Raw genomic sequence first — 144,179 nt, forward strand, 5'->3', positions numbered from 1 at the left:
ATGTTAGAAAATATTTCACGAAGCTATCTGACGATGTTCATATGAAATCTGCCGAGTGCTTCAAAAGAGTCTGCCAATCAAATATGCATCTGATCTGGGTAGTTAATCTAATTTTATTTTCGATTTTGGCTTCTAAGGATTATAAAAAGAAGATATGTGAGGTAAAATTATTAAAAACTAGCCGCGCATCATCTGTCCCTTCACAGCGCTGTCATTTCTCTCTAAACCCAAACTTGACGTCAGAATCAGCACTGAGCACAATCGGTGATTGTTGTAAAGTGCAGTGTCTGCTGTTTCTAAATTGCGGGACGATGTTGGTGGTAAAAACAGCTACTAAAAGCACAATGATCCGCGCAAGAGACGTTGCCCCGGTTCCCATGGAGGCGCGCGCGCGCTCGGAAACGGATTGCAACTAGACAAGCAAACTATACTTTGGGTTTTGTGTGCGCTTCTAAACGATCAAATACACACAAATATATGCCAATAGACGTATATCAGGACTTCAAATTCAGTGCCCCATCCATGGTCCTGCTCTCTCTGCATCAGGCGCTGCAGGGCATGCATGGCCTGCCTATTTAACCTGAAGTCCTGTTTGATCTCTAACTCCACATTAAACCACAGGCGTAGGATGGGCACAACAGTATTCAAACTGCAGTATGTCACTGGACGGTCACTCTGGAAAACAATGAACAACAAAGAGCCTAATAAAAACATGTTTTGCATTACACATTCCACAGTCAGTGTAGATTGGTGACATTTACAACAATAAAATTTTTAGCATTTATTTTATTTGTAATAAACACTTTAAGTGGGCATTTTAAAAAGTGTTTATGTTGAATTACATTTTTTTTTCTATGATACATTTTATTGTATCAGCACCCCCAACCTAAAACCACTTCCCGCACCCCTGGATTTAACTATACGGCCTGAATGTGTACGGTCGTGTTATTATCGACACAAACAACAGGTAAGTTAATTATATTTGGGCTAGCGTTAAATCATCAACAGCTGAGGTAACGTAAACATATAACGTCAAAATATTTAAACAAATCAGACATACCTGAAATAAATCCTCAAGGCAAAGAAGACGGCGAATGCGTCTTCTATATTCCACATGCCTTCTCTGTTGATTCATCAGACGTAGATACACGAACACAGCCCACACAACAGGCAACACAACAGCTGGAACCGGCATTTTCTGAATGAAAATAGTAGTAGTAGACACGTCGGCGTTGCGCGTGACGTAGTGAGGTTTGCCGCGCTAATTTGCATATAGTGGTGTCCCATTTCATAGGGAAAGATCTTCAACTCCACTTCCCTCGTTGAGGGGACTTTACTTTCGAGGGCACTCAAAACCAAGTGGAAGTTTTAAGGGGGGAGAAATGGGACAGGGCCTAAGTGTTGACAGAATCTCAACAAGAATAAGAATGATCTCCGTCTCACATTTCTTTGGGCACATTCTTAAACAGCAGCTATATGTGAATATCAGATGCTGTCAGATGTGAAATGCAAATGCAGGGAGGGTGTGAATGTACTATTAGTTAGTTTATTCTGATTGAGTTCAGGTGTAACAGAGCCAGCTGGTACATGCTGTGCAGTGTGTGTAAACCTCACTCCCCTGGCCTCAAGAGGTGCATTAGCGACTGACGCTAGGGGCTATACTCTTTAGACTCCTCGTTAGCATATGCCTCCCATGCCGGAGACGCTGGTTCGAGTCCTGTTCGGAGTGGTTACAGTAGTGCCATGACCCGGATGGGAGTGAGGTTTAGGGGGGTGAGTTTAATGGGAGCCAGCTTGTACGTGCCAGCTTAGACGGCAGTTCGACTCCTGTTCGGAGAGGGTTGAGCAGGACCGGTTACACAGGTACTGAAAGATTCCAAACATAACTGATATTCTGAAAATTTCAATATGAATAGTGATATATTGATATGATAACAGTGGAAAGCTCAGATTGTTTCACTGTATATCATGCTTGAACAAACTCTTTTGAGGGGTGGCAGAACTTTGAACTATTGAGCTTTTTCCAATGACAGCCATATGCTCCCATATGAATATTAATAATTTCTCTGTAGGGTTTCATATTCTACATTTCTGACATAGTTGTCATCAGATTTTGAACTACCCCTTACCCACCCCCCTCAATTTCCCCCACTAACAAAAGGAGAGAGATCTTTCAGGAGGCCATCGGACAGTGGAGATAGTGGCTTGAGGGTGAGTACAGATGGCTGGACAGCCTGACAGCCTAGTTGCATGTCTTGATCTCAGATAATTAAAGAGACATTTGACTTTGGAAAGGATTTTCAGTTGATGTGGTTCACACATAAAAACAAAGAAATCTTTAGCTTTTTTAATTGTGGCTGAGGCTGTGATTTGGCATTGCTTAGAGAATGCTTTCTGTGATGTGTGATGTGATGCCATGCGAGGATCAGATTTGTAAACGGTGAGCTCTGCGCACTTTGCTAGTTTTTAAATTATTTTCATGTTGTAATCCAGTGAGATTCGATACACCCAGCTACATATTTGTTCTTTGAGGTAAACATGGAAAAGAAGTCAAAATCCTCGGACTCTGGAGACATTAAAAGACATTTACGTGCTCAAGCTGAAATCTCTGGCAGGTCTGCAGACCAGGGACTCGGTGTGGACGGTGCGACTGGAGAAATCCAGCGTCAACTGTCCAACATGTCTGTGATGCTGACAAAGGTTATTACTGATTTGGAGGATCTCGCTGTAATACGTCAATTGATTACGGCAATGGAAACAAAATTCTTTGAGTTGGTTACTATAGTGACAGATGGTGAGAAATGGATCGATTATCTGGAGTCATCGGAAAGCGACTTATTTGCTAATCCACTAGCGACCAACAGAGACATGGAAAGCATTTTGGAAAAACAGGAAGATCTTGAAAATAGGAGCCGACAAAATAACGTAGGGATTGTTGGAATTCCTGAACATGAAGAAGGCAGAGATATGGTGAAATTCCTAGAACATTTGTTTGTCTGTCCGAGGAAACTGAACAGATTTACATCGGCTGGAATTTGTTTTGTGGAGGAAGGTACCTTCGAGACTGTTCTGTGAATTAATCTACAGGTTCTTTGTGTTATTCTGCCTATTGGCTGGGGTTTGTTTTACAAAGTATTTTCTGTTATGTAATTTTACCTCACAAAATGTCAAATGTGTGTGTTATCTTTCTCCACGTGGAATGTGAATGGGTTGGGGCACTCCATAAAAAGCAAAGTTATTTATTTTCTTAAGCGTAAGAAATGTGATATAGTGTTTCTTCAAGAAACACATCTTTGCTCGCCGGAAGTTGAAAAATTTGGGAAGATATGGGGTGGGCATGTTTTCTTTAGTGCTGGCACAAGTAAGAGCAGGGGGAATCATTACATTGATAAGTAAACATCTACAGTACAATTAAAATCTCTCAAACAGATTAAAGATAAATTAGGGAGAATCATTATTGTTTTAGCAGAAATTCAGGGGCAAATGTTGATTTGGCTAATATTTACATGCCTAATGTTGATGATCAGGGCTTTTTTATTGATCTTGAAGGGATGTTACAAGCCGTTGGCACCCCTCATGATATAATATTGGGAGGAGACTTTAATCTTTTGATGGACTCACTGAGTGAAGCAAAAGTGTGTAAGCCCCCTAGAACAACATTGATGCTTTACAGAATGTGTAAAGATCTTGGTCTTGCACATATTTGGTGACATTTGAACCCATGTGGTAGGGACTATATATTTTTTCATCAGTCCGTAAGATTTATTCTAGAATAGATTTCCCTCATTTCATCTGTTGTGGATTGCTCAATTGGAAACGTCTTAGTAACAGATCACGCCCTGGTGAGTTTAGAGATGTTGCCACATACAGAGAAAAAACATTTAATGGTTCCCTTTTGCAAAATCCTGATATCCAACAAATGTTAAAGACTGAAATCAATGTTTATATGGAGACAACTGGTCCTCAGTATCTTCTGTGGGCATGGCTTGGGAGGCACTTCTTATTGGTCAGGTGGTTCTTATGGATCAGATCACACAGTATGCCTCATTCACCAAAAAATCAAAAGCAAAAGAACTCCAACTGGAAGGGAATTATTAAAAGAGCAGAGGCAGAGCTGAAGCACCGAATGACATCTGATGGCCTCAAAGAATTGACCCGATTGAAATACAGATATAATACTATTTTGTTGTGGAAAGTGGAGTTTTGGTTAGTCGGGGAAAGACAGTCATACTTTGAGTCGGGGGACAAATATATAGATATATAAAGCAGAGAGTGTCTTTTTCTACCATTCCCTCAGTGAAATCTGCAGGTGGTGAAATTGATACCTTGGCCATTGAAATTAATAATGCCTTTAAAGAGTTCTATCTTGATCTTTATACTTCCACATCTTCGTCTACTTATTAAGATATTAAAAAATGTGTGGACCCATTAGAACTCCCTAAATTGACGACTGAGCAAAACAATTCCCTTGATTCTGAGATAACCTTGGAGGAGCTTGACGATGTAATTAAGGTCTTACATGCAGGCAATTTTTTAAATCTTATGCTACAGTATTGGCTCCACTTTTGTTAGAAGTTTATATGGATTCATTAAAGAATTGAAAGCTTCCCCAGCCATGACACAAGCTTGGATCAGTCTGATTCTTAAAAAGGACAAAGATCCAAGTGAGTGTAACAGTTACCATGCAATTTCCCTGATCAAGCTAAATGTCAAAATTTTGTCAAAAGTTTTGGCTAACCGATTAAGTAAAATCATGACATCTCTTATACATATAGATCAGGTGGGGTTTATTCTGGCCGCGCTCTTCTGATAACATTAGGCATTTCATCAGTATCATATGAAGCCTATGATCAGTATCTGGTCGCTGCCGTTTGATATGGTAGAATGGGATTATCTTTAAGATTTTGGAAATGTATGGGTTCAGGAGTACATTAATTTGTTGGATTAAGTTACTTTACAGACACCCTGTAGCAGTGGTATAAAGAAATGGATTCATTTCAGATTATTTTACTCTGAATAGGGGCACTGTGCAAGCAGCTGTGATAAGAAAGGAGGATGATTTTCCATAAGCTTCTGTTTTATGCATATGATATTTTATTATTTGTCTCTGACCCTACTAGATCTATGCCTTGCCTCCACAGAATTATTAATTCCTTTTCCAAGTTCTCAGGAGACAAAGTCAGTTGGTCTAAATTCAAAGCTTTGGCTCTCCAGTAATGGCCTTCCAGCCAGGCACCTTCCAGTGGCCCAAACAGGGCATTAAGTCTTTGAGTATTTTATTCCCAGCAAATTTGTCTGATTTATTAGAGTTCATTTTTCGAGTGATGTGAACAGGTGGGCTTCATTACATTTATCGATGATTGGGACGGAATACCAAAATTCAACTACCTGCTATAGTCACTCCCTATAGATGTCCCCCTCTCTTATTTCAAACCATTTGAAAGCATAGCAAAGTCCTTCATTTGGAATGGTAAACTTCTCAGACTACATTTACATTACATAGGCCGATTGACAAAGGAGGGCTAGGCCTACCCAAGATTTAGTTTTTTAATTATTATGTGTTCTGCCTAAGGCTTTTGGCTCATTGGTCACTTCCACCTGAAAGAGCCCCTCCCTGTTTTTCTATTGAACAGGAAGTTTTTGCCCCTATTTTGCCTTTGCAAAGCCTTTCTATCAATCTAACCAGAGAAGTTAAATGACACCCCGTTATTTCGCATTTGACAAAAGTGTGTTTAATTTGGATATTTATCTAAATGTTGCCTCTAGTTTATGGCTGAACCCTAAATGTATTACTATGTATTACTAAGTCCCCTTTCTGCTGGACAGACTGGATTATGAGGGAGGTTAATACACTCGGTGATCTGTATGAGAGTGTAGCATTGAGATTTTATTCAACATTTTGGGATTCCAAGATCTCAATTCTATAGGTATTTACAGCTGCGCCACTTGCTCTGCACTGTTTTTGGGAGTGGCATACGCCCCCTTAAGTGGCAGATACTCTGGAAGTGGTGATTACTGCCTTAGGAATAGGTCATGAGCCATCAGTATATTATTCCCTGTTAATTCAGAGTCTGGGTATGGAGCTTCAACTGCTCTTAAGAGAGTATGGGAGAAAGATTTAAATTTGGTATTGGAGGAGGGAGTGTGAGCTAGGATTCTAAAAAACATCAAGGCTACATCTAGAGATGCAAGGGTGCGTCTGATGCAATTTAAGATTTTACATTGATTCTATAGGACCCCCCTCTTTGATGCCAATCAGAAGATTGGGACATAATCCATGTTTTTTGGGTGTGTGTAAAGATTCAAGATTTTTGGTTGAGGGTTCAGATGGGTTCATGAAGAGTTGGGTCCTGGCTGGTGTCATGATCAGAAGGTAAGTCATCCTTAGGGGATGTAAATCAGCTGGAGCATCCTCGTTTTAGGTAGTGGCGCGCAGAGTTGGGCAGTGTGGCGGCTTTTGAAGGGATGGTTTGTAGAAGGCTGGGGCAACACAGGATTATTTAATAAAAAATGGGGTAGGTATTTGGATTTTGTGGAGGGCTCTTGGGGGGAGACTGTAGAGGGAGATGGGTAATATCGAATGTGTGTGTACATTCTTATTGTTTTTTTATTTTTTCTTATTTCTTGTCTGTTGATTTATTGTTTATTATGTGTGTCATAATTGGTTTGATGTCAAACCACTGGGGTGTGTGTGTTTGTGTTGGGTGGGGGGTGGGAATGTTCGGTGGGAAGGGTTTAGGTTTATTTGATGTGATTCCGTGTTTCCTGTTATGTTTATTGGATTTGTCATTGGAATCAATAAAACAATTTAATTGCAACAAAAAAAAAGAAAAAGAATGCTTTCTCTCCCCACCCTCGAAATTATGCATTATAATTTACCAAGAACTACTACCAGAAACGTCCTAATAGAGAGAGAAAAGAGAATACATTTTGCATTTATTCCATCAAAGAGGTAGTGGAGTAAATTCATAACTTTCACCTGGCTATTATCACCATACCTTCTTCTGGAACATAATTTTTACCACTCACAGCTTTGCATTTGCAATGCATTGCATTGTTAGAGGTACCCTGACTGTTTACATGACACACTGCACTGAAAATGGTGGCAATATGAGCTGGATACTGGCCATTAGATTCGGATCATACAGCATGATTTATGATGGCCTCATTGATGTTTGTTTTATTTTATTTGCCTACACGATAGAGCTGTCAGACACGGCTGTGATGAAGAGCATGCATTTTGTTGGGCATATCTGCTGGGATTTTCCACTGTCATGTTCACAGAGCCCGTGTCTCTCAGAAACTGATCTATGGTTTATTGCCTGCTTGAGATATTAAATCTGGGTCAGTTTGTGAAACTCTGTAGAGGAGTCAATAGACCTTGTTGCATAGATACTATATTTACTTTGACGCAAATGAAAATAAGACATATTAGACATACAGTCTGTTCAATATGTTGTACTGTCTTAAAAGTGCACTCAGTAATTTTTCATCCTAATTGAAAAACATTTCACCCCTAAAGAAGTGAATATTACTATTGAAAATTAGGTTTAAAATCATAATCACTGACATGAGATGGAAAAATTCAGTCATATGTACCGCTCCTCTCCCTAAACTTAAAGGAAAGTGCCCCGAGTTCTTATTCTCTTTTATCTCTCTGTGTTTTTAATTTGTCTTTACCACAAATAAAACCTACTTAAACTCTTAACGGTGTGGCTTCCACATCATGCAAAAGCAAGTTTTTGGTTACTGATGCCGTTGTAGAAATGCATTATTATCAGTCAGCCATGATTCATTTATTCCGTGTCCGATAGTAGGTAGGTAAAGTGAGCAATATTCGGCTGGTCAGGTGACCATAACATGGTGGCACTGGTGGCACAGCCCAGCTCCATATAAAATAAAACAGATTTTATATGTGTAGACCTGTTCAAATGTTATAGTTTAACCTTGGTAAAACATTAAGGTTTCTTAATTTATTGATTATTTCTTTATTTATTTTATATATTTTATTTAATGTATATTATGTGTAAAAGGAATATACATGGTTATTTGATGTTGCAATGAAAAAAGAAACAAAAACTTTTATGTGAAGTGAAGGTTTACCTGTACATAACTATTAGGATGTCTGTGATTGGTTAAGAAGGAGGGGTGGGCAGGAAAGAAGGAGAGAGCGAGAGTGGAGAAGAGATGATGTGATTAAAGTTTATTTGAGAGCTAACGCTATTCTTTAAGCTACAGTAAAGGACATTTTTAATAGATTAGTGTGTGATTGTTTAAGCAGCGAGAGATAGCAATTTCTCTCATAAGCGGTAACAAGCAGATTGAGAGTCTGTGTGTTTTTTCCCCCCAGAGAGATCACTGTATGAGTGTTATAGACCTTAAATTCGCTGAGTTGACCACTTCTTGCCAAAGAGTAAAATCATATGAACTATAGTGCCAGAAGAGGTTTTTTTTACATACTACAAAAAGAAAAGTTTGCCAATTAATTGTTTTATCATATGCCTCACACATCACTCTTCCCACAGTTCAGAACCACTGGAATGGACAGCAGCAATTACTAATCTGACCACCAAAGACAACTTTTTTTAAGATACTGCTCCCTAATGTTAGAACTATAAAACAAGCAGGACATGACTACCAAATCACTAGCCTCAAACTAACCAGAAACAATGATCTAGTATCTATGACCTAGTATCAATCAAACAGATTTTTTATAAATATATTATCTTACCTTTACTGGAACACAAAATCCATGCGTCTATCCTTGTGAATGGAAATCTCTGTCACGTTGTTGTAAAAGTTGCCCGCGTGTTAAAGTTCCGATAGCCTCTCTTTCTCGATTCCATTGAAATCAACTTCACCGTAGAACGTCGATTCTTAAACTTTATCCATTTGACTTGCTTAATAATGCATGTGTTATGTGAACATGAACATGTTGATGCAAAACAAAAATTGATTCTATCAGATAGCGTGACTGAAGGAAGGAGCATTCTGACTGGCCCCCTCATTTTGGTAAGCATGCTTACCTTGGCCATTTGTAGTAGCATGTGTGATTCAATTTATATGAGCGTATTGATTACACTAATTGATTTTTTACAGTCCATTGCTGTTCATATCTTTTTCTTTCTGTTCATTTTCTTGACATTATTATGAATTTACTTTGTTATGATTTTTTATGTTTTATATAAACTCTTTGTAACACCAAGTCAAGTTTGTTATAATTTCTTTAAATAAATAAAAAGTTACACCTGTACTGTGTCTGGTTAAAAATGAGCTTGAAAATTGGGGCATTGAGGGTTAAAGATATTGTAAGGGCCCAGTCATTACAGGCACAGCAAAATATATGGACAAATATATTTCTCCACATAGTATCTAAGAAAAAACATTGAAACTTTTTGATAGTGAGCAAACATGTAGTGTTAATTCCATCAAAACTACGATCATATTACAGTAACTGCATGGATTTTAATTAACCTCTAGTGACGGTTTAGTTCTAAGATAAATGATTATTTAATATCAGTAGGCTAATTTAGGCATACCAACAATCTGACCATTAATGTGAGGTGAAAATGAGCATCTGGCAGTGTCACTCAGTTGCTGTCTATAAATTCCTTCAGAAAGCAGCAGGAGGCAGGCACACTTGGGCGTGTTTGGAATTTTCAGACTGAAAAAATATAATTTGGATTATTTGTGAAAACTGGGACAGATAACAATGTTACATCATGTCACTGAAATAATAATATGAAAATAATTATAGTTTTCTGTTTCTAGTATTCTAGTTTTGATGAAACACCAGGGGGGACCCTCAAGTCCAATTTGTGTTTGGCCGTATGCCCTATAAGTCCTTTAACTCTTATGGGGGATCCACCCAGCCCCCCTCAATTTGAACATGGAATGATCGACAAGCAAGTTACACAATAGTATGACCCGCTGAACAGACTGTATACATCTATACATCAGCCACACTTTCATTCATGTAAAATTAAATATGGCATGTACCCTGACTTAGGTCCATAGTGGTGCTCTGGAGCATTAACAAAAAAGTAAATAAATAAATCATTATCATAAATAAATCATTCCATAAGTATAAAGAGCAAATACTCAACAAACCAGGAAAAAGTACATGACCATAGCAGCAGTTTGAACAATGTTAGAGAGTATTGTACTGCATTGTAGACACTAGACAGTAGCTGCTGTCAAATCTGTTGGTTCATTTATGATGAAACATCAACAACATTCAGTTCAAGTAGATCTTTACAAAAATATATGTGGCTACACAAATATTGCATTCCCAAATTGTTACCAGGTTTCCTGGAGAAATGTTCCCACTGAAGGGAACACCTCATACAACTTCTAGGTGTGAACTCAAGAGTAAGACTGAGAACAAACTCATTGCATACTGCAATATCTGACATTATCCCTTTGGCTCCATGTAAAAATCACAACATTCAGACAAGCACAAAGCTTCTTTCCCCAATGTGTTTTTAAGAACATGTTCTTCACTTCTATTATACAAAGCCTGAAGGCTCCTCACATACCCGTCAGCCTAATGAAACAGTTTAGTAATTATTACAAATCCTTAAAGCAATTACAGATTTGTTCTTTTTTACAGAACTGTACATTTTAAATATGTGTGGGGCGGCTGTGGCTCAGGTGGTAGAGCAGGTCGGCTGTCAATCGCAGGGCTGGTAGACTCCACATGCCGAAGTGTCCTTGGGCAAGACACTGAACCCCAAGTTCAAATCAAATCAAATCAAATCACTTTATTGTCACACTACCATGTACACAAGTGCAACAGTAGGTGAAATTCTTGTGTGCAGTTCCAAGCAACATAGCAGTCATGACAGTGACGAGACATATACCAATTACAGTAAACAACATACTTACACAAAACAATTTACAAATCAAATGTACACATACTTACACAACACAATAATTATATACAATGTACAGTAAACAATACACACAATATACAATACAATAAGTAAGGAGTATATGAAATATACATATATATATATGACGTAGTATATTGAGGAGAATATGTTGACAGTCCAGTGTGAGATTATATATGAATAAAGTGCAGTGCTGATTATTGATCGTGATAGATCAAGTGTTCAACAGTCTGACTGCTTCACAGTGGCAGGCTAGCGCCTTGCATGGCAGCTCTGCCGCCATTGATGTGTGTGTGTGTGTGTGTGTGTGTGTGTGTGTGTGTGTGTGTGTGTGTGTGTGTGTGTGTGTGTGTGTGTGTGTGTGTGTGTGTGTGTGTGTGTGTGTGTGTGTGTGTGTGTGTGTATGAGTGAGCGTGTATTTATCACTTTGTGGGGACCAAATGTCCCCATAAGGATAGTAAAACCCGAAATTTTTGACCTTGTGGGGACATTTTGTCAGTCCCCATGAGGAAAACAGCTTATAAATCATACTAAATTATGTTTTTTGAAAATCTAAAAATGCAGAAAGTTTTCTGTGAGGTTTAGGTTTAGGGATAGGGTTAGGGTCATGGGATAGAATATATAGTTTGTACAGTATAAAAACCATTATGTCTATGGAAAGTCCCCATAAAACATGGAAACACAACATGTGTGTGTGTGTGTGTGTGTGTGTGTGTGTGTGTGTGTGTGTGTGTGAGAATGGGTGATTGGAATACAGTGTAAAGTGCTTTGGTAACCTCTAAGGTTAAAAAATAAAGCGCTATATAAGTGCAGACCATATACCATATATTTGTATGTGCTAAAAGTTTCTTTAGTCACTTTAGAATAAGCTTACACTAGCGCACTGATAACTAAAGCTAAAAGACCTGAACTCCAACTTTGGTTTAGAAACTAAGAAGTGCAACATCACATAACACAGTGTTCCTAAATATAAGTGTAGACATAACTAGAGATCCTTTTAAGTCACCGCCCTAATCCCTTTCGTTATGGATGGCTCAGTGGAGACAGAAGTAAAGTCTTGGTGGTTGAAAGCAAAATCTAGCCTACTCCCCTCTGTCTAGGCTGTAAGAATATCTGAACTAGTGAATTAGAGAAATGGAGAAAGGCAAATCAGTTGAAGTTTTGTGATGGAGTGACTCCATAGATCATGGTGGCAGCAGGTGGCTACTACATCTTTTTATAATATAAAGCTGCGATGCGGCATCTTGTTGCTCTCAGTCAAACATCAATGTCATTTGAGCGCCCCCTGCTGACCAGGATGCTAACTACAGAACGTGCACTGTAACTGAAGCGTCAACATGGATGTATCATTTTACCACATCCAGCACGATTTTCTTCGCTCCGTGACTCACTCGTATGTGCTCCTGCAGTTTTAATGAAGTTCAGTACATTAAAAACATTTTTGCCATTTAAACAATACTTGTTTTATTAATGTTTGCCCCATGTTTTATGTTTGAAGGTTCTGAATCATTTAACATGATCTAGGAAACATTGCCATCCAGTGGAAAGAAGATTCTGTCCATCTACAGTGACTCTGAATGAATAATAAGGCAGGTTAAGTGATGTTCAGATTTTGAGGTTGTGGGGGTGGGGTAACATGACACATTTGGTCAAATGATACTTTTGCTAGGAACATCTCTGGTCTGTGTCACACATCTGTGTTGTATTGATTACCTCAGCAAGAGAATATAAAGTGCATCACTGCTGATGAAAACTGAAAAGAGTGTTCAAAAATATTTAATTAGCAATGCTTGTCCTCAGAGAAAAACAAGCAGTGAATCTCAGGTTAACATCTGCAAAGCAGATAACAGTGACTAGGCGATGCATATAATTAAATTACACCTATTTAATGAGATTTGTGCTGTGAAGGAACATTGTGTCACTGTCAGTCCAGTTCAGTGCTGGAGTCTTAGGATTTCTCTCATAGTCAGTTCATGCTTGTTCTCACACTTTTTGGCCAAGTTTCCAGTTATTTGTGATTACTGGATAAGGATTTTTTAAATAATTTAGAATCAGACTGATTTGCTTATTTTGATTGATGTATATTGTAAACTTGATATGCTATCCTTCTATAACTGTAAAAGACTAAAGCTGTATTTTTTCAAACCTACAGTCTTCCTGATTTAAGGAATCTGCAGCAACACATCAAATTCAATGCAAGGAAGATAAAAGATAAGGAAACAAGAATTGAACTCATCAGTTTGAATAGGCATAAGGCATTATTGTATATTATGTTTATTGACTGCTTGTGTCAAATGATTTTCACTCTTATCCTTGAGTCTCTTCCAATCGTCTAAGGATTTTTCTAACAAGATCAAGCACTGCTACATACAACAGCAGGAGAGCATGCACTCTGTATTCAAAGCTCAAGTTATTGTAAATTATAGCTATTTCAACAAAGATTTTCTTTACAACAGATCTTCCACACAGAAAGAAAGTTATAATATCTCATTATAATATTTGGTGTTCAAATCAGAATATTATGTGCATTTATTCACAATGTCTCAGTGATTGTTCATTTATTTATTTTTAAATCATCTGCACATATTGCTAAAGATACTTTTTTGGGGGTAGCACTTTTTATACATGATGTATAGCAGGCTACAGTGTTTAAAGATGAAAATTGATGCTGTGTTGTCAAAAAACATTAACTTGCAAAGGCTTTGTATTTATGCTTGAAATCAATTTTGAAAATCGATGGTTCCCTATGCTAGTCAATTATGTCACAATTTGTCAAAGTAATGTATTTGTCTTCAATCGCAAGCCCGATCAAGAAACATCTTTCTTAAAACTTTGTGCTTCTTAATGGTCAGTCCAAGTATACATTCATAAAACGGTGTTCTTCTTAATGCCATCTAAAAGACCAGCATGCTCATATAAAAATTCATGCCTCATGCTCTCTCTCGTGTCTTGATTTATTATTCTATCTGACTCAATTAAAAAGCAAATGCCATTACGAGGGCTGCACATTAAAAAATAATTCTCGAATCTTTCTTTCTCTGACCTTCAACCTGTCCATCATACAGAAACTTACACATAGAAAAACACATCAGTCCTGAATAGCATATTACAGTTAAAGATGCATTTTGCATGATTTACAGTGATATTCTCTGTATCCGTTTTAAGTCAAAGTGATAAACTTATTCATTTTCTCTGTACATCTTTGGAAAAACAAGTGTGTTTTTCTAAGTCAAATTCATCTGAAGGAAGCAAAACATAGCAGCAATGCTATTTCCTGGATATGCTTGTGTTTAGTGTTGTCCATAATCATGGGATTACAGATTACTTTATTTTGTATTATTTTCAAAATACAAATAGTTGAAAAGATAACAAACAGGATTTAAAAAAAACAAAGCAAATAAGAAAGGACACGTATTTTGAAATAATGTTCATATTGTAAAATATTTAAAGAGAACTCGGAGAAACCACTACATTCCATTGATGTAAAATCCAGAAATAAGGTGTTTCTGCTAATCTCATATAAAACAGTTGTAAAGGTATTTGCTTCCAAGCACAAAATTACTGTAATACAGTATATTATTTCATAATCACCCTCACTTGTAACAAACTGATTTAATTTTAAATATTCAATGCTTTAAGAAAAAAAACTAAACAAAAAAACAATGGGAGGATGGGTGTTGAGGGCTCTCATACATTTTACAAGACCAGTGGACTTTGAGCAAATGTTCCCCTCCAATTTGCACCTGTTAAGGCTGTGTGCAAAGTATCTCTCCTAACTAAAGTCCCAAGCACAGTATTTTCTTTACTATAAAAGCAGTTGCCTTTGCAATGTGCTTCAATCTCCTTTAATGACTTAATCAAACAATAATGACTCCACTGACCATTTAAAACCAATTTCTTTGTCTCTTCATGCTGTTTTTAACTACTGATTGATCAAAACACTTTCTGCTTGTGCTCTCTCTCAATTCAATTTCAATTTAAAGTACTTTATTGACAGGATTGTTTTTACATACAATATTGCCAAAGCATTAATACACAAAACAGATAATGACAAGACAAATAATAATAATAAAATAGTAACAAATAACAATAAAGATAGAATTAAAATAAGGTGCCAGGTAATCAAATAAAATCAAATCTATAATAGCAATATACACTATACAATATAAAATAAGAAAATAAAAGTACTGTGAATGAAGTACAGTAATTCAGTAATTGGTTTCTGAGGGTGTGCATCTCAAAAATGAATTTTGCTGCAACTGATGCATGATTGTTCTCCCCCAGTAATACCTGCATCTGATCTGTTTCTGCTGAACTGGAAAACTGTGGCATGAGGTTTGGTGGAGCTATTTCTCTCTCACCTGTGAGTGCACACACTCTCACTCTCTCTCTCTCTAATCAGTCATATGCAATGCTTTTATATTGAATACTACCCATCAGCTGTAATGATGTTGCAAATTTAGGCTGTCAATTGGCCTCTGCCAGGATGCAATCAGACTGATGGGGTGCCATGTTTACTGAAATATATGCTAAGATAGTGAAGTGGGTCATTGTTGTCTGCATCTTTTGGGATAGCCTGATTGGTGCTATTATTAGTGTTGGACTTGCAAACACATTGCAATATTGAAAATGCAGACCAGAAATGAGCCCAACATATTCATATATTATATTACCATGGTAAATAAAAGACAATTGATACATACACACATATACCTATTGGGTCATGTTGATCAAATGGTGAGCCTGAAACAGAACAGTTTTAGGCATACTATATGAAAGGGAAGGAAAATATATTGGTTGAATACAGAAAATGATCAAATTTGATCAAAGCAAAAGAGACATCAAGCATGACAAATGTTGGCAAAAACCCCTCTCATTATGTACTCACCCTCAAGTCATCCCATGTGTATGACTTTCATTCTTTTGCTAAATGCCAATGAAAAAAAAAGAAGAATATATATCAGCTCTGTAGGTCCATATAATGCAAGTGAATGGTGGGCAGAACTTTCAAGGTCCAAACACAAAGGTGGTATATATTTACTATAAAACTCCACATTCTTCTTCTTTTGTTTTTGTTTTTGTTTATAACACCACCTACTTGGCAGGGAGGAGGATCTATAGTAGTAAAGGACTTAAATTCACCATGAATTCAATACTGACAATTCTTATTTGCTTATTGGATGTTGCTGTTTTTATTCTAAAAGATTTATTCATGCACATATTTTATTTGTTATTTTTTTATGGTTTGCTCTCTTAATCCTTAATCAAAAACAATAACTTGCAACAAATTCTCTTCTCTGCTGAGGTACGTACTGACCGAGGGCTGGGCTATAATTTTGACCAATAGCTAGACGAGTTTCAACCCCGCCCGTCCAGCCCTCTGTCATTCACATGAAACGATTGCAGCAATTAGCAAACTACATGTCGATAATATATATTTTATGTTGCTACCATCCCAATACCCTCTTCCCTATCCCCAAACTTCCCTTGTTGCGTGCCCACTGGCTTGAATTTTTGCACTTAGAAGAAAGAGAAATATCAGAGAATATTGTTTGTTGCAAAGACAAGTGGCTGGTGTTTATTTATATTTTTTTGTGTAACTGGAGTTCCCTTACGACTCAGTACACTTCACATTGCGTTTGCTAATGCATATGTAGAGTGTGCGTCCACACAACCTAGTTGAAACCTCTCTACAATAATGCCAATATTCTAAAATTGGCTATGGTGTTTGAGCCCACCCTTTTAGGGGAGAAGCTGTTCGCTATAAAAGCAGGCATGCAAAAACCATTCATCCGAATTTTCTTCCTTCAAGACAGTGATTTATCTCTCATCTAGAAGCCCTCTATTGCTTCATTGTCGACTACACGAGTAAGTGGGCAGGAACTTCAAGGCAACGAGAAGACTTTCCGCTCCCCTGCAGTGTGCCAGCGAACATCACTCTGCATCACCGCTTGACACTTTGTTGGCGTATGGGCTGATTCAGCATCTTGATTACCCTCAGTGCTTTGGTAGGAGTTGTGTATCCTTATAAACAATTGTATATTGTGCGTGTGTGTATATACATATATATATATTATATACAGCTGAAGTCAGACGTTTACATACAATTAGGTTGAAATCATTCAAACTAATTTTTTTAACCACTCCACAGATTTCATATTAGCAAACTATAATTTTGGCAAGTACATCTACTTTGTGCATGACATGAGTAATTTTTCCAACAATTGTTTATAGACAGACTTTTAATTGTCTGGTTCATCCTTGGGAGAATTTTCAAATGCCTGAAGGTACCACGTTCATCTGTACAAATAATAGTACACAAGTATAAACAACATGGGACCACGCAGTCATCATACCGCTCAGAGGTAGGAGATGCATTCTCCTAGAGATGAACGTAGTTTGGTGCGAAAAGTGCAAATCAATCCCAGAACAACAGCAAAGGACCTTGTGATGATGCTGGAGGAAACAGGCAGACAAGTATCTCCACAGTAAAACGAGTCCTATATCGACATAACCGGAAAGGCTGCTTTGTGAGGAAGAAGCCACTGCTCCAGAACTAGGGATGCACCGATACGATACCTGGATTGGTATCGTCTCCGATACTGAAGCTTTTAGACAGATCACAAATCGGTCCAACGAGCCCAATCCAAATCCGATACTGTGCGTTAGACATGTTCGTTACTATCAAGCTCAAACAATTACATAAAAGAACAATAAAAAAAAAATTGGATTCAAAGCCACTTGAAGACGTGCGATAGCTCTGTGAATCACAAAAGGCTGTGTTTAATAAGTAAATATATCAAATGCATGCACAGCTCCAGCAAGTCAGTGTATGGCGCTGCTCTGTTTACACACACACATTTGCGGCTGGTATCGGATCGGGATCGGTATCGGCCGATACTGAGATTTCCGATATCGGATCGGAAGAGAAAAAGTGGTATCGGTGCATCCCTATCTAAAACTGCCATTTAAAAGCCAGACTACAGTTTGCAAGTGCAAATGGGGACAAAGGTCTTACTTTTTGGAGAAATGTCCTCTGGTCTGATAAAACTAAATTTGAACTGTTTGGCCAGAATGACCATCGTTATGTTTGGAGTTAAAGGGTGAGGCTTGCAAGCTGAAGAACTCTATCAGGAGGGACTGATGCACTTCACACAATAGATGGCATCATGAGGAAGGAAAATTAAGTGGTTCTATTGAAGCAACATCTTAAGACAATAGCCAGGAAGTTAAAGCTCAGCCACAAATGGATCTTCCAAATGCACAATTACCCCAAGCAGACCACCAAAGTTGTGGAAAAATGGCTTAAGGACAACAAAGTCATGTATTGGAGTGGCCATCACAAAGCCCTGACTTCAATAAAACTTTGTGGGCAGAACTGAAAAAGCATGTGCGAACAAGGAGGCTTACAAACCTTACACATTTACACCAGTTCTGTTTGGAGAAATGGGCCAAAATTTCAGCAACGTATTGTGAGAAGCTTGTGGAAGGCTACCCAAAACATTTTGACCCAAGTACAAACAATTAAAAGGCAATGCTGCCAAATACTAACAAAGTGTATGTAAACTTCTGACCCACTGGAAATATAATGAAAGAAATAAAAGCTGAAATATTCTCTCTACTATTATTCTGACATTTAACATTCTTAACTGTATTTGTGTTCGTGTCTTTCTAAAGATGTCTTTCTAAAGATGTTGTTCTGTAAGTGTTCCTTGCGCGAGAGGCACATACCGTGATCAGATCAGCATGCTAGCTGCATTCAGTGTCTGAGCCATGCACACGCAGAGTCAGATATCATGGAGACATACTGCCCTCACTTTGCTCATGAATCGCTCTCGTTCTGAGTGACGATTCAGCCTCCCATGCCCTCCTACCCACTTCTTCTGTGACACCCGAGGGATCACACGAGGAGGCATGGTGGGGCTGTGAGGTTGAACAAGATGAAATTGAGGTGGTCATCATGCTGGAACCTGCCCCGCGAGCCCACACCAACTGCCACAGTGCCGCCAAATGTCACTGCCAAGCCAATAGTAAAGCCACGCAAGACGTGGCCCATAGAAGGCAGCCGCCTCAGCACAAGCCCTGCGCCGATGGGAAAAATCCCCCACGCAGCAAAGCACTCCTGACCCACAATACTGTTTCCATCTTCCCCACCTCACAAGCAATAAAGTTTGCACATTATACACAAAATTGAATATTTTCACTGATTGGTGTCTTTCACATGGCAAAGATCAAATAAACTGCCCCATACATTAAATTATCATATTTCTTCAAGAGCGATTACAGGCAGGACTCACTCTGTCAACGCTCAAAGTTTATGTGGCGACTAGAAAAACAAGCATTAATCATTTAAAAGCAAAACATTAGTCGATGTGTTTAATCTCGGTCAGATGGCGCCAAACGCTAGAACCTCGAGTTAACACAAGATTTAACGTTTTAACGCGACTTTACGACTCCACTTGCTAAAAATAATATATTGAAAACGTCTGTCAACAATTCTGGTGATTGTACAAGGATTGTACAAGGCAACAATTAGGTAATGTGTATATAATACACAATATAATACACCAACACTTACCGCTTGTAATCTTACGGGTTGGCTGAAATGATGTTTTAAATTTAACGCATGCGCAATTCTACAAATTTCACTGCTGCGCATGCGCATTAACCGAAGGTATCCCATTCTGATGGGTATGATGTTTTGTCAGAACACCTTACCGTCCCGACTTGTGACCTAACTTCTTCTAAACCATCAATAAGCATCTCTACTCTAATGAAACAGTCATTTGATGCGCGGTTATCGACTTCATTCGCAAGTTGCGCAACTCTCTAGATATTTGTGAAGAGTCAGCTATAGATTTTTTTTATTGCAGATGTATACATGCATAAACGATCAGGGAAATGAAGCATGGTTGTATTTTTTACAATGATCAATCATAACAACAGATGGATCATAACAATAGTATGGATTTGCAGACATCAAAATATGAAGTTATATATGCAGAAAAAAGAGAAAAGGACAAGGTTAAATCATATCATTTATGAAACTTGCTCATTTTGTTTTGTGATTGTAGTATAAACAATACATCTTGGATTGACTTAAGCTCTTATGTTTTTAGCCCCACAAATATAGTTCATATGGCTATGACCTAACCTCACATCAAAACAAGTCAAGAGTTATCGAGCACATGCTTCAATCTACAATAAGCCAATGGTAAACAGGACCCGCCCACATAATTATCATACAAACAGAAATGTAAGAATAAATACAAAAATAAATAAATGTGGGAATATTTAAATATAAAAATAAATACATGTGGGAATAAATAAATATAAAAATAAATGAATGCATAAATAAATAATGAAAAACAAATGAAAGAATAAAACATTTTTAAAGAATAAAAATAAAAAGAGAAAATAATAAATAAAAAGAGAAAATAATAAATAAAGGAACAAAATAAATACAAAAAATTAATTCAGGAATAACTTTCATTAAAAACTAATTATATTTGTTTTATCAAGACATTTATTCCTTTATTTATTTTCTTATTATTACATTTATTATTTATGTATTTATTTATTATTTTTGCATTTTTTGTCCTCCATACACTACTGCTGGCTCTGGCATCAGTAAAACGGTTCGGTGACTTAAATGCACTGTCAATTGAAAATTCATGTCTGGATTTTTGCCCCGGTCTTCCAAAAGCCACTGTCAAACTAAGGTTCTAACCACTCCCTTCAGTGCACAGGTGGTTCACCTTCAAGCCTTCTTCCCTCTTCCATTTAATTCGGATGAGGAACAATTATTGCATTTGTTATGCCCTGTGCTGTGTGTGTGCTACATGCATACGTTGAGCGCACCCGCCAGTTCAGACTGTCTGATCAGCTCTTTGTGTTCTTTGGAGGACGCACGAAAGGAATGTCCGTCTCCAAGCAAAGACTTTCTCATTGGATCGTTGATGCGATTAACCTGGCTGATTTTATAGCATAAGATGTATTATGAGACATTTCTAATGCATTAAAAATGCCTTTACAATGCATTATTAATATTGGCTTCATTGAAAGTGTTTTTATTATTATTATTTTAGAATTTAATAGATCTTTTAGTTCGCCTAAAATTATGACAAAATGTAAATTAAGTAAATTATGATTTGATCCTGTTTGCATATATTCCCTGAAATTCTTGACATAGGAGAACTCAGCTAGTCGAATAGCGTTGATGATTGGTTAAGACTAAACATGGGTGGGGTTTGGATGTGACGTTCTTTTTTAATTTTTATTAGCAAACTAATTTTAAAATGATGCCACGAAGGCACAAACGCAGGCTTTGTTCACCTAGAGTACCAGGAGAAAAATATTTACATATTTGTCTTCTCCCATTTTATAAATTAGGCTTTTTGGTTCATTAGAGGTGTTTTTTGTTTTTTCAATTGTCACGCAGGTATTTGGAACAGTGGCATTAAGCAAACAAACTAGCATTTAACTGAAAATTAATGAACATTTGGTAATTGTGATCAGGACTGATGTTGGTTAAAAAAATCTAAGTCAGTGAAAGTGGAAAATAATATTAATATATAATATTATTATGGCAGTTTTTTTGTTGTGGACCTTTTTGTCCTTAAATGGCCTCTGAGTAACTTATTTTTTATTGAGGGTTAAGTTGAGTCAACTCTTTATTTGTTTATTTTTGTTAAGACAACTATTAGTATTTACAGTGTGAGAGGTAAAAATAAATGTATTTTGAGATTAGGGATTGGATTTCCCACAGATAAGTCATACTGTCTGTTCGAGACGAAGAATTCAAAGAGTAAATTTAAGATCATACCAGAAGCTTGACTGCAGTCTTGCAGATACAGCTGTTAATGGATGGGAAGGACAAGAAATAGGAATTCTAATTGATGGAGATCATTACTGGGAAATTGTGTCTGGCAAGGTAGAGGGACTGAGTTCTTTGGTAGCAATGTACAGTATCTTTGGAGAGTTGGTGCAAGAAACAACAGCAGTGATGAATATGCACTCCGAACCATCAAATGTGCAAACCATGCATATTAGTGTTGTCAATGACAATGTCAGTAAGCAGTTGAGATCAGTTTGTTTATTGGAAGCTCTTGGAATTGGAAAACCAAATGAGGAATTTTCAAAAACCGACAAATATGTGTTGCTGATATTTTAAGAAAATGTGAAAAATTTTGATGACAAATATGAAGTAAGACTTCCATGGAAAACTGAAGACATTGAACTTTCAACAAAGTTTCAGTAGCAAAGAACCGCTTTGAACATTTGACCAAGAAATTTCAAATGAATGCCAAGTTACATGACCGGAACAATTGAAGTAAAAATGGCTGAAATATAAAGAGAAAGTCCTTCCCACTCCCAATATTGAAAGATGTTTAAAGTTCATCAAGATTATGAAAAAGAGAATGCCATCAAAGAAAGGTTAAGAATAGGCCTTTAAAATATTTTAAGGGGAAACCTGGTTAAATGCACAGATTAATAACTTAAATTACAGCGTGATTAGGGAATATGGGAACTTCAATTTGACTGACAGACCGTCTGCTAATGGCAGATGAGTGAGCACTGACTGCAGTTCAATGGACTGCCAATGAGATGAGCAATGAGCATATGGCATAATGCAAAGGAAGAATAAAAATGTAATTTTCATATTATATACATTTATTATTGGTGCTAATCACAGAAGAACGTACTTTAAAATGTATGTAATGATTATAATACATTTGTCAAAGGTTTTTAATACACCCAGACAATTACTGGTATTACAAACAGTCGGGGGCTCTAGAGATTCATCAGACACGAACAACACCAAACGAGGAAAGGTCATAGCAATAGAAAAATCTGGTAAAATGGTAATTAACTTTTCTTCCAAGTGGGCAAGTTTGGCGACCCGGATCTATTGTCTCTCATTGCTACATTGTGTTTAAATTTAAACCCCTCACTGTGAATTTAAGTTAAATTACTGGTTTCATTGGTTAGTTGAATAATAACAGGTTTCATTGTCATTATTCAGGCCACTGCTAACATAATGTTGCAGACTGCGATTTAACAAAACTAAACAAGAGACGCGCCGCCCACAAGCGCCAATATGCCAATCACAAGCTATTTTGTTTACTAATTTAAACAAGCCCATATAAGTGATTTTAAGTACACACATTCAAAACCAATTTATTCTATTAGTATATTTTTTTTATATGCGTCAAGAAACCCGGCCTAAAAACGCGTTTAGAATTAAACGAGCCAGAGTGCGCCCTCTGTAGGTATATACATTTTCACTAGTCAAATGTAAAGACTGTAAACGCCTCTAGTGTTGTTCAGCTCTGTGATTGGAGCAGCGTGTGCGCGTGTATGTAAACTTGCGGCCTTTTCCATTAAGGCAACTACGTATGTCTTTTCCTATTAGGAAAAAACACTCTTTACTTATTGTAAACGCAAACAGGTAATTAATTTGCTTAATATGATCGCAAAATATATTGTTGATGATAACATCCCTGCGTCTTTAGCCGTTAGTTTGCGTTAGACGTAAATATTGCCAGCTAACGTTAGCACGCTAGCGAACGCCAGTGTTTTTTTTGTGTGTGAGATTACTGCGCAGTTATAAAAAATTTCACAAAAAACACTGTTGTATATGCGCCGGAATAATAAACATTGCACGCGTATTAAATTATCTGAATTTATATATTTTATGTGCGTCCATGAATGACGGAATACACATGTTTGATTTTAGATTAAGTCTCGACTACAAACATTACTAAATGTATTTTGTTACCTAATAGTCTTAATGTCTTATTGTGTAATTCGCATCTAAAGACAAAACAGGTAAACCATTATTAGATAGATGTTATTAGGTTAACATGGTAAATTTTTTACTCGGACACTATCCATGTCAACTAAAACAAAACAATTATTGTTTGCCACTTAGTGTCAGTAAAGATAGTTAATTTAGTTTTCATGTACAATGACAGTCTTACAGGTAGTCTTATAGCATGTGTTTGTTTATTTTCTGACGTATATGTAGATTCTGCAGGTGGGGAAACCTGTACTAATTTATTGTAATATAATCTTCTGGGATCATTTTGCATATTGCAGGAGCCTAACGTGTGTTCCCAGGGTGAAATATACTGTGCTCTAAGTATGAAAGTATACAGATTTGAGAATTGTACAATATGTGGATATTCAGTGTGTTTGCTGTTTTAGAATCAGAATGAGCTTTTTTGCCAAATATGCTTACACATACAAGGAATATGTCTTGTTGACAGAATCTTCCAGTGCACAAACAATACAGCAACAAGACAAAATAAAACAAAGTGAATAGAAAATATTTTTAATATAAGTATTTATAGAACTACACAATTAGTCAAATCTGTTATATACAGATGCAAGAGAATGTATGACAGAAGAGGTGTGATATGTTGTGTAAATATAAATAGACTAAATTGTGTATTGCACATTAATTATTGCTCAATGGGGCAGTTTGAACTGTTCATGAGATGGATAGCCTGAGGGAAAAAATTGTTCCTTTGCCTGACAGTTCTGGTGCTCTGTAGTGCCGTCCAGAAGGCAGAAGTTCAAAAAGTTAGTGGGCTGGGTGACTGGGGTCCAGAGTGATTTTTAGAGCCCTTTTCCTCACTTTGGAAGTGTACAGTTTTTGAAGGGAGGGCAGGGGGCAACCTATAATCCTCTCAGCAGTCTGAACTGTCCTTTTATAGTCTTCTGATGTCCAATTTCATAGCTGCTTCAAATCAGAGATTTATTGAAGTGCAATGGATAGGCTCAATGACTGCTGCGGTTAGTTGATTTGAACCCCTCTGTCTCCCCTAGCTGCAACCCTGCCCCGACGTGGCCCAACCCCAAGCGGAGCCGTCATGTGGCAGGAGGCCCGCAAACATGAGCGCAAACTGCGTGGGATGATGGTGGACTACAAGCGCCGCGGGGAGAGACGGCGAGAGTACTATGAGAAAATTGTAAGTACGAATCTCCAGCATACCACCTTGACAGCATTTTCATGCATGGTTTTCTGAACACAAATGAATCATAGAATCTAATTTCTGTAGAAAAAGGATCCAGCACAGTTCCTGCAGGTTCATGGCAGAGCATACAAAATCCACTTGGATTCAGCCGTAGCCCTTGCAGCTGAGAGTCCCATCAACATGTAAGTCTCTTACTTGCACATCAGTGTAGAACTTTCATTATAAAAAAATAAAGTTTTGTTTGTAGAAACCTGAATTCTTTGTCCTTACAGGATGCCTTGGCAAGGAGATACAAACAACATGATTGATAGGTTCGATGTGAGGGCGCACCTGGACTACATTCCCACCTATACGCCACCTCTCCTAAACACAACGTGAGTATGGATGTTTTTTTTCTGGTCTTAATGCACCTGTAATGTTGAAGAGTACATGGAGATTGCAGAAAAGAAACAAATAAAACAGTACTGACATAGCCTGGTACTACCATGCAACTACCATGCTATTTTATATAATTTTTTGGATGAAGAATATCTTCAAGAAATATCTTAGGTTGAGTTAATTGTTTTTGTTACAGCACCCCAGAACAGGAATCCGAAGAGAGGAAGTGCAATTATGAGCGCTATAGAGGTCTGGTGCAGAATGACTTTGCAAACAGTAAGTCTACTTTGATTAAAATCTGATTAAAACAGTTTTGACCCTTGTAATGTGAGTAGATACTGTTGATGAATCCACCTTAAAATGTTCTTGTCATTTTGTAGTCTCTGAGGAGCAGTGTTTGTACCAGATCTATGTCGATGAGCTCTACGGTGGCCTGCAAAAACCAAATGAGGATGAAAAGAAAAAGTATGAACCTATGAATCAGTGGTTTAAAGTTAAAATCAAATTTTGTAAGTTGCAACATATATATTAGTCTGTTCTATTAGAAGAATCAGATCTTTTGTTGCTCTCCATTAGACTTGCTGAGAAGAAAGCTCAAATCGGGTATACCTATGAGGACAGCACAGTGACAGAATCAGACGCACAGCCGGAGAATGATAATGAAGATGACTCGGAAAACAGCGAGTCTGAGGAAGACGAGGTCATCCCTGACATTGGTGAGTCCTTCATACAAGCACACTTACTGTACAACTCAAGATAATTATTTGTTGCAAATGGAAACATCTGATCTAGCTAAATTAGTAGATAACTCCTTACAATGTGTGTGTGAATGTTTATCCATGTTGTAGATGTTGAGGTGGATGTAGATGAATTGATCCCAGAGCAGGTGACTGAGATAAACAAGATGGGAACCACTTATGGCATGGCAGAGGGGGATTTTGTCTGGTTTGTACACACATTTGGTCATATCAAAAACTGTAAAGATCTTCCTCTACAAACCTAGTATGTAGTTAAAACTGATCTGTCTTTGTGGCAGGATGTTGAGGAAGGACAAGGAGGAAGTGGAGGCCATTAAGCATGCTAAAGCACTGGAGGCAGAGAAGGCCATGTATTCTGTAAGGGCATTAACTATTTGACCCCCCTCCCATTTAAGCTGTTTGTGTTGATATTGTTAGTTATAATTTTGTTCTGTTTCCATCAGGGCCGGCGGTCTCGCAGACAGCGAAGGGAATTTAGAGAGAAGTATATGAAAGGCAGGCAGATCAGCCCACCCAGGTAACAGCCCAATCTATACTGCTACTACATGACACAAGTGGACACAGTTTTTGGACTTGCCGTTTCTGGCATTTAGCTCTTTTCCAGGTTCCACTGACCACCACCCATTTCATTTATGCCTAAATACACCCTTTTACATTATATTTTCCATTTGGCACTGATGTTTAGAACACATTCCTTAAAAACACACAAAAATGTATAACTTGCAACATTTAAACTTGTATGCATATATTTTGCTTGAATATTAGATAACAAATTAATATGTGAATTCCAACAGTTATGCCAGAAGAGACAGTCCTACATATGACCCCTACAAACGGTAAGTGCATTTAGCTCTGAATGATGTAGTAAAGCATTACATTTACATTTATTCATTTGGCAGACGCTTTTATCCAAAGCGACTTACAAAAGAGGAAAACATAAGCGAATCATCTTAAAGGAGACATTTGTACGAAAAGCAAGGGTAATTTTAACAATTACCACCAAAAACATTATGATCATATAATCTCTCTCACTGCTCTCTGTTCTCTTATTCTTTTTCAGGCCACAGTCAGACTCAAGTTCAGAGTCACGCTCTCGTTCCCGAACCCCAGGCAAAGAAAAGATCACCTTCATCACTAGCTTCGGGGGCAGTGAGGATGAGGGTGTCACAGCCCCACAAGCCCCACCTGCAGCGGTGTCAAGCCACATCACCTCCAACACCGCAGGTCATAGCAGGGGCTCCCGGTCGGTAACTTCCCCTTTTTACTTTCTGGCTCCTTTGTGGCCGTTTTCTCCTTTCGTTTATAACTGCGTGAAAAGTGCCACTGGTTCAGAAAATTATTAGTAGTATCTTTTTAAATATGGTTGAGATGGCCAGCCAAAGTCTGAGTTGGCTATTTAGTCTGTTGATTATATTTTGTGGCATTACTGAAATCTTGACCGCATTGTAAAGGGTTAGAATGTTTTTAGAATGATTGTAAAATCAGTCCTAAGCATAGGTTGCCCATAATAACATTTTGTATTGTCTTTGTCTTTCAGCCGAAAACGCTCTTCCTCCAGTCACTCATCCTTTTCCTCACGGTCCTCCTCTCTTCGCTCCTCACGCTCATCGTCTCGTTCCCGCCGGAGTCGCCGTTCTCGTGGGGGTAGAGACCGAGACAGCCATTACTCGCGGTCAAGATCTCACTCTCACCGGCGGTCTGACTCCCGTTCGTGTCAGCGCAGTGGAGGAGGTGGCTCGAGGAGACGATACGACAGGACACAGTCACGTTCCACAGATCGGAACAGGGGTAGAGACAGAAACAGAGACCGGGACAGGGGGAGATTCTACAAGGGCCGCAGGCGAACCAGGTAATAGAACTTGCTGAAGATATTCAAACCTTTATAGCTTGTTTTGATTTGAAAAGTTCATGGTTTTTCTTAAAATTTATCAGACAGTATTGAGGTTAAATATGGAAGATATGGATTTTTTTATTGACCGTTTTCTTTTGTAAATTTGCTCAAATTTACATTAAGAGAATAGGGTGGACAATGCATATACTGCAGGTATAAAAGATGCAAATAAGATGTACACAATTGCAAAACAATAACTTATTCTGCACTTTATTTCAAATTTATGAAAAAACTAAATGTGCACTCCCTGTTGTCAAAGCTGTCCATACAATTTGGAATGAAGATGGAATGACCACCGATGCTACTAATATCAGAATGGCTAATATATCTGTCCATCACTAGCTATGTGGCCATCATGTTATTCCCAAGCAAAGAATTACTTTTAACAGAGGTTGCACTCTCTCCTCAGGTCTCGATCCCGTTCACGCTCCGGTGATCGCTACCAGCGAAGGAGTCACAGCACTGCATACAGGAGGGGCGGCAGTGTCAGTCAAAGCCCCTCCCACTCACCTGCTGCCAGCCGCAGCCCCTCCCCATCTTCCCGGTGTGCTCAGCCTGCCTCTGCTGCTGCTGACAAACTGAGAAAGTGAGTTGTTTCAAGCACAGAATCACCGGCCTTAACATTGAATAATGAAAAGGGATGCAGCTAACAATCATTCTTTCTCTCTCAGGCCTGAAAGTCCGGGTGGTAAAGAGACTGGAGCTGCCAAAGTCAGTAAGAATTTGATATATCTCGATTTGTTGCTAAAGACTCCGCCTCCCTCACCCCTGACAGGCTGATGCAGTTAATAATCAGGCTGGGGCCCCTCAAAAAGCTTTTGATCAACAAAATGTTTTTTGTTTAGCTGTCTACATTGTGATCAGTTATCATGGTGCACTAGGATGCCCTCTCTTTGCAGAATGCAGTGTTCTTTTGAAGGGCAGCAATTTCTGAACTTAAATGTATTTGAGAATGGCAGGAATTGACAGACTTGTCTCCAAAGGACCTAGTCAATCTGTGTACACTCCATTTGAACAGTCACTGGATTGTCTTATTTCATGAAAAGATCCATATTCTTTTCTTTTATCCTAAGTATTATCGAACATGCTAGAATGTTGATGAGAGGAAAACTACAAAGGAATAATGGTTCTTATGAGGTTTGATGAGCCGTTAAGCAGTTTGAGTGTTGTAGCTTCTGTACTGGGCTTGTCAAGACAGGCAGAGCAACTTCACTCAGATACACACTTACACAAACACACCTGCATAAGTCAATACACATTGTGTGTGTGTGTAAAAGTTCAACAGCTTGCTACTATGAAAGGCAGAACCATCTGAAATGGCTACAGTAGCTACCATTTTGTTAATTTTCACTGAGTTGCCATACCTGGCCAGGTGATGCAATAAAAATATGAGGGAAGGCTCTCTAAATGGCTGCCCTAATTTGCCTGTTCACACCTTGCCCCTGCTACCTACATAAACATACATACAAATACACCCACAACATAAACATCACAGGCATAAAGGACAACCGGTACTTGAAATGTGAGCACATGTAGCAAACAAATGATCTCTTTATTGTTTAAAGGCACTCTCACACTTCAGCATGACACAAGCCTAAATCAGTCAAATGTAATAAGGTGGAACCTGCACTTGCATAAATCTCTTGTTCTCAGTCGCTGTTCTTTTTCTGACATTTCCCATCATACTTTTTCTGAAGTTAATGTGTCCATTGCAGTCCAAGATGACACCCCAGGAAAAGCTCAAACTCCGAATGCAGAAGGCCCTAAACAAGCAATGTAGGTTTCCAAAGCACACTCAAACTCTAAGAGCTATCTTCTTTCATATAAGTATACTATCATTTTTGTTATCTTTTTTTACCTTTGGTCCCATTATGTTTGTGTAAATGGCTATAGCCTTTGATGGTATATTTATTAAAGAAAAATGCTGATCCAGTTGCCTGCTCAAATTGTATACTGCCCATTTCTAAGCTGTCTGTGTGTAATGGGAAAGACATATGAAATGAAAGCCTGTTGACCCTGCCTCTTCCTTCATCTTCCACAGCCAAGGCGGATAAAAAGGCAGCACAAGCCAAGATCCAGCAACAGGAGAACAAGCGGCAGGTACATGTGTGGGGGTTGGTATGTTGGGGGTGTGGTGATTCCAGGTAATAGGTCTATATTTTGGAGCTTTAACCCCAACATTTGTTTTTTTCCCACCACAGGAACGAGAAGGGGTTTTACGGGCAATGGCACGGAAAATACGCATGAAGTAAGTCTGAACGTGTGAATACATGCATAACGTATTCGTGTTGTAGGATTTGTCCTCTCTGTTTATAAAGGTGAGTATACAGTTTGGTCTTTGTTTGGTCTTGTAGGGAAAGAGAACGGCGGGAGAAAGAGAGAGATGAATGGGAGAGGCAGTATGGGCGTCAGAGCCACTCGCCCTCCCCCGACGCCAAATCCGGTGAGTTTCCCTGGAAGATCCCTGTTGCTCTGTAAGAGCCACCTAATGCCTGAAGAATCCCTTCTCTGTATAGTGATTATGTAATCTGATAATGGAGTTTATTGACTTTTCTTTCTATGGTTTGGGTTTGTTCTATTCTTAGTGGTACAGAATTCTAGAGGTTGACAGCATGATAACTATTAAGAAATATGCTGTGAATCAAGTTAAACATGAACATGTCCTAAAGTCGATTCTAATCATAAATCTTGAACACCCCATAGGTCGGGAGCACGGCTCATCCAGAAGGTATGCTGAAACCAGTCTGTGCCTGTTTAAATTCTAGAAGGATGTAGGGGGCACCACACTTGTCCATTTTATCTAAATATAATGAAATTCAACCCCATTTCAACTTGTTCTTCTGTCTAACTCCACAGGAAGTCACGGTCAAGATCGAGATCACGGAGTCCTCATTACCGGTACTGAAGTATCATCACCTGATACAACCTTGAGGGAGAGGGGAAAGAAAAAAGACATGTCAAACAAATGTTCCATCACAGGATGACAATATTGAGTTCATAATAAAAAATTACATTAATTTCACTCACTTCAGCTTCTACACCTTCTGAAGACTGCACTGTAAAATAATAATTATATGACTACCATTTCTTAAATCTGTAAATTAGAACTGTCTTGCTCTAAACTAATTTTCCCTCCCATTTTTGATTTTACAAATCAAATTAGCTGGGTTGCTATGATAAGAAAGTAGTATTCAGAGCTAGACAGTTTACAGCTTTCTCCCTTTACCTTTGATTAATGAAATTTTAGAATATAAGATTCGGATGAACTGTTAAGCATTCCACATCATGTGGGGAGCACATCCCAACATTGTTTATAATGGCTTTGTTTAAAGGAATATTCTGGGTTCAATTCAAGTTAAGCTAAATTGAGAGCATTTGTGGCATAATGTTGATTACCACAAAAAATTATTTAGACTGTGCTTTTCTAAAAAAGGAAAACTTTCAGTGAGGCATTTATAATGGAAGTGAATGGGGATGTGTTTTTTATAGGGTTTAAAAGCAGAAATGTGAAGCTTGACATTTTATAAAAGCACTTTAATTCTAATAAAACTTGTGTATTATTTGTGCTTTTAAGTTGTTTAAATCGTAATTTTAGGGTTTGTTGACATTACATCGTCATGAACATAGTTGTTATAATTAATACTTTTTGTGGAGATCAATATTATGCCACAAATGCTGTGAATTGAGCTTAACTTGTTTTGAAAACGGATCATTCCTTTATGAGTGTGACGAATTGTGACAGTCTTTTAAAGAACATAGATTCTAAATGCCCATCATCTTTTGCTCTCAGCAATGTAAATATCAATATAACTTTATCCGTTATTATCAGGTGGTGCTGTCTTATACTTGAAACAATTTCAGATGTGGACATTCAAAATAAACTAATCATGTATAGAAAAAAAGATGCCTTGCGTGTTTTGTTTTTTTGTTGGTGCAAGTTTATCACAAACTGGTCCGTTCTTTGTAAAGGGAAATATCTCTCAAACGTTTCGCGTTGTAACCACCAGGTGGATCACTTCACCTTTAAAAGCGCTCCTGATTAAACGCAAGATAATGCAAATACATTGAAATGGGATTTAATAACCGCTGTATACTATCACGAATATCAACAGTCCCTGATTTTATTTACCACCGCCATTCACATTAGATGAGAAAATGGCAGTTACTTTTGGGTTTCGAAATAAGCTGGACAGCAAAACACCTGTCTCAGTCGACCTCGATAAAGCCACTTCCTCTTTACCCACATCCTCAACCAGCACGTTTTATTGCTGTCAAAACAGCAGCTGCGCGCCATCAAAGCGAATATTTACATAATTCCTCCAATACGGCAAAGAGATAACGAAATGAAAGAGTTGGGATAATTTGGAGTGGCACTGATGCTGTTGTCTAAGCACAGCAGAGTTTTTAATGAGGTCAATGGTAAGAGAGAGGGCAGAAAACGCTGAGGATGAGGAGGAGGATGTGGGGCGGGCTGGAGGCGTTGCTCATGCCGTCCTCCTCCTGTAAGGCCAGCAGACAGTGTGAACTTGAACAGCGACGGGCACACGGGTACAGCATTGACGACAGTCAAGTCACACATCACTGCTGTTGTATGAGATTTTTAGTGTCAGTTTAGTTTTACGGGATCATCTCTCACGATGTCCAGGCGCAAACTCGGCAGTAGACCGCAACACCTGAGGGCAATGCAAGGTAAAAAAAATAAATAAAAGAATAGCAGAACTTTATGCACATTTTAACAAGAAATCGCAACAAAATTCATACACCGCTAAATATGGAAAAACATTAAAGCGTATTAAGTCTAACAACTTCACGTGGTTCGTGAGGTGAACTCCGGCACGAGCGCAGAACTTGATATTGGAGTTGGAATTATAACTTATCCTAATGTTTTATTTACTCGTGTTGCTGACGAGTTTTGTGTGTGTGTGTGTTCTGTGAGTAGTCCGTTAGTAGTGTCACATTTAAATTGATATTATTTAAAAATTGTACTCGGACGTTTCCTAAGACTGTCTGAGCGAGTTGAAGCAACAATATTGCACTTCCTTATTGTATCTTCTGAAAATGTTAATGTTTTGTGTTGTCACTTGTCTTAGCGGTAAGTTTTTATGTTTTCCACAAGGGTTTCGCATTTATAATGCAAACTTTTCCCACCCGTGTGGTGCGTAACACCAATTTTCTACCTGCTGAAGACATTGCGCCTCAATGTTTTAATGGTATTAAAGTTTCTTGATTTCATTGATTGATTAATAAAAGTGGTCAGTGAACATCCGTGCTGTAGCACCACTTTCAGGACATTTAAAGTGAAATGTTGATTTGATTTTTGTTTTGTTTTTGAGTTTGACAGGTTTTTTTCTTTCGCTTTATGTTAATTGGGGTCAGCCATGCGCGCCTCACCTGACCACAGTGTGTGTGTGAGAGAGAGAGAGAGAGAGAGAGAGAGAGAGAGCGCGCGGCCGCGCCTTTTGCGTGTCAGCGCAAACAGCCCTAATAGTTGAAACAGGAAAGGTGACATTTTTGAGTAACCACTGGTGAAGTCCTCCCCTCCCCGGGTTTGTCTGTACCTGCAGCGGCATGGACAGCCTAGCCCGGGCAGGTGGACCCAGTCCAGGCTCTGTGTGTCTGTGTACATGAGTCCATAACCACAGCAGCGGCACCCAGGCCAAAGGGCAATTTACTCTCTTAGATGCACTTAGGGTGAAAATATAAGTGACTTTCAATTCTGCCACACTTTCTGCCATTTTTTTTTTTATATACTTTTTTTTTTTAACACAGTACACTTTTTTCTTCTTTCTTGACTGCATTGTGAGCCAAATTATTTGTGTAACAAAATCCTGTTTGACTCAGCTTTTACCTGTCTAGATTTGCATTGCTCATACGTACAGTGGTTATGGCTGGTGTGAAAGGCACCTTGTTTAGATCAGCACACTTGTGAGTGTGGTAGGATGACTACAGTGCAAAGTGGGTGATGTATCACTGCATTCTAATGGGCGAATTGCTCAAGTGCATCGGAGCTGCATCGCACTGCTTCCTGTGCAAAGCAGGCCTCGGTGGCAGAGACACAGGAAGTGGTCAGTGTCTGCTGACCAGACAGAGCTTTGCTGATGGTGACAGTTTAGCAGTAATCAGGCAAATGCAGAGAACTGAAAGTAGCACGTTAGAAGAGAAAGGGGACTGTTTCAAAGCCACTCATTTCAAGAGTGACAGATGTGCTTTTGTACAGCATGTTGTTCACTTGTTTGTCAAAGTTTTTCATGTTTATTTCCTTCCACAGATTCCACAGATGCTCCAGAGTCCACAGTCATATCCACCTCATCACCATCACCTGAGCGAACGTCTCAGCCTGAGGTTGGTAGTCGTGACCTGTTGACTTGTGGCCAGTGTGGTCAGGCGTTCCCTCTGGCCCACATCCTCACCTTTATTCAGCACAAACAGGGTGGATGCGGTAGTGCCAGGGCCCAGCTTCAGGGCCACACCCCTCCCTCTCCAGCTAATCAAACGCTCCGATGTGGCCAGGAAACGCAGGTGGAGGCAGGCTATGTGGAGCTCCGACGGATGACGGACAGGAGATGTGAGCCAGGTGTGAGGGTGGATGCTAACAGAGCTGGTAAGTTCTAGGTGCTAATTAGTGACTTTTTTATTTTTTCTGTAAAACTGTCCCCTCATTTAATGACACCATCCCCAATCCGGCTCATTAGTCCGCCGTTGCTGTGGCACTGAAACCTTGGTGAGTTAGAGATGCCAGGCCTAATTGTGCGGAAGGGATAGGCAGTTCTGCTACACACGCATACAAATGTACACTTATACATGCACCCTGGGGGTTGTGGGAAAGGCACCTGAGCACACCTGAGCATCTCCTTAGCTCTGTCTCTCAGGTGAAGTGGCCAGGTAAACACAGCTCAGTCTGGCCACCCAACTGCGCATCTCCCAGAGCGCTCGCTCTCACACAAACACACACTCTCCTCCAACCTTTCATTATTCCAACACACTGTCAGTCATTGCAGGTGCTGGCATCGTTGGTTATTATGAGCCCTCTGTGAGTTGCATCGCTCCCATAATTTCTCTGACTCTCTTCAAAATAAAGTCCAGAGGCCGTATTATAGAAATGTCTCCCCTTGAGTGCACATATGGCAAGTTAGGGGCTGTTTAGATGGAATGTGTTTTCGGCAAAAAAAAAAGAAAAAAAAGCTAGGTGCACAAGAAATGTTATAGAGCGCAGGTGTCTCAAGATCCTTTTTTTAAACGTTGAAGTTCTTTTAAACTTGACATGACGTCTAAAAAATGTGGCAACAACATTTGTAATATGTCTAGTCTAGGACTGTCTAATGAAAATAAATGTTTAGAATTTTAATCAAATGAAAAACAAAACAATAATGTTTCCACATACCATTACATTATTTTTATCAAAGGAAGTGCTTCTATACAGATCCTCACAGTACAATCCAAAACACAATAATGGAGTTATTTATTTTGTCAAATACAATGTTGCACAGCAGAGCATCACGGTATTGATGAAAGCATTTATGAAAACTTTTATTCAGGATAACAACATTCTTGCTTGTGAGATATCGCTTAAATATAATTTAATTCATATTTCATTATTATTTATTACTACATTGAATAACATTTTACTTTACAGTAGAAATTGTTACAATTTCTTCAATTTCATACATCTAGTTAAATTGAGCTTTTATTTCAGTTGAAAACCAAATTAAGCAATCTAAGTTTGTATGGTTTTGATGACCGCTTCACACCTCTTGATAGACAGTTTGATATATGGCTTAAGTGTGCTTATTAAACCTCTAAAGGCTGTGATTTAGTTATATCAATATATCATCTGCAGGTGCTGCTCACTTTAAGCTTAATGTGCACTCCGCTGTCAGAAATCTATAAGAAACACAGAGTGCACGTGATATTTATCCTTATAATGAGGTGTTGTCCGTATATTAGCGTCCGGCTTCACACATTCCCTTTGAAGCTTACAGCACATTCAGACTGTATATTTATTTAATTAAACCACAGTCTTTTTGTAGTTTAGTCATCATGCTTGGATGTATCACAATTTAAATTTGATTAATTAACCATTAATACATTAATTTTATCCCAAATATGTCAAATTCTGTGACATTCTGCATTTATTAGTTAATTCTGCTTTTAGGACTGGATTCCATGATTCAGTTTGTGTTTTCCACTTCATGGAAATCATAGTACCCTCTATGACCCCCAACCCAGTGATGACGTTTTCCCTTTTTGGCATAGAATAATCAACCTACAGCCAAGCAATGCATAGAAGAATTTAATGAATTTTGGAAATGTGCTCGCTGAAACATTGTACACTTTTGACTGTTGAACAGGATGTTGGTGGGGGGGTGTGTGTGTGTGATCGTAATTCTCAAAGCTACTTCACTGTTTTTCGTTGTAGTTGGCCCTAAAGGGAATCATTGGCCTGTGCAGGTGTTGGTGTTTCTCAGTGTCTTTCTATTGAACCGTGACTTGAACTGCTTCCTTATACAGGCATGTTCTCTCGTGGTGCTGTTACTGTACAGTGAGCAAAAAATTATTCGTTTATCATTACAAACTAATCTGTCAACTGAATGATTATAATTGATCATTATCAATGAAACGCACACTTTCTCACTCTTTCGGTCGGTTAAATGTACACATTTCACTTCCTTCCTCCTAATGCTCTGCTTCTGTATGTCCACATTTCTTTCTTCTCTGGAGTTCAGTCCATCTTTACTTTTTTACTGTGTGAAGGTGTTTGTTGCTGATAAAGTTGTTTGGCTGAGAGGTTTAGAGTATGCAAACTGTACTAATGTGTGACTTCCTCAATGTCAACAATCTTTGTTATTGAAGCAAAGATTGAGACTTCAGAGAGATTGGACCTGATAAGGAACTGTTCAAATTGTAAGGCTTAATTTGTGTCAGTTTAATTAACTTCCTTCATGAATAACCTTAGAGGTTACCAAAGCGCTTTACACTGTGTCCCATTCACACACACATTCACACTCGCACTCATACACCAATGGTGGCAGAGCTGCCATGCAAGGTGCTAGCCTGCCATTGGGAGCAAATTGGGGTTCAGTGTCTTGCCCAAGGACACTTCGGCATGTGGAGTCATGTGGGCCAGGAATCGAACCCTGCGATTGGCAGCCTACCCGCTCTACCAACTGAGCCACAGCCGCCCCACGATAATAAGAGATATTGTTTTAAAAGACAGGTCATGGTTGCCTGATTTGCGTGATAAAGACAGCCCAATACCAAACCATGATGCTCCCAAGGCAAATCCAGTATCTTGTAGAGTCCCTAAATATGCATTTAATGTTTTCCTTTAATTTCTAGGTCTACTGTTTACTGTAAGTAGCGGTATTACAAATTTAAAAGTTAAAAACAATTGTCTAGCTCAGGGGCCTGGGCAGCTCATCGAGCATTGACGCTGACTACCACCCCTGGAGTAGCGAGTTCGAATCCAGGGCATGCTGAGTGATGCTAAGCAGCCACATTGGCCCGGATGCTAGGGAGTATACAGTCACAATGGGTAACCTCCTCATGGTTGCTAATGTGTGGTTCCCGCTCTCGGTGGGGCACATGGTGAGTTGTGGATGCCGCGGAGAATTGCGTGAAGCCTCCACACACGCTAGGACTGTGCATAACGCGCTCAACAAGCCACGCGATATAGATGCACGCATTTACATTTTCAGACATTTGTAACTGAGATTCATCCTCCGCCACCTGGATTGAGGCATGTCACTACGCCACCATGAGGAATTAAGAGTGCATTGGGAATTGGGCATTCCAAATTGGGAAGATAAGATGAGAAACAAATAAAAATAAATAAATAATACGTTGTCTAGCTCATAACCAAATAAAAAAAATCAAACCTCGTCAGTGCCAAACGCATTGTAATGGTTTGGAGGCTTGGATAATATGAAAGGAATGCAGTGTCTTGCAGCTTATACTTGTGTGTTACTCGTAGTTGGGTTACCTTATTTCTGCTGACACACTTTTTAACCTATAAATTCACTGTATTTTAAATGCATTTGTACTGTGTATTGGGTGATGTGTATGTTCTTGACCACTTCTGCTGTATCTGAGTTTTCAGTTTGATCGGGTAGAAATAGACCCTTTTCACAGATTGTGATGGCATGTTATTTAGCAGCATACATCTTGCTAATTGTTTTATTTAGTGTAAATTTATAAAATTATTATTTTTGTTTAAATTTTTTGTTTTTAAATTTGTACCCTAACATTTCTTAAAAGAAATAACACTAGACAGCATGAATGATAGAATGGCAGTAAATTTGGCATCTTTCTCTCTACTGACTGCCATAATCCACCACTTTTCATTTTTTCCTATTTTGGAAAGTCATTGGAACGTAATAGTAGATTTTATTTTCAGTTGGTGCAAATGGGAACTTATAATATTTGCTGTGATCTCTCATATAGAAATTTACTCCACTCTAGTTTACGTCTCCAAACCCGGAAATGTGAAATGGGACCATTGGGAAAAGTAGATCATTTCTGTCAAACATACATTGTATGCATTTTTACTGGTTATAAAAATTATAAAATTTGTGTGACATCTGTCAAACCACGTAAAAAAAGCTATGGGTAGATTTGGCATCTCTGGGACAGGTGTACAAAAGGATGAATGTTAGTGACAACTAGGTGGATGACAGACAGGGCGTTTTATACATTTGTAATTTTGCACTTTCATTTTGACTCGTCCAATGAAAATTCAGTTACCCCACAACCCATAAGACAGTAGTGTATCAATACCTAGTGTTAATTTTATATTTCCTCCAGCTTTTCTTTGCTCTTCATTTCAAGTGCCCCTATTTCTTTCGATTTCTCTCTTGCTCTGTTCCCTAGAGAGAGAAGATACTGCCTGCTGCTCGTTAGCGCTTACAGCCAATCTGCATTTTTAATTAGCCGTTATTGCTTCTGCTTAATATGCAATTGCTACCCTGGGCCAAATGGGAATCCTTACAAAAAAGAGTGAGGGGAAAGAATTAAAGAGAGGGAAGAGAGAGAGACAGGCTGGGTATTGTGTTTCACTCCAAGACCCCGAGACAAAAGCGCCCTCCACACCCACCCACCCTCCCCTCATCTCTCCACCCGAGGGAGAGATTTGGAGGCAGAAGGGGTGTTTTTTAGAGGGGGTGAAGTTGCAGTCACAGGGGTGATGATTTTTCTGTTGTTTTTCATGACCTGTATAGCTATTTCTTTTTGTTCTCAAATTAAACATATTTCTTCCAACCTTCTCTTTTTCATCCCTATTTAACCTCCATTCCTGCGGCTGAAAGATCTGCCTCTTCCCTTGTAGTATTGTTCTTCTCTGGGCACATAGAAAGAGAGAAGAGAATAGAGGAAGCTCTCTTTAATCTTCTCTCTTCGCCCCCTCCCAATAAAATGCAGAAGGATTTTGACTTGAGGAGACGTAAAATAGGCTTATACCACTCTGCTTTGAACCCTTTGGAAGAGAATGGAAAAAAATGAAATGAATTTTACTCTGTTTTGGGATCCTCTTTGCAGACAGGCCCCATTTATCAAGGAGGCTGAGTCAGGACTCATTTGCATAAAACCTTCGTTTGCCCCATTCTGCTAATTAGCAATTTGCAGCTTAATTGGTGAGTGCTTTCTGAAATGGAGACAAAGCTATCCACATTTAAAAATACCACCAGAGCTGCTAAAGGAACCCATCTTTGCTCATTTGCTTCCATCTCAATCCACCTCTCTGCAGTCATCTGACTCTACTGTGAGCACACCTTTAATCAAACAAGACTCTCTTCTCAGTTCTGACTTAACTTGCAAAAGATAGCCATTATTACTCGTACACCTGCAGGAGTTTCGCAGTTAAATTTTGTGACATGCATCTTTTCAAAAATTAGCATGAAAACTTTGGGTTTTGCTATGCTGTCTCACTATTTCTCTAGTATTTGGAAATTTTCATGACACCTAAGCACCCCCCCACCCCTTAAATTCTTTTTACCAGAATGCAAAAAGAAAACCTGTTTCACATTACTGTTTTACAGTAAAATGAAACTGAGAATCCGCATTGAGAGTAATAGGAGCCTAATTACAAAAAAACTAGTACAAGTAAAACATTCAGGCACATCACTGTAGTGAGAATTTGAAGGAAAATGTGTTTAATAGTCATGACAATATTGTTGCAATGGTTTTAAAAATATTGGCTTTTTTATTCTTTAAGCAAAATATAATTTTTTGATAAAATTACAACTATATGCATGGAATACCCAGATGATTAACTTCATTTGTCAAAATGTGCAATATACAGCAGAATCATTATTCCAATCTGGAATAATTGTATAATTGGACTTCTAACATTTTAAGACATATTACACATAATTTGACTAAACATAACAATGTTATTTTTGTGTTGAATCTCCCTGAATTTATTTTTGTTAAATGTGTGTTCATGGAACAAAAATATATGGTACTGATGTTTGGGGAAAAAAAAAATTAGTTTCATACAGCATGTTTCTAATAATATTTATTTGAAAAGGCATTATACAGTATAGCCTGCACAGTATGCCATAAAAAGTACGCTAGTATTTTATTGCGATCATGTATTTTGATCTTACATTATCTTACCTGTTTTCTGTAAAATGGTAAAGGTACAATTTATTTCTAAAGCACACACAAACACAGCAAAGCTGACCAAAATAAATGATGAAGCTCCCTTGCCTGCAGCCTTTTCTTTCTGCTGCCCGTTTCATTTCAATGTCTTCATGATGATAGACGTTTACGGTCAAGTCAGTTTTTATTTGTATGGCGCTTTTCACAATACCGGTACATTGTTTCAAACAGCTTTGCATCAAATCTGTCTTAATGTGTTTAAGCCCCCAGTAGGCAAAGGTCACTGATTGTGGCAAAAACTCTATAATATGTTTAGTTAGTGGAGAGAAAAACCTTCAGAGGAACCAGACTCGCCGTGGGAGCCCATCCTCCTCTGGCATTGCAATATATGTACATATACCAGTATTATATAGCTACATACTCTATTATGTAATGCAAGTTATGTGTTCATTGAAAATATTAAATTAGGCAATTGTTTTATGTTATCATTAGGAATTTAGCATGGGCATTTTTAGAGACTGAAGGGATGCAGGCAGTGGTCAGCAAACGGTCACTTGCTGCCCAACTGGCATAGGCTGCAGATTATTGTTGTTTATTCTCTGTGAAGTCCATCCTAAAAGACTAAGATGATTAATAAAGTTATGCTTTGTCAAATTCACAAATGCAGCAAACAGATATAAGACCTCGTTCAAATTTACGATGTGCCAACTGTTTGTTCTTTTGCCTGTGCTTTTTATAAAAGTGCAGCGCAACAGAAGGCCAATGTGTTTGATAATACTAATGTTTTATTTGTAAAACATGATACTAAATAGGGTTTACAAAATGCATGGCTTTTGGTGTTCTGGAAATTGACATACAGTATGCATGCAAGTGCCAATAATGCCAATAAATAAACTGCACATGAATAATATATTTTCAGTAGGTATTGTGGACTTGAACAATCACAAATGCAACAAATTACTGAATGCATGCAAATGCATATTTGAAGTGTTAACCTGGGCAATAATCATTACAAATTATTACAATTCAATTTCATAAATCATAAAATAACAACAAAAATATTTTAGATATAATCATCTGACTACTGTGCATGTTGCAAAAAAATATATAAATTTTTACCTGTTTGTTGTTTTTGGATTTTTTCTGGATTAAGAGAGTGTCCTGATGTTAAAAGATTAAAGTTGAAGAAATCCAAAATAAAGTTCAAGAATTGGTTATAACTGAAATATTTATCTGTGTGCTTATCAGAAATAGCCTATTTCATAACCAAATTTTGAAATGCTTTCAATATTACCAATGGACCTAAATTCCATGAAACCGTAATACCATGGTAATTTTTGTGACCATTATCATACCATGAAAATGTCATACCGTTACCCCCTAGTTGCTAGTCATAACTGTTTCTCATTCAATCCTGCATGTACTGCTATTTTAAAAATGTAATTGTGTGTTCTTGGTAGGGATGTGCAGCATGACTAATTTCACTGACGTTCAAACAAAAATGTTGGAGTCGACTGGACAAGTAATCTAAAAAGAAAGAACCCATCAGAAAACAGTCAAAAAACATTGTGTTTTTAAGCCACCCATTTAAAATACTTCCATCATCCAAATCTGATGTTAAATTCCTGCCGAAAAGGGGGGCATTTATGCAATGTGCTTGCATTTTCATCATTGTAGGCTGCCTTTAATGAATCAAGGTTAGTGAATACAGGCAGAATTATTGAAAACAATTGAGTGAATAGAGCAGGACCAATATAGCAACCCTAATAGCCTGTTCTAAATGGAAATCACCAAGTAAAAGTTACTTGACATAATAAAACTGCCAGGATATTGTTTAAAATAATTCACAGGTAAGCCAAATCGACGAGAGAGAAAAAAAATGTGCTGAAAAGTTGCACGCATTTTTCAACGTGTCTTAGCCTATGATTTATATAACAGCTGTTCGGTTAAGAACATTAACCAAAAACGGTTACAATGTTATTAAAATAAAATTGCTAGGATTGAAAAAGTTGGCCTAATAAGAAATTTACAATAAACCTGATGTATTGTACTAACATGATGAGCACACAGAATAAAAGGGTTTAGACCCATAGATGCAGTCAGCACATCATTGAAAATATCAGTAGGGTAAAAATTATTTTCATACCTAGCCTAAAATATTTATTTTCTAGGCTACTTACCCAAAAGAATATAGTTTTGATAAACAAAATTAACATGTCAACATGGTAGAGAAAGAAGGGACCTGACTCACCCAAGGCGATTATCCTGCAATTGAAAAAGCTTGCTCGTCGGGAAATTAACTTCTAAGCATACACAGATTTAAAGACTCAAATGTGGAAACAACCATAGTGACTTGCAAGCCAATGTTTTGGAAATCTGCTTCGGGCACCACCACCGAAGTGATTTCCATAGCTACTTTGCTGGTCTTACAAGAGGACACTTTCCTGCACGCTCAGCGAGTGAGGGAGGGAGGGAGGGAAGAAGCACGTGCAGCGGTGAAATGAAACTTTGTATACATCTTCTCCAGATATCCTCCTCCCACTTTTTTTTCTTTTTTTTATAATATTTGTATTATTAATTATATTTAAAATGTGCAACTATAACATGACAACATGAATATTTAAGCACAGCCTTTGTCATAATATAAAGCCACACGTAAATGTGTAAAAATGCTGAACAGTTTAATGGGGAAAATACTGACTGACTAGTAATAACTATTGGTCGACTGATATGGGTTTTTAATGGCCGATGCCGATATCCAGAGAGCATGGTGGCCGATACAATGCCAGTATATCACACAATTTAATATAGTAAATGACAAACAAAAAAGCACCCTATTTTCATCGTACCTCCGTATACAACCACCGGAGGCAGCATTTTCCTGGTTTCGGATGCAGCCTTGAAGTTGCGCTCATGCGGATTCATCTCCTGACAGTTTAAATGACCTGGATTGCCTATTTGGTTTGTCACAGACAGACCATCATAATTTGTGAATGAGAGGAACTTTTGATCCTGATCCTGAAATTTCTGATTCTGGCAAATAAAATACATGCTTCAGACAAAGATATTAGATGAGCGCTCAACAGGAAGCAAATGCTGGATTTTCGTGAGGTTCGTTAATGAGATATCTGCATATTTGCAGATGGTATATAATAGAAGTATTATTGATATTTGCCTTTTATCATTAGAAAAGTTACAGGGAACTGTTGAGGAGAAACTGTTAGAATACGTGCTTCAGAGGAAGATTATGAGCATTCCACAGGACGCTGGATCTATTAAATTTGTGGAAGGTTGGTTTATAACATGTTTAAACGATATATATGCATATGTGCAAATGGTATATGATATGATTTATTTGATTTGTTATTTTATTTGATATTTGTCTTTTTATCATTAGCCTAACAGTTAAAAGTTACAGGGAACTTTTGAGGAGAGAGGGGGAGAATGAACATCATGAGCTCAAATTCGTCTGCCACGACTCTGACGTTTAAATGACACTGTGCTGCACACTGGTCTATTATTGTTGTAACAAATCCGTGACTGGTCGTTTACATGTCTCAGGCGCTTAACATGCAAGCAGGAGATTTTCGGCACCCTCAACAAAAAAAACTGCCAAACTGGGAAATTTATCAGCCAATGCCGATAATGAAAAAAGTCTGAATATCGGCGGATTTAAGGGCCTCGGCAATATATAAGTCGACCACTAGAAATAAGTGTCGACTAGCATCAGAACCATTTAGTCAACTAGTCTTACACATCCCTAGTGCTTAAGAGGCACACTGTACAGTACAAACCACTGTAATATCAGTATGATCAACTGCATATGATAAATTCACTTGTTTATTGCTCTTTCTGTTTCTCTCCAATACAGAGGAGCCATCTAATTTCACCTGCCAGGTGTGTCAGTGTGTATTCTCCAGTGCATGGGCTCTCCTCCAGCATGCTCAGAGCACACATTCTCTCAACATTTACCAAGTGGAGGATGACAGTCATGCACGGACATCAAAACCAGCAGCCATGATGGATCCACGTCACCTGGGTGCTGCACTAGCCTCTGCATTCCAATCATCCTCTCAGTGGTCAGCCCGCCCTCACAAGCATTACAGCTCCACCCCTTCATCAGGTGCACAGGACCTGCATGGGCTGAAGTTCTCCATGTGTTTGCAGCGGTTGGCAGAGGTCAGCTACAGCAATGGAGGAGTGGTACCCTCTCCGTCTCCCTCTCCACCAGCTGCTTTGCCTTTTCCACACTCCACTCCACCACACCACACAGCCTTCTTCTGTGAGGTGTGCAGCCAGGGCTTTCAGTCTCTGCGCAGCCTGTCTGCCCATCGTCGCACTCACGCCTGTGATAGACCCTATCATTGTGGCCTGTGCCAGCTCACTTTTGCCCAGAGCGGGGAACTGGCACGTCACATGAGGAGCCACCGCCGCCCTGCTGGACAGGAAATGTCTGATCCCACCCCTGCCAGTACTGATGAGGACAGAAAGCTTTCTGCACAGGGAGATAATGATATTTCCAATGTTGTGGGGCATCAAGTAGCTGGCATGGAGGCAGGGAAGCACCCAGCAGGTAACAACTTGATCTTAATGTCCTCACAGTCCAGGGTTCCAGATCGTAATCTGTTGCGGTACTGTCAGCCTCAGAGAGATGCAGATGAAGAAGGTCATGGTGAACCCCAGCAGCCATCTCCATTTGGCAGCCCCTCGGAGGGCTCTCTGGAGAGTGGCGATACAGGTGGAAGTGGGGAGAGTGGGATCGCCAGTGGCAACTGCACACCAAAGCGTCCAGAGCGAGAAGATCGTCCTCAAGGTGAGTGGGAAACCGACAGAGAGGTGGAGGCTGTGGAAATGGTCCAGGATTGGCAACGAGAGAACGAAAGGAGGAAGGTCACTATTGTTGGGGGTAAGAAGAAGAAAGAAGAAGCCTGTGAGTTTTGCGGGAAGTGTTTCCGTAACAGCAGCAACTTGACAGTGCACCGACGCAGCCACACAGGTGAGAGGCCATATCGATGTGGCCTGTGCAGCTATGCTTGCGCACAGAGCAGCAAGCTTACAAGGCACATGAAGACGCATGGTGCACGTGGGCTACGCGCCGCCTTCCAGTGCCAGTTGTGTTCAGTCCCTTTTACTGTCTATGCCACACTGGAGAAGCACCTGAAGAAGGTCCATGGACTCACCCACGCTAGTGCTGGGGCCTACAGCCAAAGCCCAATTGCTGATTACAGCATCAGAATAGAGGAAGACTCCATCAGTGATAAATCAGCGGTTTCAATTACAACCCTCACAGAATCCAATGTGGACATATCAGAGAACCTGCAAGAGGAGGCCAGTGTTGATCTTGATGAGCCACCTACCTCTGAAGAAACCAGCAGTATTGTAGCGCTGGGTCAAACCACAGTATAAAAATAGCGATACTTCTGACCCCTGGCTCGGTGTGTGCATTCTGTTAAACATCATTGAAGACCTCACCTGCCTTTACCACAGTACTTAGCTGCCTAGCTCTAAAGCACATACTGTAGCTGATACTGACTAAGACATGTAAGAGTCATATCAGTATATGTTTAAGTGCCTAAAATACATATATATATATATATATAATTTGTTCTATCCTGACATGCAATATTTGAGGACTTCTAAACTAGAGAACATGAGTGAGGCCCAATAATTTTTGTCAAGACTGTAATCAGCACTTCCTCCTAGAGCAGAAACCCAGAACTTTACTGCAGACACAGACTTGTAGAATAGGTCAAGAGTAGCCTATATGGAGATGTTGCTAGGTCATTTGAGCATTTTGCCGGGTTCTTAAATGCAATCATATAGGAATATTGGCAAGACTGAGTGGCAATTACCTGCAGGTGATCTGTTTATATGATTTTGAATTTTAAAATACAATTACTAAAGTGGACACTTTGTGTTTACTGTTGTGGCACTCTACCACAGAGCCTTAAAGGTTCACGTTTTATAAAATTGGTGTATGATAAATTCATACTGTCAAAGGGGGGTGGGTGGCATATGGAAGGTGTATATATCGGGTGTATCATATGTCTTGCACAAATGACAATAGACACTGAAATACAGATTTGCGGGAAGCTTTTGTTTTCCCAACTCTCTCTGACAGGGTTATGTTTCCATTTTTTGTGCTTTTTGATAGTGTTTATTATACTGATTGGGTCTGTGGCAATATATATTCGCTGTAGTTAAAGAGAATGTTGTTTGCCATTTAGTTCAGCAAGATGTCAAGAGTTTTGTAAATATCTATCTATATATATATTAGTTTGTGCAGACATTTTGCTACATATTTCACAAAACAATATTTCATGGGTATTGGTTTCTATAGCCACTCTACTGTGCAAAAAAAACATACGTTTCATTTTGTAAGCCTGTTTAGTCTGTTTACAGACAATTGTCGTACTGCCCAAACACATACAAATGCTATGAAAAGTTCTGTTCATTTATTTGCCCATTTGTCAATGGGGTCTCAAGACCAATGCATGTTTCATAGTTGTGCAAATGAAATGCCTTGTTTCTGTTAAAAGTATGGTAGGGAACTTCAGCACTGACCTGTTGTATGGTTGACCAGCAAAAGAGTTTGTGTGTCCAGATATATGATACATTTATACAGGGAAAGTTTGCTTTGTTACAGTTTTTATAATTACTGATGTCTGTACTCTGGCAGGGAACAGTTATGTTACAGTTTATTTTTTGTGTAAAAAAAAAAAATATAGTAGATTAGGTAATCAAATGACATAAATGGGAATTTTGTATTGACAAATGTGAAACATAGTTGGACATGCAGTCGTGTCCATCTCTTCAGGGAGCAGTTAGTTGTGAACACAAAGCTCTTTTTCCCTCTGTGACTATCATGTATATGGTTGTAATAATTTTCTGTTAATTCAAATGTCCTGTCTTATGTGATTCTCTGTGTAGCCCACACAACATTGCTATCTTGTAAACTTGCATAATATTGTTATTATCTATGCCTATTTGGATGATAATTAAAAGACTGAGGCAAAGTCAAAAGGTGTGTTAATGTGTGAGAGTGTATGTAAGAACTAGTAATACCACAAGAACGGCAAAGAAGAACCTGCCGCTACATGTCTCGGAGCTCTCATGAATTTCGCCAGTATTTACATAGAAGAACCGCTTTCCTCTTGGGCTATTGTTGTAAAATCTTGCTCTGCCATCTGAGTCATAGTTCGTTAGTTTTAAGTTTGTTGTACAATCATATCTGAATAACTTATTGGGTCATTCAGATCGGTTTGTCCTCTCAAGGAAGAAGGCTAGCTTGAAAGAATGAGATTTGTCAGGTAGATTATGTGTCAAAGAAGTGTGAATAATTATCTATCTATTGGATAGGGCAGAGTTTCCCAATCCCGTCCCTCCTAAAATGCATTTTGGATGTCTCCCGTAATGTAACCACCGATCCAAATGATCAGCTTGTTAGTAGAGGCTTTTGAATTGGGTGTGTCAAATAAAGGCTCTGTCACATTTACCTTTTGCATGGCAAAATACAGTCATCTCAATGAGAATATGTGTGATCAGGAATTTTGCCTGATGGACTTATGGTAATGAAGAAATTACCCTCAGCGAATTTCGCGTTGGGTTCAAGTTTGGTGAACCTTTGCAGCGTTGACCATAAGAAAGTTGTTTGGTTTGGCAGTGACCACTGTGTGCAGAATATTGGGAATACTCAAAATGGATGAGGAGCTTGTTATAGCAGTGAGTTTAATTATGACTTCACACTCCCAAAACATGAAGTGCAGCACGAAAAAGAGGCTGCTTATCAAGTAGTATTTGAGAGTTTCACACTTGCTTCACATCTGCCTACAACTTCTTCACCTGTGGAATTTTGTCAAGATAAATGTCTTTTTAGGGAACCATCCAAAATGCTCAGTGTTGGGGGTATTCTAGAACCAAGGTTGGGAAACACTGGGATAGAGGGAGTTGGAAGGTAAAAGACTACACAGTGAATTGCGGGGAGTTGGAATGGGTGGGAGTCGGAGGCAGAAGAAATGTTGAGAAACTGGGGGGGAGCAGTGTCATCTTAAAAGATCTCTCTTTTGTAATGGGACAAAACCTCCACGCTAGTATCTTGGCTGCTCTAAGTGGGATGCTCTAGGATCTCTATAGCTCATTAACAATCAACCTTTTTAATGAGCTTTCAGCCAGTGTTGGGGGAGGTTGAATTAAAGGGACAATATGTAGCTCTTACCCCATCTCCAATTATCACTGTTTCAGAGAATGGGAGAAAGATAGGGAAGTGTGGAGGGGGTGTCTACAATGTCATTTACAACTCTAGTTTAGCAAAATTCCTCTTCCTGATTCTGCTCAAAGGATGGCAAATTACAGGTGATCCCCCTGGGACCTGTATCACTCCTCTATCAAAACCTTATACACCCACCCTAGCCATGCACACCCTCACAGCACCATTTGGTGGCCGCGCGGGCCCAGTTACATAAAGTAACACGAGATTCTGTAAATTGACATGGCCTCTGGCAGATGAAAACATTCCCAAGTGCCCTTTGTCTCTTTTGGGCCGCCTCTCTACACCTTGACTCAGACACGTTGCTCTGCTGAGCAAAGACGGGCCAGTGTTTATCTCCAATGACCAATCACATTCGACGCTCCCTGTATACAGGGTGTTGTAACAGGTAACTGACCGCACAAACCTGCAGGTGTGTGTGTGTGTGTGTGTGTGTGTGTGGACTTTGAGATGTGTTTTTGAGTTACAGCACAGACCACAGGACATTTCTTAAGACTTAAGTCCACATTCTGTCCACTGGGTGAAGAGTCAGCGATAGAAGTAAATGTCCCACTTACAAAGCACTGCCTCTTCTGTAAAAAGGGTCCGAATGCGTGTTGTCTTTGGGTCATACCTGCCTAATTGGCAAACTCACTTAAAAACCTGCATCTGAACATGTGTTGTCATATGTACACGGAATGTACAAGATAAGCTCAATATGTAGCATTTTTTTTGTTGTAAAACAAAATATAATTTAGATTTGTCCCTAGTTTAATAAAACAAAAAGCTAAAACTGTGCTTACAGTAAGGCTTACTAAGCTTATTTATGTAAAGTTACACCCAATACCAGGTTAAGGGGTTTCCTTTTCATGACAAAGTTTTAATATTGGATAGAACTTTACACATAAGGTTAGTAAGCAATTTTATCACACTAAAATTATGCTAACATGAATAATGTTCGGTCATGGACTGGCCACCTGTCCACAGTGTTTCCCTGGTTCGAACCGAGACAGCTGGGATACGCTCTAGCACTACCTGGGACCCTACCATAGGACAAGTGGCTTTAGAAGATGGAAGGATGAATGAATAAAGTTTAAATGTTGTGCATACAGTTTTGAAACTGTGTATTTTAATGTTTACGGAAGGGCCCCATTCACTACCATTGTAAGTGCCTTCACATACCCGCAATATTTGCTTTTTTTTTTTTTTTATTAAAGGAGGAATGAGTCCAAATGTATTTTTGTGGAAATTTACATACATATATGCATTTTGCAGACACTTTTATCCAAAGCGACTTACAGAGCACTTATTACAGGGACAATCCCCCCAAAGCAACCTGGAGTGGAGTGCCTTGCTCAAGGACACAATGGTTTTGGCTGTGGGGATAGAACCAGCAACCTTCTGATTAACAGTTATGTGCTTTGGCCCACAACGCCAATGTGGCAAGGAGGAAATTAACATTGTCGCAAATGCTATTAATTGAGCATTCCTTTAATGGGAGACTGGCATTGACAGTCTGTTCTACATGCAGCTGTCTTCAAAGTGTGCCTTACATTTTAAATGAGATCATGCAAAAACAGTTCTCAAAAAACTTATGTGAGAAGTAAAACTGATGATGATTAGCAGCCTGGTAGATTTAAATTGGAGATCTGAGATTCTAGATCCTATCAGATTCCCATCTGCAAACAATTAAAGAGCTGCATGTTATTGCATTGAGGAGGGTTGTGCATACACTGCACTTTATGATAAATAGGATAAATGACTGAGGGCTATGCACAGCAAGTCAAGCTTAAAAGAATCTAAGATTTATGTTATGCTAGCAATGTACTTACATAGTAAAAAGCCAATTATAACTATACATAATTACATTTTCTAAAGATGTGTAGCTGGGTGCCACTGAATTCCTCATCTTTTTTCCCCACAGGACTACTACTGGTGTGATAGCATCAGTGAGATGGAGTGAAAGAGCAAAGGAAGTTTGTGTGAATGGGATAAACCACAAAAAACCTCTCTGGTGTTTCTTTACCCTCATTCCCAAACCTGCATCCAATACCATCCTCCTCCTTGTACGTCCCTCTTTTGCTCCGCAAAGACCACAGAGTGAAACCTGAACCCTAAAATTAACTCCCTTGTTGCAGCGATGTGTTAGTGGCCTTGCGTGGGAGAGTCACACAACCGTCCAGCTGTCCAAAAACAGTTTATGCAGGACGAACAGGTGACAGTAGAGGGAGCACAGAGCCATGGAGGGAGCAGCCACAGACATGGGTTTATACATGACCCATCTCACCACAAAATTCAAGGTGATAATCACATTATGACTGGTAATTCAGAACTGTCACATTCCCAAAGGCTTTTGTGGATGTGGTTTGGTCTTTCATATTTTCATTTCAATTTGATTATTTCAACCAAACCCACCATGATTTTTCCACCAAAATAAATTCATGCAACCACTGTGATCAGTTTTAAGAAGACTGATTTTGAAGGAATAGTTCACTCTAAACTGAAATACTATTTTTATTAACTCACCCCAATGTCATTCCAAATAAAAAAATGTAAGCTGTTAATTTATACATGGAATAACAAAACAGAGTTTATGAAGACCTTAGTGACCACAGCTGTCAAGCTCCAAAAAAGTACAAAAACACCATAACGCAATGCTAAAAGAAGTCCAAATGTCTTGTGCACTATATTTAGAGTTTTCTGAAGTCATACAAGCTTTGTGTGAGAAAAAGATGGAAATTTAGGTTGTTAGTCACTGAAAATCTTTCTCTCCACTGTAGCTCGCAAATCACACACAATGAGATTGCAGAGTTTTGGGGGGAGATAAAGAAAAAGGGGAAAGTGCTAAATATTCTTCAAAATATCAAATTTCACAGGCAAAAATAAGACCATACGGTTTTGGAACAACATGCTGAATAATTAATGACATTGTATCATAATTTCAGGGCTGGGTGAACTGTTCAATAACAAAACAACTGATCAATTGACAACGTATGTCTTAAAAAGTAAAAGTTTTTGTCTTAATGTCTAAATATTCATAATAAATATAATGTCCAAAAAACAAACAAACAAAAACAAATGTGAAACAATGTTTGTTTGTACCAATACTACAACTTCTGTCCAGCTAAATGCTGTCAAAAACTTGTGCTGAGTACACCCTTGAATAAAATATGCGATTTATAGCAATTGACTTCTAAATTGTGGTAAAACACAAATTTGTCACAAAAAAGGTCAAATTAGGTCTCAGAAAACACATGAGGTACCCCTGCTTTCCAGCACACAGTCTGTCTCTCTGCTTCTCTCTCTCGCACACAAATACACCTTCCATGCCACTCCTTAATAACCTCCCAAACAAGCTGTTACTGAGAAAAGGTAAAAAAAATAATAATAATAATAATCACCCAGCACCTGGTGACCTCCACTCAATCTGGCACACACACACACACACACACACACACACACTGGACAGACAGACAGATTGAACTAGGATTTACTCCAAGGAAGTGCTCTCATGTCTCAGTCATGTTCATAATGTCGTGACCTGCCCTCAGGGCTCAACCTATACTTTCATGAGTAAACTGACTTGTCTTTTGCACCACCAGAAAATACTTTTTTCAGATTAAGGCCCAGAGCATAGCTACAACTAAGAGCGTGGACTGGGAAAATCAGGAAAAAAGGGTTTAAAGTAGATGTACTTAATCTACTTATTCATTTCGGTGCATCAAGTGCATTGTGTGACTGAATTGGATCAGGACACTGATTCTCTTCTCACATGTATATTTTTAAATAGAGAGAGAGAGACTAATGGGGAGATACAAATGTGAAGAGTTTGAGTTAAATAGAGAAAGAGTAAATAAGAAGCTAGACATGCATCGAGGGGACATGGTTAAATAGCAAGATATAGACTAATTGTCTGTCTGTTCTCGACCTCTTGACCCTCTTTCATCCCATTCTAATGCATCTTTACATGGGGCACCACGGTAGTGCCTGGGAACCGACAGGTGTTAATTGATGCCTGTGAGTAGATAGGCTCTGGGTTTGGGTCGTGGGAGCGGTAGGGGTCGTAGACGTGCAAGGAGTGTGATAATGTTCTGGGCGGGTCAGCAGCCTTTGTCATTACGACATAATCCTCTCTAACCGAAATACCATATGTAGTCTACAGAACATGGGCATCAATAACAGAGTTAACGATTGTTCTCGTCTATCTCATTATTAGGCGTGTTTATTTAGCACTGGTGCGCTTGTCTGGATGTCTTTAGGCAGACGCGAGTAGCCAATGAAAGAAACGAAATACATTTACGCGATGTATTAGTTTTTTTACAAAATTGGTAATGATTTACAAACATGCTTACCTTCAAGTTAATTCGCAGTGTGAATCCACCGTTTAAAATACATAACGTACGCCACATAACGTTTGAACAGTTTGAAATTATTCAAATGAGCGCTAACTGAGTCTGGGTTATGAGAACTTGGAAAATGTGGCGGGATTTCAGAAGCAGTTGCATTACAGTGCCATCTAGTGGTGTGTGCTTGCGTGCGCGCGTGCCTGGTGAGTGCCTGGTGAGTGCCTGGTGAGTGCCTGGTGAGTGCCTGGTGAGTGCCTGGTGAGTGCCTGGTGAGTGCCTGGTGAGTGCCTGGTGAGTGCCTGGTGAGTGCCTGGTGAGTGCGTGTGTTTTATTGCACATACAACAGATAGTCGATATGTGTCGAAGTGAATTACCCTTTATATATTAAACAAACAAACAAACAAACAGCTGTTTTTGAGATTAGTCTATAAGTCCTAAAATGCCTACCAACGACTAGCTGGCTCTTATTTGCGCTCTCATGTTTGCTGATAATGGTCATCAATTACAGATTTGTTTTTACTTAACAGGAGTGATATATTGGCCATTGAAAAATAAGGTTGTCCGAGGAGATAAAAATGAGAAACCTTAAATGAGAAAAATATATCGTTTAATTAAAAATCACACGCGTCAATCTAACGACTTGATTTAATTTCTTAAAAAATGTAATGTGGTATATTAAAATACTTTCCTTCTACATTGAATACACGGAAGTGTACACAACGTAATAGTTAATTTAAAAGTGATTATTTTCTGTTATAATTTTTTTGAAATACCATAATATTTTAAAATAAAATAGTTTCAAAAGGTTATTCCAAACTACTTATGCAATACCACTTTTTTTTTTTTTTTTTTTTTCAAGAATTGCAGCTTTTAACGAGTTTTATTTTTTTATTTATTATTATTTATTTACCATTTTTAATGTTTATCATAAAAATAAAAAAGAGCGTCACGCCATAGTTGATATTTGGTGAGATTAAATACTTTGGTTAATACACACTCATCCCAATTTTCCAGATATTCATTGTAGAATTTGACATTTTTTTGCAATCTTTAAGGATGTTAAATAACAAAAAGTACAAAGTTTGTGTAAAGCACTATGATGATATGTTTACAAATTCCTCTTAAGTGATGTCATCTACATATAATGCTATGCATGTACATGTTTGTGTAAACATTTTCCTAACTAATAATAATAATAATAAAATCCCTCGTTTAATAAATTAACACATTATCATATAGGCTACTCGTCCCAGGTTACCAACCCCACCCCAGTGCTGTATACATGAGAGCGTGTGCACTGGAGGGGTTGTGGAGCTCCCAACTTTTTTGACCTAAAACTTTTGCACAGGCAAGGAGTGACAAAACTGACGCTAGCTCATCGTCTATTTTGAACTTTTTCGAGATGTCTGGAAGCGACTCTGAACGAGGTTCCATTGATAATCCGGTGAAGTTCAAGGATCAAGACTATGACAGTCTACTGGAAAAGTGTCTCAAATCTGGCGTTCTGTTCTCAGACCCAATTTTTGCAGCGAATCAAACCTCTCTCGGTATGCCAGTGGATCCTGATCCGAAAAAGGCAGTCAAGTGGCTGCGACCAAAGGTAACATACTATACTTATCCTTTTATGACAATAGTTTTTTGATTGACAGATGTAATTGACTTTCCCCCAGAAGGAGTATTTGACAGTATGCATATGCCATGCATTTACATAATTTTAATTGGTGTCGATGTACAATAACTTTCATAAATTCATCAGTCATTTTGGACTATATTTGACAATAAGTATAAAGTGTTACTATTTAATTGAATTAAGCATCAAAATATATGTAGGTAAACAGGAGAATTTGTCATTGATCACCAGTTAGTATATGCTCTGGCTTGATAGAAAAGATTCTTCCTTTCACAAAAATGTATGGGGAATTTCTACCCTTAGGGAAGATTCAGGGGGAAAAAAGAAAGTGTGTTAGAAGAGAAGAGAAACAAGCCCAACTGGATTTAGGCAAATTAAAGAAATGGGAAATAAGAGCAAAAAGTAAAAAAATAAAATATATCGTTTCTCAAGGTGAATTTGGGTTTAATGCATTAAAACATACTTAGTATTGTTTTCCCCCATTCTGTAATGCAAATTAATTTCCCGGTGAAGTTGTTTTGAATGGTTTGAACCAAAAGTTAAAATTCTGTTATCATTTACTCACCCTTATGTTGTTCCAAATCCATATGACTTTCTTTATTTCTTCAGTGGAGCACAAAAGGAGATAGCTTCACTAACTAAATGCCTCAGTCACCATTTACTTTCATTGCATCTTTTTTCCACACAATAATTGTGAGCAAGGCTGTCATTCTGTCTACTTTTGGGTTCCACGGCAGAAAGAAAGTTGAAACAGGCTTGGAACAACATGAGGGTGAGTAAATGATGACCGAATGACATTTTTTGGCTGAACATTTAAGACAAAACCAAGTGAATGGCATTGGAGACGGATAGATACATGGACCCTGAAGCTGGAGATGATTTCTCCCATACATGCATCCAGGGGCACAGCTACACATTTGCCCCATGTATCAGTCAAGCAAGGGGGGTCATCCATTATAGAGTGTGTGTGTGTGGGGGGGGCGACTCAAACCAGAATGTTCTGACTGTCCACACCTCTTCCTTCCCCAACTCTCCCCCACTTCAGGAAATCACAAGCAATGCTGTCTTTGTTGAGGGCACCATGGGCAGCACCGATATCTGCCAGGGCCAGCTGGGTGAGTCCACGCCCGTGTTAGTGCATGCTTGTTCATATTTTATGCCAGGATAATGGGATAACGCTTTACTGCACTTCTCAGAAACCAAATCACCCGAAAGCACCCTCAAGGCGTGAGCTCTATCAGAGAAATATCCGTCTTTGGCGACACTCCCACTCTTCCCCTCCTTATAATGCAGATGCCCCCCATCTTCTTCTACCAGATCTCCTTATAATGCTTAATGTACTATTCCCATTCTACCCCTCTAGCCGCTAGACTCTATGCTGATCTCAGAACCTCCTGCAGAATCCCTGCTGAGATATGCAACACAGAGCTGCCTTAGGCCACTCACATCTAAAACATGACAAATGTAATAGGCAGGGAGGGATGAAAGCGGGAGGAAAAACGAGAGGCCGGATTGGCATCATCTGCACAAACCTACCTCCCCCCACCCCCATTTTCACCCACCTAAAGAATAACAATTGTTGTGCACAGCGGGTATTGCTTTATTGTTTTGCTTTATCCCTCTCTTTCAATCTCCCTACATCTGGTGGTGATTTGGTACCATTCATAGCAAAATTCAACATTTAGCCATAGTTTTTTCATAATAGACATGCAAAGAAGTGTGATTCAGACATCTTGTATCAAAGGAATGAAGATCTTTGCTTAAATCATGATGTGCGTGTTTGCCACTCTCTCTAAATAATATATGAATGTAGCAATGCTTCATCACAATAGCAAACACATGTAAATAATCTAATTTGAATGTAAATCTAGCCAAAGAATGCTTCAATCTTGGCACTTCAAGCAGAAATTTTTATTTTTGTTTTCAAGTGAGTTTCCACATCAATATATTCAGGCCGTTATATTTTAGGTGTTGGAAGATTAATTGGTCTTGCCCGATTGTAAAGTTCTGTTTGGTGTCATTCCTATGGGAGTTGGTGGTGTTTTTTTTTTGTGTGTGAATGTGTTCTGTGATGTGTCACATGGAATTCATTTATTTTCTGTTTTCTACACATGGGGCAAATGAACAGCTGTTACCTGTTACATAGGAATGGCACTGTTTGTGTTTGCATGTGTAAGACAGACAGCATGTCTGCTGCCTCTTCAGAGCCTTGCTGTGGATTTGTGTTCATAGTTATATGTTTGTGGTCATAAATGTAAATGGAATTTATGTGTTTCTTTTAACAGAGTCTCTCATCTGTTACAGGTAACTGCTGGCTGCTGGCTGCCCTGTCCTGTCTCACCATGCACCCTACGCTGTTTGTCAAAGTGGTTCCATCTGGACAGAGCCTGAGTGAATCCTATGCTGGCATCTTCCATTTCAAGGTAAGGGTGTGAGTGAAAACTGGATTTAAAGGAATAGTCAGGGCTCGACAATAAAGATTTTTTTTCTTGACGCTACATTTGGGTCAGCAGTCCAGATTTTTACCTGCCCTACCAACATTTTTATGCCATGAAATGTGTGTATATGTGTGTATATATGTCATGATTTACTGCAGTATCTGTATTTTGTTGCTGTTGTTGTTTTTCACTTCCTGAAACTTTACTAATGCTTTTCCCTAATTCCTGTGGCTAAAATTGACATATATAAATTTCCAGGAGTTACACACTCGACTCGACTGCACATCCTAGCACAGAAACTGATTGTGTGGAGCAGTGCACACTTATTTATTACGCACAACACATGTCCCAGGCATAATAAACACGGGAGCGGATTTACTGTACAGAGAATGGAGACTTCACCCGCAAGCAGCGAGTCAGTGACAATATCTCTTCGCATCACTGGAAAACGCTCTCTCTTTGTCATCTTAACCAGTATCAAAAACAAATCTTGCTAGAGAGACCCAGTGTGTGCACGAAAGAGACTGAACGACAGCCAGAAAGAATAATAATGTTGAGATTTTAAACATCAGCAAATTAACATCAGCATTCAATTTGATTTATAGTTATAAATTGGTTATAAAAAGTCTTATAATGCATTGGCAATTTATGTTTATCTTGTCATTAAAGCTTGATGTAAATTGAATACGCCTATAACACTAACCCTGTTATTAAAAGAGTCCACATGACAACGGCAGAAGATTTAGCCAAACTTTTAATTACAGCATGTAAACATTTTTCATATCATCAATAATAATACAAAATTGAGGCTAGTGACAACACAGCATTTTCTGGTCATGGTGCCATCAACTGGCTCGAAAGTCTCTCACACTGAACCTAGGACAATGGTCCATGCTTATTGTTGAGCCCTGATAGTTCACTCTCATATCATTTCAAACTTGTTTGACTTTCTTCTGTGTAATACCAAAGAAGAAATTAAGTATTGTACTGTTTGCCATTTTCCATGTGATTGCAATGAGTGGGGACTAAGGCTTTTTTAATAAACTAAAAGCACTATAAAAGTCTCGAAAACCATATCATATAATAACAACAATTATGAATTTATGAGGTTAGGCTTCAGAATTAGTTGAATATGTCATGTTTCTCATCCACAAGCACAATTAATTACTGAGATTTGTGAATGATGTATAGAATGAGAGAGCTAGTCACCATACATTTTACATAAAAGGGCTTGTTATTTTAGCTCAATTGGGGGGTCTGTTAAAAGTAGTGGAATTGATCCAGAATTTATGTCCTCGTTTGATTGTGTTTTGTGTAAATATGTGTCTAGATTTACTTATTCCTGGAGTTGTGGTTCATCCGATGGAACAGTAATTAGAATCACACTTCTTTGACTTGAACATTCATAACTGCTGAGGCTCATTCCAGAAACAGCTCCTCCAACCTCCCGTCATCTTCCTTTTGTCCCAATGACATGTGCATCTGTATGCCCCTCCCCCTTCAAACACACACCACATTGGCACAGATTATCATAATTCAATTCAAGTCTGTTTTCCATTCACAGAGAAGAAACATGGTGTTCCTGCTTTGTTGATGGAAAACTATCTTCTCTCTTGAGAATAGAATACAACATCAGAAGAGCCTCATCTTGGACAACAGTTTTAGATCATGTTATTTTTATTGTTTTCTTATGTGATCTTGTTTACTGCAACTTTAATCTCAGTTCCCTCACAGCCTTAAATGTGCTTGGCCAGAATGATCCTTTTTTGTCTGCTTTCACTCTTGCACACTTTTTGTTGTTATTCAACAATACCCTCTAAATAGAGATACATTTAAAACAGAAAGTTTCAATTTAGGTTCAAGAGTAACATTAATGACTGATAGTGGATTTTGCTGATACCTTTGGTGGTGGAAAGGCAGATAACTGATTAATCGGCTGATCGTTTTAAAAATGGATTCATAGAATGTTACAACATTTTGTCAGTCGGCACAGACATAGAGGCCTGAGTCAAAAACAAAATATAAAAAATCTTACATATGGTTTATTTTTCAACCAAAACCCCAATAATAATAATTTAAAAAAAAAAGATGACTGGGAGCATAACATGAGACTTTTAACACTAAACAAGCCTGAAACAAACCAGGGACTCTTATTTTGAAATTATGTAGACTTGGCCCCATTGCAATGCTTTATATTTAATATTCACCAAATTAAGCTTTTATAGCCTATATACTGTATTATTCTTCACAATATGAAGTTGGAGATACAATGTATGTGCTGATGAGTGACATTTCTTTATAGTCACATTTTTCTTTGCATGCCCTCGCTTCAATTAAAAAATATATATATTTTCAAAAGAACACAGATGAATAAAAAAAAACTATGGCATCTATTGACATAGATTTTTGCAGATAACCGATAGTTCCAAAAAGCAACTATCAGCTACCAATTACCAACTGTTTACCACAATTGTACCAATTAATTGGTAAAACCGCTATACCTCTACTTTCATTGTGTGGAGAAAAGATGCAGTAAAATTTAATGAAAGGTGTACAGGTATGGAACAACATGAGGGTGAGTAAAGGCATTCACTTTCACTACATCTTTTCTCCACACAATGAAAGTAGAGGTAGACCGATATATCGGTTTTACCAATTAATCTGTGTTGATAGTTGCTTTTTGGAACTATCGGGTTATCAGCAAAAATCTATGCCAATAGTTGCCGATAGTTCCAAATAATGAAAATATCAGCACCGATTAATTGGTAAAACCGATAAATCGGTCTACAGCATGAGGGTGAGTAAAGGCTGACAGAATTGTATTTTATTTTCAATTTAGTCTACCTTTAATAAAGTAGTTCATTCACTTTCTCAGCTATATACAGTTTTTAAAGCACAAAGTGACGATTGAGACACTGCAAGAAAAATGATTACTACAATGCTAATTATTTCAGAGAATTCACTTTGAAATGGCTTGTAATAAAACAAACCACTACAGCTCTTGTCTCACTTTTGTTTGTGTGGTTGTAAACTGGAGATTAAATGTTTGCAAATATTGAGCTATCAAAACATATTAGCACTAAAGTGCTCTTATGGAAGATTGCTTTGTGTAATTTAATTGTTATGGCAGGGAATTATGACATTCTCATCATGTAATTATTTTCCTCCCTACCATGGTATTACTTTAAGAGGCTGAGCAGGTATGCCCAACATGACTAGACCTAATCCAGGACTGTTAGAGAGTGGAAGAATGAAATAAGACACATCAAAAGAGAGCAACAGAAGAGAAACGTGAAAACAAGGAGGTAGAGGATTGAAGAAGGGGGAGGGCTATCTATTGGGGGACAGTGCTTGAAATGTCTATACTTGTTACCATAGCCCAAGGACATGGACGCAGACACGTGAACACACACATGGTGCTACCCGCAGGCCAACACAGGTCCATGCCTGCCTGTCTAACATTACAATAAGTTTTCCTCTTATCTTCACATCAAAACAGAGGACACATAAAGTGGGGTTCAAAAGTCTGAGAACACTAGTGAAAATGCTTCTATTTAGCATTTTTCTAATTTAATAATATATTTAAACAAATTTATTTGAGGGAATAGTTTAATTTTAATATGGTATGTCACCCTTGCTTTACTGACAGCATGCACTGGAGCTGGACTCCACAAGTTTATGCAAAACCTGATGATCCATGTTATCCCTGCATGATTTCTTATGTAATTTGTATTTCTTATTAATTTTTAAATACATTTTAAATCATAGTGTCTGTTTGTTTTAAAAACAAATGTAAAATTAGTTTGATTGGTAAAAAACCCTAAAACTTTGTTTATTTCCTAATTTCAAAGTTTTTTTTAAATTCGACTTTTGGACTCCACAGTATAGACAATAATAAAATTGGACAATGAAGACAAAGACAAATCAGAGAACCATAAAGCAGCACAACATGCCACTTTCTCATGTATATCGAAACCCAAGTATGCTTACAGAGCAAGCGTAATATTCTCTCTCTCTCTCTCTCTCTCTCTCTCTCTCTCTCTCTCTCTCTGTGGTGTAGTTCTGGCAGTATGGTGAGTGGGTGGAGGTGGTAGTGGATGACAAGCTGCCTGTGAGAGAGGGCCGTCTGCTTTTCAGCTACTCTCGCACCTCCAACGAGTTCTGGAGCGCCCTGGTGGAGAAAGCTTATGCTAAGTCAGTTTCAGCATATGTATCTTTGACTGTGTGTGCGTATGACTGTAAAGGTTCATTAGTGACACAGCTTATGTTAAGAACATTGTTCCTTTTACTGTTTAAAGGGATGGATAACCCAAAAATGAAAATGATGTCACCATTTACTTACCCTTAGGTCAATAGGTCAGGTGACTTTCTTTCTTTCGTGCATCACAAAAAGACACGACAGGCAGAATGTTTGGAACTGACAGCCTCAGTCACATACACTTTCATTGCATTTTATATTTATTTTTATTTTGTTTTTTTACTTACAATGAAAGTGAATGGTGACTGAACATTCTGCCTAACATCTCATTTTCTGTTCACAGAAGAAAGAAAGTCACACAAGTATGTAACAACATGAGGGTGAGTAAATTAAGCCAGTATTTTTATTTTGGGGTGAACTAAGAACTGAAGGACCTAAAGAATGAATGGGTGAATTCCCATCGAAAGTGATCTTCCCTATGCCCTACTCACTATGAAGGACAGAGCTCCTAATGTAGGGACTCTGAAGGGAGCGTGATATTAAAATTTGAATGTACCCTTCACTAAGAGTATGTGTGTGTGTTTGTTGCCTGTCTGTGTTTTAAGGATCATTGGTTCCTATGGCAGTCTGAAGGGGGGAATTATCTCAGAGGGAATGGAGGACTTCACGGGGGGTATTGCCTGCTCCCTCCCTGTGTCTTCCCGGCCCCCACGCATGCTTTGGAGAGCCATTACTGCTGCCCTGGCCAGGAGTAGCCTAATTAGCTGCTTTATACAAGTACAGACACATATGCAGTAACAAACACAAAGTACATTTACATTTTTACATTTATTCATTTGGCAGATGGTTTTACCCGAAGCTACATACAAAAGAGGAATAATACATCATAAGGAAACAGTAGTATGAAAAGTGCTGCATTACAAAGTTTCAATTACATCTGAATAATATTATCCAAGACAGATTAGAGTGCAAAGTAACACATGCACATATGTAAATTCCATTATATATGGTATATGTATGCATATTGTGTATAAAAAGTATAGGCCCACACACATTCTGTGTGACATATGTTGTGTTTTGTTTTGGTGCAGGCTACGAGTGTGAAGGACATTGGCACTGTGACATCAGATGGTCTAATTAAAGGCCATGCCTATGCCATTACTAACTCAAATAAGGTATGTACCAGGACATACACATACAGATATATTATAGTGCACATACAAATATATTTAACATAAATGAGCATAAATAGTTATTAGTGATTTGATTAAATAAGTACCCATGAGAGTGAAACTTATTAAAACATGTCCAGGTCACATTTTACCCCAAAATCAAATGGAGAAAATAAATGATGTTTCACTTAAAGAAAATGAAGGCTAATTAATGAATATTAAGACTGTTTTTTGCATTGTGACATTACATTTATTCTCATTCTGTAAGGTATTTGAACATTTACTCTTGAGATTTGTGCAGTTCTCACAATTATTCTCAATGGTGTTTCTTATTACTGTTATACATTATTTATAGTTATTTTTCTTTTATTTGAATTAGCATAAATTAAATGCAAAACCACAGATACTCCCATAATATGTACATACTTTTTCATGTTAATAATGTAGCATTATGTTTTTTACATATAAGAGAGATTTTTTTATGTATTTATTATTATTATTTATATATATTTTTTGCTTTATGGTTCTGAGAATTTTAGGGGGTGGGCTGTCATTGTAATAATGCTATAATGCAATCTTAATGGTCCTTCAATAGGCTTAATTTTCTTAAAACAATATGTAATCTCTTGTTTCTTTCTTTTGATTTTGCAGTGAAATATGATTTGGGTATGTTATTGACCGGTTTCGTGAGATCCACCCTTTCGGTTCTCATATGACCTTGTGGTATGAAATTATGAAATGGTTTTTTTGTAGGTCCAGAAGGGCTCAGATGAAGTCTTGCTGGTGAGGTTGCGAAATCCCTGGGGGTTTGTTGAGTACTGTGGACCCTGGAGTGACAAGTGAGAAAGACCTCAACAGCTCATTTTGTTAAAACAGAGTTGATGTCATAGGGCTTCTAAGGACTAATTGTGTGTGTTGTGTGTGTGTGTGTGTGTGTGTGTGTGTGCGTGCGTGCGTGCGTGAGTGCGTGCGTGCGTGTGTGCGCAGGTGTAAAGACTGGGACTTTATAGACAATGCTCAAAAGACCAGGCTTGAGTTGGCCAAAGTTGAAGATGGAGAATTCTGGTTGGTAAATGTTTGCAGTACACTTCTTTTTTTTTTCAATCATTCCCATCTGTAACTCATACACAGTCAGCATTAACAAAATTGACCTTATTTACTTTCCTTAAACATGTTTGTTGTCTTATTTTAATCGATTCACTGGTGCATATTATGCCAAAGAAACTAATGTGTATCTTTGTAATCTCTCATCAAAATGTAATAGCCTGCTCTGCATGTGAAACAACAATCTTTACACCGACCTGTCATATAAAGATGACTTTTTATGACCTAATCAATTCCTAATGAATAAAATCAAGTCCTGCCCTAAAAAAATTCTTATTGAATACCCTGTTTCACTCGTAAATATGTCACAGCACGGAATTTCATTTGGTTAAAAATGCTATGTCATGTTGATTATGGGGACATGTTCCTCATAATGGAAATGGATACAATTATGCGACTGTCTCAAAATTGCCTGTGTATGTGCTTACAAACATGTTTTGCAGGATTGGAATAGAGGACTTTTGTCGACTGTTTAATACAGTGGAAATGTGCAGTGTCAACCCAGACTCTATGACGGGGGAGACGAGTGATGACACAACCACACCCTCTTGGACCCTGAGCACGCATCAGGGCACGTGGGTCCCCATGTGTTCTGCAGGGGGCAGCCGCCGATACCCAAGTAAGTGGATGTTTATGTGTTTGAAGTTAAGGCCCATTCATACAAAGAGCAAAATAAAAAAATCGGGGAAAAAAACACAGACAAAGCAACTATTCTCACCAAGAGCAAAATGAAAGAGCACTTATATCATTCATGTGCGTTTTGTGCAATATATAACCCATCTAATAAAACAGATTTCACTTCAAAATACGTCCCATATTCACTTGCTTTAATGCAAAATGCAACCCATCCAACAATACAGATATCATTAGCTTTAGAAGAAGAAGAATCCTTTATTGTGGTCACACATTATACACACATTTTGCATATATACAGTGAAATTTATTAGTTTTCACATATCCCAGCTAAGCTGGGGTCAGAGTGCAGGGTCAGCCATGATACGGCACCCCTGGAGCAGATAGGGTTAAGGGCCTTGCTCAAGGGCCCAACAGTGGCATCTTGGTGGTGCTGGGGCTTGAACCCCTGTCCTTCTGGTCAGTAACCCTGAGCCTCAACCACTGAGCCACCACTGCCCCTTTAATGCAAAATCTGACAAAAAAAAAAAGACAAACTCACTAGACAGGATTTCACTAACTTTAATGCAAAATACAAGCCACATAATAATACAAATTACACTTGCTTCAAAGGAATAATTCACCCCAAAATAAAACTTATGTTATTATTTACTCAAAGTAATTTAATTCCAAACTCGTATGGCTTTGTCTCTTCCGTGGAATGCAAAAGCCGAATTTTTTAAAAGTCTTCACAGGGTTTATTTGCCATAATGACAATGAATATTGAGTCTAGTCCATCAAGATAAAAAATATTTAACATAAAACTACAGATAAAGTAATAGATACAACTTACGCACTGTATTCCAAGTGCACTTTGTCACTTTGTGTAATGAACAGAATGTAATTTAAGTTGTTATACACTCTCAAATAAAATAATTAAAGGGATAGTTCACCCAAAAGTGAAAATTCTCTTTCATCATTTACTCACCCTCATGCCATCCACAAATGTGTATGACTTTCGTTCTTCTGCTTAACAAAAGAGATACTTAGAAGAATATTTCAGCTCTGTAGGTCCCTTTTAATGCAAGTGAATGGTGGCCAGAACTTTTAAGCTCCAGAAATCACACAAAGGCAGCATGTTTGTATGTTCATATGTTCTTAGATTTGTAGGAATCAATCTAACTTCTTCCTTTGCTTGAAATCCTTCCTCTTTTTCTTCCCTGCAGGATCGTTCTGGAAAAACCCTCAGTTCCAGCTGATTCTGTCTGAGAAAGATGTGGATAACTTTGACTATGGAGAGGATGAGCATGAGGAAGAGGAGGGTGAAGGAGAAGAGGATGAAGAAGGTGGTGGTGTGGTGGCTCCTGTGATCAAGACGAACAAACCGGGAGAGAAAAAGAAGAAGTCTACAGTACTGGTGGAGCTTCTCCAGAAAAACCGCAGACAGAAAGATAAAGTCAACTTCCTCTACATCGCTTTCCACATCTACAAGGTGAGAGACAGATGAGATCATACCACAGTGCTAGAGATACTCTTGCAATGAGAAAATTGTGATATATAGATGAGGCTGGTGGATTATTGCATTTGCTCCACACATTTCCTTGTATTTGTTAACATCAGTTTACTGTACATCAGTTAATATGAACTAACACTGAATCTTAGTTTATGTTCATTTTACTTATACTTTTATAACATTTATTACATTTACATTAGTTAATACAATATGAACTAACATGAACAAACAATAAAAAAATTGTGATTTATAAATTGACATTAGCCAAGATTATTAAATGCCGGAAAATTGTATTATACATTATTAATGGTACCTAATGCAAACCTTATTATAAAATGTTACCCAGTAATTATCATACTTGCAGTTCACATGAACTCATATTAATTGAGACATTGGTTTATTTGTACTTCTATAACATTTTTAGAAAGGCGATCAAAATAAGGTGATAAAATGGTGACTTGTCCCAGCACCTAAAATACAAATGTTCTCTTATGCATGCATACATATTTTAACATAACATATTGTTGGGGAAAAAAAGCTATTGGACATGTTATTTGTCATCTACCGAGCTATACCGTGTATTGCTTCTATTTTAGTGAATTTTGAAGACCCCTGATCTAGTTGTTATGAAAGCCCATTTCCTCCACATAAAAAACAATGATGCTTTGGTAGATCAAAATAAATCAAAACAAAGTCATAATTTTAATGTAAAAAGTTATAATTATGAGAATAATTATCAGAATTTTGAGATAAAAAGTAATAATTATAAAATAAAAAGTAATCATTTTAGATAAAATTCATAATTATATAAGAAAAAGTCATATTTTCGAGATTAAAAGTCATAATTATGAGATTAAAAAGCTATAATTATGAGATAGAACATTGATATTATGAGATAAAAAATCATAATTATGAGATTAAAAGTATAAAATTATTAAATAAAAAGTCAAAATTTAGATTAAAAAATCTGAATTATAAAATTCTAAAATAAATATATAATTATGATATAAAATTGTATATATCTCTTTAATAAAGAGATAAAAGGTCAATTATGAGATTAAAAATCATAATTATGAGATCTAATATCGAAATAATGAGATATAAAAGTCATAATTTTGAGATGCTAAATCATAATAATGAGATTAAAGCCACAATTTTGAGATATAAAAATTTGAATTATAAAATAAAAGTAATCAAATTTATGAAAAGTAAAAAATTATGATTTCTTATGACTTTTTATCTCAAAAGTATGAGTTTGCATTTCATAATTTTGATTTAGCAAAGTACGATTTATTTTCTATGTTGCGGAAATGGGCCATTATAAATACAAATTGTATATTACTTACGTTTACATTAAATCATTTAGTAGAAACTTTTATCCAAATTGACTTAAATAATGATAAACAAAACAAGCAATTCATCATACAAGCAAATGTGTAAACCTCTGTTTATTCATCAATATTTCTCATTATCTCTTACCTATATTTTCTCTCTTCCAGATCCCCCCTGAGGTGAGAGCTAATGACAATGAATATCAGAAACACTCAAACATTTCGTAATACATCTTCACTATTGGAATATACACACATATACATAACGACATTTTCTCTACCTTTAGCTGCAGAACATACCAGGTTCTCTGGACCAGCAGTTCTTCTCCAAAAATCGTGCTGTTAGCCGCTCCGGAAAGTACCGTTGCATCAGGAGTGTGTGGAGAAAGGTGCACCTTGAGCCTGGCAGTTATGTCATCATGGCCTCCACATACAGGCCCAACCTGCAGGGGGAGTTCTTCCTCCGCATTTACACCAAAACCGGCAACATACAGGGGTACAAAGAATGAAAAACACATTTCTAAAGTCAGCTCTATGTTAAAATTGAACACAGGTGAATATAGCACAATGCTGTTTATGTCTGCCCAGCAGTTAACCATATCAAGGTTTCAAATCTGCATTACAGGTTCCAGGATTTCCCCTGCACCAACAACTACACTGTGGTAAGAAATCTATCAACAAATCAAAGATAAACAGTTTTGAGGCACAAGAATAAGGATTTTTTTTTTCCTGCTGGCCGGTTGGGGTCAGATTTGTTCTTGCCCTGCCAATATTTTCACTGGCGCCACCAAAGAAACTGATTCATCTTTTATCTTTTAAGCAATTCTGCAGGAAATATATTTATATTTTTCATTTAACTATAAGATGTTGGTGTGTTGGTGTGTTGGTGTGTGTGTGTGTGTGTGTGTGTGTGTGTGTGTGTGTGTGCGTGCTTGCTCCATAGACAGTAATGTCAAAACCAGCCCTACCTGAGGATCAGTTTAGGGTGCAAAAGTGGTTTGATGAGAAGGCTGGATCGGTAAGCATTTCCTCCAATCCCATTGTAGTCTGCACAAGACAGATATTTATTGACAAGATGAATCATTTCGGAGAGTCTGCATTTATTATTAATTATGCAGATAACTTCAAACAATTCATTGTTTTTCACTTTTCAGGATGACAGAGTGAATGCTGTGCAGTTTATGAATCTGGTGAATTCAGGTCAGGATTTACACATCTTGCACAAGCTGTCACCTCTCAAGAGGGATTGTGTACAGTAAGGTTGTTTTACCATAAATTCCCACAAGGTGGAGGTGTTGTGTAGCTTCCCTTTAAATGGAGTTTAGCCAGGTTTATGAACTCTGTAGTAACTGAGACCTGGGCTACTTGTCACATGTGGAATTTGTCACAAAAATCACAGTAATAATATGGTTTTGAGTCAAAAGTACAATAACACAAATGTCTTATTTTCTTAGCAATGGTTTTAAGTGTTGGATTCAAACACCTAGGTTTGACGTTTGTGAATTCTATCCTCCAAAACATTTTTGCTATCCACAATATTCCTGAATCCCATGACGCTTTATGGGCGATGTGGGCGGAACTTCCGGTTAAGAGTAAACAATCGTTATGTTATGTACTAATGCAGCATTAAAAATGACAGAAACTTGAAAACAAATGATCACAGAATTATACCGAGGCGATATTGTTCTTCCTCACCTTTCTGCTAATGATTATGGATTTCAGGATGATGGCCAAATATTGTAAATATAGAAGCATTTTTGTTATTTTGTCCATAGTTATTATAGTCTTTATCCTCTGATGGAAGAACCTAAGCAGATTAACCTGAAAAGCTATGTAGCCTTTTAGCAACTTCACAGTTGTGAAGTCGGACATGTTTTGATAGTTGTAGATCATTTTGGGTGTTTTAAAGCATATATTGAGTCTAGTCAGAACCTGAAGAGATTGTTGGACCGAGATGTACTTGCTGTAGATACAGGGGAGGTCCAGACAGCAGGATGCTGCAGGATTTTGTGGGAGGTGAATGTGTAGTAAACTCAATCTAGCTTTATAATTGTTAGTTTATATACATAATTTCCTACCTAATAACCTAAATGAAATGTTTTAGTGTTGACTGAACAACTGATCCTGTTGATTGATTTAATTTATTGTTCTTGTGTAGGAAATAACGATGTCTTAGCAGCCACACAATAAATTGCACTGTACAAAAAGAACTACATGCAATACAAATAAACATACTTATTTGGACATACATTATAAACATTGTACACAAAAGTTCAATGCTCTCTGTAAAGCAACTACTATTGAACAGTAAGTATTATTAAAAGAACTGCACACATACATTTAATTAATACTGAATTAATGTTTTCCAAATCAAATTTTCCCCTTAAAGGAAGACATGCACACAGACACTCAAAACAAAAGAATGTGAATTGCAGTCAGGAAAAATGCAGGAAAGAGGAAAATCATAAAACAATTCATTTCAGACGTGATAAAACATGTCTCATCTAATAATTGTGGTCTTTCACTGTAGAATTGATCCATTATGCATCACAGCATGAAACTGTTGAAAACATTGTCACTACTCACAGACAGATCAGGAAAAACACCGTTCCATTTTATACTCCATAATAATGCTATTTTAAAACAAAAAAATATGCAGAATAGAAATGAACAAACTCTCAAAATGTCTGATGAACTTTCAGCACATACACACCTGTTAGCACAATAATGCTATTGTTTATGTAGTAACACATTGTGCTCCATTTCTGGACATCTATCTCAGCTGGACCGTAACAGTGGATAATACAAGTAATCCCCACTTCTTACCAATAAAGTGAAAAGAGCACACAAACAAATGATTCAAATTTTTTTCAAACAGATGTTCCTAAGTCAATCCTTCTGTAGGCAGCCGATGGAAGAAGCACTGGAGTGCTTTGCGAGTGGTTTCTGATCATAACATTGCTGTTTTAGATCACACTTTAGTTTCGCTTGATTATTAGGATTATCATTATCTGCAAACACTGAAGGAGGAATTTTAAAGACATCTTACAACATTTAAAAATCAAGAATCTAACCACATGACACGCAAGCAGAGACCAGCTACACACAAAACACCAACCAATCACACTTCCACTAGCCAACCGGAAAGTCTGCCCACCTTGCGAAATACAGTTGACTCGCTGAGAATATGTGGATAGCTAACAAATGTAAACAAGTGAAAACAGTGTAAGTTTAATTGATCAATTACAATATTTGGCCAAAACAATGGTTTGATATTTTTGTATATTACCATTTCCATTTTTGCTGTTTCATGAATTGCTTTGTGTTTTACACTTGTTTTACCATTTACATTTTACTGAAAAGCCTAAAAGAATCCATGATGACAAATTACCCAATATAGTGGTCAGTGTGTGTTCAAGCTAATTTTTTGTTTTTCCTGGGCAGACACCTGGAATAATTCAATAGCTTTTTCTTGTAGTGGAGACTTTAAAGGGATAGTTCACCCAAAAATGAAAATTCTCACATCAATTACTCACCCTCATGCCGTCCCAGATGTGTATGACTTTCTTTCTTCTGCAGAACACAAATGAAGATTTTAAGGAGAATATCTCAGCTCTGTATGTCCATACAGTGCAAGTGAATGGTAATCAGGCCTTTTGAAGCTCCAAAAATCACAGGCAGCATAAAAGTGATCTATACGTCTCTAGTTGTTTAATCAATGTTCTCTGAAGTGATTCAGTTGATATTGGATAATAACAGACCAAAATATAACTCCCTTTTCACTGTGCATCTTGCCATTAGTCTCTAGTCAAAATCATGATTTCAAGCTCAGTTACATTTTCTAGTGTGTGATGCATGCGCAAAGCGCTAGATGGCACTAGGAAGTGTAATCGATCTTGAATTCACTAGGAGACTGCTGATATCAAGATTTATAGTGAAAATCTAGTTCAATTTTGTTCTGTTTTCACCTGAAATCTATTGGGTCGCTTCAGAAGACAAGGATTAAACAAGTCTTTTGGATTAATTTTATGCTGCCTTTATGTTTTTTTTGGAGCTTCCAAGTTTTGGTCACCATTCACTTGCATTGGATGGACCCAAAGAGCTGAGATATTCTTCTAAATATCTTTGTTTGAGTTCAGCGTAAAAAAGAAAGTCAGACAGGTATGGGAATGGCGTAAGCGTTGGTAAATAAAGAGAGAATTTTCAATATTCTGGGAGAATATTGCTTGTGTCTATATAGAAATTGACTTTCAAAAATTAACCAACCCTTATAATTATTCACTGGAGTATAAAGTGTGACAATTAGCCACAGACTCCCCTATGCTTCCTGTTTCTGTACAAATTTATTATATTTAAACTTTCTTTAGTGTTGGAAAAAGACTATGAGCTTCCACTGGAGACCTGCAGACAGCTCATTTTTGGAGAGGATGTATCCTTCCATTAAGCATTGTTCTCTGTTATTCTTTGTATTTTCCTTTTTTGTGCCTCATATGTTTCCTGTAATGTAGTTTTCTTTGTCTTTTCCTGCCATTCTTTGTTAATATTCTTAATGGCTGTGTGTAGACTGGTGGTAGAGGGCGACTGAACAGAGCTCAAGCAGAGAAGCTGCTCACCTCCCTACGCAATCTGCAGGTATCTCAGTTGTCTTGCATAAAAAGGTCACTCTCAGCTTTGGCACGGTGTTAGGGAATATTGTGTAGAACACTGAGGTGTGACAATTAGCAGGTTGCACAGAAAAAAAGACCTTGAAACATTGCTGTTGTTGTTTTTGTTGTTGGTCCTGTTTATGAACTCATTGGACATAGCTCTCTGTCCCAGTAGCATAATAATAATTGTCTTAAAGGAATAGTTCACCCAAAAATAAAAATTCTGTCATAATTTACTCGCCCGCATGTCATTTCAAACCTGTATGACTTACTTTCTTACGTGGAACACAAAAGGTGTTATTTTAATGTACATAGACTTGTCAATAAAATGCCAGTGGATTGTGCCTCAGTTTAAAGCTTAATAAAGGACCCAAGAGCCAGTGCTATTCATGCATCGTATTACAAGTCTTCTGATAGGTTTTGGTTAGAAATAACTTGAAATTTAAAAACCCCTTAAACTCTATGGACCCACTGGCAGGTCGAAAGGGGGCACTATATCACAAAAAAGTTTACACTTAAAACGTTAAAGTCTACATATACATAAGTCAGGCATATGAGGTATCATTTGAAAGCTTAGAATCTGAACTTTTCAGAGATTACCATCACTTCTGCATTTATGTTACATAAAATAACAAAATAAGGTCTCAAATTATTCATGTTGAAAATTAGCGCACCACAGAGGTAATGGGTAGAAATATTTATATAAAAATAAAAGTCCTTCACATAGCACATGGACAAGTCATATATCAAATGAAAGCTCTCACTCTCTGGAATGTGACTGTAAAGTTTCATTGCCCTAATACCACAGTTTGGAAGATTTTCAAAAGAATCACTAAGTGAAACATGATTTCTGTATGTCATCAAATACAAAAGTCTCTTTTATGCTCTGATTACTCCTGCTGTCAGCCCCAAATAGCTAAAAGCTTTTTTTATCTAAGGACGTTCTCTAAAATATGAGCCATTGTTTCCTTGTGTGTGAGCTTGCTTAGCTGAATAATCCAATGTTATTTCCTAGATGTCCAGAACAAAATATGCCATCCAGAAGGAAAAGCATGCTAAACAAATCATCAGAAAATATGGTGATGATAAAATGTTTATATCATCACAAAGGGAATGGTCTCAGCTTTCTAATGACACCTCAACTGAGCTTCTAGTCCACTCAGAGGCCAAGATATTCAGTGAAACAACAAGGGTGGTGCTTGAAATGAAAATTAGAATGAATGTCTATGGACGAGCACAACTTTGCAAGCTAAAATGTCTTTTTTATTATTATTGTTTTGGCGGTTCTCTGAACAATTAGGCATTGTAATATCTGAGCTAAACCCCACATTTTTATAATAAAATAATGTGACAATTTTTTGTACTTTGAAAATGAGTTTGCTCCCTGATATTCAGATTTTTTTCTGCCACAGTCAATCTTTTTCAAGTTTGATGAGGATTCGTCTGGAACTATGAGCCCGTTTGAACTCAGTTTGGCACTGAATGCCGCAGGTGAACACACACACACCCACACACACCACACCCTGTGTTTATACACAAAAGAAAAGTTTCAGCCTCTGTACTTCTCACCACCACTCACGTTTTCTGCCCCACCTTCTCTGTTTGCCTCTTGCCTCAGGTGTTGAGTGTGACAATGTTGTGGTTCAGTTGTTGTGGGAGAGGTTTGGCGCAGGTGAACTTTACCTGCCCTTCTTTGGCTTTGTCTCCTGTGTTGCTAGACTACAGGTACTCTTTGGTAAGACCTTCCACTAACTATTCTATGATCTTGGTTCCAAAATGTATTTGGACACACTTGGCCACACTTAAAAATGTATGAATGTCTTCATGTTATATTACAAAATATCAAATCAAGTGGCATTTATTTAAAGAAATATAGCACGTACACAATTTTCAAGCAAAACATTCACATAAAGACGTTTTTTAAGTTTCCTTTTATTAAAAAAAGAGATTTATTGCTTAAAATTAAGATGAGAAGTCTTTGGACACTGGTTGGCATGTAAATATGGAAGTGACCAGAATCCAACTGGTGACCAGCTATGCTGATCTTTCCAGCAGGAAAGTTACTGCTGAGTAAATGTGTCTTTGTGGTTTTTCTGGCTAGCAGTTTTGTTAGTTTTAATTTTGTTAGTCTCTTTTGTATATGGTTATTATACAATTATATGGGGTCCAGAACATAGATAAATATAATTGTACAGCACAACATCTTATCATCATGATTATTGGTGTGCCTAAAAGCTGTCAAGATGTCCTCAACGTCATTCGCCACGGTGTGAGTATGTGCATACAGTGTCTGTAAACATGTTAATTAGAAGGATTCAGCAAGCTGATTCTTGTTCCTCAGATCTTTATGAGTCGGAGACTAGCGAAGAGGTGAAGGACAAAGGCATCAATGCTGTAAGATTCCTTTCAACTGCTTTGTTTGTCAAAATTTGTGCAATCAAAAAAAGTTCAATCTCTTACAAAATCCTAATAGTCTATTTTCTATTATTTATTGATGTTACATTGATTAATGCTAAATGAGAAAATTAACCACATGCATGTGCCGCAATAGTCAAGAGAAGTTCAATATAAATGTCTTGAAGGATATACAGATTAATAATCAATAACACAATAACAGAAATGTTCACAAATGTGTTAGTTAATGCAGAGAGATGGTTTGAATAGAAACCCAAATAATTACGTTTAGGCATTATTGACTCTTAAATTATTAATTTAATTTATAACACCCTTTACAATAAGGTTATATATGGTAACATTAGTTAACAGAATATTTAAAGGGATAGGTAATTCTCTCGTCATTTACTCACCCTCATGCCATCCCAGATGTAAATGACTGACTTTCTTCTGCAGAACACAAACAAAGATTTTTAGAAAAATATTTCAGCTCTGTAGGTCCATACAATGCAAGTGGAAGGTGACCAGACCTTTCAAGCTCCAAAATCACATAAAGGCTGCATAAAAGTAATTCATATGAATCCAGTGATCTTTAGAAGCAAACTAATAGCTGTGGGTAAGAAACAGATCAACATTGATGTCTTTATAACTGTAAATCTCCACTTCCACTTTCACATTCTGAAAGTGAAAGTGGAGATTTATAGTAAGAAACATAAGGAATTAAATATCAATCTGTTTCTCAGCCAAAGTGATTGCATCGCTTCAAAAGACATATATTAAACCAATGCATTAATTAGTGTTGATTGTTCATGTGGATTACTTTTACGCTGTTTTATGCTTCAAAGTTCTGGCCACCATTCATTTGCATTGTAAGGACCTACAGAGCTTAGACATTCTTCTAAGAATCTTTGTGTTCAGCAGAAATAAGAAAGTCGTGCATATCTGAGATGGCATGAAAGTAAGTAAATAATGAGAGAATTAAAATTTATGGGTGAACTATTTCTTTAACATGAACCAACAATGAACAATACTTTTACAGCAATTAGTATTAATCTTGGTTAATGTTAATTTCTACATATACATTACATATACATACAAAATACATTTGACATCGAAGGTTAATGCAATATGAACTAACATGGATGAACAATAGTATTTTAATAAATTAACATTAACCAAGATTAATATATGTATTAAAAAAATATTGCTTATTGTAATTTAATGGTACAGAATGCATTAAGGTTAACTAATAGAACATTATTTATAGTCATTAAATTTATTTAAAAAACGTTTTGTGTTGTTTTTCCATGAAACACAAAAGGAATATCTGAGTTCCATCTGTTTTCCATACAATGAAAGTGGATGGTGATTTGAACTGCCAAGCTTGAAAAATAAAAATAAAAAGCCAAAATTTAAGCCGTCCTATTCACTGATAATCTTCCTCTCCACTAGATCTCATTGTGTTTAATTCAGAAGTTGTGCTATTAGGTGCATCGCGACAGGTTTGTTGTCATTGTCTCCAAATGAAATTAAATTGATTGTGACACATTGTTTTTAAAAACGAGACCACAAATTATATTTGAGAGCTATGGCAGAGAGGAAGTTATCACTGAATAACAGCTTAACAAATAAGTTGTATGGAATACTTTTATGGTACTTTCATTTCCTTTTTGGGGCTTGGCAGTATAAATCACAATTCACATTCATTGTATGGAAAACATAAGCTCAGACATTCTACCTAACATCTCCTTTTGTGTTTCATGAAGGAAAGAAAATAATGAGTAGTAACGACATGGGGGTTAGTAAATAATGTTAATTTTTGTGTTCATTTAAGGTTATAATTATCTTTACCTATGTACATATAATTTAAGCCGATAGTTTAAATAATAAATATTGTGTATTAGTTGTGCCCAGCCCTCATCCTTTCTGTGGTGTTTGTTCAGTGGCTGCTCAAGCTGTTGGCCGTGTGAAACTGTCCAGACACGACACCTCAGCAGGACAGACCTGCTAGGCCAGGACTACTCTGACGTCATCCACCAAGGCCTACGTCTCCATCTCTCTCTGTCTCCTCCTTTATATCTCATCATTGGACCTTTGCCCTGCAGTTGCACCCACCCACTCACTGTACCATCAGTAGGTGTCTTTGGACACGTAAGGTCATTGTTGTCCATATACATAATGGACTATCTTATTTCACACACCTCATCCCACCCTAACATCTTTGCACAATGATTTTTGCATGGCTCGTTTTACGTATCACGGCAGTTTTCTGGTAAAATGAACACTAGAGGCGCTAAAATAACAATGACCTTTATTCCCTTTCACACAAATTGTTATTAAAAAACAAATTTTCAGTTCATAAACACTTACTTTTCGCCTTGCTGCTCACACAATGCTATCTACTTGTATGGTGATACATTTTAACGTTTGCATTATATTACTAACTACATATACATATGAATGTAATCAAATTATTCAGTAGCTCCAAAAAGTGTTTGCTTCAGCAATTGCTTTTGAATTTGTTGATTTTAAAACTTGATAGAGCATTAACTGTACAAAAAATAAAAATAAAAAAAAAACTCATCTCACATTTGCTTTTTATGACACTATCAGTTAGGTTTAGGTTTCAGGTTTAGGATAGGGCAGTAGAGTTTGTTGATTTAAAACTCGAAAGAGCTTTAACTTTAAAAACTCCATCTGTTTGGGAGAAAATGTAACTCTATTTTAGCACTACTGAGTGGATCTTTCACAAGCCGCATGACGCCACAGTCACTATTTTATTTTCATTACATTTACATTTACACTTACATTTATCCAGTTTCATTGAACAATACATGATGCTCCTAATCTTTAAACTGTAAGTGGTTCTCAAATGGTGGGTCACGACCTACCTTGGAGAGTAGCAAAAAACTATTTTAAATGTGAATAACAAATAATAATATATGTAACCATATAATCATGCATAGTTATGATAGCAAAATAAATAGGCTTATAATGTTAAAGAGAGACTTCACATTATAGTCCGGTCGTCCAGTCAAAAACGATGTTTTCATTTTTGGCACAAATTCATCAGACATTGGAAGAAAGCTAGCCACATTAGGCAGACGTCAACATGGACAGGTTGCTTGACATGCCCTCATCTTCAAAAAGCCATGAACAAAACTGTGCAAGGTAAAAGTAAATACGTCCAAGGCTACTTTAAATAAGGCTTATTTGCTTATTTACCACAACGTGTTTTGTGCTTTCAGTTGGCAGCCTGTTGGCATGATATTTTGTACAATAAGCAATTTTGGGACTGTTATGGATCAGCACTTCCACTTTAAGTCTGGGTCCTGAAGCAAAACCATTTGAGAACCACTGCTTTATAATATAATTGCTGTTTTTGTAGCTATGTGCAGAGTTCTAGATCTTGACTGTAACCATTTCTGCTGTCATTTGCTTTTAAAAGTCAAATCGAGCAGGGCCAATAATGCATTTAAAAGCATGGTTTCATAATTATAGTCACTTGTAACAAGGAGCGTAATTGCTTTTTCTGTCATACGGTATGACTCTTACTTCCTCCTCTATTTTTTCCCCCACTTATGAACATTTATGTATCTCTTCAATATCTTTAAAAGTTGAAAAAGTATTTTTGCTTCCAAATATAAAATCACAAGTCATAATCTTTCATAACGGGGCATTTCTATATAAAATGTTGCTGTGCGTATGTCTACACCTCCACACACACACACACTCACACACACTATCACACACATTGATCAGAGAGCGAGATAGTAGCTGTGGGTATTAAAAGCGATGTCTCAGCAGCCCTGCACGCACCGGCTCTATTCTTATCGCTCTGACGCCACGCACAGCGTCATCACGCCATTGCTCCCTCCTCCGCTACGCTGTCCCTCCATCCCTCCCTCCAGCTCTCTCTAGTAACTGTCTCACGCTCACAATCTGCTTCCTCCTTCTCATGTACCTCTCACTCACACACACACTCACACGCTCGTACGTTCTTGTCCTGCTGCTCCTATTAATAGAAACCTTTTCTCACACAATGCTTCCTCCCTGCCGTAAGTTGACCGCACAGAGGTTGCCCCCAGCAACAGTCCAAGCACCTCTGGAAGCGGCTAGAAAAAGTAGTCCATCACTGCACTCAAGCACTTCCTCTGCCATATGTTCTGAGTTACATCATGTACTTTTTCAATCCATAATCCATTTGCGTATTGCTTTGTCTACAAGCCACTTGTTCTTGTGTTTTTCTTTCCTGCTGAAAAATCCTGGTTAAGCTAAGTAAAGGGATAGTTCATCTAAAAATTCAATTTCTTTCATGTTTGAGTCACTCTCATGTTGTTTCAATTCTGTATGACTCTATTTCTTCCTTGGAACAAAAAGAGGGTATGAGGCAGAATGTTTGCCTTGGTCTCCACTCACTTTCATTGCATATTATTTTCTTGAAAGTAAACTTTAATGAAAATAAATGGTAATGGACTTATCCAGGCTCAATACAACAATGAGTTAAGCTCAATCGACAGAATTTGTGGCATAAAAAATAGTTATAATAATTTTTGGCTATCCCCTTTTTCTTCAAAAAAGCAAAAATCTGAGTTACATTGAGGCACTTGCAATGGAAGTGAATGGGGCCAATCAGTAAACCTTAAAATACTCACTATTTCAAAAGTATAGCCACAAGAGGTAAACTATATGCATGTTAACATGATTTTTGTGTGATAAAATCACTTACTAACCATTTCAGTATAACGTTATAGCTAATTTTACAACTGCTTTGCCATGATTATGTATTGTCAACAAACCCTAAAATGGCTGTAAACATAGAGTATGGCTCAGTGGCTTTAGGATGAGATGAGCCAGAATGACCGGTTGTATCCTAGGATGTCCGTATAATCTGGAGAAAGCTATTCATTAGCATTCCCATTCATCTAAAAGTTAGTTATGCCATTTGAAATCATCCATCTTTGCTCATAGTCTCACAGTTCCCTGTGTTTTTTGAGCCAATCAGCTGAGCCTTCAATACCTTCATATGACAAGTTACTCTGGAGCTGCAGGAAAATGATATCCTGATATGTTGACAGCGTTGATTGGCTGGTGGCACAATAAGAACATACAGAGTCCCAAGCTCTTCACTAGCGACTACCCTGAGCTGTGATATGAAAGGCAGAAAATATGAGACATTTTTTCAGGGCCTTTTAATAAATGTAAGCACTGTAAAAACATCTACTTTTTGTGATTTATAAGTTGCTTGCAAAACATTTTTTTCTTTATTTCAGAATAAAGTCTGTCAATGGATAAAAATGCTTTTTGGGCACAGATGGTGTAGTTACAGCATCTAGCATCTGAAAAATGAAAATCCATACTGGTACTGACTAGTAAGGATACTATGCTTACCAGCCAAACCTTGACACCTTGGTTGTATCTAGTCCTGTAATATAAGACAAAAAGCCCCTATGACAACAAATGTATCTGTGCTGGATGAAGGATGTGCCTGTTCCCTGTCTGGACTCAGAAACCTCATAGGGCACAAATTAATCCTCACACATATACTGTAAATCAGTCATGTTATGTTTTATCATGGTGTTCTTTTGCATAAAATAGAAGTATTTGTAAGGTATAAAAAAAAAGACATTAGTATTTTCCTGTGGATAGAGTGAAAGTGTCTGCCAAAATGTGGCAGACCAAAATGATGCGCACACAGACATAACGGCGTCCCAACACAAAAAACTAAGGAAGGAAATTGGTACTTTATCTCACCAAAGTGGCATTCAACTGATCACAAAATATAATCAGGACATTACTGATGTAAAAAAAAAACAGCACTATCACTATTTGAAAAAAGTAATTTTCGATCAAATCTAGACAGGCCCCATCACTCCGACACCTTGTCCTTGAGTAATCATACTAAAATCACTTGCCATAATATGAAACACAGTTGAAAGCTATTTTGTTAATTAAATGACGCTTAACATTGTCTTTGTGTTTGTTTTTTAGTTGCCACAGTATGCAATAGACTGGCATGTCTTAAGGTCAATATTAGGTAAAGAAACTGCTTTCTCTAGAAACTCATCAGTCAATAATTGTTGATTGGAATGAAGGCTATACAATGCTTGAAATTGACCAAAAAAACCTTAAGATTTCATACAAAGGTGTACACTACAGTCTTCAAAGACAAAGGACAACTGGCTCTTAAAAAGGACAGAAACAGATGTGGAAGGCAAGATGTACAACTAAACAAGAGGATTGTACATCAGAGTCTCTAGTTTGAGAAATAGACGCCTCATGTTCTCAGCTGACAGCTTCATTGAATTCTACCAGCTCAACACCAGTTTCATGTACAACAGTAAAGAGAAGACACAGGGGTGCAGATCTTATGGGAAGAATTGCAAAGAAAAAAACACTTTTGAAACAGAAAAACAAAAAGAAAAGGTTAGAGTGGGCAAAGAAACACAGATAATTGGAAAAGAGATTTATGGATCTTAACCCCATTGAGCTTTTGTGGGATCAGCTAGACTGTAAGGTGCTTGGGAAGTGCCCGACAAGACAACCACATCTACGGCAAGTGCTACAGGAAGTGTGGTAATGGTAGCGTAGTATCTGGACAAACTGACAGCTAGAATGTCAAGGATCTGCAAAGCTGTTAGTGCTGCACATGGAGGATTTTTTGATGAGAACTCTGAAGTAGTTTAAGAAGTTCTGACATTTTTTTTTTCAAAGTGTAATAGTAATTTTTCACATTATTAATGTCCTGACTATATATTGTGATCAGTTGAATGCCACTTTGGTGAATAAAATGACACATTTCTTTCCATAAGAGCAAGATCTGTACATTATTACTCAAATAACTCTTTTATTTCTTTATGTACTAACTAGTGAAAGTGAATATTAGCATGCTAAATACATACTGGTTGGAAACACTACAACATAACTTTGTTATGTTTAGCACAGCAATTGCTCAATGAATCGGTTTCATGTGCAACATCTACCTGTGCTCATCGTTAGCTCAAGCTCCACACTTCACCATTATGAGAAACCCTAAAACTCCAACATAACAGAAACTCTTCTAAATCTCAACATTAAACTAACAAGTCTCTCCCTTTACATTCATCTTGCATAAAACACATAAAATAACTAGGGTTGTCAATCGATTACAATTTTTAATCAAATTAATTACATGGTATCCCAATTAATTCATCGTGATTAATCGCATATACAAATATTTGCTTATATAACAATAACTCAATATATAATGATTATACATATTTATATCAATATATAATTATACATAGTTATCTTTAAATATGTATATATATATATATATATATATATATATATATATATATAGTATATATATATATATATATATATATATATATATTAAATATTCAGATAATTAAAATGCATTACATTCTTGTAGCAGAAGAGTTAATCATTGATAAGACAATACAAAAAGCGGCTTTAGAATACAATGTATTATTTACTACCATATTATTGATCATAAGTCAATCATTGGCATACAGTTCACAGCAATCCATTTCACAAGTGAATTTGTCAATCAGTTGGAGATTTATTATGAGGGCTTGTTTAAGGACCTGTCAATTTACACCTGCGTCAGACGTCTCGGGTGTGTTGCGTCATAAACATAAAATATTTAGGTCACTGTGTCAAGTTAATTATAGTTTAATACTCAATCTTTAAACACATCTTGAGATCCCTTAGATCGCATTTGCGCTTGTGTTTTGAACACAAGAACGTAAGGCATGTTTGTTGTTCTGCCTACTGAAGTGTTTTCTTCACTGTATAAACTGCACGTTGCTCATACAGCTGAAATTTCACTTACTGCCCTCTGGAGTAAACAGGTGGTACTACAAGCTTGCATTACTCAGGAATCTTCCTTATTATGGTCCGTGGACATGCGATTACATTTACATTTACATTTACATTTATGCATTTGGCAGACGCTTTTATCCAAAGCGACTTACAGTGCACTTATTTCAGGGACAATCCCCCCCGGAGCAACCTGGAGTTAAGTGCCTTGCTCAAGGGCCCAACAGTGGCATCTTGGTGGTGCTGGGGCTTGAACCCCCGACCTTCTGGTCAGTAACCCTGAGCCTCAACCACTGAGCCAACACTGCCTCTAGGTCACGATTAATCGCACTGAATTAAATCGACAGCCCTAAAAATAACACTTAATTTTAACATTTACTTTCCCTTCCAAGTCCTATGTAAAGCATGCTGGGAAATGGAAATCCTATGCCTAGTTTCATCAATGCTACATTAACACCACAAAACGTATTCATGTAGTCCCAAAAATGGATTGAGTTAACTCCCATTTTACAAATTTAAATGGATAGAATGCAATGAAATCAACTAGTGACAAAATGTTCTAGAACTGTGTTGCTGTAGTTAATTTAAATTAAGTAAAGTGAATAAGCATCAAAAATCCTTTTTTGAGTGAATATGAAAAATTCAGCAGAAATGATTGTTTAGCATAAACATAGCATAAAAATCTTTAAAAAAGGCTGTGACTGACACTTGTACTACAGCAATTTCACCATGTCTTAGCATCAGATTTGATCTACAAGTTTGCCTACCTGAATGTGTACACGCTAAGATGACAGATGGCCAGAACTATTGAAACTATGAAAAAACGTGTGGGGTTTCCATTCTAAGAAAATGCTTTGATTGAATCTAATTACTGAGAAGGAAATGGGCACAGCAGCTTGCTGAACATGTGTTAGTGTGACAGACACTGATTCACAATTGCAGGCTTGAATGCAAGGACATAGAGGGGGGTTGTACTTGCTTGCTTTGATTATTGGGGGGTACCTCCTCCCATTCCCCGGAATCTATGCTGGTTGATTGACTAAATTCCTCAAAACTTTTCTCCACCTCCCTCCATTTGTGTTAATGTTACCATTCTTTTTCTCTTCTCCGTCACTATTTTTCCCCATTGACCCCACTGATGTTTTGCCATTATTTCTCACCGGTAATTGGTAATTTGGTACAGTTATATGGGGGTGGCTACAGCTCCAGAGTTGTAGTGCGTGTGTGGGTGCGTTTTTCAGCATGGAAGTTTCTTAAGGATGAAGCCATCCTTAAGCAGAGTGCCAAGATGCATTTATAGACCTGGCTGGAGTATATGCAGTAATACTACTAAAGTTGATGTCAGAGGGTGTATTTAAAGATGCTTACATGAAGTGTTTATACGAGAGAGGCAATTGTGTTGTATTTTGAGCCAGAGACCTAGATGTAGTCTGTCTCTTTTCCTGACAATATTTTTCAGTTGCTTTCATGCAACTTATTTGTGCTAGATATAAATGAACTATCAAAAAGAGAGTGTTTGGGAATCAGTGCTTACGAACTAGAACAACAATATGGGTAATATGTCAACTCTCTCTGTGCGAGTGCATCACATACTGACTAATGCGTCACTCAAACTGAATTTGACTATTTGCCCCCACACTGACTATTATAGTTAAATGTGTTCACTTTTACATCAGCTCATTAAGGACTGACGCATTAATGAAAGGGGCTAAATCATTCTGTATTTGATACTTCTATGCATCTTAAAAAGTGTCAGATCTCTGAATGAATGACAGTGGAAATGTAGGTATTCGTAAGTCACTGCAGCAAGGTGGCAGGTTATGACTCAGATTTTTCTTAGTTTATGCTTAGGGGCTGGAGGAAAAGACTAAAGTGGTTATATGAAATGAAAGTAACAGGTTTATAATCAGAAATAAGTTTTCTCCTCACAGCTCTTTTCTAATTGTTAACTTATACCATCTGAATTTGATGAATAGCAACAAGAAATTGCTCATAATTGCACTGTTAAATGTATGTTAATGCTATATAATTATAGACTGAAGTGTCTTTAGCTCAGTTTAATGATTAAAGTACAGTGTAACCTGAATTGTTAAATTACATGGGCTACAGTATATGCACTCAAAATAAACTCTCTAAAGAAACTCTAAGGAATGAGCAAGACATTTTTGCTGTCCATGTCATATATTGCTGTTGTTATATATGTTGCAGATAATATTTCATTTTGACATCTTTTTGTGAACCAGGCACGCAAAGAGGTGTAAAATATCTGAGGTATGAATTAACTTCTGGCATAATTTACAACCTTTTATAATCATAATGCCATGGGCGATTCATTAGTGAAGGTTTCCCAGGCTTGTGTCTCAGTGATAGACACTGAAAGCCACTTAAATAAAAAGATAAAATGGACAAAGAATGACACTGTTAAAAATGAAAGGATGCATTTGTTACCTTAAGGAGCTATGTGTACCTGGCCTGACCCTTTAAAATTACATTTGTTAGTGCCTCAAGGTAAAACCACCACACATAGCCCTCAGATGAGTTCTAATCTATTACTCATAAGCGACCTGCTCTCTATTCCAGTAAAATCACAAAATGAAGTGCAAATAAATGTCATCAGTTCCTTATATAAATCCATTGACAATCAGTTGCGATTTTGAATATTAAAAAGCTTACCAGGCAAGATTTGAACCCAAACCTCTTACACTTAGTATAGTTTCATATTAATATTAACAAATTAATTAAAAACAATAAAACCATTTTTGTTTTGCTATAGGCTACGCATACATTTCATTTAAACCAACTGATCTCAGTTCAAGAGACTCTAGGCTGCTTGGACTGACGCACCGAGTCATGTGACAAAACAACATGGTGCTGATCTCAGCTGAGTTTTTCTTTGGGAGAAATGGCAACAAAATTACATCTTGTAAGAAACCTCAAATGTTTTTACATTAAAACCTGTTTGAGTCTCAGTGAGTATTGACGCTGACTACCACCCTTGGAATCATGAGTTCGAATCCAGGGCATGCTGAGTGACTCCTAAGCAAGCAAAATAGCCTGGTTGTTAGGGAGGGTAGAATCATATGGGGTAACCTCCTCGTGGTCGCTATAATGTGGTTCGTTCTCATGGGGCACATGGTGAGTTGAGCGTGGATGCCACGGTGGATGGCATGAAGCCTCCGTGGCAGCGCGCACAACAAGCCACGTGATAAGATGTGTGGATTGACGGTCTCTGATGCGAACGCAGCTGGGATTCGTCCTCCACCCTGTGCTTAAAAGTGCAATGGGAATTGGGCATTCCAAATTGGGTAAAAAAGGGGGAAAATCCCCCCCCCCCAAAGTATTGCCATAAGATGTAAACATTATATGTGTTCACATAATTTTAGTGTGATATAATCAGTTACTAACCTTATATTGCAACTTGCCATGACTATGCAAAGCTAAAAAATACTATAAGGTAGCATATAAAATAAGCATGGCCTTCAAAATAAACAGTAAACTGACATGTTTTTCATGTTCATGAAAAGGCTGAACTCTTGCTTTGGCAGTTTTTTTCACTACAGTGTAGAGGTCTGAGATTGAGAACCATCGTCCTTGATGTTAACCCTCATACTGCGAAAAGTCATTCCGAGATTCACATGCAACACCCACAGTTTATTCCTAACCATTCCTCTAACTCTCACCTTGGTGGCATCAAATGTTAATCTCGCGAGAGCTTGCAGAATGAGGTTTACCATCTAGAATAGACACAACCGTGGGTGAGGGATAGGGACCAGGGTGGGGCGATGATGGAGAGGGGCACCAGGGAGGGATTAAGAAAGGGACCATTTGTCTTGCACCTGACATGTTCAGTGTGCACAGAAAGCACTCCTGGACCCCCCTCTCTCCTATCTCTCTCTTTCCCTCCCACCTGCTCTCACAATCTCTTCCCTCACAACCACCCCCATAAAAATAGGACAACTGTTGCATAAGCATTGGAGGAGTGGGGGAGATGGAAGCGAAGGACAGGAGAGAATGTGGGGGTTGAGAAAAAGAATGGCTGGAGACTGATGGATATGCAGAGAAGAGGTAGAGAAAGAGTGCACTCTCTGTTCCTGTCTCTCATTCTTTCTGATCAAGCGCTGTGCCTCTCTGTCTGGCATGTGGCCTGCCGAAAGTAGGCTATGTTTGACGCGCTTGAGGTTTACGCTGTCTGAGTCACACTACGCTGCCGAATACTAAACCCACTGATTGCATTTCAGTAATGCTTCAGCCTGCCGAATTGCAAAGTCTTGCATGGAACAAAATGACAATTCATGTTCCTCTACATAATGAATAGCTGGATTAACTCTTGAATTTAGATTACTGCATGAAGTTTTCCTCACTAGGCCTAAAGCACATTTACATTTTAAAAGTTGATGTGTGTTATTTTTTTCAATGTTAAAATTCCTTCTCATATCCCATCTTAAAATGCAACTATAAGTAATCCATTTTGTTGATTGATTTCAATTAAAAGTGTAACACTGTGTCACTATCAAAACATTTATGTTTGTTTGAGTGACTCGTCCAGCCCAACACGGCAACATTATCTAAACCAATGTCATGAGTTTGGTGTGGGACTATCTGTTTTGTTTAGCAATGGAAGACAGGGAGATTCTGGAATCTGTTTGAAAACATTCCATTTGATGACGCAAAAATGTCACACTTTATCTTTCAAATCTGTCCTTTTCGGGCACTTAACACTGTTGATTTCCTAAAACACATGTCTGATTTCAATCGGAATGCAGGGAAAAAAATTCCATCATGGTGCAGGTTATCAAAAGATTGCATGTAATTTCCTTTTCCTCTGACGTTTCTTCAACAACTAAGAGGCAGCGATCCTGACAGGAAGTCATGAATGTAATGGAGAATTGTACTTGGTCACATACAGTAACTCTGCCATCATGAGTCTGTTGTGCAATGTCTCTGAATATACCTGACTAAGTAGGTCAGGGTCATCCAGACCATGTCGTTACCTTTTGCATGTTTATTCCCACCATCTGTGATGTAAAGAATCTTAGATCCCCACTTTGTTCTTTAATGATACAAAACAGTCTGGAATTTGCGCCCTCAGCCATATCTGATTAGTTTGAGGAGCAAGTTGAAGTCCAGTTTGTCTAAACAAGTTATCATGAAAAGAAACAGTGGGAAGGGAGGTTAACACCAGCCAATCGTTTGGCCCTTTCTCCAAAAGTGTTTATTTCAAAGCTTCTCGAGCATTTTTCATCAGGCCAAACAAACAGACAGATATACACACACAGTAAGGCAGTTGATGAGAGAGCAAGGGAGGTAGAGGAATGACCTCACGCTGTCTGCCCCTCAGGATGTTTCCAGACATGACTGAGAGTTTCCCCATTTATGAGGCAAATACTGAGACATGAGAATAAAAGAGGTAGACAGACAAGGGAGGACTGAAAAGACTTGGGGTGTCATGAATAGTGTTAATATTTAGTGTTAATACATATCTCAACAAAGAATTAATGAGCCCCAATTATTGCAGCTTAAAGGAATAGTTGCATTTTTTGTTTTACATTTACAAACCCTCATGTTGTTCCAAACCTGTATGACTTTCTTTTTCCCATGAAGCACAAAAGGAGATGTTTATCAGAATGTTAAGTACTGACATTCTCAATAAAGATTAATTAATGTAAAAGGGATAGTTCACCCAAAAATGAAAATTCTCTCATCATGTACTCACCTTCATGCCATCCCAAATGTGTATGACTTACTGTCTTTCTTCTGCTGAACACAAACAAAGATTTTAGAAGAATATCTCGGCTCTGTAAGTCCTTACAATGCAAATGAATGGGTGGCAAAATTTTGAAGGTCCAAAAAGCATTTAAAGGCAGCATAAAAGTAATCCATAAGACTCCAGTGGTTAAATCCATATTTTCAGAAGCGATATGATAATTGTGGGTGATAAACAGGTCAATATTTAAGTCATTTTTCTTCTTTTGTTTTTGGCAATTCTCATGCTTCGTGCATGTCGCCACCTACTGTGCAGGGAGGAGATTTTACAGTAATAAAGGACTTAAAAATGTGTCTGTTTCACACCCACACCTATATCATATCACTTCTGAAGATATGGATTTAACCACTGGAGTTTTATGGATTACTTTTATGCTGCGTTTATATGCTTTTTGGCACCCATTCACTTGTATTGTAAGGAAACATTTTTAATTCTTCTAAAAATCTTTGTTTATGTTCAGCAGAAGACAGAAAGTCATAACACATCTGCGAGTAAATTATGAGAGAACTTTCATTTTTGTGTGAACTATGCCTTTAATAGTGAATGAAAGTGAATAGTGACTGAGGCTAACATCCTGTCTAACATTTCCTTCCCGTAATTTTTCCAAAATTAATATAAAATTACTAAACGACTATTTAGGAGATGAAATGTTGCTGTATTGAAGTGTCAGCTGTAAGCTGAACAGCTTTCAATTGTAATATTTGTGTATAATTTGCTGGCAATTACTGCTTCCCTTCATGTCACAATAGAATGTGTAAGAATTGTGGAATAAATACACAATAGAAATACTGATGTTTGGTTACAATTTCCTTAAATATTAGCATTGTGTTAGCCCCTGCATGTTAATGGAAGATACAACAGCAGACAGTCAGTTTCAGTTCAACTGCAGATGTCCGGGCTTTTTGCAACTCTTTGTGTGTGTGCAAACAAAGCAGTCCGTTCCACACCAGTATAAGCCCAAAAGTAAAAAACTCTGAACTAGGGCATTAAAATCATACAAGAGAACTTATACAAATGGAATGGAATGGGAATGTGCAGTGTATTGGAACTTTTTCGACTAATTTTAATTTGTGTTGCTGGGAAGTAAGTGAAAGCGGTTATGCAATGTCGTTTGGCTAAGCTGCCAAGAGGGGTGTTAACAACACAGCTATTGTGGGATGGGCCATTCGTTGCCTGGTTACAAATATTTTGGGCAGGGAACCAGGCAAACATGTCCCGCCTCCCCAGGAAACAAGAAACTCTCGTGACTGCTGCAGGGGTTCAAGTTGTACAAAGACCACAGATACGAAAACAGAGAGTAGGGTAAACAAAACATGAGTTCTTTCTGCTGTATCATGCTCCTCTCCAACATTATTGAACTTAACTGGAGCTAGATAGCAAGTGTTATCGAAAAACAAACCAGGTCGAAAAATATGGCTCTGAAGTGATGCCAAAAAAAAAAAAGGAAAACAGAGCTTGTTTTGCATAAAGCTAAATGAACGCATGAGAAACCTATGAACTACGTTGGGGAAGTTTAAACTGAAATGCAAATAAACATATTTTCCTATTCATTGTTCTTCCAATAACACACAAACTGCAGCCATTGCATTCACCTAAGAAACAACAAAACATGTGAAGAACATTTTAGGAAATTCCCTCTGCATGCTAGCTAGTAATTACAAATTGCCATGCCAAATTACCTGCCTCATTTGTTGTCTTCTCCTGGGATAACTTGCTGCCACAAGGAAAATGACATGGACAAACAAAAGAACACACTTCATTTCTAACGTTGAAAACAACAAATTGTACACATTAAAAATATTTTAAAGGATGAACAAACTTCTAACAAAGCATACGTGGACATGTACGCATAGGTACACAGGATTAAACACTCTGCAAACAAATGAATCACATTAATCAAATCCTTTAGGATACCTCCTAACTTTGTTCTGTTCTGGAATTTTCTGCCAGTCCTGCTTAAGATGATCTTAGGATTTATCCGAGGCATATAATGAGTAAAATTTGATTAATCAATATTTCAGTTTCTGTATCATGACAGGCTGGTTTTCAGTTTCATTTAAAGCATAACTCGCTAACTATTTTTAAAACAACTGTGTTGCATCATACCAAATGGACCATAAGGGTGATAGCTGACAGAACAAATCAGCACCAGTGGGACTGTCCCAAAATCCAATTATGAGTGTACTTCCAAATGCTTTGAATTAATGCATCAAACAATGTAGGACCATTCAAATGTTCTTGAATATGCTTTTTACTTATAATTATTATTAATGGATGCTTGCCCAACAAGCAGGGGACTATAGACAACAAACATATTTTTCCTAACTATGGCATTGTGGCAAGTCCCTGGCTAACATACCTGAGCACTTAGGCCTTGTTTACACATAGTCCACCGTAAGCAGATCACAAGTGTACTTTTTTTTCATTAGTGAATACTATTAATCACTCAAGACAAAAAATATCACATTTAGTCAGTACCAGCACATTAGTATGAATACTCAGAAGTATAATAACTCCCATATTGTGTATAACATTTGAAAATTTTGAAATTATCCTGCACCAATTTAGTAAATTACATGTGCATAGTACATTACTGTTACATACCACATATGTAAAAAACGGTTTCAACATCTTATATTTCAGGTACTCATTTGTATTTATTGTACTGATGTATCTTATGAAGACCTAATAAGATAAATATTCTCTGAAGCATGAAGATGGTACCAGTGTTGATATGTACAACATTAGAGGAATATTCCGGGTTCAATTCAAGTTAAGCTCAATCAACAGCGTTTGTGGCATAATATCGATTACCACAAAAATGCTACAGCCACAAATGCTGACGATTGAGCTTAACTTGTATTGAACCCAGAATATTCCTTTAAGAAAATTCCTTTAACAACATCAATAAAATCTTTTTGTTTTCAAAACTCTGTTTGATAAGATTTCTATTTTAAGTGCATGAAATTAAGATTCCACTTCAAAACAAAATGTCTTTACTACTGTCATCTGTTGTGTTACAGTGTACTAAGGAATTGCAGTGTCACTGCTAGATAACAAATGATTAGCCTAATAAATATGGTGTCTTTCATAAATAAATAATTTGAAGATCAATTATGTTATATTAAATAAGCCCATATGGAGCCAGTGGTTTGATTACAGTTATAACATGTTTTATCCAACAAAACTGGATGATCCACTACTGCGTGAATAGCAAGTTCAAAATAAAAAGTGCAGAAACTTCATATATATATATATATATATATATATATATATATATATATATATATATATATATATATATATACAGTATATACACTAAGTAGTCACTCTATTATGTACACCTGTACATCTAATTATTCATGCGATTATCTAATCAACCAATCATGTGTCAGCAGTGTAATGTATAAAATCATGCAGATATGGGTCAGGAGCTTCAGTTAATGTTCACATCAACCATTTGAATGGGGGAAACTCTCAGTGATTTAGGCTGTAGCATGACTGTTGGTGCCAGACAGGCTGGTTTGAGTATTTCTGTAACTGTTGATCTCCTGGGATTTTCAAGCACAACAGTCTCTACAGTGTAAAGAGAATGGTGCAAAAAAATATCCAGCAAGTGGCAGTTCTGTGGACAAAAATGGCTTGTTAATGACAGAGGTCAGAGGAGAGTGGTCAGACTGGTTCAGGCTGACAGGAAGGTGAAAGTAACCCAAATAAACATGCGTAACAACAGTGCTATGCAGAAAAGCATTTCTGAAAACACAACACATCGAACATTGAGGCGGATGGGCTACAGCAGCAGACCACCCCTCTGGGTACCACTACTATCAGCTTAGAACAGGAAAGTGAGGCTGCAGTTGGCACAAGCTCACAAAAACTGGACAGTAGACAACTGGAAAAATATCAAATGATTTCTGCTGAGGTAAACAAATAGTAGGCACACTGCAGCCTCAGTTTTCTGTTCTTGGCTGACTGTAGTGGAACCCGACGTGATCTGCTGTGGAAGCTTATCCGCCTAAAAGTTAGATGTGTTGTGCATTCTGAGATGCTATTCTGCTCGCTACAATTGTACAGAGTGATTATCTGAGTTACTGTAGCCGTTGTGTCAGCTCGAACCATTCTGGCCATTCTCAGTTGACCTCTCTCATTAACAAGGCATTTTCATCCACAGAAGTGCCTCTCAAGGTTTTTTGTTTTTCACACAATGAGTAAACTCTAGAGACTGTTGTGTGTGAAAATCCCAGGAGATCATCAGTTACAGAAATACTCAAACCAGCCCGTCTGGCATCAACAATCATGCCACAGTCAAAATCATTGAGACCACATTTTTTCTCTCCATTCTGATGGTTAAAGTGAACATTAACTGAAGCTCCTGATGATTTTATGCATTGCACTGCTGCCACAGGATTGGTTGAATAGATAATCGCATGAATGAGCAGATGTACAGATGTACCTAATAAAGTGGCTGGTGAGTGTGTGTGTGTGTGTGTGTGTGTGTGTGTGTGTGTGTGTGTATGTATGTATGTATACACTCACCTAAAGGATTATTAGGAACACCTGTTCAATTTCTCATTAATGCAATTATCTAATCAACCAATCACATGGCAGTTGCTTCAATGCATTTAGGGGTGTGGTCTTGGTCAAGACAATCTCCTGAACTCCAAACTGAATGTCAGAATGGGAAAGAAAGGTGATTTAAGCAATTCTGAGCGTGGCATGGTTGTTGGTGCCAGACGGGCCGGTCTGAGTATTTCACAATCTGCTCAGTTACTGGGAATTTCACGCACAATCATTTCTAGGGTTTACAAAGAATGGTGTGAAAAGGGAAAAACATCCAGTATGCGGCAGTCCTGTGGGCGAAAATGCCTTGTTGATGCTAGAGGTCAGAGGAGAATGGGCCTACTGATTCAAGCTGATAGAAGAGCAACTTTGCCTGAAATAACCACTCGTTACAACCGAGGTATGCAGCAAAGCTTTTGTGAAGCCACAACACGCACAACCTTGAGGTGGATGGGCTACAACAGCAGAAGACCCCACCGGGTACCACTCATCTCCACTACAAATAGGAAAAAGAGGCTACAATTTGCAAGAGCTCACCAAAATTGGACAGTTGAAGACTGGAAAAATGTTGCCTGGTCTGATGAGTCTCGATTTCTGTTGAGACATTCAGATGGTAGAGTCAGAATTTGGCGTAAACAGAATGAGAACATGGATCCATCATGCCTTGTTACCACTGTGCAGGCTGGTGGTGGTGGTGGTGTAATGTGTGGGGGATGTTTTCTTGGCACACTTTAGGCCCCTTAGTGCCAATTGGGCATCGTTTAAATGCCACGGCCAACCTGAGCATTGTTTCTGACCATGTCCATCCCTTTATGGCCACTATGTACCCATCCTCTGATGGCTACTTCCAGCAGGATAATGCACCATGTCACAAAGTTCGAATCATTTGAAATTGGTTTCTTGAACATGACAATGAGTTCACCGTACTAAAATGGCCCCCACAGTCACCAGATCTCAACCCAATAGAGCATCTTTGGGATGTGGTGGAACAGGAGCTTCGTGCCCTGGATGTGCATCCCACAAATCTCCATCAACTGCAAGATGCTATCCTATCAATATGGGCCAACATTTCTAAAGAATGCTTTCAGCACCTTGTTGAATCAATGCCACGTAGAATTAAGGCAGTTCTGAAGGCGAAAGGGGGTCAAACACAGCATTAGTATGGTGTTCCTAATAATCCTTTAGGTGAGTGTATATATTCATGTGTATGGTATATGGTTGTGGATTTTATCCAATATAAATTACTTTATAACAGGGACCTCTGAATCAGATTTACAGCCACACAATCAAGTACTTTTACAAAGTAAGCTCAACCCTCTGATGTAAATGCAAACCCAGCGTTATTCAACAGTCAAACTAGATGGCAGTAGGCTAATCTGGAAGTTGGGTAAAATTTAAAAAAACTTGTTTGTACTTGTTAGCAGCCTGCTAAACTGGTCGGCTAAAAAACAGACAACAAGTGATTTATACACATTTCGAGCAATATATGTCTAGCAATCTAGCATGCAATAGTCGTTTTGATTCGATGCAGAGCTGCAGTCTATTGTTACTAACATGGCGGTGTCCGTTAGCAACTTTGCTCTGTGGAAGAACGATCAGCAAGCTGGATGTCGAGCTATATGCAACAATACACGACGAACATATTGAACATACTTTGACTGTCAAAACCACGAACAGCTAAAATATGCGTCTATTCGTTAAGTGCACATTATGCATACACGTGAACGCGCAGTTCTCTCGTCTAGTCTGAGAAAACTCATATTGTTCCGCCCCTTAAAGAGTTACCAAGGAAACTGGTTGCTACGCAGCGAAAACAAAAAAAGTATCAATTGTCGTGACGTCCTTGCGTCAGATGTGCGAGAACGGCGTTTCCAAGGCGACGAAACGTTGTATACACATGCAGGGTCGGTTGAAGAAGATGCCTGGTTGTTTGCTTTCAGAATCTTTATAGTTTATTTTGCATTTAACCACGGAAATTTGAGACGGCGAACAGTGTGTTTATTATCGTTCGTATTGTTCCCTTTCGTTTTTACTTGTCTTCACTGGAGTGGAAATATTATGGCGTGAATCAACTGAATTTTAACTCAGTCACGAAGTGGTTTATTTTTCAATCATGTGGCTCAACAAACAATAACAAAGAAACATAAAGAGATGGAGCTGTCAGTCACACTGTTATAACGCTAACTATAGACACGTCTCCCTATCTGATTTATTTTAAAGCATCCCACATAATTTCTCTGACGTAGCCACATGTTTATTAATGCGGATCTGTGGCGTTCTGGCGGGGATTTATAAACTGTTTGCCGCACATTCCAAGTACTCCGCATTAGTCATTCCGGTTCGGTCGTTATAATAATGTCTGACACTGGAGAGAACGTTCTCCGCCGGTGACGTTCAAGTGCTGCTGACTAACGGTTGTTATCCCCACTCTTCCCCTTCCTCAAACTACGGTATTGTGCAGCACATCTACCCCGGTGAAATTTCATGGTGTTTTATATTGCCACAATGTTCTTAAAACGTGCGTAGAGTTCCTTCCTGCGTTTATTTTTGCTTTACGTTACTAAAAAGCCACGCTCATTTCCATGCACACAATAAAGAGCAATGAATCACAATCATTTGTTCCTACATGAAATGCACTAACTATGATTTCCGTCACTACGGCCCACTGTCCGACTTGGAACTTGTGCATGGCTTCTTGTAAATGGGGTTAAGTCGTAATAATGGGCGCTTTGTTTACTGAAAAATAAGTGCATATACTGACAAATGCCGCTGATCATCGTGCATTTTCTATAGATTTTAGGATTTTAATTAATTTTATTAGAATATTATTTATAATACTAACTCTAAATGGGAAATTATCATAAATGGGGTAAACTTTTGATTAATACTTAACATTAAAATGGTATGGTAAGTAGGACAAATAAAAAAAGAGTTAGATGCAGTTCTCAAATGTACCCACGATAGACAACTGGTAGGCTTATGTAAATCTCTGCCCCGACCGGTTCTCAAGACTGCAAGCGACGCAGGAAACTTCAGTGTATCGGGGATTCCGTGGGGCGTGTCGCTGAGAAAGTTTACAGTAGCTACAGTCAAAACTGTTGAAAGCGGGATTCCCTTCTTAGCTTAACCACTACCTCAGCAAAACATACGACTTCCTCAATTATCTTAACGATTGCTTATTGTTATCTCTTTATATGTTACTGACAACATGCACAGTTTCCACCAGAAACCATTTAATAACCTTTAAAAAATTGTATGATTATGTAGGACTAATATGGACGTTTCTTTGTTGTGATAATATCTGTATCTAACCGCAACTAAATATGTTGTGCATCTGATTGATTGTAAGATCATTTAGGAGAAAATACATCTTAACTGCGATAAGGATAAAATGTGTTTATTTTAACCTGATAGATACATGGAAATCGAATAAAGCTACTTTATTTTTTCTTCTTTTTTTCAAACCGTGTCATTTCTAAATATTGTCCATTTAAACCATGTAACAATTATTAAAAAAAAAAAAGAAAATCGTGGAAGAAATAGTAACTGTGCCTATTCTTGACCGCGAGCGAGCTGTCTTTTACTGTGGGTGAGGGAATCCCTTACACGTCATATTGCTTAGATACCTGAAAACAAAAACACTGCTTTTGGACCATATATGGGCATCTACGTCAGCGGAACACCAGTAAGGGGCGGAGCCAGGACGCCTTACTTTACAATGCGTTCTCTGGCTTCATTCACAACAAGAAGAGCTGCTGTCGAAACGCCGATAACATATTTTACTCCCGTTTGTAATAAACACATTTCGGATTATTTTACGGATTTATAAATGCACATTTCAAAGGGAGCATTACACACATTTTTACGGATTATCCATGGAGAGATTGGAATTTTGAAGTTTCCTCCAGCAGGAACTGGATTGACGTCTTAATGCAACTCTTTTGGAACGAGACTAAGGGCATCTTGACAAAGACTCCAAGTAAAAAGTTTTACGGTAGGTGATTTACGAGTTTAAATATAACGCGAAGTTTGACCTGATGCTGTTCACCGCCGACACATTTTAGCATAAATCCACTTTCTCTTTTATTCGTGCATTACAGTTTACAAAAGCAAATGTTTGAGAATAGTAAATGTCCTAACAAAAATGCGCTGGTGACAGGTGACATCCCGTTCTCGCCGGGCACAGTAGGTGTTTCGGCTTCTCTCGGCTCCACTGGGGAGATGTTTCAGGGGTTCCCCGGAGACCCCGATACCGGCTCCCGTGGAAGCTCGTCTCCTTCTCTTGAATCTCAGTACCTGTCGTCCGTGGAATCCTTCGGGAGCCCGCCCACCACCGGCGCACCGCACGTAAGTCACAGTATTTAACCCTGTATAAATGTCGTGTTTTTCTGTATAAAGACATGTTTATCTAACTGCATCTAACCAAGTGAAATGGTATGGTCGCTGTCTTATTTGCTTGGCTTTGGTCTGCAAACAGCAGTTCAAATAGCGAAGCGATGTTGCATGTAGCCAGGGGAATGCATTGCAATGTGTCTGAGTGAATAGATTAGCAATGCTGTTGCTATCGCTCAGCGTGCACACTCGAAAAGCTACGCAGAGTATACTGACAAGTCAGCATGTGCGCTGAATCAGGCAGGTAGCAACGTGGTAGGTTTACAGCACGCCGCGAAACGGATGACAAAGCTGTGGAACTCTCCGAAGTCCGCTCACAACGCTCCGCCTTCGCTCACAGTCCTCCTTCTCGCGCTTCTCCGACTTCGACGTGACGTCAATGCGTTCTATTTTGGAGTGTTACGTTGCGTTGCTAAGGGGAACTCCGGGGGTGTGACGGGGGCGGAGGAACAGCGAGGGGAGGTTAGATTCGAGGCCTGCGATTGGCTACGGTGACGTCTTCGAAGCTGATTGGCCTTTTGCCTAACTCTTTCATATGAATATTAATGAAACATGGTAGCCTATTCTCTTTGGCATCACTGCGCTGATCTATTTGAACGAAACAAGAAACCATACCGATATAGGTATATAACCTCTAAATCTGTTTCGCAGCCTTTTAACAGAGAGCTATGCACAACTATTATTTACAAATCTCAAGATATTGATAAGATGCCATTACAACTGTACATAATATGCTCAACACAGTTATATGTGGCTTATCAGTGTTTATAATATAATATCTCTCTCACTATCTCACTAATATTTATTTGTTTATACAGTCCCTACATTTCTTATTTAATGTCAGTCCAGTGTCTGCAACCGCCTAGTCAAAGTCCTTGTAAGAGCCATCTTCCTGGTTAATAAAATATATTATGATTTTGCAGTTTAGTTTACTAATTTACTGGGAGACATTCATAATAAAAAAATAATGTGATATTTTAATTTATACAGCCAACAGCCAACTCTGATAAGGCTGCATCTCTATATTCTTATTTGTGTTGCTTTTTGATAACCCTTAGTCTCTATGTCTAAATGATCCAAGTAATATAAATACAACTGGAAAGCTTCATTATCTTTTCACAGAAGCACTAGAAAACCCAGCTTTAAGAAGGGTTATGGTTAGGCAAGCAGGTGAGGCCCAATTTTTTATACTGTTTATGTGTTTGGTTTTCTAGGAGTGTGTTACTGCCACTGGTGGGGTAGGGGTGGGTGGAGGGTCAGCTGGCACCGGGGCAGGGGTGGACATGCCCAGCTCATTTGTACCCACAGTGACGGCCATCACCACCAGCCAAGATCTACAGTGGATGGTGCAGCCCACTCTCATCTCCTCCATGGCGCCAGGGCAAAGCAGCACAGGCTCCAGCACCATGATGCAGCCTGTTGCCTTGGATCCTTATGACCTGCCAGGCACAAGCTATTCTACTAGTGGAGGCTTCACCCCACCAAGCTGTGATACTCCTGGTCCAGTGCGACAGTCTCGGAGCCGGCGCCGAACACGAGATGAAACGGTGAGTGAGGACCATGATGGATGGGATGGTTTATATTTAATCAGAGCCAAAAGTTCAGAGCATGATTTTATATAGTTGACCATTTGCTTTTACTTGTCTGGTTTCAACTGATTAAAAAAAGATACATTTTGATATGATCTACATGACACAAGGTTAAATAAGATGATCAATTTGTTCTCATGTTTCCAGCTGAACCCTGAGGAGGATGAGAAAAGACGTGTTAGACGAGAGAGAAATAAACTGGCTGCCGCTAAGTGTAGGAACCGTCGGCGTGAGCTCACAGACAGGTTACAGTCGGTGAGCGATGCTGTACTTAAATATAATTACATTTGTTACAAAACTACCTAATGTTACATTACCAAATTGTTGCTACTAACATGCATGATAATTGCTACACTCATAAAATGTCGATGTTGCCAAGTTGCTGTTATACTCATAACCAATGCACATATGCATGATGCTTCAGATTGTATTTAGAAGGGGCTAGTTTAAACAAAGAGTGTATAAACCATAGTTATTATATTCTGGGAATATTATATTTCACAATTAAGAAAATGGAGCTCCCTCCAAGCAATCATTGTATTTCTGTTTTCTGTTTTTGTGCAACTGCTTTTTAAAAGGGTACCCTTTTTTCCTGTCCTAATTTCTTATGATCATGTAATCGCTATCCCCTTGTGTCGTCCTCTTGTCTCTCCAACCAAAGGAGACAGACGTGTTGGAGGAGGAGAAGGCTGAGCTAGAGGCAGAGATATCTGAGCTGCAAAAGGAGAAGGAGCGTCTGGAGTTTGTCCTGGTTGCGCACCAGCCTGGCTGTAAAATCCCCTATCAGGACCAGCCGCCTGCGCAACTGCAGCAGACATCCCCACAGACAGCTTCTGTCTCTGTGGTAGGCTTGACTGTGAAGGAGGACTCTTTCTACCTGCCACCCTCCTACTCGTCCCACCACCACCACGTCCCGGTATCACAGCCCACGCCGACACAGCCAGTCCCAGCACTTCAGCAAGGGATGATGCAGGAGGTAGCCTTTTCTAGTTTTTTCTATGGGCAGGGCCAGCCGGTGCCGGACGGCCCGTGCCTTGTTGCCGACGGTGGCGGTAACCCTGACGCCGGCAGCTACATCCCCTCATACACATCTTCATTTGTGTTCACCTACCCAGAGGGAGCCTGCGGGGTCAGCGCTAACCAACGAACCAGCAGCAGCGATCAGTCCTCTGATTCCCTGAACTCACCCTCGCTTCTTGCACTTTGAGAGCTCTGCATCTCTCTGCCTCCGCTTCCCTATTAACAAAAACACAAATATGCATAAACAAATTCTAAATATTGAATTTGCATTGTTCTGTTGCAGATGAACTGGGCTCGACAACCCACGTTCAGCAAGGTTGTATTAATCTTTTACAACCTCATACATTAAGGCCCTGATATTTTAAATTAAGATGCGTTAGCATCTGAATGACTTCATCAGATTATGTAAGTGTATATTAATTCACAATGAATTCAGGCTTAATATCGAGATGAGTCACTGGCCCATGCACACAAACTCTCACACACTTAAATTGTCATTGGTTTGTGACACATAACAATGAAAACACATTAGCACACTCCCCCTTGCTTCTATATTTTCTTGCTCCAGCTTACATTGGTGTACCATCTCCCTTCTCTCTCTATCCATGCCAGTTGCCTGCAGTGTATTTGTCTAAGCAAAAAAGGCAGCAATGAACTTCTGTGTCTTTTGTGGGTTTTGTTTTTATTGGGCCAGATTGCCTTGCTACACTTCTCTCTTCATCCAGTTCATCCACACATCGTCTGAATTCTATGACAAAAAGACATTGACATTACTCTCTAGCTACCTATCTATCTCTTTATTCTTCCTCCGTTGTCCATCTCCACACCTGTTTCTCCTCTCTCCTGTCTCTATGTACCTCTGATTCTCTCTGAAGTCTTCAGCCCCCGAGAGCCCGTTGGACCCTGAAAGCCCATGGAACCTTGAGTGAGTGCCAGCCCACCCCACCACCACAAACTCTCCTCGCATGGACCGGCCTGCTGCACTGCATAGTGGAACCTCAAAGCCTTTCACAATGAGCAGATATTTTAAAACACCTTAACTAACCAGCGACAGCATGCAGATCAAACAACTGCACATGCCATCTCAGATGCTACACAGGCTAAAGGGACGGGACACTTTATAATTCCTTAGTGCTGAGTATTTTATTAAATGAGTGAAGACACAGTGTAGACTTTGGCATGGCCAGCAAAGGAGCTTCAACAGGCAGGCGATAAAAGAGGTCTTGGAGTCTGAAGGTATGAGATGGTTAGAAATTAGAATCTTAGTCTGTTGGATTGAGTATCCATATGACCTGCTCAGCAGTTGCACCACATGTCATCTCTTGCTGGTCCTCATATTTCTGAGAGCTTTGATAAAATGTTACACCCTTTCCACTTTATTGAGAGAGTAAGAGGGGCTTTTTTTAATGTTAAGTTCTGTGTTTCAATGATAGTATTAACTCTGAAAAAAAAGAGGCTTTACAGATGACTGCAAACAAGGGTGGCTCTTATTGTTATAGTGCCACCATTAGTGTCAATCAGTGACTGATTGAAAAGAAAGAAAGACCAAAAAAAGACAAGATAATCTCTTGGTTTTGAATGAGTGGCATTTGTGCTTCTAAAAGTCCTTGACATCATCCTTGAGTTGTGGATCTGGTTTAGCACAGCTCTAGGCTTTGATTGTGAATGGAAGTCACAGAGGACTACATTTCCACTTTATTTCTTTAAGGGGGTTGTTTAAGAGGGAAGAAAAAAGCACAAACGCTGGCTACAGACAAAAGGAAGAAGTGGAACAGTGCCCTAAACGCTGGGATGTGCTTATGAATATGAACCGTTTACTTTTCTGTGATGTTTTGAGTTCCTGATTTTTTTATTATGCTTTTTCTCTATTGCTCTTGATTGTGTCGTTGCTGCCAATTGTAAACCCTTTGCTGATCCTCACTGTAAATGTTGTCTTACAGCAATTATCACAGTTATTTTTTATTATGGCTATTATTATTATTTCATAGTTATCTCATATTGGCAACCTAAAAGGCATGTTGTGCACTATGAACCTTTTTATGTTATCACTTATATGTAAACTATACATTATGTATGCATTTATATATATTTACATATTTAGTGTGTGTATATATATATATATATATATATATATATATATATATATATATATATATATACACAATGATTGTAATGTAATGTATGAATGTTCAGAAAATGTTATTTTTGTCAATGAAGATACAAGGGAGAGCTTGATGCACTTGGTTCTTGTTTAAACATATATATATTTTTCTATTATAAATAATAAATAATAACAGTCCACATTTCCCTTAATATGAAAAGCATTCTCACTGCCTTTCATACAAACTGTGTCAAATGACTATGATGGTTTGTGGATGCTGTCCACTGCTTTTTGCTGTGCTTGATTTGTCAACATGAGGTTGGTTTCACAGCCCATCTTCATCAACCCCTGTGGACAAAACACACTGGACGCAAAAATATCTATCAATGCAAAATAAATAAAAATGCTAAAGAAAAAAATACTGAAATGGATTGATTGTCTCAATGTATACTTCAGCTGTGAATTAAGCATTGGTGTTGTATTTCATATTGATTTATCATGTCCAGTGTGCGCTGTCTACCCCTTTTGAGTGTGTGTAATATTCAGGGCTTGATGGACAAATTTAGGCCTGCCCTATATATTCAAGCTATGGACATGATCAGAATATTATGCTTACCTACATCATACATAGTTGCAAGTATTTTTTTTTAAAACAGATGAGGGCCATTGTTCTTAATGACTTTGTGTATGAGATGAAAAAGATAATATCTGTACAGTTGTTTAAATTGAAATGCCTTTTCATGTTACATTTATATACACAAGTGCACCATTGTTTTTGTGTCAAATTAAGTCCAATTTTATAGGGTCAAAGATGGAGAGAACTGTAGGACAACAGTCTGTCCAGTAGAGCCATTTAATGAAATAATGTTCTCATTTAGTAGTGAAAACTGAATTATGACACCTCAAGAGCTGTGTCACGAAACTTAATGAAGGTAGAACTGTAATTTCACAAAGTTGGACATTATATTATATCGAAAATAATTATTTAACCAATTTTGTGCAATATAGTTTCATGCTATAACATTATATTGATATCAAATCAACATTTCTTTATAGCAGTTGGTGCTTTTGTTACTCCTATGCCAAAACATATTGTTACTGTATCTTTGATGATAGACCTGACTCTGATATGATTGCTCAAGGATATGTGAAGTGTTAGTTAAATGATACAGTATCAGTGACTCTGTGGTCTTCCACTTTGCAAAAACTCTTTATTAGACTAAATTGCACAATAATGACTATAATGTTCTAGCTATGATCATTCGAGGTATTTTCAAATTCACAGTGCTTTGAATTGGCACAGTGGACTGCAATATATCAGATACTCTTCTAGGAGAACCATGTAGCAAATCAACAAAATTGTGTGATAAAGAACAGAGACAACTTGTTTTCTAGTTTGCCTAATGTATGGATGGTAATACATTATAAGGTTGTTAAAGTCTGTGCCTCCTTGCTCAGTGTGCATACTTCGATAGGTAGTATCTTCTAATGGACAGTGATATATAGTGATCATGGTCTAGTGTTACAACCACTTGTTTCAGATACATGTTTGCCTTTTTTTTAAGTGAAATTAAAGAAAGGTGTAAATAAGGAACATTGCAAAATATTTAAAACTGAAAAATATAGTGCTTTTCAATACTATGTGTCTTTGTATATTCTTGATTAAGAACACAGATGGCAGTCTGAGAGCTTTGATGTCACAGCTAAGGATACTCATGATTTCTTTAGAACACTGGTGAATTATACAACCTGCCATTACTGCGTCTTTCTCCAATTAATTTCACTTCATGTTATAATTGTATCCCTTTAATGAACAGAGAAGGACTTTTCATATTGTTACATTGACTGTGAAAACTAGGTGTACTGTCCTATCTTAATATCTTTGAATGACATCCAATTTTTCTTGTAAAGAAAATGTCAATATAATAAACATATTCACAAAGAATTACAGTTTTTTCCGCCATTTTTTTCTAAACATTACAATATTGTGATGAGGTAAATCAAATTTTGGCTGCTCAGTTTAATGGACACTCCTTGACCGTTGACGGCATACCTCAAACCTATATAGTTTGTAGGTAATGATATTAATGGGATTTTACTGCACTCTAGTGGATCAAATAAACGCAGCGCGATGAGTTCTAGTCAGTTAAAAATAACTAGGAGCTTCTTTTCTTGACCTATGTGTTCATATGGTGACAGTCGATGACAAATCAACGTGTCCTTAACTCTCCCAGGTAAAATACATTTTGACTTCGGAAAATTCCGTTTATCAACAGCGTTTCAGCTGTTATGGTACTACTAAATTACATGCAACATGACCTAATGGAGCAGCATGGAACACATTTTTAAATGAGACATGTTTTGGAACCAGTGTAACCTCGGACAGATAGATTCAGAATGTTCAGGTCAGTCGATTTGTTCCGAAGACGGAGAGGAAGTTACGTCACGGTGACACGCGTGTAGATCGTTGGCAGGTTTAGGTCGGCGTGGAGGAAGATTTAAACGGTGATACGAGAGAAGAGCGAAATGAAGAAAACAAAAAGAAGAAGAAAGTTGCTGGAAATATATGAAAATTAGTCAGTAAATGAAGAGGAAGAGAAAATTGAGGTTATAGGGCATCAAATGTATATGTATTAAGAAAAGGTGGGAAAAATAATCAGGAAGGGTCAACAAGTAGTTGGCTAATACAGATATTGAAGAATCAGAATGATTTTATTGCCAAGTATGCTTACACATTCAAGGAATTTGTCTTGATGACAGAAGCTTCCAGTGCACAAACAATTCATCAACAAGACAGAGATAATATATAAATAAAATAAAAATAAAAAGTATTTGGAAATACACAATAAGACTAATATATATATAGGCTATATAGCCTATATATCAAACTAGGACTCTGATGTACTCATCCTCTTGTTTAGTTGAACATCTGGGCCTTCCACATCTCTCTGTCCTTTTTAGAGCCAGTTGTCCTTTGTCTTTGAAGAATAGTGTACACCTTTGTATAAAACCTTAACATTTGTAACATTGTATAGCCTTAATTCCTCAAAACAATGATTGACTGATGAGTTTCTAGAGAATTTATTTTCTTTTTTGCCATTTTTGCCTAATATTGACCTTAAGACATACTGTGGCAACTCAAAAACAAACACAAAGAGAATGTTAAGCTTCATTTAACGAATAAAATAGCTTTTAACTATGGACAGTGAAATATTGACTTGAGACTAAACATGAAAAATCCAGGAAATTCATTAAACATCTTACCTTTTAGGAGTTAAGACAACTGTGAGGTTATCCTAAATTTAAGATGTTATTTACTATGATTTTTATGAAAAATCTGAATGCTTCTTAAGGGTTTTTTAAGAACAATCTTAACTTTCTTAAGATGTTTTTTCAGGAATAAAAAAATAGACATTTCTTCTTATGAACGTTTTGTGTATCCGGCCCCAGTCCAGTAATTTTTACAACTTAATTAAGGAAGATAATAGGGGAAATTAGGAGTGCAATGGTCAGGATGGTGCTCTAATGATGTTTTGTAATAATGAGGAGCAAAAAAACAAAGTGAAGAAACTAAAAGTGATATGTCAACAGGGAATTATTAGTAGTAATGTAGTATGAGAAATAAATGTGGGTGAGTGGTTTGATAACAGGAGTTCTGGTGGAAATGTTAATGGAAGAATATAGAAGGAGGGGAAGTTGTGGAGGTGAGATGATTACAGATGAATCGAGATGGAAGCAGGATAGACAGCTTATCAGTTTGTTTAGGGAAAATGTACCACCACCGTTAAGGTGTTGTAACTGTCAGAAATATGGACACATTGCTATGTTATGTAAGTCCAAGAAGAGGAGTGCACGATGTGGTGGTGAGCATGATTATGGGAAATGTGGAGTAGCAGTAGAAGTCAAATGTTTTAATTATGGAGGAGTGCATAACGTGGCATTTTGAGGATGTGAAGCAAGGAAAAGAGCAGTGGAAATATAGAAAATAATAATTAAGAATAAGATGTAGTATTTGGAGGCAGTGGAAGTTGTGGGTTCCACTTCCACAGCTAAACAAATTGAATTGAGTTTGTATGAGGATAAAGGGTTCACTGGAGTGGGGGGAACCAGGAAGATAGATAAGGAAAATGGTGGTAGGGAAAAAAAAGTCTTATTGTTTATGGCAGAGGTAGTCAACTATACGGCGCAGACAGAAAGAAAAACAGAAAAGATCCAGATCAATGTTAAAGCTGCTGAAAAGTTTCCTGAAATAAGAGGAATTTCTTGAGAAGTGATTAGGGATGAGTTGACAGTGGAAATGCAACATAGTCAGGGTTCATGGCCTGGATAATAAACATGTTTGTCATTTTACAATGGAATGCAAGAAGTTAGTGGCAAATAGGCAGGAATTTAAAGATTATAGAAAAAAATGTGAAAAAAAAACAATGTGATTTGTATTCAGGAATCGTGGCTTAAACCAAGATTGGAGTTTGTGGTGTAGTGTAAGGAGGCATAGGGAAAAAGGAAATGGGGGTGGCTGTATAATTTTGATCAAATATGGTATGCCATATAGAGTGATATGAAAAGGGTTGATTATGGAGTATGTGGAAATAGAGATTTGGGTCAAGAAGGGAAATTATGTAATGTGTAACTTTTATAATCCATGTAGGATGTTAGACATAATGGAGCTTGAAGAAGTTGAAGGATTAGGATAGGATAATTTGGTGTGGAGATTTTGGTGCACATAGCACATTATGGGGTGGGAAAAGGGTAGATTATAATGGACTGGTAATCGAGAGAATACTAGAAGGAAAGAATATGGTATGATTAAATGATGGGAGGGCAACAAGGATAGCTATGGCAACAGGATTAGAATCAGTAGTGGACTTAACAATTGTTTCTAGTTCAGTAGGAGGGGTTGTGAATTGGGAAGTATTAAAGGAATGTACAATAGGAAGTGATCATTTCCAATCATGAGACATTTACATTTATGCATTTGGCAGACACTTTTATCCAAAGCGACTTACAGAGCCCTTATTACAGGGACAATCCCCCCAGAGCAACCTGGAGATAAGTGCCTTGCTCAAGGACACAGTGGTGGTGGGTGTGGGGTTCAAACCAGCGACCTTCTGGTTACCAGTTTACCAGTTATGTGGTTTAGACCACTACACCACCACCAGTTATTTCAGGATCGAAGGAGAGATAAAGAGGGAAAATCCGAGAATATGGGGAGGTGGGTGTTTGAAAAAGCTGGTAAGGTAAGTGAAAAGAGTATAATAGAAGAAGTGAGTAAAGAGATAAACTCAGTTATACAATTTTCTGCTTCTCAAAGTATTCCAAGAAATAAAGTGAAAAGGAAAGAGAATATAGTTCCATGGTGGACTGAGGATTGTTCAAATGCATTTAAAAAGAATAGGAAAGCATTTACAGTAGTCAAGAATAAACATAATTTCATAAGCCTAATAATGTATAAACAAGTCCAATCAGAAGTTAGAAGGATAATTAGGAAATCTAAGAGAGAGTATTGGAGAAAGTTTGGAATACAATCAAAAAAAATTATGGTATCCGGAAAGAATATGACTTTTATATGTGTTATGCTTGTGTGAAGTCATTGCAGTAAGTAATAAAGTGAACGCAGATTTAATGAGAAGTGCATTCATAATTATTCAAGTGAATAGTTTCAAGAATTTATCAGAGGAAAGTAAGGAAATGATGATGAAGACATTATTGGAGTATCCTAACAAAATGAGAACAAGAGAAGCCATGAACAATTTGTTGGATGTCCCGTTCTCTTTATCAGAGTTAGGAAGAGCGTTAAGAAAAATGAAAAAATCAACTCCAGGACAAGATGGTATAGGATATGAAATGTTGAAACATCTTAGTAATGGGCCTATGAAGTTGTTGTTTTTTTTGTTTTGTTTTGTTTTTATTTTCTCCCCAATTTGGAATGCCCAATTCCCAATGCCAAGTCCTCATGGTGGTGTAGTAACTCAATCCGGGGGGCGGAGGACGAATCTCAGCTACCTCCACGTCCAAGAACGTCAATCTGCGCATCTTATCACGTGGCTTGTTGAGTACATCCATGCACAACACACCACGTGCCACACCAAGAGCAAGAACCACACATTATAGCAACCATGAGGAGGTTACCCCATGTGACTTTACCCTCCCTAGCAACCGGCCCATTTTGGTTGCCTAGGTGGCCTGCCTGGAGTCACTCAGCACGCCCTGTATTCGAACTTGCGACTCCAGGGGTGGTAGTTAGCGCCTTTTCTCGCTGAGCTACTTAGGTCCCTATAAAGGTGGTTTTATAATAAAGTTTGGATGGAAGGGGAAATCCCCAGAGTTGGAAAGAAGCTTTAATAATAGCAATAAAAACAGGCAAAGACACAAGTAACCCACTAAATTATAAAACAATAGCGCTAACATCTCATTTATGCAAATTAATGGAGAGGATGATAGCAGGTAGTAATATATTATTTGGAAAAAAGGAAATTTTTCTCCCCATATAACATGGGTTTAGAAGTGGAAGAAGTGCATTTGGTTTAATTGTGTGTTTAGAGAATGATATAGGAAAGCATTACAAAATAAAGAGTCAGTGATAGCAGTTTTTTAGATGTAGATAAAGCTTATGATATGTTATGGAAGGGGGAATATTAAATAAACTTGAGCAGTTAAGGAGATAAGTCCTTTATTGTTCATAATTATGATAAATTATGTAGTTGAAAGTCGAAAGGACAGTAAGTAAATCTCTGCTTGCTGATCATGGGGCTCTCTGGTGTGGAGGGAGGAACATACAATATTGTGAAAGGAAACTGCAAAAAGCATTGAGGTAGAGAATTGGTAAAAACAAAAAGGGGATTCAAATTTTCTGTTGAAAAAAGGCAGATGGTGGTTTTCACAAAGAGAAAAGTTAATTGTTAGTTAAATCGTAAATTATATGATAAAGTAGCTATTGTGTCAGGTACCAGTAGTAATGTTTTGGGGGGTGTGGTTTGAAATTTACAAAGTTCAACAATCAAATAGTAGGCAGGATATTGCAGTAGAAATACTTCAGAACTTGTATATTTTAGAACAAAGAAATATAAAATGTTGTGTGTGTGTGTTTCCAACTCATGTAGGGGTAGGAGGAACTGAAATTGCTGATAAGCTGGTGAAAGAGGCAATGGAAAGAAGTGATGTAGATATACAAATTCCATACAGTAGATCAGAGTTCAAAACAATAATAAAGAGACAAGCAAATCAAATTGGAATTCAGGGGTGAGATATTTAACCTGTGGTAGGAAAAGGTAGGCCAGCTAGAGGAAACAGTAAAGAAGATTGGGGTATACAGGGTTAAATAGCACAACATGTTTAATAGGTGAACATACATCAGGATTGTGTGGAGTAAGTGAAACTGTGAACATACATCAGGATTGTGTGGAGTAAGTGAAACTGTGGAACATGTGTATAACGTGGGATATTTTGTTTTATTTAACGCCAGAGGAGCTGAATACGCATCGCCGGTGGAAAGTCAGTCTCTGATCCAAGCAAACAGAAGGTGGCGGTAAATGCACTTGTAAGTTTGCGAACCGCCGTTAATGAGAAGACGAAGAAGAGGAAATTACGTCACAAGATTTCCGCATTTCGTTGATTTTTCCATGGGAAGATGGCGACCGTCACAACGGGTAAGAGAAAGAAATGACCCTCATCATGTATGGAAAGTGGTCATCTATGCGTTCAGTTTGCGACTTAAATCGACATTAAGCTCTTAGCGATGGGAATTTTCGAGGAGAATGTCTCACATGGCGCTAAAGCACAATCGAATGGCTGGGTTCAATCGCGACTGTGGTTGATGAAACAGGGCCCACCATTGTCTCGTTTTTACATATTAACTATGTAACATCTATCCCACATACTCAGTTTTTCATATACTTATATAGAGTTAAACATGTTTGTGCGGTTTAATTATTTGTTTTGTTTTCTTGTAATTTTATAGACTGCAATCTAATGTTTCGCCTTGCGGGCATTGGGAGTACCTTTGGGTCCAGAGAACACCCTAACAAGCTTGCTAAATATAGTTATTTTATATATTTTAATTGGCTATTTATAACTTTTGTTATCATTTGTAAATGTCCGCAGGCCAGTATGCGTTTTGTTCAAAAGTAAAAAGTGGTCTTAATATATGTAAACGCGTCAATACAGCAATTCACTGAAAATGCTTTTAAGCAACACGAGAGGCCGTGACTTATTTTCACAATATGACCAGTCTTCAAGTGCCTTACTGATTTTATGAAACTGTTTCCTCTTAAAAATATTTAGGAAACAAATGTTTATTATTTAAGTAAAAACATCAAACGAAACACTTCTATACAACAAAAATAACAATACACTTTGGTACTGAGTAGTGATACAAATAGATACTCCCTCTCTCTCCCTCCCCCAATTTCGAATGTCCAATTCCCAATGCCCTCCCTCTAAGTCCTCGTGGTGACGTAATGACTCGCCTTATTTCGGGTGCGGAGAACGAATCTCAGATGCCTCCGAGACCGTCAATTAACGCATCTTATCACGTGGCGTTACCGCGGAGACGTAGTGCGTGTGGAGGTTTTACGATATTCTCCGCGGCATCCACACACACACCATGCGCCCAACCGAGAGCCAGGAGGAGTTTTTTAAAGTGCAATATCGTTCATAATATTGTCTTCTCTGTGGGTGACAGACTGAGTTGTGAATGTTGAACAGAAAAGTAATAATTGGTAATAATGCAAACTTTATATGCCTGTTAAGTCAAACAAATATTTGTAATTACACTCTCGGCTGTATCCATTTAGTTTAGTTAGCCCTGTGCAGGAGAATTTAGATACTGACACTAGACTCATAACTTCAAAAATAACACCCAGCTGCTCTGGTTGACCATATGTTCTCTCTGTGTCATGCATGTCCAGATACAAATGCTTCTTACCTCCTGTCCCTTGTGTCCACCTTATATCAATGCATTTAAAGGTGGGGTATGTGATTTGCAAAACGGCCGGCAGATTTTGAAAATACACAACTCATAAGGTCCTACCTTCTCTCCTCCAACGCTGGCCCTGACTCCACCCATTCGAAAAACATGGACGCGCAATCATGCACGAGCGAAAACTCAGATGCAAATTGTTGACACAGCAGGAGGAGGGGGTCGCATACCACTCTTGAAAGGTGTAGAGCTGATTTTCTCAAAACTGTAAAAAAAAAATAACATAGCCAGCCCTGGCGTCTATACAGCGGTCTTCTATTCAAAACAGGATTCACAGAAATGTGGAACAACCCCACTAGCACTATAAAAGCTCTATTTTCCATACATAAATACAATTGCTCACATCAGCTTCCTCCCCAAACAGGTTGTTTAGCTAGCTAGTTCATCATATGGCTGGGCTATAACGTTAGAACAGCTACAATTCTCATGCGCATATCGTCAGTAAAGACAGTTCCCTGATTAAATACTACTAGTTAATCGGCTTCTCACCTGTCAAGCAGAAAAAATGCCACAGCCGCATCTGTTGGTAGTCCTTCCTGGTCCTTCAGTTGCCGCCAGCGTTTAAAAGCATCGCCTAGAATGACCCTTGTTTTTGACCTTTCTCTTTCGGCCGTTTTTTTCGCAATTGCTCTCTCGAAAATAGATTTTCTTTTCTGTGATGGTGTCTTGTCTGCCATTCTACAAACGGAAGCAACTACACCTTCTCCTCTCTCTCTCTCTCTCTCTGTACCGGGCGACTTGCACTTCCTGTTACTGGGTCACGAGCTTTGAGTATGCGCACTGAACGGGACACGCAGCCAGGGTGGTGGGGGAGGGGGCATGGTACGACCGTTTGATTGACACATTTTCTGTCCAATGATTCTAGATGGTCTTGAAAATGATCGGCTGGAGTTTTTCGAGTCCTGCCCGTTCCACAGATGATTAAATTGCTTAATTTTCATTTCAGTGCTTCTAATTTACAGCCAGTAAGTGGGTTAGGAATAGGATTTCAAGTTATTTTGAAAAAATGGTCAAAAAAGAAAATCACATACCCCGCCTTTAACATTTCTGATAGCCTACATTTTTCCATTCATTTTGCAAAATAAATAGCATGCACACAGAGTTATGTTTTATTTAAAATGTCAGTTGTTCTGGAGAATGTATATAAACACATTTTCTTTGATCCTATAGCCACCTCAGAGTGGATCCAGTTCTTCAAAGACTGTGGGATCCCCCCTGGACTGGCTGTCAATTATGCCATGTCATTTGTTGATAACAGGTAAGCATGTCATTCTAAGAAAATGTTACCTTTTAATATAAAAATTGTCAGTGTCAGAAATTATATTTTATAGTAAACATACAACAATATTTGCCTTTGGGATTACATTTTAAGGGGCATATTTTCAGTTATATGGGGGAAAATTTTTCGAGAACCATATAAGACAGCATTTTGTCATGATTTTTAATTTAACCAATAAGTAAAATTCGCTCTATGAATAATGATAGCTCTTATCCATGAAATGTAATTAACATCAAATACAAAACGATTATGTTTTCAATAATTGTCTGGTCCCTGTGTTAAATTATATTTTCTGCTGTATATTAACTGTATATTTTAATGTAATTACCATTCAAGATTTGTTGGGAGTGTTTTCCTCATATTCTGTGTTTGAGTTTTTAATGGAATGTGAATGGGCAAAATTCTCAACAACAGGCTATTCATATAGAGCACATTATGTGTGTGTTGCCAATTAGCTTAAACTGCTGTCTGTTCAGGATCCAGAAGAACATGCTCATGGACCTCAGTAAGGAGATAATGATGGACTTGGGTATTACAGTCATCGGGGACATCATAGCCATTCTCAAACATGCCAAGCATGTGTATAGACAGGTGAGTGCACTTAAAAAAAAAAAATGTCAAGGTCTTTTTTTTTTTTCTTCTCCCCAATTTGGCACGCCCAATTCCTAATGCGTTCTAGGTCCTTTTGGTGGCGCAGTGACACGCCTCTATCCAGGTGGCGGAGGAATCTTAGTTGCCTCCACGTCTGAGACCGTCAATCCACGCATCTTATCACGTGGCTTGTTGAGCGTGTTACCGCGGAGATGTAGCATTTGTGGAGGCTTCACGCTGTTCTCCGCGGCATCCATGCGCCACACAGAGCGAGAACCACATTATAGTGACCACGAGGAGGTTACCCCATGTAACTCTTCCCTCCCTAGCAAATTTGCCAATTTGGTTGCTTAGGAGACCTGGCTGGAGTCACTCAGAACACCCTGGATTAAATCTCACGGCTCCAGGGGTGGTAGTCAGCGTCTTTACTTGCTGAGCTACCCAGGCCCCTATTTCAAGGTCTTTAAATGTGCCAAAAAACAAAAAATTGCCTGGTCTTTAACCATGCATGGACATGCTTCTTTTTCTATACCTATTAACTGCCCTTCCTTTTGCCTCTTAATTCAGGATATGTGTAAAATGGCAAGTGAGGCCATTTCTTCTGGACAGACTAGTGTACAGGCTGAACTGAGACGTACTGCTAACACTCGTAAGTATTTCACATGTTGTTTTCCAGGTTGGACGCCTCAATGTACTGTTTTCCTGCAGTTCTTCTACTATTTGCTCATACAGGAAATGTTTATCTTTGTCTGAGTGGGCTGAAACTGTTGCTCTTGCAATTTTCATGTTCCCCTGACAGCTGCCACACGCATGATTGCCAATGCTTTGAGCCGGGACTCCCCACCAAGCACGCCTGCTCGGCGCCCTGACAACCGAATATCAGTGACGGTCTCCAATACGAGTGCCAAAACAGGTACATATTATTGGATTTTATGGTAGCTAAGTAGAGATGTCTTGAAATGTTTTGTGCTGAGTTTATGTAATCCACATGCTAGTCTTTGACCACACAGATTATTGGCTTATTAGTACATAGCTAAGTGGCCTGTTGTAGATTTTGGTCAAATGTGACCGAAATGTGCCATCTCTACGCCATTAGCTAAGTGTGTAATTTCTGCACCACCAAACGGAATAGCAAAGTCATTGCTGTTTTCAAACAGGTTTCCTGAACATTCCAAACGTCTCCTATAGAGAGTCCTGGACCAAATTTAGCCCATTGGTTGAACAAATGTTGCTATGTCTGGCTGTTCAGGATGTTCAAACAGAGCAATGTTTTGATAGCGCCACAAGCCCACACAGTGTTTACTGCTTTTTTCAGGGACATCAACCTACAAATTACTTAAAGGAATCTTCCAGGTTCAATACAAGTTAAGCTCAATCAACAGCATTTGTTGCATAATGTTGATTACCACAAATATTTGATCTGTCTCATCCCTCCTTTTTCTTAAAAAAAAAAAAAAGCAAAAATCTCGGTTTCAATGAGGCACTTACAATGAAAGTGAATGTGGCCAATTTTTGGAGGGTTTAAACACAAATGTGAACCTTTTAATTTTATAAAAGCACTTACATTAATTATTCTGTTGAAACTTGTGTATTATTTGAGCAGTAAAGGTGTTTAAATCTAAAAAATGTTACAGTCATTTTAGGGTTTTAGTGCTTGTTAACATTACATCGTCATGGTAAAAAAGCTGTAAAATTGGTTATAACATTACACAGAAAAGGTTAGTAAATTATTTTATCACACTAAAATAATTATATATTATAAGTAAGTCCCCTCCAATAATCAGATATTTCCAGATTTCCAGATCTTTGAGAGAGCACAAAAAGAAATGATGACTGAACAGGCAAAATGCTAGCACTGCAAACAATGTCTTGTACTGTGTAAACTTAAAAAAAAATATATATATATATATATATATATATATATATATATCATTTATAAATCAAAGATTATCAAATTTTGGTCACATTTAAAACTTTAATGCATTTAAAGCCTTTATTAAGAAAATTATTGCATTTATCGCATTTACTATTTTAAAGGACCAGGACACCCGCCTTGATTATAAGTGCCTCACTGGAACCATGATTTTTTTCTTCTTCTTTTTTTTTTTTTTTTTTTTTTAAAGAAATGGAGGGACGAGTCAAAATAAATGTTTGTGGTAATCAATATTGTGCCACAAGTGCTGTCGATTGAGTTTAACTTGTTGTTTAACTGGAACATTCCTTTAAAGTTTGTCTCTGCATATTAAGATAGGAGAAAGTACAGTCATATCCTTTAATGGAAAATTAAGAATTTAAAGTTTGTGTCTCTTTGTTTTCACCTTCTAGTGCCCAGCCAACCAGCAGAAGAAAATGGTTTGCAAGTGAAGCGCCGGAGGGTAACTAAAGAAATTGAGGGGAAATACATCATAAACATGCCAAAAGGCACAACAGATTGCACTCAATGCATCCTTGCAATGCAGGACAAGAAAGGTTCCCTAAGCTAATTTACTTTTTGAGCCATCATATTCATCTGCTACTGCTGTTTGAAATGCCCAAACTTGTTTGCGATTTTGCTCTCAATCATAAACAAGAGTGCTGGTTTTGGTAGATTTTTGTCCTGTTCATACGATCACATTTTTACTCATGTATTCTTTGCTTTGTTGCATTGCTTTGAGAAGATCTTGAGCTTCTTGAGGAAAGTTTACATTAATAATAATATTGTTTAACAACATATCAGATTGAAATGTGGCATAATGTTAAATGTAGCTTTTTGGTAAGGTTGATTATTTTTTTTTAATTATTATTAAGTGATTAGAATATATTTGTCCATCTCCAAATGATGAGAAAATTATACAAGTAGTTTTAATTTATAAAGTATTTAATTCACTGATTAGAGTTTCCAAATATAGGCGTTACATGATGGTTATATAATATGTTAACCTATTTGTATTGATTTTCCCCCCCATATAAGATTTGTCATACCACCCACCCATAGAATGCATGCTCAACTTGAAAATGTACATTTTATAAAATTAAGATTAATGTGATTTTATATTTCATTTCATTGCCACAGCCAAGGTTCTAAAGCGTACCTCAGTGTTTGATAGACTTGGGGCAGAGTCTAAAGCAGACATTACAACAGTCAATAAGGTGAGAAATTATAAAATTTTTATTCACCAGATAAACACAAAAGCAAAAAATCCAGTGTCAGACATTTATTAACTTTTTTGAATCTCTGCATTTATCTCCCTGTCTGCTCTGCAGCAACCAACTGGTGTGTTTAGCCGACTTGGCGAAGCAGATAAGGTTGTGGGAAAGACTGGAGTTGTCGCTGATAGTTTTGAGAATGATGACAGTGATGGTGAGGGGTCAGTGCTTCAGTATGCCGGTGTCCTAAAACGGTCATCTCCTTCCTCCAAAAAAGAGACTGTAACCCCCAAATCTAAACCCCTCACCCTACGTCGGCTAGGGACCAAGTACAAACTTCCCTTATCTGAGAGTACACCACCTATCTCTTCTACCTCCTCGAAACAGGAGGGGACACCCAAACTGGGTGTATTACAGCGACTGGGCAAGGCTCCCTCAGTCAACCCTACCTCTTCAACCTCTTTTGTCAGTCAGTCTGCAGATACCCAAGACAGTCACGTCACAAGTAGCAGAAGCAAGGCCCAGGGCAGCTTTGCTCTGGCCAGCCCTAAGGTCACCAGTAGTACAGGTGACTGTCATGGGGCTCAGATGGACGTTGGAGCAGTCAGTGTATTCAAGAGACTGGGCGCCAGGAAACCCTAGTGCAAAGAAACTTTTTATCCAACTTCCCCTTTTTAAATCCTATTTGCCCACCTGAGCCTCACTCTCAGGGTACCCAATTTCCATGTGAGAGTGTAGAGTGGATAAACTCTATGATGACCCCCTGTTGGTTTGGAAAGTGCTGTTGCTCATACAGGGTTATGATAATGGTAATAGTTTAAGGGACAGTTACAATATTAGTTGTATTGGTGTGGAATGAAGCCCTGTATAATCTGCTTAAATATCAAGCTGCGTACCTCATGTTTGGTTATGTGAATCATACTCTCCATCACTCCTACTTTTATAGCTACTCTCCTGAGTGAAATGTTTTTACCAGATTACAAAATTTTTCCAAAATTGTATAATGCATGCCACCAAGCGTCAGATGCCTGAAATGTTGATTTTTACTATATGAGCCAAGAGCTCTAATTGAAAGCATGTTCTGTGTTTACCACAAGCACCTCAGTTTACAGAATTGTCCTTGAATATGGTCCAGTAAGCTCCTCTTCAACCCTCATTTGCCTCCCTGATTTCAGCTAATATTTCGAATTAAGACGACACCTTTAAATGGCTTAAAACTGCACATATCCTTTAATGTGCCTTTTAGACTTATTTTGAACTGTTGAAGACACAAATTATCAGCATGTTAAAGAGCCCCTTCTATAAAATTTCCTAATTTGAAATGCCATCCAGTGGAGCATTGCTATGTTAAGTGTTACTTGGACAAGTAAAGCTGAAATAATATTGGTAGTTGCATGCTGTTACCAAGCAACAAACGTGGAGGTGGACCTTTGTGTATTGTGTATGTTTGCACCTCATTATACATGCTCAATACAGCAGCCACTAGTAATCCTTTTGTAATATGAATTCACCTTCACTTTATTTTTTATGTTATGTTTCCCGTTTATATATATTAATTTGAAACATCTCGAAAGAACTTTGTTACATTGTACAGATTTAAGGAATAATAACAGAAAACAATTAAAGTGGGTAAGTTTTAAAAAATATTGGTGAAAAATGAGTTGTCTTGGGAATGACAATTTTAAGGAAGTTTAAGGGTTTTGTAACATATGTAATTACAAAAAGGCACATTGCACATTTGAATGCCTTTTTGGCAGAAAGAATGTTTTTGAGTGGAGCAGAAGAAAAACAGTTTGATGTATTCATCTTATCGGAAGCAGCCTCAATTTCAGACAGATCATTCAGTCTTTTGAGACATTTTCATTTATAATTAGTCTAACGTGGAAGATCATTGAAAAGATATGAAATTACATTTAATAGAAATTTTATTAAAAAAATCAAAAGCAAATCAAACGAGGCGGAGGTTCATCAGAGATGAGCAGAAGACTCGACTGATGTTCTAGACAATACTGATACATTGACCTGCCTGCAATGCATGTGCTAATAATCAATGACACGGATGGTGAAGCCTGTATATTTACAGCAGTGCAAGCAATTTGTTGGAGGCTCAACGTAAGGCACACTCCAGCAGTTCATCGCAGATTCTGTCCTTTTAAAGCTACCTCAATGTGTCCAATTGGGTTATTTTATTAATCATATATAGAGATATTTATAGCCCTATCCAAGTTACAATTTATAACTACACCCAAACATATGTATTTGAATGTTTTATTTTTAATGATTCATAGACGTAAACTCAAAATATATTGCTTTTGCGCAGAATACATATGCAGCCAACAATCCGGAAAGTGTTCACAGCGCTTCACTTTTTCCACATTTTGTTATGTTACAGCCTTATTCTAAAAATGAATTAAATTAATTATTTTCCTCAGAATTCTACAAACAATACCCCATCATGACAACAAGAAATAAGTTTGTTAGAAATCTTTGCAAAATTATTAAAAAAAAAAAACAATCACTTGTAGGCCTACATGAGTATTCACAGCCTTTGCCATGACACTCAAAATTTAGCTCAGGTGCACCCAGTTTCCACTGCTCATCCTTGAGATGTTTCTACAACTTCATTGGAGTCCACATGTGGTAAACTCTGTGAATGTCCTTGAGTGGCCCAGATTTGAACCCGACTGAACATCTCTGGAGAGATCTGAAAATGTCTGTGCACCAACGCTCCCCATCCAACCTGATGGAGCTTGAGGGATCCTGCAAAGAAGAATGGGAGAAACTGCCCAAAAAATGGGTGTGCAAGCTTGTAGCAAGCACAAAAAAGACTTGAGGCTGTAATTGGTGCCAAAGGTGCTTCAACAAAGTATTGAGCAAAGGCTGTGAATACTTGTACATGTGATGTGTGTGTGTTTTTTTTTTTTTTAAATACATTTGCAAAGATTTCTAACAAACTTCTTTCACGTTGTCATTATGGGGTATTGTTTGTTGAATTTTGAGGAAAATAATTGATATAAGGCTGTAACTTAACAAAATGTGGAAAAAGTGAAGCGCTGTGAATACTTTCGTTATGCACAGTATTGGAAAAGATTTGCATGCACTTTCTATGGAAGCCCATTCCTGCCACGTAAAAAAAGAAAAACTGCTTTGGTAAATCAAAAATATTAAATGCAAAGTAATATTTATGAGATGCTTCATTATAATAATGAGATGCTACGTCATAATTTTGAGATAGGCTACTAAATCGAAGTTATTAGATTCCTTTTTATCATAATTTAGTTAAAAAGTCAGAATTTCTCATAATTTTGATTTCTCTCAAAAATTTAACTTTTTTTTATAATTATGACTTTTTATCTCAAGAGTGATCATCTAATGACTTTTTATCTCATAATTTTGACTTGGCATCTGTTTTTGACTTGTATCATAATTTTATTTTTATCTCATAAGTATGACTTCATCTCAAAATTTATATTTTAAAATTTCATAATTATTACTTTGTCTTTGTACATAAAAGTTGGACTTAATATCTCATAATTTGTATTTGCCAAAGCACGATTTTTGTATGTGGGGGAAACGGGCTTCCATAACGTTCAGTGTAATTTCATGCTTTATCTGTAAGACTCCCCTTAGTTGTGAATTGGTAAAAGATATTTAAGAAATTGAAAGCGAGATCTGGCTTGGTTGTTTGCAGTCAAATTAAACGTACCCAGGAATGCAGTTTCCACCTTTTTGATCTAATTCAATGCGCTTGTTTACATGTTTCATAAACAGGTGTTAAACTTGTCTCTTTATCCTGTTATTCCACCTAATGATGCGGCAATGGCCTCCTAGCATGTGCTCTGTTAATAATAATGAGATTGTGAACAGGGGGAGCCTTTGGATTTTTTAGTCCCATATAATTTCGAGATTTACTACTCTTCTTTAATGTATTCGTGATCCACCAGCAGTAGTAGCAGCAACGTCACACGATTATTTTCTTCCCATAATGCCTCGCTCGTTGACGCTGTCTGTGGTGCTGAAGCTGCTCTCGCCGACGGCAAGAGACACAGCAGAGGAAATCTGAGTTCAGTCCCCCCAGCTCCACATCACCTTCATGCAAAAGCGTTACGCGCTGCTCGATGCCATAACTCGTAAACCCGGTGCATCATTTGAAACTGTCTAAAAGGTATTTGTTTAGTTACTTTTAAATATTTTATTGCTGATAATTATTAGTGTGTTTTTATCTTTTTCCCCTCTCGGAAGATACTATCTGCTTGTGGTTGTATTTTAGGCTCCCGTTTGGCTCGCATCCTTTATGCACAGCACGCTGCTCCAGCCTTTAAAGAGAACACAGGCATCCGTGTCGGAACAGCATGGCTTCTTACATTCGCGGGTACTGAGCGAGATGGAAGCCAAGCAGCATTCGATCAAGAGCTTGAAGAGCTATCCGGAGGCTGGGGGCCGGAGTCTAGCGGCGGCGGCGGGCGGGGACGTCGGAGGTGGAGGGTATCGCGTCGGCGGTGCAGAGATGGAGATGGAGGCGAAAATACAAAAGGCGATCGACTTCAAGCTGGAGGGTCACCGCTGCTACAAGGAGAAGAAATTTCGGGAGGCTATTGGGAAGTATCACAGGGCGCTGCTGCAGTTAAAAGGGACCCATGTCGTCGATGGGACCACGGGATCTGAGGTGAACCTGCTGAACCAAGCCGCGACTAAGCTGACAGAAGAGCAGCGGCGAGCCGTGGAGGGCACCGAGATCGAATGCTACGACAGCCTGACAGGTCAGAAATGAGCTGGATCCTATGAAAAGAGTCGCTGCCATTGTTCGGAACGGTTCGGATGTATGGCAAGCCGTTTTATCCTAAAAGTCTCCCAGCGTTACTCTTTTAATTTTGACTAAGCAAAACTCAAATGAATGCAATTTTGACTGGTAATCATTCATATTCTATATATCTACAATGCAATTTTAACTAGTAAAATTAAATTCTTAGGCTAATACTAAAAATGTAATCATGACTAGTCAGAACAAAAATCTTAAATTTAAATTATTATTTTTAATAATTTGAATTGTTTAGAATATTCAATATTGTAATCAAGTGAGTTTTAAATGTATATTGAATTGCAACCAATAATGGCTGGGGATTTAAGGCTAAATGTGCCAGCCATACAGAGGTTTGTGGAGGTTAAATGAGGTTAAAGACACTTTGAGGTGCTGTCCAGAAGGTAAGGTGTCAAGGGCTACATAGGGAACCAGGCAGCTAAGAAATTTGCCTTTTAATAAATGCATACAAACTAATTCCACAGCGAGTAGTCTGCTGACTTTTTTTTTATAAAATAGAGAAAGAAAGAAAACACTGAGAACTATCAATCAAGCCACTGTATGTGCTTAACGGCCAGTTTGGCCTTCATTGTTCCTCAGCCAGTGTGATTCAGCAAATGATGCACCTCACGTTAATTTCATAATAATCCAAGGTAATTTAATGTCACATTTCGATTATTGGAGTGTCTTGACTGAATCAAACGCACAATGCAAACTATTATTTTTGATACATTAAACACTGAAATTTTTGTTGTTGAGCAGAAAAGATTAACCTTTTCGCACATGAGTTTCTCCTGTACTGTCGGACCACCCAGCGTGAGTTCTTTAATGCGCACTGTAATTTAAAAAATAAATTCTTAACTTACACTTCACAGCAGATGCACTGGAGGACAGATTATATCACACCAGGTGCACCAAAGGTTAGGTTATATGTTATCAAACATATAATGTGGTTTTTAGATGTTTATAATGATTGATTGTGATGGATAAGATGTGATCGCGAAGGCTATTGCTGGCTGTGCATGCCGTCGTGTTGTTTACATGGAATGCTCTATGGGAATTTAATTTAATCACAGAAGCATAGAAGGTCTTAAAATCGAGCTATGCCACTCAGCCCCAGAAGTGATGAAAATGAGAGATGGATAGAATGGAAGAAGGCTCAAGTGGACTGATTAGTTTATATATTCTTTGTTTGAAGTCAGAAAACAGCGCTGCATCAAAACAGTCAGCTCTGATGGTAACGGCTTTATACTTTTATTTGTTGATTAATTGTAACATAAAAATAAAGATACTGTGATGTTGAAAGGATTATTTGAGCAGCTGGTTCATTATGACAACCGCTTCAGTCCCTCAATGCTGGTAAACAGCAGCATGAATACAGATCACACAAGTCTGATCCCATCCTAGTGTAATCACACTGGTTTGATCGTACAAGTTTGATCCCATCCTAGTGTAATCACACCGGTTTGATCGTACGAGTCTGATCCCATCCTAGTGTAATCGCACCGGTTTGATCGTACGAGTCTGATCACATCCCGTGTAATCACACCGGTTTGATCGTACGAGTCTGATCCCATCCTAGTGTAATCACACCGGTTTGATCGTACGAGTCTGATCCCATCCTAGTGTAATCACACCGGTTTGATCGTATTAGTCTGATCCCATCCTAGTGTAATCGCACCGGTTTGATCGTATTAGTCTGATCCCATCCTAGTGTAATCACACCGGTTTGATCGTATTAGTCTGATCCCATCCTAGTGTAATCGCACCGGTTTGATCGTATTAGTCTGATCCCATCCTAGTGTAATCACACCGGTTTGATCGTATTAGTCTGATCCCATCCTAGTGTAATCGCACCGGTTTGATCGTATTAGTCTGATCCCATCCTAGTGTAATCACACCGGTTTGATCGTATTAGTCTGATCCCATCCTAGTGTAATCGCACCGGTTTGATCGTATTAGTCTGATCCCATCCTAGTGTAATCACACCGGTTTGATCGTATTAGTCTGATCCCATCCTAGTGTAATCGCACCGGTTTGATCGTATTAGTCTGATCCCATCCTAGTGTAATCGCACCGGTTTGATCGTATTAGTCTGATCCCATCCTAGTGTAATCGCACCGGTTTGATCGTATTAGTCTGATCCCATCCTAGTGTAATCGCACCGGTTTGATCGTATTAGTCTGATCCCATCCTAGTGTAATCACACCGGTTTGATCGTACGAGTCTGATCCTATCCTAGTGTAATCACACCGGTTTGATCGTACGAGTCTGATCCTATCCTAGTGTAATCACACCGGTTTGATCATACGTGCGATTAAGTATTTTCTACATTGAATACGTTAGTTTAAGCGTGAACTTGAAAATAATGAGTAAATTCTACATTTGAACTCAATAATGAAAAATGTACAAATGAATGCTTTAGCTTACATATAAATATTATTTATGATTGATATCTTTACATGCATTATCATGTCTCAATCCTAAAGTAGAAAACCTTGTCATATTTATTTGCTAATTTTAGTCAATTTCACAGGTAAATTAAATAAGTAAACTTTACTTAACTATTTGAAACTGGTGTTCCCTTGAATAATGAATGAGCTTGCATGGTTTCACTGTTTGCAAGTTTATTTACACAATTGTTATTGTTGATTTTGTTGTTACTTTTGGTAACTTCATGTTTTGTGAATTCTGATGTTCATTTTCTACTCAGAATTACCTGTTCATGGTCAAAAAAATTATCTGTTGATACGTCATCGTGCTTTGTGCACCAAGTGTTGAGGTCTGTGTGCACAGCTCAAAATCGTATTTATATCGCCATTAAAACCATGTGGTGTTGACTAACAGACTACATGAATTAAGCTTCCTTGTGGAAGGCTTCCAAACATGATCTTTAAAAAAGGCATTGAAACATTATACTTGATTTGTGCTTCATTGCTTAGTAAAATGTATAGAATGTAAGTAAAATGTACTTAAAACAGAGTATTGCGAAGTAAACTTTCTTGAGAATTTTGAATTAAAGCCACCAAGATTTGTGTGTAGCCTTTACTTGAAAATAGTGTATGTTAAATTTACTAGCAATTTCTGCATGGAAATGTTTCCTAGCCTTTTTTCAGTGTATCCTACTCTCTTTCTTCACTGTTCTTATTGACTTCCCTTTCAAGTTGTATCACAAGTTCTCAAACAAATGCTTAGTTGATATGGTTTCTATATAATACTGAATATTATGAAGCCAACAATTTCCAAGCATTTGTTTACATTTTTATGATATTTATGATATATATGATTTTATGATGCACCTTATAATAAATACATAACATTTATTTAAATACAGGCTCATGCATATTGCTTCTCAAAGGTCATTTCATGTAGTTCTTTGAGTTTAGTTGTCGATAAATGGAGGATAACATAAACAGGATCACAGATCCCAACTGTGTTTGATTATTGAGATAATATTGCTTACTACCCATGCAAATCTGCTTGATCTGGAATTGTGATGCCTGGTGTTTGTAGCCCTTGATATCCCTGGTGGTCTCCCATGGTAGCCGATATAAGGTTGGACTTGAATGTCACGAATGTGGCAAACACTTTAGGCCCTAAGGGGGAACCATTAAGGCATGAAAGAAAGAATGGTGCATTTTACCCAATGCTGCCACCACTGCAAATTTTCCTTTTGTGTGAATTCTCTCCCACAGTATCTTGTTTTTTTTTTTGTTTGTTTTGATTTTTGTCCTCCAACTAAACAGTCATGAGGATCTAGGTAAGAAATAAATATATAGAGAACAGATGTATGACATAATTGTATAAAGATGCATTTTTAGACACCTCAGTGTCAATTAAGATGTATTAAGTGCCTCTGAGGGTTCAGGTGCATGTACTGTAGACTGGAAGTGTTTAAAGGGGTAGTTCACCTAAAAATGAAACATCTCAGTTTGTGTTCCATGTAAGAAAGATGGTGGAACACTAGAAAGTGAGGAAATTATGACAAAACATTTATTTTTGTTGTGAACTGCACATTTAAATACATGTTTTACCCCATTGTTTCCTAACCACTGTGCTTTGGCACACTAGTTTGATCGAGATCGTAGATGTGCCAAAATGATCAAATTCCACAAAATAAATAAATGCATGAAAAAAAATTATAATTTCAAGATGCAAACTCCTCACCTTTAGAAGAAATTTGCCATTTTGAAACCATAAGTCAGTCACTTTTGTGATTGTGAGGAGCAATGATTAATGTGCAGAAGTGAGTGATATTTATAGGCGTTAAGTGTCTTTCACGTGACTCGCTCCAGCGCTGCAGAATACATTCAAGTCTGTGAAGTGACTTTACACCAAAGTGTTTTTCACACGTTTTTGCTTCACCAATTATGTCTTTGAGAGTTCTAAGCAACAAGAAATATTTCAAAACTGTCCAAATTTGTGAAGAGAAATTGAATGTCTCAAAATTAATTTTAATTAAATATTACCTTATCGTATACAGAGACCCCAGTTATTGAAATTATTTAAATTCACTAAGAAAACACTTAAACCTAAACATTGTATTATTTTCTGCTATCAAAGCAACTGCAAGCTTTTTTCCGCCTCTTCCAAATACATGTTTTTAATGTTTATTGTGCAAACCTCCTGCTTTTTTACATGGCAAACTCGTAAAATCGCCCCTCTGTGATGCTTTCTGCAACTCTTGCCACGTGGAGGGCAACGTGCCGCTTGATGCTGGGTTCAGCCTCCAGAACCAAATTATAACTGCCACGAGAAGTCGTCTGTCCGAGGCAAAGTTGCAAACTCTGATGACAATTACTTCAGCATCAGTCTCCCTTGATGCGTTTTATTACGCACAGGCGAGTTTATGTCAATGCAGAGCAGGTGGAATTTTCAGTTGTCGATTGAGTTCTGTTCAGTTAATTTTTTTTACGTGTTTTGTTCAATGTTTTTTTGTTCACAAAAAAACATTCATCTGCTTCGTGTGTTGTCTCTGTTGTTCATCTGTTCTCTTCATAAATAAATAAATGCATAATCTGCTATGCTCGTCCTGTAAATTCATGATTAAAAATGAAAATGTGAACGAAAATAAAAGCTATTAAATGTCTTATTATCATTGAAATATGAAAATTAAAATGACATATTCTTGTGTCTATCTAATAATAGATTATGACGGAATTTTTACGATCCTGTCCGTCAAACTGACGGACGATGAGAAAGTCTAACGCAAGCACTGTATGTGACATTTTTTTCTTTTTTTTCTTTTTGCATAGCCGACAAACATTACAAGTAAACAAGCTACTTAGAAGGACAGAAAACATGGGCAAGTTCTTGAAAAGGAAAAATATTTACGATGGTTGGATAGTGGCGTGCCGTAGAATTGTTTTAGTCGTAAAAAGTGTGCCGTGTCAGAAAAAAAGGTTGGGAAATACTGTTTTATCCAATGATTGTCAACCCTTTCTTTTTTGTAAATACATCACAATAATAAGGTGAGATTGAGCTGTTTGGATGCCTTTTGTATTTCTCTCTTGAATGGTTTTGTTAAACTTTTACGAAGTCATTTTGTTTTCAGTCATTCAGTAGTCTTGTATAAACACTCCCATGTTAGTTTGAATTACTCTTTCTCAAGCTGTGAACATCTGGTGCTGCATTGTGCGTGCCATAGTGACATGCAGGTGGCTTAGCACAAGATCCAGATCCACAAGATGATTTTTAATGTGGAAATACAGCTTGCTGCATTTTGACTACGTTGCATTCTGTTTGCAATGGTCACATGACAAGCACTAGCTCTGCTTGTGTGTTGTTGTTAGCATCAGCAATACTAGGGTATGTGGTTTGCCAAGTTTAAGGGGTGATGTGGAGGGCGGGAGCCAATAGAATAGACTACTGTTTGATCTGCCAATTTGAATGAAGCCGTGTGTGTGTGTGTGTGTGTGTGTGTGTGTGTGTGTGTGTGTGTGTGTGTGTGTGTGTGTGAAGTAAAGGGCATTCAGAACTCTGTTGTTACAAGGGCAAGCCTTCCTTCTCTATTGTTCAACCTCAGCCAGCCACAGCAACCTTTGCACATCTCTTTAGAAAAACTGCTGAGTCGTCTCTGCTGCTGAACATAATGAGTCTTGGCTCAGCAAGGTGTCATAAGTCAGTTGTGAAAGGAAAGGACCAAGAGACCATACAAGCTGCTACATCTGAAACTATAATGAAAGGGCGAGATATCAAAACATGTGAGCAAAGAAAATTTGTGAGAGAGAGGAAGCTACTATGTGAGGGTGTGTATGATGTAGAGAAAACCCTTTTATATAGGTTTAATGAGAAACAAATGAACAGCATCAGAGAGATAGAATCGAAGAAATACCAGTGCCAAAATACAGTAAATATGCCGTTATGCAAATAACAAAAACACACCCTATATAGCAAACTGTTGGCTGTTTTAGTATAGGTTGGGTCCTAGTATATCCTGTCATTTCACTCTAGCTGAAAAATATAAATAATAAACATAATGTACTGGAACCTACTTAATGTGATCGAATTGTGCAATTACTCCCATTTCTGTCTTCTACAGACCACAGCTAAAGAATATTCATTAGACAAACATATCCTTGGATAGTGTATGGTGGAAAGGTTGCATGCATGCATGTTGGTTAATGTATTGAGATTGAAATCGCACTCTGTTAAACCCCTGTAGAGGCAGAGCCGGATATAAGTGAGAGCTTATGAAGTGTTTTTCTCACTGCTGCATAAAATCAACACTTTAATTTTAGCATATTTCAGGCTATATTATCGGGGATGGCTCTGCTTATAACACTAATGCCAATACACTCATTGAGCACTTGATTAGGTACACTATGGTCTAATAAAGTGCCCAACGTTGTCTTCTGCAATTGTAGCCCATCCACCTCAAAGTTCGACGTGTTGTGCATTCCGAGATGCTATTCTGCTCACCACAATTTTACAGAGTGGTTATCTGAGTTACGGTTACCTTTCTGTCAGCTTGAACCAGCCTGGCCATTCTCCTTTGATCTATCTCATCAACAAGGCATTTGCATCTGCAGAACTGTTGCTCACTGGATGGTTTTTTTGGCACCATTCTGAACTCTAGAGACTGTTGTGCATGAAAATCCAATGAGCTCAGCTGTTACAGAAATACTCAAACCAGCCCATCTGGCACCAACAATCATGCCACGGTCGAATTCACTGAGGTCATATTTTTTCCCCATTCTGATGGTTGATGAGAAAATTAACTGAAGCACCTGACCCATATCTGCAATATTTTATGTATTGTACTGCTGCCACACATTTGGCTGATTAGATAATTGCATGAAAAGGAGCAATTTTTGACAAACCCAGCTGCTGTGCTTATTGTTGTTATCCAAGGAGGTCTATAATACCAGGAGAAAGCTATCTATTTGCATTCCCATTCATCTCAAAGACAGCTTGGCATCTTTGCCAAAACATCTCTAAAATACAATGTTGCTTGAAAATAAAAACATTAGTCACAATACACAGCTAATTTGAATGCCCATCAATGGAGCAAGATACATTTTGAACCCAGATGGTGTAGTTACATGTACATCTACCAGCAGGGACTAACTGGGCAATGTTAACCAACCAAACTCTGACCCTTTAGACTAATTTCACTGTGAATTTGGTGACAGTAGGTTATAGTGATTTTTCGTTCATGAGCAAATCTGTCTTTTTTTAAATGAATCGTTTAAGTGAATGAATTGTTCTTGTTCATCACCATAAACGGACTCATATTTTTCCCTGACGCCTCTCCCTTTTAAAGCCAATGAGCTCTTGTTTGAAGCGCTAAACTTCTTTGTTGGCTTTTCACGCCTGTTAAGACTGACTATATAGCATCATATATATCATATATAGCTATAAATCATTGGTTTCACCCGCTGAACAAATATGCCCTTTACTAAATTAGTGGTGTCTCATTTGATGAGCCGTCTTATTGAATCAACTGAATGTACATCATCTTGAATCAACTGAATGTTATATATACTCATTCATGAATGATCTGCTGACTGGCTGAACGAGAGGAGGAGCTACATGTTGTTCGTTCAGTTTGTCTCATTCAACAAGAAAGGGGCCGAGTGAATTATAAATAAAAGTGAGTGAAGACCACACATTACAGTGACATATGGAAGTTATTGAAATGTTATTTTTTGGGCTAGTATTGTTGTCTTTTTATATGTAGCTTGATAAAAAGTTGTTCCCAGCATATCATATGATAGGTATGCTTTGTTGTCATTTATGGGGAAACACTTATGATGTTAAAATATTCTGCAGTGCTGAAGTCTCTTAGTAGAATTGTACACGCAAATGTTAATGGTGGATAATTAGACTTGTTCTGGTCATGAATGGCTGCACTTTTAGTAGTGCAATTTACTCGTTCAAGATGCAAAAGACGATCATTTGACACCATCTACTGTTGCAAAGGTGTAATTTGCAGAAATGGCCAATAAACGAATCAATTAACAAATCTGAACTAATCTTTTTGGTAAACAAAATTAAAAGTCTTGAGTCACTGAGATGAATCAAAATCACCACCACTAGCAGGATGAAAGTTCTACTGCTGAAATTGATTTGTTCTTACCCAAAGTCGAAATACTTCCCCCATTGGCCGAAGCTGGAAGTGTTATTGAACTCTAGTTTCAGGGGGCCATGTCCACAGACTGGTGCCACAGGTGAGTGGTTTTTAGTTGTAAAAGATGTAATACAGCAAACAGGACTGCATATGTTATTAACCATAAGTCCTAACCCAAACCCTAAACCTAAGCATCAGAGGAGTACAAATGTAATCTTAAAGCAAAAATAAAACCTCATAATCTATTATGTGAACATGATTACTTCCTGGTTTCCATTGGAGCAGAACCAGTTTTTCTGATGCCAGAGTATTCTGTTCATCACATAAGGATCGGGGAAATCATGTGACTTTGTGTAATTTTCTCTCATTACAACGGTCAGCGACAGACAATTAACTTCTCAATCCTGATGTCCAGTTAGAAGCAGCCTTATAAACTGTATTCAAGAAAGTCTTATTCTCCCTCTCTTTTCTCTCTCTCTCTCTCTCTCACTCTATGTCAGCCTGACTCTGGAGATTCCAGAAAGGATTTGCGTTTCATTCATCAACTCAATGATAGAGTCTTATCTCTGTCCAAAAAGCCAAATTCGTAAAACGAAAGAAACATTAAACTCTTTCTTTTCATCTACCAAATCTCTATCTCTCTCCTGCTGGAAGACATTCTGATGTGCATTATGGATGAATGAAGTGGAAGATCAAGGTGAGCAGTACAAGATATTTGAAAGGGAGATGTGTCTTGTGTTAATTAATTTGTTAGTTGGCCACCAGAGGCAGCAGGTGCCAGGTCCACAGATGGCGTGGTATCGCCATAGGGTTCCTCTGGGCACAGGCTTTACTTACTGTACAGTACAATGTATTATGATATATTTCTCTTCCATGTCCTGGGGGGGATGGTGGAGAAAATGAGAAAGATCATAAAGTGCTGGATGAGAGAAGGTTTGGCAGTGTGTATGTGTGTGTGTAAGAGTTAGTGGATATACAGAAATAAAGGAAGCAAGTTCACAGAGACCGAAAGCCTGTTTATCTTGCAGGCACAGTAGAACATTTTTGGTCCCATGTATTGCAGTATTTTTGGGTCATATTTCATCGTAGGAATATGGGAAATAGCCACCAAAGCCAAGCTCATAAAACATCTATAAGAACTGCTAGTCTTGTAGTGTGAGATAATAGAGGCAGCAAGGGAGAGAAGGAATTGGAGAGGCTGGCACACATAGAAATACATAACCAAATATTTAAGCTCTGTAACAATACCTAGTGAACTGGCTCACTGCTTACATAGGCAGCTGCCTTCTAACTGTTATGGAACCTCATAAGTTACTGATTTGAACGTTGTAAATAGGCAGCAAATCATTGTTTTATTTGTGTGTGCACCACGCAAATAGCGCTCCTCACATGATGTGCACAGGAGACTAGACTCAATTCAAGTATAGTTTGACATTAGCAACTAATGGCATGATACACTGATCCGCTAATACACATAAAAATGCATAACACACAAATATTGGGCAAAATAATTGTAGAAGTATTCTTAATAAAACTAAATTTTATCAATAATTATTTTTGTATTGAATGAAATGTAATAAACTTTATTTATAATCATCATTTCTTTTGCCTTGTCCGCCATCTTGGTTGGATTTTCTTCACTGAGCTCTGCCTTAGAATTTGGTAAAAATAAATTGTACAGTATATATTTTTTTAAATGTTGTTTATTAAGAGGCATCTAATGCACATATGTTACAGAATTCTTGACTATACTTGACTATGTTTCAATACAGAAATGCTAGTGTTTACATCTTGTAAACACTTGATGATTATAGAACACTGTCCCATAAGGGCCCCAGCAACTCTACTGTCTTATGATGCTGAGTCATGTACCAATATGGTGTTTGTGAGAGGGAGCACACCCCTGTGTGTCAACATAACGCTAGTTCTCCCATAAGCTAACCTCTCTAAGGGCCTCTTTAGATTTATCTTGACATGAAACTCTTCTCACCCAGTGCTGTGGTTTTGGGGCAGATCTTAATTTAGAACCCCATTTGTGTGCTTGCTTATGATTATGTATCAAAGTGCTCTAGGTGAAGTAGGTTAAAACTCCAGATGGTAATAGTGATGCTGTCAGAGGCACAAAAAGTCTAGATTGGCAGAGTTTAATTGGAAAAAACTGGCAGATTTGCGCTCTTAGTTCAGGAAGGACCAGTATTTTCCTTAAAAAGTATTAATAGAGATGTATTAAGCATGCAGTAAGCTATAAAGTAAGTAAATGGCTGGTGAAAAACCTCTTGATATCTTAATGCAAATTTATAGTAGCCTCGCTGTGTTTTTGTTGACTTTACGAGATGTGACTCAATGTGATCAAGACTGCCAAGCACATTGTTACACCAAGAATATTTTAAGATCACTGGAGAGGAGCCAGTATGGAGTTTTCTGAAAACCTCTGTAGTTGTTTAGGCCATACTGTATTTTGCTGTTTTTGTGTAGGCAGTGGCCAATGGTTACATAAGAAACATTCACTAAGCATTTTATTAGGAACGCTGTATACCCTACATATTCATGCGGTTATATAATCATCCAATCCTGTGGATGCAGTCCATAAAATCATTCAGATATGGGTCAGGATCTGTAGTAAATGATCACATCAACCATCAGAATGAGGAAAGAATGTGATCTCAATGATTTCAGCCATGGCATGAGTATTTCTATAACTGCTAATCTCCTGGGATTTTCAAACGCAACAGTCTCAAGTGTTTACTCAGAATGGTGCCAGAAACAAAAAACATCCAGTGAGTGGCAGTTCTGCGGACAGAAATGCCTTGTTAGAGATAACAACTCTGTACAATTGTAGAGAGCAGTATAGCATAGCAGAGTGCACAACATGTCGAGGTGGATGGGCTACAACAGCAGGAGACCACATCGTGCACATTATTAGCACTTGATTAGTGCTCAGTGAGTGTACTGTATGTCACTGTAACAAAACATCCACAAAAATTGTTTTTTTTCAGGGGTCCATCAGTATGTCAGTCTATATAATTTTGAATTGCATACTTTGTTTGAAAGACCAGTATTGCTGGTCACCAATCATGTGCTGTGTTTTGGAAGCTGGTCTCCAGCATGAGATGCTGGTGTTTCTACCAGGCTTCTTAACTAGCTTAACCATCAAGCCTCCATTGATCAACCAGCTTCATAAAAAAAAACATGGTTGACCAGCAGTTTTTACTGGCGAGCAACATGGTTGTGATGGTCCGCCAGCCTGACCAGCACCAAAACAACACTAACCTCCTTAAACCAGTATGTAAAATGCATGCTGATCAAAGCTGGTCGTTTCAGCTGAGTAAAACCAACATGCACGATACTTATTGTTCCTACTGCTTCAGTTGTCGAAATAATTATTTATGAAGGATCAATAATATTGTCTGTAATGGAGGTTCCAATGTTCCACTGTCTAGTCACTTGTACAGAAATAGCTGTTGCCGTCTGTTGGTATTTGTCCTCCGAGTTTGAGCTGTGGGCAGCGGCTATAGGTGGCCCTGCCACTGATGCACTGTTGGCATTTCTAGAACACAGGGTCAGTAAAGGACAGTCGGTGGCCCTCCTCATTAACATCAACACCACATGGTCAACTGCACAATGGCAATATGTTTCTCACCTGGAGATCACAAAGTGAAATACAGCTCTTATTGAAATTCTCACACTCTGATACAACTGCTTTTTGGACCTGAGATGTAATTTCAGCAAAATGTTAGAATAGAAACATTCATTAAATTGTGGTTAAAATTCAAATTTGTGGCATCCATCCACATCCATCCGTCCCGTCCATCTATCCATCCATAAAGATAGAGAGAAAGAAAGAAAATTAAATCACATGTTATGAAATTTGCATTGTGCATCGTGACATTTCAGGGGGTACTTTAATTTTCGGCTAACAGAAAAGATGGTGAACCTCTGCCATAAAAAAATACAAAATTATGTAAAACCACTGGACTTTAGCAGTTTTAAATTCATCAAGTGTAACATGATCTCTAAGCTTTATATAGTAGTAATAATGCTAGTAATAAATGCTCGCCCTTCTGTGTTTATAAGAAAATCATAGAAAAGTAGTATTAAGTTACCTCTCTTGGAGGATCTGTTTCATCTAGCGCATTCGGTTGGTATGCATATTCATTAAGTCTCTGATAATGCCTGTGTCTAAATGGAGTTGCATTGGCTAGGTTTCCATCCAGTCATAATGGTTTACTGAAACCTCTGTTCCTAAGTACGCTTAAAGGCTCCGACTGGGAATCTAGCCGGTTGCAGTCTCCTCATAATCTTCTAGCCTAAGCATCAACATTAAATCTAGGAATATAAAACAATTTATCACTGCACATTTTAAATAACAGGCAACCTGTGAAGTGTGTGTAAAGAGATATTTTGATTACAGTATGTATGGTGTTTGGGGGCATTGTGTTGGAGCTGGAGGGATACCCCATTAATATTTTATCCTCACCTCTGTAAACATGTTGCATGTTTGCCTCTGCGGCGAGTTTGGTTCCACTGTTTACAAGCAGATCTGACAGAGTAATCTATGGACAGCGATGACTGTGAGGGTTTTGCAGAAAAAGTAGGGAAACATCAATGCACCATCCAGTGAATGAGGGCGTGCCAGGCAAAATACCTGTTTTTAATTCACCCACTGCAACACAAATCAATGGAATTGTTCACAAAAGCATATAATCACAGCCACTTGATGAGGGAGACAACTAATTATGGGAAGCATGCATTTAAACAAGTCCTTTATGCACAGACACTTTATGTTTCAGTGTGCCACAAAATGTTTGTATAGCCATCATCACAGACTCCACGCCGACATTATCTCTCCCTCTGTGGAGACTGGCTGAGTTAGAAGTGAAGAATCTTACATGAAAATAAAGAACTCTTCCCCTGCCGTCCTAAGTGGACAAGGCTGGACATAGCAACATTGGCTACACCGGTGGCTTTGAGTTTGGGGCGGGACTAACTCTTTGTTCAAATACAGAAGGGAGTCTGAGTTGGTTTTGCTGGGTGCAAGCTGAGGCTGCGCAATTAATCGCTTTCACAATAAAATGACTCTGAATGTAGTGCACCAAAAAGGTAACAGAGAGTTTAGAAAATAAGTTGGGAAGGTATATAAAGTATAACAACCCATTCTCACTCCCAGTTGTCAAATACTGTGCAATCTTGTGCAAGAGCCTCACGTGTGCTGAAAATGCACGGAAAACAAAAAGTCACAAAGAAATAACCGACTCATTTATTTATGCAAATTATTTTCCTTCTGAAATGTGTTTTTTAAGATTCTAATGCATTTTTGAATATAAAATGTGTTAAAAAAGAAAAACATTTACCAAAATTGCAATTAAAATGGCAATATCTACAGTTTCAAAAATTGCTATATGATTTTTTGTCCACATTGCACAGCCCTAGTGCAAACTGAACATAAATGGACATGTTCAAGTCAGACTATTTGAAGATCCCATGGAATGGTTTGATCAACGCAATTTTATTTCCAGTGTTGATGACTTTCCTACTAAAGGAAGGAGTTGGGCTGGGACATATTGAAAGGCTTGTACTTTTATATTAGCCAATTGCCTTTTGTTTACATCAGTGATATTTATAATGAAATGGAATTGAAAATAAAATTATTGTATCATTTACTCACCCCCATGTCATCCCAGTCTTGCGTGACTTTCTTTCTTCTGCTATTACTATTCCTTAATATCAACTATTCCTTTAAGAGAGAGGGGGCATTCTCAATCTAGAGAGCATTTTATTGGACATAAAAGTTGGCAATTGTATCAACTGATTAATCATCGGTATTTGGCATTTTCTGGGAATAACCAAATAATTTTCCGTAATGCCTTCAATAACTGGGGTCCCCATGGTAATTGTTTTTTTTTTTTTCCCTTGTCTGACTTTTTAAAAAAAAAAAAAAAAAAATATTTTTTATTTTTTATTTATACAAACAGTCAGAAGGACCTTTTAAATACAGGAGTGTGTTCAAGAGTATTCAAGGTTCTGCTGCGGTTTTGAAATTGGTATTAAGAATTGTATAATGTCAGTTTTAGAGAGAAAATTGATTCGGGACATTAAAAGCATTTAAAACTTTTATGATTTATTTTTTTCTTTGGTTTATCTTTGTTTGGTCAAAAACGGTAATATATGCTGTCAGCTCGCCCAGTATACTTGCGTGTTGTGCAATGATCAAGGCTGCCATTCTGTGATTACAGATGGTCAGAGCAATAGAAAGAGAAAGGCAGAGGGAAAAAATAACTATGGGGGGATGGGATTGTAAGCAAAATATGTTGAGTGGGCCATTCCCAGTGTTCTGTGCACTCACTCTAGCAATCAGTGTCAATGTAAGTGATTTCAGCCAATTTGCTAACTTCACCATTTTGCTAACTTCACCCAGGTTCACCCCCATTTGCATTTCAAAATTAGATGTGCAAACAATTTAGCAACAAATAAATACCTAATTTCATTATAGTAGATATTTCACCAGTGACCAATATTTTTGAATGCTGCCTTTGATGTCACTTCACCGGCTCAATCAGCCGGCAGAATAGAAAGCTACAGTCAGGTTCTCGACGTAAAAATCCCTTTCATTTTTTCCATAGGCAAATTTATTTACAACGATAACTTATAAACCTTTTAATACAGGCCTACCATGAGCTCTGAGGTTGTTAATCAATGGTAGTGTCACGTCACGTCACGTTTTCCCCAAGGATTCTTACTTTGAGTGTCACTTATTTAGAAATTTTGTGTCTTCCTGTTCTTTGCTCTAATTCTGTCCCAGGTGTTCCTCATCTCCACGTTATCCCAAGTGTATATACAGTATATCATCTTGTTCCAGTGTCGATTCTTTTTGTATGTTAGTGCGTTGTAAGCCAGCATATTGCTGTTGAGATTGTGTTAACAACTACTTCATATGATTCTTTCTTCGGTGTATCTCCTTCTTTTGTTTATAATTGAAGTTCTGTATTTGGATCCTCACTCTCTCAACTCTTCTACACAAACCCTTACAGGTAGATGCTTCTGTTGAAGCCAATAGTGTTATTTCAAACATATTTTTTTAGAAGTCATGTTTAATAGCGGAATTTCTAGTAAAGAACAACACTACCCATGGCCCACTTGTATGACGTACTGTGAATGATGCAATTGAGTCCAATTAAAATATATTGTTTATATACTTTATAATAAACAGCTTTAAATCAATAGATTTATATTTTTCCATAATTTTTAATTCGAGCACATCTTACGCAATGCTTCATAGAATTGTAGTTCATGTCCTTAGCAAAGACGTTTAGTATTGTTTTGTACCTTGTGTCTTTTTGTCCAATTTTCAAAAACATTTTGCTTCACAAACAGAATCCCAAATGGCGGAAAAAGTGGGCGGGCATCAGAGACTATTTAGCAGAGACAGGCCAATTCTATTAAAATTAATGAAAGAAATGGTAATGCCCAACGGTAAACGGATGTAAAAATTAAGCCCGACTTAAAAGAGCCATTCAACTTTTAGATACAGACATCGCTTGTCAATCAACTCGAGAAAGCGCATGTGCATTAGCTAGCTGGGAAAGTAAATTTTTTTTTTTTAGCTTAATCTGAGGTAAAGAAGCACAATGTAAAATTTTACCAGTGTAAAAGGTCATTCCGGTGGCAGTATTCCAATAGGATGGCAAAGGTATCTGCGCATTCGTCTTTCTGAAGTGACATTGATTTTACGACTTAAACTATTTGATTTAGTTAAGACCATTAATAATTTAATCTGACTCCAATTTATTTGACCTCGAATTTAGACAGATGCCAATCAATTTCTGATAATATTTTTTTTAGATATAATCATATTTTGATGTTTTAGAATTACTTTATTAGTCTCATTATTCTTTCAAGAGGTGTTGATGTCACTAAGAATCTTTTGCTGGCTGTTTACATAGATCTCACAGTCACAAGGTGGACAGTTTCAAATAAGTCAGCGGTTGCAGGGTTTACTAATATCATAAAATTTGGTAAATTGGTAAATGGTAAATTATTTAGTCACGTTCATACAACTTGCTTAATTGAGCGATAAGTCAGGTGACTGATAGGAGCTGAGGATTTGCTCGCATTCATGGCCCGCAGAAATAATCATATCCTGACCTGTGTGCTTATGGTTACATCATATGCACTTCATTTACTGGTAATAATGAGATCAAGAGAATCCTGAGTAATCATAATTAAAAATGTATTAGTCAGGTAAATATTCTCATGACAATTACATAATTGATCCATTCAGAATTCATTAATACAAATCATCCAATCCTCCAAGATTCATTTTAAGAGTCAGAGATGCATACTTGACTTTTATAATATAAACATGGTGATGTGGGTTTATCACACACAACACCATGGGGTTCAATCTGGCTACAGAATCCCCCGATCTATGTGCTAAATTGCCTTAAATACCCGGTCCACAGTACATCAAACCAAAATGTAAACTAAAGTAATTCGGGAATTAATTGATTCAGTGACACAGTAGGTGACGCCCTGAAAGTTATTTACACCGAGGACTCCTCGGAGACACATTCTACAAAAACAAATCTTTGTTATGACAAAGTTTAATGCTGTGGGATTGGGACCATAGTACCAGTCGAACTGGGACCTTTAAAATGTATATCTGAATATTTAGATTTACTGTGTAAATACAATAAAGTATTATTTGATACAAGCATTAGGTGAGCTTGAGGTGATTTTTAGCTGACAAAGGACAGGATGGGTTAAGAAAGGGGAGGGTGAGAAGGGAACAGATGTGGAGGAACCAACGAGGAGTAAATCTGCAATTCTCACTCAGTGTGGTGATTGGCTCATAGCAGGTATATTCAACCTTATGCCCTCGCTTCAAACCCAGCCCCCCAAAGACATGTCGGCAATCCTGATATCAGCGAGCCTAAATGTGCAAAATAATTGGCAGGAAGAGAGCATTTCTGATTGGCTAGTTTTCTGACTGAAGGGTGGGCTGCTCCCTTGACTCCTTTTTTGTTGTTTACTGTCACAAAGACTGGTGTGATATTTCAGGACACCTGTTTTTAATGATATCTGTCTGATAGTAAGGATATTTTGTTCATGGTATTCCAAAAAAAAAAACACACACAAAAAAAAACCCACTTGCAGCACTGTTAGAAGCTTATGGTAATTGTGACTATAATAAGACCAAGGAGGGAGACAGAGTGAAGCGAAGATGTATTTTTACACTATGAGATGATTGAAGATGATTCCATTGTCAACGCACAGTTGTTAAACTCGGAGAGGAAATGAGATTCATACAATATGAATGGGTCATTTAATCCTAATCAGAAATAGTTAGCAAAAGATGAGAAGCCGAGGAGGGAGGCAGCGAGAGAGAGGGATGTTGGGTTAAAAGAGAGCCAGCGGTGGCTGCTCAGTCTCAAACTGCATTCAGGGCCATGTGATTTAGGGCAGTCTTCATTTTAGTGTCCTTCAAGCCACAGTGCATTGACTGACAGGGCCATTATCAACAGGCAGCAGTGCAGGGGCGAGGAACCAGCACTTAGCAGTAACTGTTTGAATTATACATGTGAGCTCAGGGTCCCTAAGCCATCCTAAATAAGACTGAAATTCAACTCAAACACATCCACAGTTTAATTATTTTAATCATCTATTGTTGCTTTTAAAGCAGTCTGTTCCTATTTTCTGTTGAGGGCAATATTCCATTTTGTTTCTGGCTATATCATTAAAAACTTCATGAGGATAGCAGAATTTACTGCTGTTTTTTATATGATATTCATATCATGTGGTAAAAAACAAGTAAATAAACAAATGTTTGTTTTTCCCGCCTGGTCTTGTAGATTCGTGCTTTACAACATCAGAAAAATCAGACCTTTCCTGTCTGAATATGCTACACAGCTCCTGGTCCAAGCTCTGGTCATTTCAAGACTGGACTATTGCAATGCTCTGTTGGCTGGCCTTCCAGCTAACACAATTAAGCCACTGCAGGTGTTCCAGAATGCAGCAGCACGTGCAGCAACAGACATGTTACCCTCTATAGTGCACAATATAGTTAAAAGATTCAAGGTCAAATCTCAGTGTGTAAAGGGCAAGACGAAAACCACTTCTCAATAAACGTGATCTCTGATCCCTCAGACATCACAGTCTTAAAAAACATCCATTATCTGTAATAGATATCATGAACATGGTCTTGGGATTACTTTAGTAAATCTTTGTTAGTCAACACCACTCACCGCTGAATCCACAGATGCAAGTTAACAATTTACTCTGCAAAGCATATGGAGAAGCGAATGTTTTTGGTATTAATTAGTCTCATCCTCAGATGGCATGTCAACGGACTGCCCACAGTCCATTAACTGAGAATTAGAGTTTGGGTATCAGGGTGCAAGTTTTTTACCAGTTTGCTAGAAAAGTACCAGGCTGCTACATGCTGCTAGCATGGTTTGTCAGTTTAATGGCATCAAATCTTTGAAAGATATTCAAAAATTTGTTTAAAGCACTTTGGATGGACAAAATTGGTGTTGAATTCTACAGATATAATACAATATTTTCAGTGTTTTCTTTACAGTCAGACCAACCTGATTTAAATTAGGTCTGGGCTGTTTCCCGGCAACAACAATTATACCTCTATATTTCTCAGCATATTGATGATATTCAGTTATCTCAATAATTATGTTTTTGCTTATATTACATTAAAGGAATATTCCGGGTTCAATAGAAGTTAAGCTCAATCGACAGCATTTGTGACAGAAATTTGATTACTACAAAAAATTATTTTGACTCGTCCCTCCTTTTCTTTAAAAACAGCAAAAATTAAGGTTACAGTGAGACACTTACAATAGAAGTGAATGGGCCCAGTTTTGTAGGGTTTACTTTAGAGACAGAAATGTGAGCTTATAATTTTATAAAAACACTTACATTAATATTTCTGCTAAAACTCATTTGTTATTTGAGCTGTAAAGTTGTTTAAATCGTAATTTTTAGTCTTTTTAGGGTTTTAGGGACAGTTTTTTTTTTAATCTTCCCTTTTTCCCCCCAATTTGGAATGCCCAATTCCCAATTCATTCTAAGTCCTCGTGGTGGCATAATGACTTGTCTCAATCCAGGTGGCGGAGGACGAATCTCAGTTGCCTCCGCATCTGAGACCATCAGCCAACTCATCTTATCACGTGGCTTGTTGAGCAACAAGCTCTACAACATCAGGAAGATAAGATCCTTCCTATCTGAACATGCCACACAACTGCTTGTTCAGTCACTTGTCATAACTAGACTGGACTACTGTAATGCTCTCATTGCAGGCCTCCCTGCATGTGCAACAAGACCTCTGCAAATGATCCAGAATGCAGCAGCACATCTGGTCTTTAATGAACCAAAGAGAGCGCATGTTACATCTCTCTCCACTGGCTGCCGGTTGATGCACGTATCAAATTCAAGGCTCTGATACTGGCATACAGAACAATCACTGTGTCTGCTCCAACATACCTAAAATCATTTCTGCAGAGCTACATGCCCACTAGAAGCCTGTACCAACACAAAGAGGCACCAAAACACTTTCTCGGACTTTCAGCTTCATCATACCGCTTTGGTGGAATGACCTTCCCAACTCCATCCGTGAAGCAGACTCACTCTCTGTCTTCAAAGAACAACTTAAAACACATCTTCTCCAAGAGCACTTAACTAGTCACTAACAAAAAATAATAATAATAATAATTGCACTAGTATATATTTTGAACACTATTCTGATGCTAGTGAAATTTTGTAAAATGGCACTTTTGTACCACTGTCTCCTTAAGATCATTCGCTTATGTTTTCCACTTATGTGAGTTGCTTTGTATAAAAGCGTCTGCCAAATGAATAAATGTAAATGAAAATGTAAAATATAAATCTCCTCCATTTCTGTTACTACAGTAGCGGTTAGCGAAACACTCTGAGATCACTGAAAACATGCCTGCACATAGAACAGCAAAATCATTATATGATGAGTATATGAGATATCGCCCAGCCCTAATTTTAATGTAATTTTAGAAGTTCTTTTACATTGATCTATTATTGTAGCATCATGGATTTCAGATTTATCTGTCACTAAATAGCTCATTAAAAAAAATGAATTGTGATTGGTCACTTCATATGTCAGTCAAACATTATCTTGTGGATCTTGCCCAGAAAAAGCTGCAAAGTTGACCAGACTTAATGGCGAAGTCAAAAGTCTGGCTATGCCTAGGTGTTAATCAGCAGTGTAGGTGGAGGGGAGAATTGAGAGGAAAGAGGTAAATCGGAGCTCGGGGTGAGTAAGTACACAGTGGGAGGGCATGTGTCAGCCAGACTGATGGGTTCCTGTATCAGCCTATAAGCTTCAAGAGAACTAATTACCATCGGAGTGACAGGAAGGTAATCACCCCAAACCAACACTGCTTTAAATTAGCTCCACTCCCCTACCTGATGCTGTGAACCCCACATCTGTCAAAAGAGCAGTGCCACTGAGAGAGCTAAAGGGACATGAGAGAGAGAGAGAGAGAGAGAGAGAGAGAGAGAGAGAGAGAGAGAGAGAGAGAGAGAGAGAGAGAGAGAGAGAAGATATGATAATAAGGAATGCTAAAAGACAAAGGGAGTGTTCCAGTCCAGTGGAGATGGATGTTCCTGGAGGAGGGCATTTGAAATCGATTGCCCTCTAGTTCTCACTCACTCTGCTCTGCCTCACCTTTTTGCTATTCTCTGCACTTCACAAAACTGCATTGCTTAGTATTTCTCTTCCTCTCCAGCAATATTTTTATCTACTTATACTGGAACCTTTTCTGAAAAAAGGCTGTTTATTTCAGTTCTTCCCATGTTTGCAGAAAATGCTCAAGGTGCAAATATGAGGGGAATCCTGAACATTTGCTAACTACTCCCACCTATTGCATGTCTCTCTCTCTATCCCACTTACACTCACACTCAACAGCTGTCCTTGCACCTGTTCAGTATTTAGGGGAACGGGAGCCAGTGATCTCCAAAATATAGTTTTTTTGGATGATAGTTCATCCAAAAATGAAAATCTACACGTATGCCATTCCTAACTAAATATTTTTTGTTTTGTTGTTATTTTATTTATTTTCAAGGCATTAGTTTTGACGGAAACAGAAAAGACAAAAGACCAAAGGCCCTACAACAGGTCTACTGTATGGCATCAAATTGAAAAGTATAAAAAAAAGATTACATAGCATAATCAGTTTGACAATAATAAATGCCCAAATTCATGAAATTCCTGGAATTATGTGACTAATATCATTCCAAACTCGTATTACTTTATTTTTTCTATGGAGCACAAAAGGAAATGTTAGGCAGAATGTTCACACTGCTCTTATTCATGCAATGAAAATGAATGGGGACAGTGGTTATTGAGCTCCAAAAAGCACCATAAAGCAGTCAATACGACTTATTCCAAGCACTATATTCTTAGTCTTCTGAAGACATTTGATAGCTTTGTGTTTGGAAAAGATTCAATTTAAGTCGTTATTCAACAAAAATATCCCCTTACCCATGGATGAAATGCAAATGAGACATGACTGAATTCTTCATCACCAATAGTTTACCATAGAAATGTAAAACATGAAATGACAAAATGTAAATTTTGGGGTGAACTATTCCTTTAACTGTCTGACTCCATGTCAGACTGATCACACTGTGAATTTGGCAACAGTAATCAGTCTGTGCTTACTGACATTCTAATCACTGCCCCCAGTGGCCGAAGCTGGAAGTGAGGAATATGTTTACTTAAGAGTGGAAATGCAAACTCAGAATCACACTCACCATTATTCATGTGAGAGTAATTACTTCCTGGTTCAGAACCTGTGTTTTGGAAGTCAAGTGTGCAAAACATAACCAGTAACATTAGATGGAATTGTATTCAAATCTGAATTGATGCAAAATGTGTGATGGCGCTGGTAATTTCAGGGTAAATTAACTATTGATGATGTTGTCCATAAATAGATTTTTTAGAAACTAATAAAAATTGGGAGAGACCTGACACATCTCTCCATCAATTTACAGCAAAGCAGATTTGTGACGTTTTTAGCTTTATCTAAGGGTGACAAAACTATCAATGGCCTGGATTATCTCAAGACGTACTCTGTTACTCTCTGCCCTGCTCAGATGACCAGCTCTGGCTTTCAAGCAGTACTCTCAGCAGTTATGTTCTCACATAACTATGATGTAGCATAAAGTGCATCAGGGCCATTAATATGCAATGCCATCATTATTACACTCATAGAGCCACTCAACAGACACTTAAGTGCAGTCCTCAGTATCCACACTGCCACGCCTTATCCATTTGTGTGATGAATTAGTCTGCACAGTTTGTGTGAGTGTGTGTACATTTAGGGGTGTTGTGGAATGAGAGGAAGGCCCAGAGAGAAAGATCAGGATATTGCTAAGAGTTAGGAGCCATTAGCCATTATTGGCTGAAACTAAATACACTGAGAGCTTGCCAGGGTTACAGATGCCCAGAATGAAGATGGACAGGACACTCGATGAGAGCAATGGCTATATGCCGAAAAGCATTTTCTCTATCTCTGCTTACTCTGGTGAGTAACCCAGGTTAAAGCAAGATGGTGCCAGCCTAGAAAATCTGACTGCAATACATGGCCGAAAGTATGTGGTTTTTCGAACACCACACCCATATGTGCTTCTTTTTTTGCTTCTAAAAAAACATGACAGCTTCCAATCTTCTGGGAAGGTTTTCCACTAGATGTTTAAACATGTTTGGATTTGCTCCTATTCAAACACAAATGCATAGCTGAGGTCAGGGGGTCAAGTGATGTTTGGCGATGAGGTCTGGATGTAATCTCTGACGCTGTTTTCAACTGGTCGCTTTAATGAGTCTCCTGTGACCACGTGAGTTTGGATTTCGAGGAGAGGGTCTCTGATTTCATGATGAGATATATCAATCACTATTGTATGTCAGTGTGCTACAAATGTATACATTTTTTTGGTGGAGTAGCTGTATTAACCTGAGCTCCAGTTGTGTGTCTTTGTCATGCTGCATGTTGATAACAGACTCACTAAAAGAAAATGAGTCAAATTCTTCCCCACTAGACTCAGTAAAACATTTCTTTATGGACCTTGCTTCGTGCCTATAGGGGCATTGTCATGTCAGAATAGAAATGTTCCCTCCAAAACTGCTGCCACAAAGATGGAAGTACACAAATCTCTATAATGTCATTATGCATAGCAATATTGATGTCAATGGAAAAAAACACATTTATTAGAAAAGGGAATTTCCATATACTTTTGGCCATATATTGTATAACAAATCCTTTGGTCACTGTTAAGATGCAAGGATGTAACCCCATATTCAGGATTGGGTGGACCAAGTACGCTATAACAGCTTAATAATCAACCGTTGAAAAGCCCAGATTGGTCATTAATTTATCTGAATATTGGGAGAAACTTGTGCCCCCCCAATCCCTCTTATAAGGT

The 144,179-nt window shown here is 38.0% G+C and overlaps 6 protein-coding genes across 24 annotated transcripts in view; all 6 read left to right on the plus strand.

The window, feature by feature from the left end:
• The first annotated feature begins 23,213 nt into the window (after positions 1 to 23,213).
• On the plus strand, positions 23,214 to 31,792 carry LOC127661814 (CLK4-associating serine/arginine rich protein-like). 4 transcript variants are annotated; one of them, XM_052152725.1, is made up of 21 exons: positions 23,214 to 23,343; positions 24,726 to 24,868; positions 24,959 to 25,056; positions 25,147 to 25,248; positions 25,449 to 25,528; positions 25,633 to 25,717; positions 25,829 to 25,968; positions 26,101 to 26,197; positions 26,289 to 26,367; positions 26,454 to 26,527; positions 26,805 to 26,846; positions 27,071 to 27,253; positions 27,548 to 27,859; positions 28,311 to 28,487; positions 28,573 to 28,612; positions 29,599 to 29,677; positions 29,943 to 30,001; positions 30,103 to 30,149; positions 30,256 to 30,344; positions 30,605 to 30,629; positions 30,758 to 31,792. In XM_052152725.1, the coding sequence occupies exons 2-21, from the start codon at positions 24,770 to 24,772 to the stop codon at positions 30,804 to 30,806; spliced, it is 1,956 nt and encodes a 651-aa protein (XP_052008685.1). In that variant the 5' UTR covers positions 23,214 to 23,343; positions 24,726 to 24,769; the 3' UTR covers positions 30,807 to 31,792. The 4 variants fall into 4 exon arrangements, 2 of the variants coding, with proteins under 2 accessions (XP_052008685.1, XP_052008686.1); XM_052152726.1 differs by having other exon boundaries at positions 29,617 to 29,677; XR_007972797.1 differs by lacking the exons at positions 30,605 to 30,629; positions 30,758 to 31,792 and having other exon boundaries at positions 28,573 to 28,616.
• A 629-nt stretch (positions 31,793 to 32,421) lies between these two features.
• Positions 32,422 to 47,506, plus strand: znf296 (zinc finger protein 296). The gene is made up of 3 exons (XM_052152727.1): positions 32,422 to 32,590; positions 34,170 to 34,502; positions 44,367 to 47,506. The coding sequence occupies exons 1-3, from the start codon at positions 32,539 to 32,541 to the stop codon at positions 45,899 to 45,901; spliced, it is 1,920 nt and encodes a 639-aa protein (XP_052008687.1). The 5' UTR covers positions 32,422 to 32,538; the 3' UTR covers positions 45,902 to 47,506.
• Positions 47,507 to 53,290: 5,784 nt separating this feature from the next.
• On the plus strand, positions 53,291 to 80,885 carry LOC127661813 (calpain-2 catalytic subunit-like). Of its 14 annotated transcripts, none has more exons than XM_052152721.1 (22): positions 53,291 to 53,300; positions 54,489 to 54,686; positions 55,762 to 55,831; positions 57,021 to 57,139; positions 61,215 to 61,348; positions 61,958 to 62,129; positions 62,444 to 62,527; positions 63,278 to 63,363; positions 63,512 to 63,589; positions 64,072 to 64,247; positions 65,467 to 65,732; positions 67,253 to 67,264; positions 67,372 to 67,580; positions 67,710 to 67,746; positions 68,028 to 68,102; positions 68,239 to 68,284; positions 71,452 to 71,513; positions 71,648 to 71,716; positions 73,143 to 73,221; positions 73,349 to 73,465; positions 74,072 to 74,124; positions 76,068 to 80,885. In XM_052152721.1, exons 2-22 carry the CDS (start codon positions 54,489 to 54,491, stop codon positions 76,092 to 76,094), a joined length of 2,169 nt encoding a protein of 722 aa, XP_052008681.1. In that variant the 5' UTR covers positions 53,291 to 53,300; the 3' UTR covers positions 76,095 to 80,885. The 14 variants fall into 14 exon arrangements, with proteins under 14 accessions (XP_052008681.1, XP_052008669.1, XP_052008682.1 ...); XM_052152709.1 differs by having other exon boundaries at positions 53,296 to 53,311; positions 54,435 to 54,686; positions 76,068 to 80,884; XM_052152722.1 differs by lacking the exon at positions 53,291 to 53,300 and adding an exon at positions 53,302 to 53,311.
• A 15,132-nt stretch (positions 80,886 to 96,017) lies between these two features.
• fosb (FBJ murine osteosarcoma viral oncogene homolog B) lies at positions 96,018 to 103,264 on the plus strand. 2 transcript variants are annotated; one of them, XM_052152729.1, is made up of 6 exons: positions 96,018 to 96,266; positions 96,432 to 96,619; positions 97,879 to 98,211; positions 98,401 to 98,508; positions 98,915 to 99,229; positions 99,369 to 103,264. In XM_052152729.1, the coding sequence occupies exons 1-6, from the start codon at positions 96,203 to 96,205 to the stop codon at positions 99,432 to 99,434; spliced, it is 1,074 nt and encodes a 357-aa protein (XP_052008689.1). In that variant the 5' UTR covers positions 96,018 to 96,202; the 3' UTR covers positions 99,435 to 103,264. The 2 variants fall into 2 exon arrangements, with proteins under 2 accessions (XP_052008689.1, XP_052008688.1); XM_052152728.1 differs by having other exon boundaries at positions 98,915 to 103,264.
• Positions 103,265 to 108,962: 5,698 nt separating this feature from the next.
• LOC127661817 (uncharacterized protein C19orf47 homolog) lies at positions 108,963 to 116,972 on the plus strand. 2 transcript variants are annotated; one of them, XM_052152732.1, is made up of 8 exons: positions 108,963 to 109,020; positions 111,522 to 111,609; positions 112,107 to 112,221; positions 112,789 to 112,870; positions 113,021 to 113,134; positions 114,547 to 114,690; positions 115,274 to 115,350; positions 115,465 to 116,972. In XM_052152732.1, exons 1-8 carry the CDS (start codon positions 109,002 to 109,004, stop codon positions 115,987 to 115,989), a joined length of 1,164 nt encoding a protein of 387 aa, XP_052008692.1. In that variant the 5' UTR covers positions 108,963 to 109,001; the 3' UTR covers positions 115,990 to 116,972. The 2 variants fall into 2 exon arrangements, with proteins under 2 accessions (XP_052008692.1, XP_052008690.1); XM_052152730.1 differs by having other exon boundaries at positions 108,987 to 109,020; positions 112,086 to 112,221.
• Positions 116,973 to 119,381: 2,409 nt separating this feature from the next.
• The window catches only part of LOC127661819 (tetratricopeptide repeat protein 9B-like), a 30,461-nt gene continuing 5,663 nt past the window's right edge, over positions 119,382 to 144,179 (plus strand). Inside the window, exons 1-2 of the mRNA XM_052152734.1 lie at positions 119,382 to 119,512; positions 119,618 to 120,107. Coding sequence (XP_052008694.1) covers positions 119,642 to 120,107 — 466 coding nt within the window. The 5' untranslated portion in view covers positions 119,382 to 119,512; positions 119,618 to 119,641. The remainder of the gene's footprint in view (positions 119,513 to 119,617; positions 120,108 to 144,179) is intronic.

Source organism: Xyrauchen texanus, chromosome 21 (assembly GCF_025860055.1).
Source record: "Xyrauchen texanus isolate HMW12.3.18 chromosome 21, RBS_HiC_50CHRs, whole genome shotgun sequence".
NCBI lineage: Eukaryota > Metazoa > Chordata > Actinopteri > Cypriniformes > Catostomidae > Xyrauchen > Xyrauchen texanus.

Excerpts from the sequence above, each read along its gene's own strand:
- LOC127661814 (XM_052152725.1), top strand. The coding sequence starts at position 24,770 with ATGTGGCAGGAGGCCCGCAAACATGAGCGCAAACTGCGTGGGATGATG. Across the intron at positions 25,529-25,632 it reads GCAGAATGACTTTGCAAACA|TCTCTGAGGAGCAGTGTTTG; the intron begins GTAAGTCTACTT and ends GTCATTTTGTAG. Across the intron at positions 30,630-30,757 it reads GAGCACGGCTCATCCAGAAG|GAAGTCACGGTCAAGATCGA; the intron begins GTATGCTGAAAC and ends CTAACTCCACAG.
- znf296 (XM_052152727.1), top strand. The coding sequence starts at position 32,539 with ATGTCCAGGCGCAAACTCGGCAGTAGACCGCAACACCTGAGGGCAATG. Across the intron at positions 32,591-34,169 it reads ACACCTGAGGGCAATGCAAG|ATTCCACAGATGCTCCAGAG; the intron begins GTAAAAAAAATA and ends TTCCTTCCACAG. Across the intron at positions 34,503-44,366 it reads GGTGGATGCTAACAGAGCTG|AGGAGCCATCTAATTTCACC; the intron begins GTAAGTTCTAGG and ends TCTCCAATACAG.
- LOC127661813 (XM_052152721.1), top strand. The coding sequence starts at position 54,489 with ATGTCTGGAAGCGACTCTGAACGAGGTTCCATTGATAATCCGGTGAAG. Across the intron at positions 62,528-63,277 it reads CCATTACTAACTCAAATAAG|GTCCAGAAGGGCTCAGATGA; the intron begins GTATGTACCAGG and ends GTTTTTTTGTAG. Across the intron at positions 74,125-76,067 it reads AGGACAAAGGCATCAATGCT|TGGCTGCTCAAGCTGTTGGC; the intron begins GTAAGATTCCTT and ends GTGTTTGTTCAG.
- fosb (XM_052152728.1), top strand. The coding sequence starts at position 96,203 with ATGCAACTCTTTTGGAACGAGACTAAGGGCATCTTGACAAAGACTCCA. Across the intron at positions 96,267-96,431 it reads TCCAAGTAAAAAGTTTTACG|GTGACATCCCGTTCTCGCCG; the intron begins GTAGGTGATTTA and ends CGCTGGTGACAG. Across the intron at positions 98,212-98,400 it reads GCCGAACACGAGATGAAACG|CTGAACCCTGAGGAGGATGA; the intron begins GTGAGTGAGGAC and ends TCATGTTTCCAG.
- LOC127661817 (XM_052152730.1), top strand. Across the intron at positions 111,610-112,085 it reads ATGTCATTTGTTGATAACAG|CTTAAACTGCTGTCTGTTCA; the intron begins GTAAGCATGTCA and ends GTTGCCAATTAG. Across the intron at positions 113,135-114,546 it reads CAATACGAGTGCCAAAACAG|TGCCCAGCCAACCAGCAGAA; the intron begins GTACATATTATT and ends TTCACCTTCTAG.